Consider the following 144,179-nt stretch of genomic DNA (forward strand, 5'->3'; position numbering starts at 1 on the left):
GAGCTGTTGACATCTTGGCACCCGCTAAGCCTTACTACTCTGCTAGGAAGAGTCCTTCTGCTCCTTGGTACTCAGACAGACTCAGAGCACTGAGACAGGGCTGCTGAAAGTAGGAGAGGCTCTGTTGCGGTAATGTGGACTCTATTGAGAATAAACTTCGATACAAACTCCTCCTGAAAGAATATAAAATGGCCATCATCGAGGAAAAAAGGTCGTATTTCCTTAATCTGACTACTTCTTTGAGTTCCTCCAGGGAGCTTTTCAAGATCATTGATTCTCTCTCGGTCCCTCAGAAGGTGCACTCAATTGTGGAATCCCTGGAGCTTTGCAACAAAATTTCTACTTTTTTCCATACGAAATTTGTGGATATTCACAGTTCCTTGGACCTCCTCAATCAGGGACTCAACCTGGGGTCAGATTCCACTGTCCCCCTTACACTGATCAGTGCAGCCTCGGCGCTAGCTGTTCCCAGGCCTAGTCTGCTTACCTTTCCTCTCCTCACCCCGATGAGTCAAACCGCCTTCTTGATAAAATCAAATCTGGCTCCCCTTTGGACCCCTGTCCGTCGAAAATTTTAGAAAGCTGCAGGGAGGTGATTCTGCCTCCTCTGCTAGAGGTGCTCAACCTTGCCATCACCGAAGGTGTTTTTCCCCTGCCTTGGAAGATGGCAGTGGTCAAGCCTCTCTTGAAGAAAGTCTCTCTGGACCCTGGGGTTCTGAAACATTTTCGACCCATTTCCTTGCTTCCGGCGCCTGCTAAAATTCTTGAAGCCCACCTTAATCATTATCTGACCTCCTTTCTGGATGACTCCAACCTCTTGTACATCTCACAGCACAGCTTCCGAAGAGCACACAGCACCAAATCGGCTTTGACTGTGGTTGTCAACAACATCCGCCCCAAGGTAGACAGGGGCCAGATCACTCTGTTGGTGTTACTCGATCTGACGGTGGCCTTCGACACCCTTTCACCCTCTATCCTGGTTTCCAGGCTCAGGGAGATCGGTGTTGGGGGCCCTGCCCTCAAACTCTTAGCCTCCTTCCTCCAACAAAGGGAGCAGAGAGTTAAACTGGGGGACTTCCTATCTCCTCCCACCCCTGTGCAGTGTGGGGTCCCCAAGGGTCGGCTTTAAGCCCTACCCTCTTTAATAACTACGTGGCCCCACTTGCCAGGGTGGTGAGATCCTATGGGTTAGAGGTTCTATCTTACGCCGATGACACCCAGATTATGGTCTTCCTCACCCAGTCGGTAAATGACTCTGCCCTCAATTTTAAAACCTGTATGGAAGCAGTATCCCGCTGGATGGTGCAAAACTTCTTAAAACTTAATGGTGAAAAGACCAAAGTTTTTGGTATTTGGTCCAAGGATTGGTGGCCGGACTCCCTCGGGGATTGTCCGCTCCCTTCCCACTCGGCTAGAAACTTGGGGGTCCTGTTAGACACCTCTCTCTCATTCGAACTCCAAGTCAGCAGGACGGTGTCCACCTGCTGTGGGATCATTAGGATTCTTAGAAAGATAGGTTCTTATCTTTCCTTTGAGGCGAGGAAACAGGCGACGGTTGCATTAGTCTCTTCCAGACTAGACTACTGCAACGCGCTGTATGTGGGCATGAACAAGAGTGCTGTCCATCGATTACAGATGGTCCATAATGTGGCAGCCAGACTGGTGCTCAATCTTCCCAGACTATCCTCAGCTTTTCTGGCCAGGAAAGATCTCCACTGGCTGCCCATTCAGGCTAGGATCTCGTTCAAGCTTCTTTGCCTAGCCCATGGGGCCATTTATGGCTCTGGATCAGAGGGCTTCAGGTCTCTTCTTGTTCCTTACCTCCCCAGCAGAACTCTGACGTCCTCTACTAAAAATCTCCTTCAAGTGCCGAGATTTGCCAAGGCCAGATCGGGGTGAAGGCCTTTTCCACTCTGGCCCGAAGCTCTGGAATGCCCTTCCGCCTGACTTGGTCGGACAACCCTCTCTGACACTTTTTCGTAAGGAGCTAAAAACATGGCTTTTCCGTAAGGCTTATTCCTAAAGCCATGGTCCCGGTACTCTGAGACGTGTGACTCTAATTTCGGCTTTGTCGGGCGCCTTGATGCCCTTGGGCTAAGTTGCGCATTAAAAATTGTTTTTCATTCATTCATTCATTCATTCACAACAGCTATCTTCTTGATATAACCCCCTCATAAACCCCCTTGCTTCCTCCCTAATCTCTTCTTTCTCCATTAACAGTACCCCCGAGTCCCGCTGGATTAGTGAGTCAATATTATTCCTGCTCCTCTCTGATCTCGACTTCCAGGTCAGGAGAGCACCACACTTCTACCCGTACTCAAAATTCTTCAATCTGCTGACCTCCCATCTGTCCTTAATTGCTTTATCGCTTCTTGCTTTGAATTCTGATTGAAGTTCTAAGAGTTCCTTTTCTTACCTCGGGATGTTATCCCTATCTGCGAGGGCTGCTAACTGTAGTTGTAAATCTTTCTTTTTTATGACTTCTAGGTCATCAGTGTCTCTTTTCTTAATAGATCTCCTCTTATAAGTCATCTGTGAACTCAGTATACCTCTCAAGTAGGATTTGAAAGATTCCCAAACTAATTGCTCCGTGCCTGTACCTATATTGAAATGGAAAAATTCAGTGATACTTTCTCTGACCTTAGCCTTGATTTCAACATCCAGCACGAGTGTTCTAGCCAAGGCCCATCTAACCTCTATGGGCCTGATCCTAAGGTTAATTACTAGTTCTACCACTGAATGATTGGAAAAACCTGCTGGAATATGGGATACCGACACTATGTCTGGCATTAATGCGCGATCTACCAAAAAATAATCAATTCTTGTGTATTGCTTATATTTTTTGCTGTATAAAGAATATTCTCTTACAGCTCCATATTTAGCTCTCCATACATCCTGTAAATTAAAGTCCTTCATGATGTTCCTAAGAGCTAAGAAAGAGTTCTTTGGGACACGATATTTCACTCTGGAAGTGCGGTCTAACTGGTTATCAAAAACTAAATTGAAATCTCCCCCTAATATTACCGGCGCAGTGTCTTGTAATAAAATACCCCCTAATTTCAGAAGAAAACTAGAATTGTCCTCATTAGGACCATAATACACTGCGCACGTATAGGGAGAACTACCTATAGAGAGGACTGCCACCAGCCATCTGCCGGACTGGTCAGTGTCCCATTTCTGGACCGTATCCCCTTATTTGCTCTAACAATAATAGCTACCCCTCTAGAGATTCCCTTTTGCCTAGAACATAGTAAATCCTGAGCCCAACCTAGTTTACCAAAGACTTGTTTACATAGTTTAGCCTCTAAATGTGTTTCCTGTAATAAGTAGACATGAGCTTCTGAATTTTTTTAATATTCACAAACCCTAGATTGTTTTCTCCCACCCCCCTATGCCATTAAGATTCCAGCAGAGAAATGTATTACCGATTACACTACTAACAGCCATAACTAAACTTGGCCTGAGGTTCTGCGATTTCGGATTTCGGCCCGTATGTAGCCGTCATAATGTGTCTTGTTGCCATTTTGTGTTGCCCTCACTCAGGCGGCACGGCGAACGCAATGCTTTTGCTTTTTCAGCTGCTACATGTCCTTTCAGTTAAAAAGTAACTCTATTGTCCTTGTTCATAACCCCGATGTCAGGGTCTGGCCGAGTTCGCTTATCCATGTCTGGTTCGATTAATCCCTGTCTCAGCCGACTATTTGCCCTCTCCTATTCTTCCCTTATACTATCTTATCTGATTGGCCTTCGCTATTCTCTCCTTGTATGCTCCTATTACACAACTATCCTTTGAGACCCACCAGCATGTCCTGTCACCTGCGAGAGGGGATTGTGAACACCATCACTGATTAATTTGTTGGGAGGGGTGACACATGGGGTCCGAGAAAGAGGCGTATACTGAGATACTTGATAACTTGTTTTCCAACTTTTATCATTGGTTCGTTTTGTGTGTATGGTGAGTGGGATATTGTAAATGTGTTTAGTATAAGAGATTGTATGCCACAGATTGAAGTGGCAGTCTCCTTAGAACTTACACTCTGTATGTACTTCTAGGACAACTGTGATCAGCTGCAGCTAATAAATCTGGCTTCCACGCTCAACGGAGTGTCTCGTGTCTCTGTTAGTTACAAGGCAGGTGAATCTGGGGATTAAGGCGTGCCCTGCGCCACCCGGCCCATAAGGCCCGGTTCTCCAGACCCAAAAAGTGCCCACCTTCCAGAGCTCTAACCAACAACATGACAATTTTGCAACATAGCGCTTGAAACTACTCTTGACAGATCGCACCCACCCCCTGCTCATCTCCTGCCCTTAAACAGACAGAGCGCTTCCGCCGCTGGGACAGTCACTGGGCGTTCGAAGACACGTGGAGAGCGCACCATCCTCAAACACGACTTTACTCGTTTCACTCCATTCCCCACAACTTACGAGTCCGCTTAGATAGATTCTTATGCACCCCGTCACTGATCCCTAAAGTACAACACACGGATTATCTGGGCCGCGTACTCTCTGACCATGATGCACACATATTGCGCATACAATGGAAGCCTCCCCACCCTCCGGTACCTACATGGCGCCTCCCCAGGGACTGTCTGACGGACTAGGTATTCCGGCATGACCATGCACAAAGCATACAGGAATATTTTACTCACATTACGGGGTCTTCCACATCCAGACTAGTAGAATGGGATGCTTTTAAGATAGTGGCTCAGGGAGAATGCATCAAACAAATAGTAGGGGTACGTCGCACACTGGAACGCACGCTCACTGACACTGAACGCAAGCTAGCAACACTCACGCAACAAGAAGTCGGCGACGCTGCTACAGTAGCCCAGGTAGCTGAGGCCAAAACACAATACTCCACTTCTCTAGCGGACTTGCGCAAATATAACTTTAGGGCTACGCCCCTCGCATGCACAAAGAACGGGACAAAACGGGCACACTCCTTGCGTGGCTAGCGAAGCAAGATACGGACACCAAACCCATCACTGAGATTATAACTTTCTCCGGGGACCTAGTGCGCTCCCAAATATACATCCTGACTGCTTTCCAAAGCCACTACACCGCAGTCTATTGCACTCCACTGCATCTCCGGCAGGAGGCGATAAGTCACTTCCTAGACCCGCTGCCAATCCCACACATCACGGACGCGGACAAGGCCGCGCTAGATGCAAAAATAACGGTGGTTGACATGTCATGCGCTGTCCGCGCGTTAGCCCGAAATAAGGCGCCAGGACTGGACGGTCTGCCCCTCGAGTACTTCTTCCACCCTACTGATCCCTCGACTGACAGAAACGTTTGCGGATGCCTTTGAGCGAGGTGAACTCCCAAGCTCCCTGCGCGAATCGGTCATAGTGACGTTTCTTAAGCCACTCCGGGAACCACAACAATTAACACTCCTCTCCGCGGACTGTAAAATCTTGGGGAAACTTCTTGCAGACCGATACGAACAAATTCTATGCCCCTTGATCCACCCGGACCAATGCGGGTTCGTCACTGGCAGGAACACATCCCAAAATATAAGACGGATATTTCATATCCAAGATCAGGTCAAGGACTTGTACCCCCATGCGACCTGTATAATCCTCAACCTCGAAAAAGCCTTCGACACTTTAACGTGGCCCTACCTCTTTGCCGTCTTACAACGTGCAGGAATTGGTCCAACTACTTCGATATACGCGTCTTCTGTTTACCAACCTCACATCTCGGGTCAGACTCGGCCGATACATCTCTTCTCCATTCCGCATAGAGATGGGTACTAGACAGGGCTGCCCCCTTTCGCCCCTGATCTTTGCCCTGGCAGTGGAACCCCTGGCAATCCGTTTGCGTCAGGAGGGGACTACATGGGGCATACACATAGCTGACACTATCCAATGCATGTCCCTATACGCGGACGACCTACTCCTGTACATCCGAGACATTACTATGGACCTGACACCCATATGGACGGCCCTGATGGAGTTTGCAGGGGCATCCGGGCTGTGGGTGAATTGGGATAAATCTACGGTTTACCCGCTGCACCAGTCCCTTGCACCACGGGTGATCCGGGTAGGCACACAGACCCTGCCTTGGAGCGCGGGCGCTCCCGGATATCTCGGTGTTCGCCTTTATCACTCCCCTGCTGACATCTATGAGGGCAATCATCGCAAAGTGTTAGCAGGAATCAGGTCATCGGTAGGCTTCTGAAAGAACCTCCCTTTGGCCCGATCGGTCAGGTGGCACTCCCCTGATGCACAATTGCGACACATGTTCTGGAGCTGCTCCGCCCTGCGACAATACCGGACCACCATCCTAGACTCAGTCCAAACACTCACAGGTCTCACGGAGCTACACTCCTGGAAAGCGGTAGCGCTCGGAATATTCCGCAGGCCAAAAACGCACAAAGTGCAGATCCGCTTCGCAGCTCTGTCCATACTCTTGACCAAGAGGAACATCGCCATGCACTGGCGAGCAGCATCATGGCCCCCAATGGAAGCATGAGTGGGAGCGGTGCAGAAATGGGCAGAGGTAGAAACTCTGAGGGAAGAGGAGGAGAAAGGGCAGTGGAAACATCCCATATCAATGGAATGGGCCATGTTACTCCACCAGTTTCAACAAACACACGCACGTACGACCCCAGACACCCCTCACAGCGATCCTACAGCCCTGACAATGCAAACCTCACAATAAAGCGTACATACTGCAACCCCTGGTTCCCCAAGCCTTTGAGAGATATGTGAATACACAGATGTGCGCTATCGCCCCCTGCTGTGCTCGGTACCACTCCTAATCAGATAGCCCATATATATATATTTGCAATACAGGACCTCACAGACAGATGGTGGCTGACACGATCGACAAATCCTCCACGAGATCCACTCCTTAGCCCCCCACATTACATTCCCGGTTTATCATCCCTAGTTCCCCCCCAAAATCGCATTACAGCAAGGACAAGTGGACTGGTACTTCGAGTGCTTCTGCCTAATACAAGCGGCGTGTCAGCTGGTCGAATACCCATACTCCTGTTGCCTGAATATATGTGTTGCAATGTTATGTGAGCATATTTGAAAAATGTTAATAAAAATATTTAAAAAATAAAATAAGAAATTCAGTATGCAAAATCAACAAAACAATTTCCTAGACAGTTTCGAAATTAGTAACAGTGTCATAGAAGAGCTGAACATACTTTTTACAAGTAGCAAGAATGAATAGGAAGATATGAATGCTGCAGATATCAGCTGTGATTTCCTAGACTAAACCTTAGATGCTGATTTTGTGGAAGTATGAGATGACATCGAGTATGATCATATGACTTTTGAAATTCATAATCAGGAATATGAAATACATTATGAAATTATTTTAAAAGCTCTATTAAGTTATGAGATGTTACAAGAATAAATGTATTATTATATAATAATAATAATGGTTTGAGACACTCCTCTTGCAGAATTGTAATCATTCAGGTAGTACTGAAGTACTCATTATTGAAAGTGGGCCTTAGGGCATGGACTGCTTCAAACCCCTATAGACTATGCATGCACTCTTCCATGCACTGGCAAATGTGTCTTTTATACCTTCAATTCCCCAGTCTGTTTCCTTAAACTTCCAGCAAATACTATGTTATGTTATGTTAGTATGAATTTGTAGAGCGCACGTTCACCCGGGGTTTCTTGGCGCTGTGTACCGCTGGGGAACCCGTCCTGGCTTTCCCTGTGAGATGGTCCCTAATAGGCATCCCCAAGGTGAAGCCAGGCATCCCCGGCAGCGAGGGGGCCGTTCTGGAGATTAAGCAAGCGATTGCCCAGAGTTGCAGCATGGGAGCCATGGTTAGAGAGGCACAGAGGCGAGATTTATCGAGCCCGCTGACATTGGTTCCGTACCCTGCCGCGTCAGGAATTGAACCTTGGTCCCGGGCCGACCTCTGCTTCTGGGTTTGCCGTCTCTAACCGGTGAGCCACACTTCTCCACAATCACACTTCTGTTTCAATATTGTAGTGAGCCATGCAGCACAATGTATTACATTTACTTTCTGTTAACACTTCAAACTCTGATATTACAGTAAATCATTTTTTAGAATAGTTGCAATGTATTCAAAAATGTTTTATGAAAGCACTTCAAACACTGATATTACAGGCTTGTTAAAGGGCCTTGACTTTGAATCAGAATATGAAATTGAAGAATAATTAATAACCCCAGCCAAAAAAGGCAGCAAGTAGGTGTGTGTATGTGTGGATGATGTGTTGATTGAGTGGAAGATGAATAAGGTGAAAAATAAGAAAGGCTGCAGACGTGTAAACTACTCACTGTCTTGTAAGGGAAGTGGGCGTTTGGTTTTCCAGTCCATTACACTGACAGGGCGTCGGATTATGCAGTGGGAGCCTGAGAAATGGGTTCCATTTCTAAGGAGGCAAGCAAGAGCAGAAAATACTCACACTGTGTGGTAGGAAGGATACAAGAAAGGACGCAAGTGTGCAAATTACCCACTGCCATTCACGGGTAGTAGTTACCAAGAAGGCTCAATAAAGGGCCTGCACTTTGAATTAGAATTACAAGAAGCAGAATTGATAACCCCCGCCAAGAAAGGAGGCAAGTACGGAAATTTCCTACTGCCATCAGCCGGGGAAGTAGTTACAACAATAAAGGCTCAATAAAGGGCCTCGACTTTGAATCAGAATATGAAATTGAACAATAATTGCTAACCCCAGCCAAGAAAGGCAGCAAGTGTGCAAAGTTCCCACTGCCTTCGGCTGGGGTAGTTGTTACAACAAAAAAGCTTGATAAATGGCCTGCACTTTGAATAGGAATATGAAATAGAAGAATAGTTGATAACTACAGCCAAGAAAGACAGTAAGTAGGTATGTGTATGTGTGGATGATGTGTTGATTGAGTGGAAGATGAATAAGGTGAAAAATAAGAAAGGCTGGAGACACGGAAACTACCCACTGCCTTGTCAGTGAAGTGGATCTTTGGACTTCCAGCTCATTATACAGATAGGGCGTCGGATACCGCAGTGGGAGCCTGAGAAACGGATACCTTACTAAGGAGGAAAGCAAGTGCACAAAGTACACACACTGTGAGGTAGAAAGGACGCAATAAAGGACACAAGAGTGCAAATTACCCACTGCCATTCACAGGTAGTAGTTAACAAGAAGGCTCAATAAAGGGTCTGCAGTTTGAATTTGAATTACAAGAAGAATAATTGATAACCCTAGCCGAGAAAGGCAGCAAGTGTGCAAATTTCCTACTGCCTTCGGCTGGTGTAGTAGCTATAACAAAAAGCCTCAATAAAGGTCCTTGACTTTGAATCAGAATATGAAATTCAAGAATAATTGGTAACCCCAGCCAAGAAAGACAGCAAGTGTGCAATTTTCCCACTGCCTTCGGCAGGGGTAGTAGCTACAACAAAAAGGCTTGTTAAAGGGTCTTGACTTTGAATCAGAACATGAAATTGAAGAATAATTGATAACCACAGCCAAAAAAGGAAGCAAGAAGGTGTATGGATGATGTGTTGATTGAGTGGAGGATGAATATGTTGAAAAATAAGAAAGGCTGCAGACGCGTAAATTACCCACTACCTTGTAAGGGATGTGGATGTTTAGTTTTCCAGTCCATTACACCGACAGGGCATCGGTTTCCGCATTGGGAGCCTAAGAAATGGGTACCACTTCTTAGGAGGCAAGCACGTGTAGAAAGTACACACACTGTGCGGTAGGATGAATACAAGAAAGGACGCAAGTGTGCAAATTACCCACTGCCATTCACGGGTAGTAGTTACCAAGATGGCTCAATAAAGGGCCTGCACTTTGAATTTGAATTACAAGTAGAATAATTGATTACCCCAGCCAAAAAAGCCAGCAAGTGCGGAAATTTCCCACTGCCTTCGGCCGGGGTAGTAGCTACAACAAAAAGGCTCGATAATGGGCCTTGACTTTAAATCAGAATATGAAATTCAAGAATAATTGGTAACCCCAGCCAAGAAAGGCAGCAAATGTGCAAATTTCTCACTGCCTTCGGCCGGGGTAGTAGCTACAACAAAAAGGCTTGTTAAAGGGCCTTGACTTTGAATCAGAATATGAAATTGAAATTGAAGAATAATTGATAACCCCAGCCAAAAAAGGCAGCATGTAGGTGTGTGTATGTGTGGATGATGTGTTGATTGATTGGAAGATGAATAAGGTGAAAAATAAGAACGGCTGGAGACACGCACACTATCCACTACATTGTCAGTGAAGTGGATCTTTGGATTTCCAGCTCATTATACAGATAGGGTGTCGGATTCCACGGTGGGAGCCTGAGAAATGGGTACCATATCTAAGGAGGCAAGTAAGTGCACAAAGTACACACACTGTGTGGTAGGAAGGATGCAAGAAAGGACGCAAGTATGCAAATTACCCACTGCCATTCACAGGTAGTAGTTACAAAGAAGGCTCAATAAAGGGCCTGCACTTTGAATTTGAATTACAAGAAGAATAATTGATTACCTGAACCAAGAAAGGCAGCAAGTGCGGACATTTCCCATTGCCTTCGGCCGGGGAAATAGCTACAACAAAAATGCTTGATAAAGGGCCTTGACTTTGAATCAGAATATGAAATTCAAGAATAATTGGTAACCCCAGCCAAGAAAGGCAGCAAATATGCACATTTCTCACTGCCTTCGGCCGGGGTAGTAGCTACAACAAAAAGGCTTGTCAAAGGGCCTTGATTGAATCAGAATATGAAATTGAGATTAATTTATAACCCCAGCCAAAAAAGGCGGCAAGTCGGTGTTTGTATGTGTGGATGATGTGTTGATTGAGTGGAAGATGAATAAGGTGAAAAATAAGAAAGGCTGGAGACACGCAAACTATCCACTGCCTTGTCAGTGAAGTGGATCTTTGGATTTCCAGCTCATTATACAGATAGGGTGTCGGATTCCACAGTGGGAGCCTGAGAAATGGGTACCACATCTAAGGAGGCAAGTAAGTGCACATAGTGCACACACTGCGCAGTAGAAAGGATGCAAGAAAGGACACAAGTTTGCAAATTACCCACTGCCATTCAGGGTAGTAGTTACCAAGAAGGCTCAATAGAGGGCCTGTACTTTGAATTTTAATTACAAGAAGAATAATTGATATCCCTAGCCAAGAAAGGCAGCAAGTGCACAAATTTCCCACTGGCTTCGGCCGGGATAGTAGCTACAACAAATAGGCTCGATAAAGGGCCTTGACTTTGAATCAGGATATGAAATTTAAGAATAATTGATAACCCCAGCCAAGAAAGGCAGCAAGTGTGCAAATTTCCCACTACCTTCGGCTGGGGTAGTTGTTACAACAAAAAAGCTTGATAAAGGGCCTTCACTTTGAATAGGAATATGAAATAGAAGAATAGTTGATAACCACAGCCAAGAAAGGCATCAAGTAGGTGTGTGTATGTGTGGATGATGTATTGATTGAGTGGAAGATGAATAAGGCGAAAAATAAGAAAGACTGCAAGTGTGCAAATTACCCAGTGCCTTCGGCCGGGGTAGTAGCTACAACACAAAGGCTTGTTAAACGGCCTTGACTTTGAATCAGAATATGAAATTGAAGAATAATTGATAACCACTGCCAAGTAAGGCAGCAAGTAGGTGTGTGTATGTGTGGATGATGTGTTGATAAAGTGGAAGTTGAATAAGGTGAAAAATAAGAAAGGCTGCAGACGCGTAAGCTACCCACTGCCTTCTAAGGGAAGTGGGTGTTTGGTTTTCCAGTCCATTACACCGACAGGGCGTCGGATTTTGTATTGGGAGCCTGAGAAATGGGCACCACTTATAAGGAGGCAAGCAAGTGTAGAAAGTACAAACACTGTGCGGTAGAAAGGGTTCAAGAAAGGACGCAAGTGTACAAATTACCCACTGCCATTCACGGGTAGTAGTTACCAAGAAGGCTCAATAAAGGGCCTGCAGTTTGAATTTGAATTACAAGAAGAATAATTGATAATCCCAGCCAAGAAAGGCAGCAAGTTTGCAAATTTCCTACTGCCTTCGGCTGGTGTAGTAGCTATAACAAAAAGCCTCGATAAAGGTCCTTGACTTTGAATCAGAATATGAAATTCAAGAATAATTGGTAACCCCAGCCAAGAAAGACAGCAAGTGTGCAATTTTCCCACTGCCTTCGGCCGGGGTAGTAGCTACAACAAAAAGGCTTGTTAAAGGGTCTTGACTTTGAATCAGAATATGAAATTCAAGAATAATTGGTAACCCCAGCCAAGAAAGACAGCAAGTGTGCAATTTTCCCACTGCCTTCGGCAGGGGTAGTAGCTACAACAAAAAGGCTTGTTAAAGGGTCTTGACTTTGAATCAGAACATGAAATTGAAGAATAATTGATAACCACAGCCAAAAAAGGAAGGAAGAAGGTGTATGGATGATGTGTTGATTGAGTGGAGGATGAATATGTTGAAAAATAAGAAAGGCTGCAGACGCGTAAATTACCCACTACCTTGTAAGGGATGTGGATGTTTGGTTTTCCAGTCCATTACACCGACAGGGCATCGGTTTCCGCATTGGGAGCCTAAGAAATGGGTACCACTTCTTAGGAGGCAAGCACGTGTAGAAAGTACACACATTGTGCGGTAGGATGAATACAAGAAAGGACGCAAGTGTGCAAATTACCCACTGCCATTCACGGGTAGTAGTTACCAAGATGGCTCAATAAAGGGCCTGCACTTTGAATTTGAATTACAAGTAGAATAATTGATTACCCCAGCCAAAAAAGCCAGCAAGTGCGGAAATTTCCCACTGCCTTCGGCCGGGGTAGTAGCTACAACAAAAAGGCTCGATAATGGGCCTTGACTTTAAATCAGAATATGAAATTCAAGAATAATTGGTAACCCCAGCCAAGAAAGGCAGCAAATGTGCAAATTTCTCACTGCCTTCGGCCGGGGTAGTAGCTACAACAAAAAGGCTTGTTAAAGGGCCTTGACTTTGAATCAGAATATGAAATTGAAATTGAAGAATAATTGATAACCCCAGCCAAAAAAGGCAGCATGTAGGTGTGTGTATGTGTGGATGATGTGTTGATTGATTGGAAGATGAATAAGGTGAAAAATAAGAACGGCTGGAGACACGCACACTATCCACTACATTGTCAGTGAAGTGGATCTTTGGATTTCCAGCTCATTATACAGATAGGTTGTCGGATTCCACGGTGGGAGCCTGAGAAATGGGTACCATATCTAAGGAGGCAAGTAAGTGCACAAAGTACACACACTGTGTGGTAGGAAGGATGCAAGAAAGGACGCAAGTATGCAAATTACCCACTGCCATTCACAGGTAGTAGTTACAAAGAAGGCTCAATAAAGGGCCTGCACTTTGAATTTGAATTACAAGAAGAATAATTGATTACCTGAACCAAGAAAGGCAGCAAGTGCGGACATTTCCCATTGCCTTCGGCCGGGGAAATAGCTACAACAAAAATGCTTGATAAAGGGCCTTGACTTTGAATCAGAATATGAAATTCAAGAATAATTGGTAACCCCAGCCAAGAAAGGCAGCAAATATGCACATTTCTCACTGCCTTCGGCCGGGGTAGTAGCTACAACAAAAAGGCTTGTCAAAGGGCCTTGATTGAATCAGAATATGAAATTGAGATTAATTTATAACCCCAGCCAAAAAAGGCGGCAAGTCGGTGTTTGTATGTGTGGATGATGTGTTGATTGAGTGGAAGATGAATAAGGTGAAAAATAAGAAAGGCTGGAGACACGCAAACTATCCACTGCCTTGTCAGTGAAGTGGATCTTTGGATTTCCAGCTCATTATACAGATAGGGTGTCGGATTCCACAGTGGGAGCCTGAGAAATGGGTACCACATCTAAGGAGGCAAGTAAGTGCACATAGTGCACACACTGCACAGTAGAAAGGATGCAAGAAAGGACACAAGTTTGCAAATTACCCACTGCCATTCAGGGTAGTAGTTACCAAGAAGGCTCAATAGAGGGCCTGTACTTTGAATTTTAATTACAAGAAGAATAATTGATATCCCTAGCCAAGAAAGGCAGCAAGTGCACAAATTTCCCACTGGCTTCGGCCGGGATAGTAGCTACAACAAATAGGCTCGATAAAGGGCCTTGACTTTGAATCAGGATATGAAATTTAAGAATAATTGATAACCCCAGCCAAGAAAGGCAGCAAGTGTGCAAATTTCCCACTACCTTCGGCTGGGGTAGTTGTTACAACAAAAAAGCTTGATAAAGGGCCTTCACTTTGAATAGGAATATGAAATAGAAGAATAGTTGATAACCACAGCCAAGAAAGGCATCAAGTAGGTGTGTGTATGTTTGGATGATGTATTGATTGAGTGGAAGATGAATAAGGCGAAAAATAAGAAAGACTGCAAGTGTGCAAATTACCCAGTGCCTTCGGCCGGGGTAGTAGCTACAACACAAAGGCTTGTTAAACGGCCTTGACTTTGAATCAGAATATGAAATTGAAGAATAATTGATAACCACTGCCAAGTAAGGCAGCAAGTAGGTGTGTGTATGTGTGGATGATGTGTTGATAAAGTGGAAGTTGAATAAGGTGAAAAATAAGAAAGGCTGCAGACGCGTAAGCTACCCACTGCCTTCTAAGGGAAGTGGGTGTTTGGTTTTCCAGTCCATTACACCGACAGGGCGTCGGATTTTGTATTGGGAGCCTGAGAAATGGGCACCACTTATAAGGAGGCAAGCAAGTGTAGAAAGTACAAACACTGTGCGGTAGAAAGGGTTCAAGAAAGGACGCAAGTGTACAAATTACCCACTGCCATTCACGGGTAGTAGTTACCAAGAAGGCTCAATAAAGGGCCTGCAGTTTGAATTTGAATTACAAGAAGAATAATTGATAATCCCAGCCAAGAAAGGCAGCAAGTTTGCAAATTTCCTACTGCCTTCGGCTGGTGTAGTAGCTATAACAAAAAGCCTCGATAAAGGTCCTTGACTTTGAATCAGAATATGAAATCCAAGAATAATTGGTAACCCCAGCCAAGAAAGACAGCAAGTGTGCAATTTTCCCACTGCCTTCGGCCGGGGTAGTAGCTACAACAAAAAGGCTTGTTAAAGGGTCTTGACTTTGAATCAGAATATGAAATTGAAGAATAATTGATAGCCACAGCCAAAAAAGGAAGCAAGAAGGTGTATGGATGATGTGTTGATTGAGTGGAAGATGAATATGGTGAAAAATAAGAAAGGCTGCAGACACGTAAACTACCCACTGCCTTGTAAGGGATGTGGGTGTTTGGTTTTCCAGTCCATTACACCGACAGGGCATCGGTTTCCGCATTGGGAGCCTGAGAAATGGGTACCACTTCTTAGGAGGCAAGCACGTGTGGAAAGTACACACACTGTGCGGTAGGATGGATACAAGAAAGGACGCAAGTGTGCAAATTACGCACTGCCATTCACGGGTAGTAGTTACCAAGAAGGCTCAATAAAGGGCCTGCACTTTGAATTTGAATTACAAGTAGAATAATTGATTACCCCAGCCAAAAAAGCCAGCAAGTGCGGAAATTTCGCACTGCCTTCGGTCGGGGTAGTAGCTACAACAAAAAGGCTCGATAAAGGGCCTTGACTTTGAATCAGAATATGAAATTCAAGAATAATTGGTAACCCCAGCCAAGAAAGGCAGCAAATGTGCAAATTTCTCACTGCCTTCGGCCGGGGTAGTAGCTACAACAGAAAGGCTTGTTAAAGTGCCTTGACTTTGAATCAGAATATGAAATTGAAGAATAATTGATAACCCCAGCCAAGAAAGACAGCAAGTGTGCAATTTTCCAACTGCCTTCGGCCGGGGTAGTAGCTACAACAAAAAGGCTTGTTAAAGGGTCTTGACTTTGAATCAGAATATGAAATTGAAGAATAATTGATAACCAGAGCCAAAAAAGGAAGCAAGAAGGTGTATGGATGATGTGTTGATTGAGTGGAAGATGAATATGGTGAAAAATAAGAAAGGCTGCAGATGCGTAAACTACCCACTGCCTTGTAAGGGATGTGGGTGTTTGGTTTTCCAGTCCATTACAACGACAGGGCATCGGTTTCGCATTGGGAGCCTGAGAAATGGGTACCACATCTTAGGAGGCAAGCACGTGTAGAAAGTACACACACTGTGAGGTAGGATGGATACAAGAAAGGACGCAAGTGTGCAAATTACCCACTGCCATTCACGGGTAGTAGTTACCAAGAAGGCTCAATAAAGGGCCTGCACTTTGAATTTGAATTACAAGTAGAATAATTGATTACCCCAGCCAAAAAAGCCAGCAAGTGCGGAAATTTCGCACTGCCTTCGGTCGGGGTAGTAGCTACAACAAAAAGGCTCGATAAAGGGCCTTGACTTTGAATCAGAATATGAAATTCAAGAATAATTGGTAACCCCAGCCAAGAAAGACAGCAAATGTGCAAATTTCTCACTGCCTTCGGCCGGGGTAGTAGCTACAACAGAAAGGCTTGTTAAAGTGCCTTGATTTTGAATCAGAATATGAAATTGAAGAATAATTGATAACCCCAGTCAAGAAAGACAGCAAGTGTGCAAGTTTCCAACTGCCTTCGGCCGGGGTAGTAGCTACAACAAAAAGGCTTGTTAAAGGGTCTTGACTTTGAATCAGAATATGAAATTGAAGAATAATTGATAACCACAGCCAAAAAAGGAAGCAAGAGGGTGTATGGATGATGTGTTGATTGAGTGGAAGATGAATATTGTGAAAAATAAGAAAGGCTGCTGACGCGTAAACTACCCACTGCCTTGTAAGGGATGTGGGTGTTTGGTTTTCCAGTCCATTACACCGACAGGGCATCGGTTTCCGCATTGGGAGCCTGAGAAATGGGTACCACTTCTTAGGAGGCAAGCACGTGTAGAAAGTACACACACTGTGCGGTAGGATGGATACAAGAAAGGACGCAAGTGTGCAAATTACCCACTGCCATTCACGGGTAGTAGTTAACAAGAAGGCTCAATAAAGGGCCTGCACTTTGAATATGAATTACAAGTAGAATAATTGATTACCCCAGCCAGAAAAGCCAGCAAGTAGAGAAACTTCCCACTGCCTTCGGCCGGGGTAGTAGCTACAACAAAAACGCTCGATAAAGGGCCTTGACTTTGAATCAGAATATGAAATTCAAGAATAATTGATAACCCCAGCCAAAAAAGGCAGCAAGTAGGTTTGTGTATGTGTGGATGATGTGTTGATTGAGTGGAAGATGAATAAGGTGAAAAATAAAAAGGCTGCAGACACGCAAACTACCCATTGCCTTGTAAGGGAAGTGGGTGTTTGGTTTTTCAGTTCATTACACAGACAGGGTGTTGGATTCTGCAGTGGAAGCCTGAGAAATGGGTACCACTTTTAAGGAGGCAAGGAATTGCACAAAGTACACACACTGTGCGGTCGGAAGAATGTAAGAAAGGACGCAAGTGTGCAAATTACCCACTGCCATTCACGGGTAGTAGTTACCAAGAAGGCTCAATAAAGGGCCTGCACTTTGAATTAGAATTACAAGAAAAGAAGAATTGATAACCCCCGCCAAGAAAGGAGGCAAGTACGGAAATTTCCCACTGCCTTCAGCCGGGGAAGTAGTTAAAACAATAAAGGCTCAATAAAGGGCCTCGACTTTGAATCAGAATATGAAATTGAACAATAATTGCTAACCCCAGCCAAGAAAGGCAGCAAGTGTGCAAAGTTGCCACTGCCTTCGGCTGGGGTAGTTGTTACAACAAAAATGCTTGATAAAGGGCCTGCACTTTGAATAGGAGTATGAAATAGAAGAATAGTTGATAACCACAGCCAAGAAAGACTGTAAGTAGGTATGTGTATGTGTGGATGATGTTTTGATTGAGTGGAAGATGAATAAGGTGAAAAAAAAGAAAGGCTGGAGACACGCAAACTACCCACTGCCTTGTCAGTGAAGTGGATCTTTGGACTTCCAGCTCATTATACAGATAGGGCGTCGGATACCGCAGTGGGAGCCTGAGAAACGGATACCTTACTAAGGAGGAAAGCAAGTGCACAAAGTACACACACTGTGAGGTAGAAAGGACGCAATAAAGGACGCAAGAGTGCAAATTACCCACTGCCATTCACGGGTAGTAGTTAACAAGAAGGCTCGATAAAGGGCCTGCAGTTTGAATTTGAATTACAAGAAGAATAATTGATAACCCCAGCCAAGAAATGCAGCAAGTGTGCAAATTTCCTACTGCCTTCGGCTGGTGTAGTACCTATAACAAAAAGCCTCGATAAAGGTCCTTGACTTTGAATCAGAATATGAAATTCAAGAATAATTGGTACCCCCAGCCAAGAAAGACAGCAAGTGTGCAATTTTCCCACTGCCTTCGGCCGGGGTAGTAGCTACAACAAAAAGGCTTGTTAAAGGGTCTTGACTTTGAATCAGAATATGAAATTGAAGAATAATTGATAACCACAGCCAAATAAGGAAGCAAGAAGGTGTATGGATGATGTGTTGATTGAGTGGAAGATGAATATGTTGAAAAATAAGAAAGGCTGGAGACACGCACACTATCCACTGCATTGTCAGTGAAGTGGATCTTTGGATTTACAGCTCATTATCCCCTACCCTGCTCATGACGAGCTCAGCTTGTCATGCAGTACAGTGCTCCTGTGCTTATGACGAGCTGAGCTCGCCATAAAAAATGGGAAAAAACTAGACTCGGCACAGGAGGGGAATCTCCCTAGCAGTGATGGTGTTATACATATAGGGTGTCGGATTCCATGGTGGGAGCCTGAGAAATGGGTACCATATCTAAGGAGGCAAGTAAGTGCACAAAGTACACACACTGTGCGGTAGGAAGGATGCAAGAAAGGACGCAAGTATGCAAATTACCCACTGCCATTCACAGGTAGTAGTTACAAAGAAGGCTCAATAAAGGGCCTGCACTTTGAATTTGAATTACAAGAAGAATAATTGATTACCTGAGCCAAGAAAGCAGCAAGTGCGGACATTTCCCATTGCCTTCGGCCGGGGAAGTAGCTACGACAAAAAGGCTTGATAAAGGGCCTTGACTTTGAATCAGAATATGAAATTCAAGAATAATTGGTAACCCCAGCCAAGAAAGGCAGCAAATATGCAAATTTATCACTGCCTTCGGCCGGGGTAGTAACTACAACAAAAAGGCTTGTTAAAGGGCCATGACTTTGAATCAGAATATGAAATTGAAGATTAATTGATAACCCCAGCCAAAAAAGGCAGCAAGTCCGTGTTTGTATGTGTGGATGATGTGTTGATTGAGTGGAAGATGAATAAGGTGAAAATAAGAAAGGCTGGAGACACGCAAACTATCCACTGCCATGTCAGTGAAGTGGATCTTTGGATTTCCAGCTCATTATACAGATAGGGTGTCGGATTCCACGGTGGGAGCCTGAGAAATGGGTACCACATCTAAGGAGGCAAGTAAGTGCACAAAGTACACACACTGCGCAGTAGAAAGGATGATAGAAAGGACACAAGTGTGCAAATTGCCCACTGCCATTCACGGGTAGTAGTTACCAAGAAGGCTCAATAAAGGGCCTGTACTTTGAATTTGAATTACAAGAAGAATAATTGATATCCCTAGCCAAGAAAGGCAGCAAGTGCACACATTTCCCACTGGCTTCGGTCGGGATAGTAGCTACAACAAATAGGCTCGATAAAGGGCCTTGACTTTGAATCAGGATATGAAATTTAAGAATAATTGATAACCGCAGCCAAGAAAGGCAGCAAGTGTGCAAATTTCCCACTGCCTTCGGCTGGGGTAGTTGTTACTACAAAAAAGCTTGATAAAGGGCCTGCACTTTGAATAGGAATATGAAATAGAAGAATAGTTGATAACAACAGCCAAGAAAGGCATCAAGTATTTGTGTGTATGTGTGGATGATGTATTGATTGAGTGGAAGATGAATAAGGTGAAAAATAAGAAAGACTGCAAGTGTGCAAATTACCCAGTGCCTTCAGCCAGGGAAGTAGTTACAACAATAAAGGCTCGATAAAGGGCCTTGACTTTGAATCAGAATATGAAATTCAAGAATAATTGGTAACCCCAGCAACGAAAGGCAGCAAATGTGCAAATTTCTCACTGCCTTCGGCTGGGGTAGTAGCTACAACACAAAGGCTTGTTAAAGGGCCTTGACTTTGAATCAGAATATGAAATTGAAGAATAATTGATAACCACTGCCAAGTAAGGCAGCAAGTAGGTGTGTGTATGTTTGGATGATGTGTTGATAGAGTGGAAGTTGAATAAGGTGAAAAATAAGAAAGGCTGCAGTCGCGTAAACTACCCACTGCCTTCTAAGGGAAGTGGATGTTTGGTTTTCCAGTCCATTACACCGACAGGGCGTCGGATTCCGTAGTGGGAGCCTGTTGGACAGGCCCCGTAAAGGGCTCGCTCCCTCCCCGCACGACAAGAGCCTGGACCCCGGTTCTCCCGGTGTCACCAGAAGAACAACCCGATGACCCACAGAAGCAACCAGCAACCCGTCCCTTACGGGGCGCCTGCTCCCGGACATCTCTGTATCACTGGCCCGGGCCACCACCAGCACCATTGCCCGGCCCAGCCACCATTTTGGACCCTGCACCACGAGGCCGCGTGGCCTCAGCTCGACCCCAACCCTGGGCCTGGCCAGGCCCCGACATCCCGGCACCACCATCCACCCAGGAGGTGAACGGACCACTTGGCAGGTCAATGGGAGAGAGGAGTGTCGATGGCTCTCCCCTGCCAGGTGCCGATCACCCCCAGCCTCCCCGGGCGCTGGCTCCACCCCCCTGCTGGGTGTCTGGACTCCCTCATCCCGGACCTCCCGACCTCCAAGAGCGAGGGTCCGGACATCAAAGGAGGCCAGACCTATAACTGGGGCAGCGCCAGAGCAGGAAGGCAGTTGTATCCTGGAGTCGAGAGACACCTAGAAGAACTCATCCTTGACGGACTGCTGGCGCTGCCGCAGCCCTGCCTTGTGAACCATCGTCCTGCCTGCCGGTGCTGCCGCGGCCCTCTGCAACCTACATCGTCCGAGGGACCTGCTGGCGCTGCCGCGGCCCTCTGCAACCTACGTCGTCCAAAGGACCTGCTGGCGCTGCCGCGGCCCTCTGCAACCTACGTCGTCCAAGGGACCTGCTGGCGCTGCCGCGGCCCTCTGCAACCTACTTCGTCCAAGGGACCTGCTGGCGCTGCCGCGGCCCTCTACAACCGCCATCATCGTAGGGACCTGCTGGCGCTGCCGCGGCCCGACCTTCCAGAACTCCGAGCTCGAGGATTGTGAGCTACCCATCCTTCCACCTCAATACCAGATCGGTATCAAGACTGTCCCGCTACCCCTTCTCCTTCTAGAGACTAGAAATTAGAGGACCCTCGTGTCCCGATCTCATTGTACCGTGATACCTTGCTTCAAGAACTGCATATAAAGAGCGTTAACCTTATCCTTGTGTGGTGTCCATCTGTGGGGGGGAAGTTACTTGTCTGTACGATCGCTGGAGACGGCCCTCACCGGAGGCCTCTCCCCCTGTCCTCGGCCGACCCTCTGGGTCTCTGTCTAACATTGGTGGCCAGCGGCGCGATCCGAACCAACGCGTAATCGTACAGAAAGTAACTCACCCCACGACTCAACCACAATGACAACAAAAGAGAGCGGATCCGCAGAGAAATTCCAGATGGAGAAACTAGAAGATTACAACCATCGAGAGCTAAAGCAATTTTGCATGGAACTAGGCATTGCTACCACCGGGTTGAGCACAAAAGAGGACTTCAAGCACGCCCTAGAATCTTGGGCAGAAACGGGTGCGGCTGCACCCCGGAACCAAAACCGCGAGGCACCAGAAACAAACACCACTCCGACGGAAGAAAGGAGAACGGGTCTCTCCCCGGAAGAGATCCAAGAATGAGAAAAAAGCAGACTCCATGAATTGGAGTTGGCACGGCTCCGGTTGGACGGAGAGCTGAAACTGGCGGAACAAAAGATAAACTTAGAACACTTACGGCTCCGAGAGGAACGGGAAGAGAAACAAAGGCAGAGAGAACTAGAAGAGAAAAAACTGGCATACGAACACGAGCGCAAGCTAGCAGAAATAGAATTGCGGAAACAGAATAAAGATCTAGGGGTGCCCGAACGCCCGCACACCCCGGGCTCTACCGAACCAAAGGTCCACATCCCCAAGGATGTCGTCAGAGAATACTTTCGGAACGACGACATACAGCAGTGGTTCAAGGCCTACGAGATCGCCATGACCTCCCACCGGATTGATCGAAGTGACTGGGGAGCCGGGCTATGGGGGAGGTTCGTCAATGAAGGCCGCGATGCCCTGCTACAGCTCCCGGACCATCAGATGACCTCCTATGACCACATGAAGGCCGCCCTCCTCACTCGATACGGACTCACGCCCGAGATGTACCGCCAGAGGTTCCGCGACTGCAAACGGATCCCGGGTACAACTCTGGTAGAGCATGTGAACTATTTCAGCCGAGCCTTCGAGGGGTGGATCAAGGTCAGCCACGTAACGACCTACGAGCAACTCTTTAACCTCATGGTCTGGGAGCACCTCTCCAACAATTGCTTCATCGAGCTCAGGCAGCACCTGCTTGACAGCAAATTGACTGAACCTCGGCAGCTCGCCGCCGAAGCTGACCGTTGGGAAAGCACTCGATTGGCCCGGAGTGGGCCAAGTGAACAGAACAGAAACAACCAAGGTCTCCATCGCCCCCGAGGAGGAGGAGGAGGCCAGGGCCGGGGCAGAGAGGCCGTCCCGGCAGCTCCCGCCAGCAACACCCCGCCCCCGGCCGGTCGGGGAAACCCCCCGATGCGCCCAGGGTTCCGAGCCAATGTTACTTGCCACCGATGCCAGCGAATCGGACACTATGCCAGCGACCCGAGCTGCCCGAAGAACCAGACTCCAGTGGGCCGCCAGGTCGCTGCCGCCGCGCTAGGAGAAGAGCAAAACCCCGAAGAGTATGAAGAGTACGAGCAGGAACAGCCCGAGTGGGAACCAGCCGCCATGACCCTGGCATGCCTGGGGGAAAGAGACATGATTCCACGGGCTCCCCTACCCGCCAACACCAGAAAATACAGCCAGTGGGTGAACATAAATGGGCGCAAGGCCGAAGCCCTGCGCGACACCGGGGCCAGTGTGACGGCAGTCCGCTGTCACCTGGTGACCCCAGAACAAATCCTGCCGAACGTTCTTTGTCCCGTCCGATCAGCCGACAATTCCGAGAGCCTGTGTCGGATGGCCTGCGTTCCCTTCGAATGGGGAGGAGTGTCCGGTATGCTAAAAGTGACTGTCCGCGATGATGCCTCGGTGGACTGCCTCCTGGGAAACGACCTCGAGAGTTCCCCGTGGGTGGCCGTTGAGAGAAGAGAGCACCTGGGGATGTTGGGCCTCCCGGACTGGGCGTGCGTAACAACCCGATCCATGGCCGCCCGTGCCATCCCCAGGCCCGAAGAACCCGAATGGCCAGCACCTCCTCCCCCGATCAACCCAGAGGAAGCCACCCTCAACGCTGATCCCCCAGAGCAAACCCAAAAAGGGCCCACTTCACTCCAAGATCTTCCAGAACTGGCTCAGTGGCGTCAAGAGGGTGGACCCACCCAGAAACAATTCTGGCAGGAGCAGAAGACCTGTCCCTCCCTCGAGGGACTCCGACAGCAAGCACTCGCCCAGAGCGCGGGAGACACCGCAGGGGCCCACTGGATCTATTGGGACAATGACCTACTATACAGCGAGCAAAGAATTGCAGAATTGGGGGCCAGTCGGGTACTGGTAGTGCCCCTCCGCTTCAGAGACTTCCTCTTGAACTTGGCACACGATGTCCCCCTTGCTGGGCACTTGGGGCAAGACAAAACGTACAACCGCCTGGTAACCCACTTTTACTGGCCCAAAATGCGAAATGACGTCTCCAACCACTGCCGAGCATGCCCCACCTGCCAGGCCAGCGGAAAGAGCGGCTGAAAAATCAAAGCCCCCTTGCAACCATTCCCCGTCATAACCACCCCGTTGGAACGGGTGGGAATAGACATCGTGGGGCCCCTGGACCCCCGAACAGCACAAGGGCATCGATTCATCCTGGTCCTGGTGGACCACGCCACCCGCTATCCCGAGGCCATTCCTCTCCGGACTGTAACAGCACCAGTGGTAGGCCGGGCCCTAATGGGGATCTTCTCCCGAGTAGGATTCCCCCGGGAAGTCGTCGGCGACAGAGGCACAAACTTTATTTCCAAATATATGAAATCTCTCTGGCAGCAGTGCGGGGTCAGGTACCGGTTCACGACCCCCTATCACCCGCAAGGAAACGGACTGGTCGAAAGGTTTAACCGCACGCTCAAGGGGATGATCATGGGGCTGGAGGAACCCCTACGTCGCCAGTGGGATGTGCTGCTCCCGTGCCTCCTCTTCGCCTACCGAGAAGTCCCCCAGAAATCCCTCGGTTTCAGCCCCTTCGAGCTCCTGTACGGACACCCTGTCCGGGGGCCCCTCAGCCTGGTTAAAGAAGAGTGGGAAATAGCCCCCCAGAAGACCCCTCCGGATGTGTATAAGTACCTCCTGACTCTCCGCAACCAGACCCGGCGATTCAGGGAACTCGCTAAAGCCAATCTTGAGGCCAGTCAGGAGGACATGAAGAAATGGTACGATCAACATGCCTCCCCCATCGAGTTCGAGCCTGGTCAGCAAGTATGGGTAATGTCTCCCATCGAGCCTTGTGCTCTGCAGGACAAATGTACAGGACCCTTCAAGGTGGTCGAGCGCAAGGGCCCTGTCACCTATCTAATCGACATGGAGTCCCCCCGGAACCCCCTCCGGGTCCTTCACGCCAACAGACTCAAACCACACTTCGTCCGCTCGGAGCTCAGCCTACTAATGGCCACAGACAGTGGGGCCGAAGAAGATTCCGAGCCCCTCCCTGACCTACTGAGGACCCGAGAGAAAGATGGCTCGGTGGACGGGGTCCAACTCTCCGATGCCCTGACCCCGGAGCAGCGCCAAGACTGTCGGGCCCTCCTGCTGCAATTTGCAAGCCTGTTCTCCCTCACCCCCGGGGTCACCCCCTGGTGCCTTCACGATGTGGACACTAGGGACAGTCCCCCTATCCGGCACCGGGCGTGCCGAGTGCCAGATCAGGTGCGCGCCTGCATCCAAGATGAGTCTCCAAAATGCTCACACTCAGAGTCATCGAGGCATCCGACAGCCCCTGGGCCCGCCCAGTCGTACTGGTCCCCAAAGCTGCTGCCCCGGGCACCACCCCCGAGCTCCGATTTTGCGTCGACTATCGGGGCCTGAACGCTGTCACCCGAACCGACGCTCACCCCATTCCCCGAGCAGATGAACTGGTTGACCGCATGGGGGCTGCCCGCTACCTGAGCATCTTCGACCTGACAGCGGGCTACTGGCAGATCGGCCTCACCCCCAGAGCCCAAGAACGATCCGCCTTCTCTACCCCGGATGGTCACTACCATTTCAAAGTAATGCCATTCGGCATGAAAAACGCCCCCGCCACTTTCCAACGACTTGTGAACCAGGTATTGGCGGGCCTCGAAGAATTCAGCGCCGCCTACCTGGACGATATCGCTGTGTACAGCCGCCACTGGACAGACCACCTTCACCACCTCCGAGAAGTCCTGCACGCCCTCCGACAGGCCGGCCTCACCATCAAGGCCAGCAAGTGCCAAATTGGCCAGGGGTCCGTGACCTACCTCGGGCACCAAGTGGGGAGCGGTCTGGTGGCCCCTCTCCAGCTCAAGATCGCTGCCATCCAGTTCTGGCGACCACCCGTCACCCAAACCGAGGTCCGAGCCTTCTTGGGGCTCACCGGATACTACAGGCGGTTCGTGAAGGACTATGGCAGCATTGTGGGGCCCCTCAAGGAACTCACATCCAAGAACCACCCCAAAACTGTCAACTGGACCCCGGACTGTCAAGCGGCCTTCGAGAAACTGAAGGCCGCCATGTGCACCGCCCCTGTGCTCCAGGCCCCCGACTACAGCCGTGAGTTCATCGTCCAGGCGGATGCCTCAGACCATGGCATTGGGGCAGTCCCCTCCCAACTAAACCCCGAGGGAGTTGACCAGCCAGTGGCCTTCATCAGCCGACGCCTGCTGGCCCGAGAACAGCGCTGGAGCACCATCGAACGGGAGGCCTTTGCAGTAGTGTGGGCCCTCAAAAAGCTCCGGCCCTACCTCTTCGGTAGCCACTTCCGGGTACAAACAGATCATCGACCCCTGCAATGGTTGATGCAGATGCGGGGGGAGAATCCCAAACTGTTGCGATGGTCCATCTCCCTGCACGGGATGGACTTCCCTGTGGAGCATCGCCCTGGCCAAGACCACGCCAACGCGGACGGCCTGTCACGCTTTTTCCGCCTCGACGAGGAGAGTCCCCAAGAGGATGGGTGACTCTCCCCGCCTTCAGCTGGGGGGGACGCATGTTGGACAGGCCCCGTAAAGGGCTCGCTCCCTCCCCGCACGACAAGAGCCTGGACACCGGTTCTCCCGGTGTCACCAGAAGAACAACCCGACGACCCACAGAAGCAACCCGCAACCCGTCCCTTACGGGGCACCTGCTCCCGGACATCTCTGTATCACTGGCCCGGGCCACCACCAGCACCATTGCCCGGCCCAGCCGCCATTTTGGACCCTGCACCACGAGGCCGCGTGGCCTCAGCTCGACCCCAACCCTGGGCCTAGCCAGGCCCCGACATCCCGGCACCACCATCCACCCAGGAGGTGAACGGACCACTTGGCAGGTCAATGGGAGAGAGGAGTGTCGATGGCTCTCCCCCGCCAGGTGCCGATCGCCCCCAGCCTCCCCGGGCGCTGGCTCCACCCCCCTGCTGGGTGTCTGGACTCCCTCATCCCGGACCTCCCGACCTCCAAGAGCGAGGGTCCGGACATCAAAGGAGGCCAGACCTATAACTGGGGCAGCGCCAGAGCAGGAAGGCAGTTGTATCCTGGAGTCGAGAGACACCTAGAAGAACTCATCCTTGACGGACTGCTGGCGCTGCCGCAGCCCTGCCTTGTGAACCATCGTCCTGCCTGCCGGCGCTGCCGCGGCCCTCTGCAACCTACATCGTCCGAGGGACCTGCTGGCGCTGCCGCGGCCCTCTGCAACCTACGTCGTCCAAGGGACCTGCTGGCGCTGCCGCGGCCCTCTGCAACCTACTTCGTCCAAGGGACCTGCTGGCGCTGCCGCGGCCCTCTACAACCGCCATCATCGTAGGGACCTGCTGGCGCTGCCGCGGCCCGACCTTCCAGAACTCCGAGCTCGAGGATTGTGAGCTACCCATCCTTCCACCTCAATACCAGATCGGTATCAAGACTGTCCCGCTACCCCCTTCTCCTTCTAGAGACTAGAAATTAGAGGACCCTCGTGTCCCGATCTCATTGTACCGTGATACCTTGCTTCAAGAACTGCATATAAAGAGCGTTAGCCTTATCCTTGTGCGGTGTCCATCTGTGGGGGGGAAGTTACTTGTCTGTACGATCGCTGGAGACGGCCCTCGCCGGAGGCCTCTCCCCCTGTCCTCGGTCGACCCTCTGGGTCTCTGTCTAACAGAGCCTGAGAAATGGGTACCACTTCTAAGGAGGCAAGCAAGTGTAGAAAGTACAAACACTGTGCGGTAGAAAGGGTTCAAGAAAGGACGCAAGTGTGCAAATTACCCACTGCCATTCACGGGTAGTAGTTACCAAGAAGGCTCAATAAAGGGCCTGCAGTTTGAATTTGAATTACAAGAAGAATAATTGATAACCCCAGCCAAGAAAGGCAGCAAGTGTGCAAATTTCCTACTGCCTTCGGCTGGTGTAGTAGCTATAACAAAAAGCCTCGATAAAGGTCCTTGACTTTGAATCAGAATATGAAATTCAAGAATAATTGGTAACCCCAGCCAAGAAAGACAGCAAGTGTGCAATTTTCCCACTGCCTTCGGCCGGGGTAGTAGCTACAACAAAAAGGCTTGATACAACACTTCTGTTTCAATATTGTAGTGAGCCATGCAGCACAATGTATTACATTTACTTTCTGTTAACACTTCAAACTCTGATATTACAGTAAATCATTTTTTAGAATAGTTGCAATGTATTCAAAAATGTTTTATGAAAGCACTTCAAACACTGATATTACAGGCTTGTTAAAGGGCCTTGACTTTGAATCAGAATATGAAATTGAAGAATAATTAATAACCCCAGCCAAAAAAGGCAGCAAGTAGGTGTGTGTATGTGTGGATGATGTGTTGATTGAGTGGAAGATGAATAAGGTGAAAAATAAGAAAGGCTGCAGACGCGTAAACTATCCACTGCCTTGTAAGGGATGAGGGTGTTTGGTTTTCCAGTCCATTACACAGACAGGGCATCGGTTTCCGCATTGGGAGCCTGAGAAATGGGTACCACTTCTTAGGAGGCAAGCACGTGTAGAAAGTACACACACTGTGCGGTAGGATGGATACAAGAAAGGACGCAAGTGTGCAAATTACCCACTGCCATTCACGGGTAGTAGTTACCAAGAAGGCTCAATAAAGGGCCTGCACTTTGAATTTGAATTACAAGTAGAATAATTGATTACCCCAGCCAAAAAAGCCAGCAAGTGCGGAAATTTCGCACTGGCTTCGGCCGGGGTAGTAGCTCCAACAAAAAGGCTCGATAAAGGGCCTTGACTTTGAATCAGAATATGAAATTCAAGAATAATTGGTAACCCCAGCCAAGAAAGGCAGCAAATGTGCAAATTTCTCACTGCCTTCGGCCGGGGTAGTAGCATCAACAGAAAGGCTTGTTAAAGTGCCTTGACTTTGAATCAGAATATGAAATTGAAGAATAATTGATAACCCCAGCCAAAAAAGGCAGCAAGTAGGTGTGTGTATATGTGGATGATGTGTTGATTGAGTGGAAGATGAATAAGGTGAAAAATAAGAAAGGCTGCAGACACGCAAACTACCCATTGCCTTGTAAGGGATGTGAGTGTTTGGTTTTCCAGTTCATTACACAGACAGGGTGTTGGATTCTGCAGTGGAAGCCTGAGAAATGGGTACCACTTCTAAGGAGGCAAGGAATTGCACAAAGTACACACACTGTGCGGTAGGAAGGATGTAAGAAAGGACGCAAGTGTGCAAATTACCCACTGCCATTCACGGGTAGTAGTTACCAAGAACGCTCAATAAAGGGCCTGCACTTTGAATTAGAATTACAAGAAGAAGAATTGATAACCCCCGCCAAGAAAGGAGGCAAGTACGGAAATTTCCCACTGCCTTCAGCAGGGGAAGTAGTTACAACAATAAAGGCTCAATAAAGGGCCTCGACTTTGAATCAGAATATGAAATTGAACAATAATTGCTAACCCCAGCCAAGAAAGGCAGCAAGTGTGCAAAGTTCCCACTGCCTTCGGCTGGGGTAGTTGTTACGACAAAAAAGCTTGATAAAGGGGCTGCACTTTGAATAGGAATATGAAATAGAAGAATAGTTGATAACTACAGCCAGGAAAGACAGTAAGTAGGTATGTATGTGTATGTGTGGATGATGTGTTGATTGAGTGGAAGATGAATAAGGTGAAAAATAAGAAAGGCTGGGGACACGCAAACTACCCACTGCCTTGTCAGTGAAGTGGATCTTTGGACTTCCAGCTCATTATACAGATAGGGCGTCGGATACTGCAGTGGGAGCCTGAGAAACGGATACCTTACTAAGGAGGAAAGCAAGTGCACAAAGTACACACACTGTGAGGTAGAAAGGACGCAATAAAGGACGCAAGAGTGCAAATTACCCACTGCCATTCACGGGTTGTAGTTAACAAGAAGGCTCAATAAACGGCCTGCAGTTTGAATTTGAATTACAAGAAGAATAATTGATAACCCCAGCCAAGAAAGGCAGCAAGTGTGCACATTTCCTACTGCCTTCGGCTGGTGTAGTAGCTATAACAAAAAGCCTTGATAAAGGTCCTTGACTTTGAATCAGAATATGAAATTCAAGACTAATTGGTAACCCCAGCCAAGAAAGACAGCAAGTGTGCAATTTTCCCACTGCCTTCGGCCGGGGTAGTAGCTACAACAAAAAGGCTTGTTAAAGGGTCTTGGCTTTGAATCAGAATATGAAATTGAAGAATAATTGATAACCACAGCCAAAAAAGGAAGCAAGAAGGTGTATGGATGATGTGTTGATTGAGTGGAAGATGAATATGTTGAAAAATAAGAAAGGCTGCAGACGCGTAAACTACCCACTGCCTTGTAAGGGATGTGGGTGTTTGGTTTTCCAGTCCATTACACCGACAGGGCATCAGTTTCTGCATTGGGAGCCTGAGAAATGGGTACCACTTCTTAGGAGGCAAGCACGTGTAGGAAGTACACACACTGTGCGGTAGGATGGATACAAGAAAGGACGCAAGTGTGCAAATTACCCACTGCCATTCACGGGTAGTAGTTACCAAGAAGGCTCAATAAAGGGCCTGCACTTTGAATTTGAATTACAAGTAGAATAATTGATTACCCCAGCCAAAAAAGCCAGCAAGTGCGGAAATTTCCCACTGCCTTCGGCCGGGGTAGTAGCTACAACAAAAAGGCTCGATAATGGGCCTTGACTTTGAATCAGAATATGAAATTCAAGAATCATTGGTAACCCTAGCCAAGAAAGGCAGCAAATATGCAAATTTCTCACTGCCTTCGGCCGGGGTAGTAGCTACAACAGAAAGGCTTGTTAAAGGGCCTTGACTTTGAATCAGAATATGAAATTAAAGAATAATTGATAACCCCAGCCAAAAAGGCAGCAAGTAGGTGTGTGTATGTGTGTATGATGTGTTGATTGAGTGGAAGATGAATAAGGTGAAAAATAAGAAAGGCTGCAGACACGCAAACTACCCATTGCCTTGTAAGGGAAGTGGGTGTTTGGTTTTTCAGTTCATTACACAGACAGGGTGCTGGATTCTGCAGTGGAAGCCTGAGAAATGGGTACCACTTCTAAGGAGGCAAGGAATTGCACAAAGTACACACACTGTGCGGTAGGAAGGATGTAAGAAAGGACGCAAGTGTGCAAATTACCCACTGCCATTCACGGGTAGTAGTTACCAAGAACGCTCAATAAAGGGCCTGCACTTTGAATTAGAATTACAAGAAGAAGAATTGATAACCCCCGCCAAGAAAGGAGGCAAGTACGGAAATTTCCCACTGCCTTCAGCCGGGGAAGTAGTTACAACAATAAAGGCTCAATAAAGGGCCTCGACTTTGAATCAGAATATGAAATTGAACAATAATTGCTAACCCCAGCCAAGAAAGGCAGCAAGTGTGCAAAGTTGCCACTGCCTTCGGCTGGGGTAGTTGTTACAACAAAAATGCTTGATAAAAGGCCTGCACTTTGAATAGGAGTATGAAATAGAAGAATAGTTGATAACTACAGCCAAGAAAGACAGTAAGTAGGTATGTGTATGTGTGGATGATGTGTTGATTGAGTGGAAGATGAATAAGGTGAAAAATAAGAAAGGCTGGAGACACGCAAACTACCGACTGCCTTGTCAGTGAAGTGGATCTTTGGACTTCCAGCTCATTATACAGATAGGGCATCGGATACCGCAGTGGGAGCCTGAGAAACGGATACCTTACTAAGGAGGAAAGCAAGTGCACAAAGTACACACACTGTGAGGTAGAAAGGATCCAATAAAGGACGCAAGAGTGCAAATTACCCACTGCCATTCATGGGAAATAGTTACCAAGAAGGCTCAATAAAGGGCCTGCACTTTGAATTTGAAATACAAGTAGAATAATTGATAACCCCAGCCAAGAAAGGCAGCAAGTGTGCACATTTTCTACTGCCTTCAGCTGGGGTAGTAGCTACAACAAAAAGGCTTGATAAAGGTCCTTGACTTGGAATGAGAATATGAAATTCAAGAATAATTGGTAACCCCAGCAAAGAAAGGCAGCAAATGTGCAAATTTCCCACTGCCTTCGGCCGGGGTAGTAGCTACAACAAAAAGGCTTGTCAAAGGGCCTTGACTTTGAATCAGAATATGAAATTGAAGAATAATTGATATCCCCAGTCAAAAAAGGCAGCAAGTAGGTGTGTGTATTTGTGGAAGATGTGTTGATTTAGTGGATGATGAATAAGGTAAAAAATAAGAAAGGCTGCAGACGCGTAAACTACCCACTGCCTTGTAAGGTAAGTGGGTGTTTGGTTTTCCAGTCGATTACACTGACAGGGTGTCGGATTCCGCAGTGAGAGCCTGAGAAATGGGTACCACTTCTAAGGAGGCAAGCAAGTGCAGAAAGTACTCACACTGTGCGGTAGGAAGGATGCAAGAAAGGACGCAAGTGTGCAAATTACCCACTGCCATTCGCGGGTAGTAACCAAGAAGGCTCAATAAAGGGCCTGCATTTTTAATTTGAATCACAAGAAGAATATTTGATAACCCCAGCCAAGAAAGGCAGCAAGTTTGGAAATTTCCCACTGCCTTCGGCCGGGGTAGTAGCTTCAACAAAAAGGCTTGATAAAGGGCCTTGACTTTGAATCAGAATAAGAAATTTAAGAATAATCGATAACCTTAGCCAAGAAAGGCAGCTCGATAAATGTCTAATGACTAATGTCGAGGACAGCAATGCTCCTACATCCTGCATTTTATCAGGTCGATAGACTGTTCCCCGTAACACAAAAGTTCATCCAAATAAATGCATAGAATTTTAACTTCACCAAAATTAAGATCAATATATGGGTGTGGACTGCTTGCAGAAAATGCTGCTGCAGCAGTTTATGTGCTTGGTGCAGCAGCAGGTGGGTTGTCCTGCAACCTCCGTGTTGCAGCTCGAGCATAGTTGTTGGGGTGCAAGTCCTTGACGTGTTGCACCATATTCACTGTGCCAAAGGAGTATTTTTTGGATGGATCACCATTTGAAAGAGTTGCTTGCCAAATTGTACAGGTTACTAATGGAGCATTAACCTTTTTTTGCCCTTAGGGAAAGTGTTGTGACTATATTATAGATTCTACTGTCAGACGTCTACCTTAGTAATACTGGAATTACCAGTACTTCTTAGACTACCATTGAACAATAATGTGTGGCTAAGTGATATTGCTTGTTCACCTTCAAAGAGGAAGAAGATTTAAATTTATATTTCAACACCTTAGCAAAACAGTTGCTCGATTTCAAATTTCAAATTTAGTCGGAATATTAGAGGAAGTCTGGCCCAATTCTAAAAGGATTGTGCAAGTCGTGACAGCTGAAGGAAGTCTGTCTCAACATTACTTCTTATGACAATTCGGACACAACACTACATGGCAGGAGTATGCAAAACATCTAATTAGACATTTTGCATGCGATCACATGTTTACTTTAAAACATACATTTTCTATATTTGTAACCAGTAAAAGGTAATCAGGATGTTACATTTGTTTTGATACATTCAAGGTGGAGCCATCAGCGGCATTCAAAACATTGGGCCTGTTGGGAAGATAGTGAAAAGTAACTAGTTATTTACATTGCATTGTTTAAAGGTCAATAGCTTTTTGAAATGAAAACTTTATATATATTTAGATAGTAAACACAGTAACCTCTCAACACTCAGTGAGAAAGTGGTAATGAGTCCATAACTAGGAAGGGTGCATAGCCAGCTATCCAACATGGCAGATGCAACTCTGAAAAGACCCTTGCAAATGCCTCAGTTGTCTGAATCATACTAACATACAACCTGCATCAGAGGAATGTGAACTGGAGACTTAGGCCCTCATTAGGATGGCGGGCGGATTTCCCCCACCAGGCTGGTGGTAGCCACCGCCGGCCTGGCGGGGGCAATCGTCTGCCATCCGCTCCAGAATGACCCCCCCACCATATTAAGATGAATGGGGGGTCCGCGGCGGACCTGTCACGTTGTGCTTTGTAATGCACAACATGTATCTTTAGCATTTCGGCGGGCGGTGCTTTCAGCACCGCCCGCCGCAATGCTAAAGATACAGGATGCTCCCGCCACTGTGGCGGGCGCATCCTAATACCCCCAACCGGACCCCCGCCCTTATGGCGGGCGATCCCTACTCACGACAGGATGGCAGGCGGACAAAGTCCACCCGTTATCCTAATGAGCCCCTTAATGCGACCAAAACACCCCAAGTACTTATATCACTTAATTTTGATCTTCAGCGTCTAGAGTCATTGAGGATACTTACCATTAAGTTTTGCTTATAAATTAATGAAGTATCTTGGTTGCAGACACCACAATAGTTTTCAGACTCTAAATGTAAAAAAAGATGTACATTAGCACATCATAACAGTAATGCTAACAATTCAAAACTTATTTTGGAATATATCATGCACAATTCTAGGTGTTTTCAGATCCAGGACTAGAGACAGTCACAACTGTTGCAAACATATGCAAATGGTTGCATTACGAACATCATTGAAAATTCACAAGCATAATGACAATATCTTACTATACTATGTTAAAAATTAATGATATGCCTTTATCTGTAAAAGACCTTCTATGAAAAAACTAAATACAGAATAATCCAATGTTCAGGACAACACTAGAGTGTGACACCTTATTTATCATTGAAATGGTAAAGTCAAACCTGATGACTCCATAAGGTCCATTGCAATTTTCAGTCGATAATTCCCCAGAAATATTACATTAGTAAAAATCTCGGCAACTTGCTGCTGAGTTAGGTTTTATTCTTCAAACTGAAAAAATAATAACCAATGTATATATTGAGCAGAAGTCCAACCTGAATGTTAATGTACATAAAAACAATTAATCACAAAAGGTTTGAGATTGAAAAGCAATCATAGGTTTCAGTGCTCTAGATACATTACAAAATCATTTAGAAATATTAGCATTTAAAATATTTGAAAAATATTTCTTTGACAATTTAAACTATTGCAACCAGTCATTTTCCAACAAGAACCTTCAAAATAGATTTATAAATGCACTTACCAAAAGTATCCAATGACAATCAGTATTTGCACCAGTAACACTGAAAAGTCACATAACAGATATGAATATTTACCTGAAAATTTGAAGAGCGATATTTGCAGAGGAAGATACAGGATGACACTGTTGCTGATATTGATAAACACTAAGGTTAAAATTGAAGGATTTCAGTACACTCATTGATTTAAAATTATTACTTAAAGATAGGTAACTGTATTAGGAATGAAAATATACTTACATTTAGTCTTGACAAACATATTTTTGAGAGGAAGGCATCGATTACCTGTCAAAATATATGAAATCACATTATCTTCTACAGAGGAACCAACGTGTACATAATATGCCATTAGCCATACTATAGACAATTTACATGTAGCAGAAACTAACCTCATCAACTATCCATTGGTCCGTTTTAAGTGACCAAAAAGAACTGTTGTGTATTTTAAAGCGCGACACTATTGCTCCCATACGTTCTTTTACTGGTTTCTTCTACACATCCCAAACATTTGTTAGGGATATATATTGACTAGATGCTGGAGATGGGTAACGTGCTGTAGCTAGTAGAGGTGCTGAAGATGGTTCAGGTGATGAAGATTGAACAGGTGATGAAGATGAAAAAGGTGATGAAGATGGTAGAGGTACTGAAGATGGTACAGGTGTTGGAGAATTATCACTTGTCATGGTTCCTGCAAATTAATTTTGAAAGGTTTTGAAAAAGTAACATTTCTTGAAGAAGAAATTACTTAAACAACCTACCACAAACCTTTCTCAAACAATAAAAGCTAATCAGAAATACCTTTATTATATTAATGTAGTTTGCAAAATATGTGGTGTGCAGAAAGACATAATCACATACTCTTCTTCAACTTACTAACTTCTCACCTATATAGGAGAGAATTACAACAGGCAATAGAACATCGTTACTCTAGACATCCAAATTATGTGCCATTACATAAAAAAAGGTACCCTTTAATAGATTATCTTTGATGCTCGATTTATAAGGCCTCAACATGTCGACATAAGTTGTATGTATAGGCATGTTGCTACTATTGATAAACCCAATAAGAATAGAAGCCTGGGAAGGCCTCGTGAGGCAGCAATAAATATTAAAAGTCATGGGAGAATTAGGAGGGAGCAAATACGATGAAGCACAAAGTAGGTGGCGCACAAAAATAAAGCAAAACAGAGCTGGGAGGGCCACGTGACACAGAACAAAATACCATCAAGCACATAAAATTTATAACAGAGACGAAAGCATGTGACAAACTTCAAAAATACGACACAGAAATTCATGCATGCACCATTTATTAAAAAGAAGCCTAGGAGGGCCCTGTGGCACGGAAGGAAATAAATATTACGATCATCCAAGTACGATCAATAAGAATAGAGGCCTGGGAAGGCCATGTGAGGCAGTAATCAATATTAAAAATAATGGGAGAATTAGGAGGGAGCAAATACGATGAAACACAAAGCACATGGCACACAAAAATAAAGCTGCAAAACAGAGGTGGGAGGGACACGTGACGCAGAAAAAAATACCATCAAGCACGTAACATTTATAAGAACAGAGACGAAAGCACGTGACACACTTCAAAAATACAACACAGAAATTCATGCATGCACCATTAATTAAAAACAGGCCTAGGAGGGCCCGTGACGCAGAGGGAATTAAATATTATGATCATCCAACTACGATCAATAAGAATAGAGGTCTGGTAAGGCCACGTGAGGCAGTAATAATTATTAAAAGTCATAGGAGAATTAGGAGGGAGCAAATACGATGAGGCACAAAGCACATGGCGAACAAAAATAAAGCAAAACAGAGCTGGGAGGGACACGTGACGCAGAGAAAAAATACCATCAAGCACTTAAACTTTATAACAGAGAATATAGCACGTGACACACTTCAAAAATACAACACAGATATTCATGCATGCACCATTTATTAAAAAGAGGCATTGGTGGGCCTAGTGACGCAGAAGGAAATAAATAATACGATCATGCAAGTACGATCAATAGGAATACAGGCCTGGGAAGGCCACGTGAGGCAGTAATAAATATTAAAAGTCATGGGAGAATTAGGAGGGAGCAAATACTATGAAGCACAAAGTACGTGGCGCACAAAAATAAAGCAAAACAGAGCGGGGAGGGCCACAGGACGCAGAAAAAAATTACCTTCAAGCACATAAAATTTATAACAGAGACAAAAGCATGTGAGACACTTCAAAAATACTACACAGAAATTCATGTATCCACCATTTGTCCAAATTGAGATCTGGCTCCCAGTGTGATCCATGCCCCGCTAAGTTCTTAGCTAAAATTGCTTGTGTTATCAACCCGACGGTCAATCTGATCCTTAACAGGTCTTTGGAAACGGGATCCATACCGCAAGCATGGAAACAGGCGATGGTTCTACCTCTTTTAAAGAAGCCATCCTTGGACCCCAGCAATCATGCCAATTACAGGCCTATTTCGCTGATACCGGCTCTGGACAAGGTGACTGAAAAGCATGTGCACTCAGTCCTGGCCGACTTTGTAGAGTCTAATGAGATCCTGCACTATACCCAATCCGGTTTTAGGGCTAACATGAGCACTGAGTCAGCACTGTTGGAGGTGTCAGAAGCCATCAAGGAAGTCCTTGACAGTGGAGGGAAAGCAGTTTTGGTGCTATTAGATCTTTCGGCGGCGTTCGACACCGTTCCCCATGACCAGCTCCTGGCGAGACTTTGGGAGATCGGGGTTAGGGGAACGGTGTTTAGATGGTTTGAGTCGTTTCCTTCTAATCGACATCAGACAGTCTGGGCTCCTCCGTACTCTGCCACAGTGCCGCCTTTGGAGGTGGGAGTTCCTCAGGGGTCAATTCTGAGCCCCACCCTTTTTAATATCTATATGGCCCCCTCGCGGCACTGGCAGAGTCGTTGGGCGCCGACGATACCCAGCTTCTCTTCACCTGTGACAAGAACATGGACTTTGATGGCGAGAGCATTAAGAACTGTTTGGGCGCAATATTTACTTGGTTTCAACTTAACCAGTTGAAATGCAATTCTGACAAGTCCGAGCTCCTCTTCTTCGGCTGCCCCCCTGATCCCGGTTGGAAGACCTGGTGGCCTGCAGGAATGTTTCCCCCGGCCTCTGACTCTAAGGTAGCCAAGAACCTGGGTATCAAGATGGACAATTGCCTTTCATTGAAATCTCAGATTCTTGGCCTGGTGGGGCAGTGCTTCGGAATACTCAAAATGTTGAGGAAATTCTTCCCTCTTCTCTCGATCGCCCATAGGAAAACAACGGTGCAAGCCCTGATTGGATCGAGGCTGGATTACGTGAACGTACTCTACCTCGGCCTGCCTGAATATCTTCTGTCACGGCTGCAGGTGGTGCAGAACACGGCGGCTCGGGCCATTTTTGGCCTTGGGCGCCGGTCTCATGCCACTGGCCTTCTGGTGTCCCTTCACTGGCTTCCAATCAGGAAACACATTAAGTTTAAGGCCCTTACCATGGCGTTTAAAGCTCTGCATGGCATTGGGGCTCTGTATCTGCGGAAGAGAGTTGTCTTCCATAACCCAACCAGAGCCTTACGATCGGCTGCCATGTCACTGGCGAGGATCCCTGTAATCAGGCGTGCACGGACTGGGGGCCGCTCCTTTCAACATCTAGCGTCACGTGCCTGGAATGATCTGTCTCTTGCTCTGAGAAAGAGCGAGAATTTGGCATCTTTCAGGAAAGATCTTAAAACGTGGCTTTTCGGCCTCTAATTTGCCCCTCGTTGGAAGAGTTATGCTGTGTCTGATCTGTCAGCGCCGGGACACTCTGCTAGAGTAGCTGAGCGCTTAACAAAACCTACGATAACATAACATAACATAACACCATTTATTGAAAAGAGGCCTAGGACGGCCCCATGACGCAGGAGGAAATAAATATTATGACCATCCAAGGACAATCAATAAGAATAGAGGCCTGGGAAGGCCACGTGAAGCAGTAATAAATATTAAAAGTCATGGGAGAACTAGGAGGGAGCAAATACGATGAAGCACAAAGTACGTTGCGCAAAAAAATAAAGCAAAACAGAGCTGGGAGGGCCATGTGATGCAGAAAAAAATACAATCAAGCTCATAAAATTTATAACAGAGACGAAAGCACGTGACACACTTAAAAAATACGACACAGAAATTCATGCATGCACCATTTATTAAAAAGAGGCCAAGGAGGGCCCGTGATGCGGAAGGAAATAAATATTACGATCATCCAAGTAAGATTAATAAGAATAGAGGCCTGGGAAGGCCACGTGAGGCAGTAATCAACATTAAAAATCATGGGAAAATAAGGAGGGAACAAATACGATGAAACACAAAGATATGTCGCACAAAAATAAAGCAAAACAGAGGTGGGAGGGCCACGTGACACAGAAAAAAATACCATCAAGCACGTAAAATGTATAAGAATAGAGACAAAAGCACGTGACACACTTCAAAAATACGACACAGAAATTCATGCACGTCCAATTTATTAAAAAGAGGCCTAGGAGGGCCCCGTGACGCAGAAGAAAATAAATATTACGATCATCCAAGTACGATCAATAAGAATAGAAGCCTGGGAAGGCCACATGAGGCAGTAATAAATATTAAAAGTCATGGGAGAATTAGGAGAGAGCAAATATAGGTATGTGGCGCACAAAAATAAAGCAAAAAAGAGCTGGGAGGGCCACGTGACACAGAAAAAAATACCATCAAGCACGTAAAATTTATAACAGAGACGATAGCACATGACACACTTCAAAAATACGACACAGAAATTCATGTCTGCACCATTTATTAAATTGAGCCCTAGGAGGGCCCCGTGGCGCAGAGGTAAATAAATATTACAATCATCCAAGTACGATCAATAAGAATAGAGGCCTGGGAAGGCCACGTGAGGCAGTAATAAATATTAAAAGTCATTGGAAAATTAGGAGAGAGCGAATATGATAAAGAACAAAGTACGTGGTGCACAAAAATAAAGCAAAACAGAGCTGGGAGGGCCACGTGACACAGAAAAAAATACCATCAAGCACATAAAATTTATACCAGAGACGAAAGAACATGACACACTTCAAAAATAGGACACAGAAATTCATTCATGCGCCATTTATTAAAAAGAGGCCTAGGAGGGCCCCGTGACGCATAAGGAAATAAGTATTACGATAATCCAAGTACGATCAATAAGAATAGAGGCCTGGGAAGGCCACGTGAGGCAGTAATAAATATTAAGTCATATGAGAATTAGGATGGAGCAAATACGATGAAGCACAAAGTACGTGGCGCACAAAAATGAAGCAAAACAGAGGTGGGAGGGCCACGTGACGCAGAAAAAAATACCATCAAGCACATAAAATTTATAACAGAGACGAAAGCACGTGACACACTTCAAAAATACGACACAGAAATTCATGCATGCACCATTTATTAAAAAGAGGCCTAGGAGGCCCCTGTGGCGCGGAAGGAAATAAATATTACGATCATCCCAGTACAATCAATAAGAATAGAGGCCTGGGAAGGCCATGTGAGGCAGTAATCAATATTAAAAATAATGGGAGAATTAGGAGGGAGCAAATACGATGAAACACAAAGCACATGGCACACAAAAATAAAGCTGCAAAACAGAGGTGGGAGGGACACGTGACGCAGAAAAAAATACCATCAAGCACATAAAATTTATAACAGAGACGAAAGCACGTGACACACTTCAAAAATACGACACAGAAATTCATGCATGCACCATTTATTAAAAAGAGGCCTAGGAGGCCCCTGTGGCGCGGAAGGAAATAAATATTACGATCATCCCAGTACAATCAATAAGAATAGAGGCCTGGGAAGGCCATGTGAGGCAGTAATCAATATTAAAAATCGTGGGAGAATTAGGAGGGAGGAAATACGATGAAACACAAAGCACATGGCGCACAAAAATAAAGCAAAACAGGCGGGCGGTATTTTGCACCGCCACCTTCCCCTCCGCCATCCTAATATGGCGGGGGGAATTGGGCTTGCGATGTCGGGCGGTTTGCCTCCGCCAGGCCGGCGGTGGCCACCGCCAGCCTGGCTGAGGCAAACCGCCCGACATCATAATGGACCCCTATGTGTTTATCTATACACTGTTCTAAAATAATCCACTCACTACATTAAAACACTAATCAGCAGATGTACAATAAGTGGTACATCCCCAGAGATAAGCCAGTTATTGTGTACTGTGACATCACCACCATGTATGTACTGTATATACAATGTGGTGCACTATGGGGCAAAAACGGCACAGATATGTGGTGTATCTGTGCTGTGAAGGCAACGCATTGCTTGACTTGGGTTGCAAGGGTAATGCAGCTCCAGCAATGCTCTTGAGGCCCTATGCTCACAATGCTATGTCAATCCTTACACCTGCTTCAAGCAGGTGCAGGGTTTTGACGCAGCATAAGCTCAAAAGTGACTAAAAGAAATCTTATAGATTTCACTCAGTCACTTTTAGGAGGCGTTGCTGCACCCCCCCCCCCCCCCTGCGCAGGAAAGCCTCCTTCTGGCGCAGGGCTTTACAATGAAATGCACCTTCCAGATGCGTCACATTGTAAATACCACACACCATGGCACATCTTTTGCACCGTCAGTGCATCACAAAAGTGATGCAACAGCTGTGTAAAAGTGGCACAAGGGGGTTGTAAATCAACCCCTAACACATACAAATTCATCCAGGCAGTTTCACCAGCAGTGTAAATTGAAGCATAGACTTGTAACATATTTATGTGCATATGTTACATTCAAGTGTTTTGGAGGTACTACAGTATACTATAGGTAAACAGCTTATAGATTTATGCTGTAGCACTTCCTTATAGTTCTGCACTTTCACATTCATCATACACTAATGATGTATTCATTCATTCATTTATGAACTACACATTCATTCTGAGAAACGTTTATACACTAACATAGAAATATAGTTCTTTCTTTGACCAGTGAAGGTAGTTCTAAAAAGAACAGTTTTTTTGTTTTTTTGTTTTTTCAACAAGTTTAAAAAAAATTTTTTTTTTTAAACTGTCCAACAGGAACAAAAGAATGAAAAAAAAAAACTAATGTCGAGGACAGCGATGCTCCTGCTTTCTGCATTTTATCAGGTCGATAGACTGTTCCCCATAACACAAAAGTTCATCGCAATAAATGCATAGAATTTTAACTTCACCAAAATCAGGATCAATATGTGGGTGTGGACTGCTTGCAGAAAATGCTGCTGCAGCAGTTGATGTGCTTGGTGCAGCAACAGGTGGGTTGTCCTGCAAGCTCTGTGTTGCAGCTCGAGCAAAGTTCTTGGGGTGCAAGGTCTTGATGTGTCGCACCATATTCGCTGTGCCATGGATCACCCCTTGAAAGAGTTGTTTGGCAAATATTACAGGTTACTTTTGGAGCATTAACCTTTTTTTGCCCTTCAGGGAAAGAAAAAACTTTCAAATTAGAGCTTCTTTCTTTTTCTTTGGAGGTTCTTCGGGAATTAAATCTTCCTCTGAAGAATGGCTGAAAGATGAGCCCATTGCTGTTATTATGGTGATTTTCCATCTATTTGACAGGATTCTCAGAAGAATAGCTTCTTCTTAGAAAGTCAAAGTAGAATGATTAAAATGGGACTGGTCTTTCAACAGTTAGAATAGGAAGTGTTATGAACCAATGAAATCTCTTCTTTTAAAGTCACATGGCTTTGCGTGCGTACGCTTACTGTGTGCTTACGGTGCTCTTACGATGCAAGTACAGATGATGTTCAGCCGCGATTTCTGGAATTGCTTTTAAAAGTAATGTACGCTTATTAAAAGTTTACAAAAACAATTTTCATAATTATCCTAGATAATGTCTTCTGTTAGTATGTATATTAAATACATAAATATATGTTTTTAAACAATTAAAAACTTTTGCGCCTTTCGCGTACGGGGCATCATACATGACGTCACACGGAAGCGTTAATGCGACGCTAAATTTAGTTTTGTAATTATTTTACATTAAGAATATTAAATATAACTCTAAAAATATATATATAAATATTTATAATAAAAATATAGGATATTAGTATAAAAAGAAAGAAATATAATAATTAATACATTTAAAAATTATCATTTACAAAACCTTTGAAATTCACTGGAAGAACCATAGGTTTTACACATGTTATAGTTAGCTGGACATTTCACTCATACAAAACCTTTGAAATTCCCCCGTTATAGTTAGTTCAGCTAACTCTAACTCGCGCGCCAGCAATGCACTGCTGATGACGTCACATACTACATCACTCATGACATGGTCAGTGACATCACTCATGACAGCACTGATGACATCTCAAATTACATCACTGATGACATCATCCTTGTGAAAGAGTGGCACACCTCCTCTTACCCTAATATAACCTTTGATACACACATTCAAAAGTAGAAACTAAAATTTTCAAAACATTGGAGATACCAATACTAGTTAGAACAACCTATTCAGTAATTCCAAAATCTACATACACATCCACTCATTCACCAACAGCTCTATATAGTCACTCATACATATACTCACTCATCATATGTATTTATACACCTATACATCCTGTTATACACCTACAATCATACATAAAGTTACTCACACACATACTCACACATGCAAATAAACTTTCAAACATCCATTTGCTTGCATATATATCTATACACACACCACTACACTTATTTGTACAGAAATGTACACATACTTACTCTCTTAAACAATCACTTATGGAAACACATACTTAGGTATACAGGAACTCTTCCAATCTCTCACTCTCATATACACTCACTTATGTACACCAATACTCACATATAGGGCCATATGTATCATAGTTCCGTTTTGCGATTCCTAAATAGCGATTTTTAAGGAATCGCTATTTAGGAATCGCGAAATGGTATGTATGAAGAAAATCGCTTTTTTTTAGTGATTCCTTAAGCTTCCTTAATTGCGAATTCGCATTTCGCGAATTCGCAATTAAGGAATAATTCCAATGCATTCCTATGGGCCAGGAGGCCCATAGGAATGATTTCCAAATAATTCTCAAATTGCGATTTCTCAATTTGCTAATCGCAATTGGAGAATTATTGCAAGGGTGCAGGGGCGTCTCAAGGACACCCTGCTGCACCCCTGTAAATTACATGTGTTTGCATATGGCGCACATACATGCCCAATGGGCATGTATGTGTGTCATATGCCACCCTCACAAATGCACAATTGTGCATATTTACCAGGAATCGCAAATTACCACCAACTACAAGTTGGTGGTAATTTGCGATTTCTAAACCTGAAATTGCAATTCTTAAAAGCTTCATACATAGCATTTAAGGAATCGCAAGTATTTGCGATTCCTTAAGATGCGATTGTTTCATCGAATTTCGGCCTTTGCGATTCACAAAAGGCTTGATACATATGGCACTTAGTAGTTTAAAACATATGTACTTAGTCATAAAGACAGTATTGAGACAGTCATTCACTCACTAACACACCTATACACACACTCATCCACCCATACAGTCCTGCACACATGCTGTCTTCAAAACACATACAAGCAGTGAGTCACTCATTCATGCATCTATGCACTAAGTAATATCCCCCACCAAACCATATAGACACTCAGACACTCATACTGATACTCAAAAAACCAACCAATAACCTATATAGACACTCATGCGGCTACTCACCAACCCATGCAGCCACTTATTCAAAAAATGTGTGAGACTGATACAGATATTTACATATTTAAACATTACTCACTAACCCATGTATTCACTAAGATACAATTAATCAGTCGGTTATACAATCAATTTTACAAAAAAATCATCCATTTAGACACTTATATACTCATTTATTCTTCCATCGACCTTGAGATATACATATATAAAACATATTTAAATTTCAGAAAAACACACATTCACTGGATGATGTCATCAGTGATGTAATTTGAGATGTCATCAGTGATGTCATGAGTGATGTCACTGACCATGTCATGAGTGATGAAGTATGTGACGTCATCAACAGTGCATTGCGGGCCCACGAGTTATAGTTAGCTGAACTAACTATAACGGGGGAATTTCAATGGTTTTGTATGAGTGAAATGTCCAGCTAACTATAACATGTATGAAACCTATGGTTATTTCAGTGAATTTCTAAGGTTTTTTAAATGCTAATTCCTACCTATAACGTGTGTGAAACCTATGTTTTTTTCAGTGAATATATATATATGGGTGCTGAAACGCGTAATGGCCGACTGAGCGCAACCTAATAAAGGATTCTGTGCACTTAATGGTGGTCCGTGCTCCTGTTTCTTGTGGAATTACAAATGCCGGCTGGCAGAGGGAGTTTGCTGCGATATATATATATATATATATATATATATATATATATATATATATATATATATATATATATTTATTTATTATATCTCCACTGGTTCCGGCGTGTTTCCTAATGGCAGCCTGAATGCCAGTGGTGCTTGGAAATGCAGCACTCTGCCGCGTGCTGTGTAAAGTTGACAAAAACAGCTTTTCCTCGTGTGTAGTATGAAACCTCCAGCACTCTGATGCAGTTAAGCAACTTTTATTAATACTTTGGCAAAAGCACTAACGCAATGTGTTTTGGTGCAAGCCCGCACCTTGATCACAGCGCTGTGACAAAGGTGCGGGCTGGCACTGAAACGCGTTGGCGTGACCAAGGTGTGGGCTTGCACCGAAACGTGTTAGTGTTAGTGATTTTGCCAAACTATTAATAAAAGTTGTTTAACTGCATTGGAGCTCTGAAGGTTTCTTACTACATACGAGGCAAAGCCGTTTTTTGTCTTTCTCTCTCTATATATATATATGTATATATATTTCAGTGGATGCTATCAGCATGAAACTGAATACAATTAGGTAGTGTGTTGGATTGCTCAGGAAGAAGTCTTATTATTGGCTGTTGTTAAAAAAAAAAATGTAATACTCACATTTATATGCTTTTGAATCTGTGGAGTAGACCAACCCTGCGGTATCTCATTTGGAAGTAGCATGTTCCTTCTACAATGTGCTGTAAGCTTTTGACCTACTCGTTCCACTGGGTTGTTCTACATACACTGAGCTAAAACTGTATTGGGGAGAAAGGGTGTTAAAGAGACAGAACCTTTTTTTTTTAAGTTGAGGAGTGATGACACAATGAAAGTAATGGCAAGTGGTAATTTCCAACTCAGGACTATGTAATAAACTGTTGTGTAGTATTTAAATTTCAGAAAAATGAAACTAGATATAGGTTTGAACTCCCGTTTTTTTTACACGATTATTGCGCAATGATCACGAGAACACGCCGACAGGAAGCTCATTTTGAAAAAGAGGGAAAAGGGTTAACAGATGCTAACCATTCACAAGTGGAGATGCAGTAGTCTAAAATGAAAGACATGATTTCATTTGCTGCCTTTCTCATGATGATCGGTTGGAAAGTTGAAGAGGTTGCCATTTTAGCGTTGCTTTGTATGAGAGTGGTGTACTATTCTTGTGCTTACTTTTTACAAATCTTAACAGTGTCAAAAGTTCAGAAAGAGCTAAACAACAATATAATCTACAAACTGAATACATTGGTATGTATATAACTTTGTAATTATTTTACCTTAGAAATTAAGATGTATATGGGAGTTTGATTAAAAGTAGTATCACAGTGATGAGAAAAAATATTGGAGTTGAACTGTATCTATTAGAAGGTATGTGTTTAAGAGGTTGTATATAACTTTGTAATTATTTTAAAAATGGACATTAGAAATGAAGATGTATATGGGAGATGGATTAAAAGGAGTATCACAGTGATGAGAAAAAATATATGAGATTAACTGTATCTATTAGAGGGTATGTGTTTAAGAGGTTAGTGGTGAATGTTTTGTGAAGTAACAGAAAAATTAATTAGTGCCTCTTTATTACATTGTGTATTTTATTGAAAAATAACAGTATAGTCCTGTGGAAAGTTGCAGTGAGGAACTACGAATGTTTTAAATGTCTGAACGTTCAGAATAGATACATCTGTTATATGAATTCTGGGCTTTGTAGTACTTTTAGTAACATTATTAAACAGGAATAATGTAGTGAGAAATAAAAGATGGGAACATGTTGTCTGGCTGTATATGAATTAGAAAGAAGTAATACTTGTTAGGTATGTATTGGGAAGTGTTGGTCAATGTGTTTTTTATCTTATATGACCACTTGGCATATGCTTAGATGGTGAGATATGGTTTTTGTGCTTGCAAATTGCTCTTTCGTATCCATCGGGAGGTCATGCGGGAGGCTGGTGTTTTATTTACTCCAGAGGCTGTTTTTACCAAACATTAGAAGCGGGAGAGGCTGGATATAGCTCTCAAGCCCCGAGCCCTACTGCATAATTGAAAAATAGCTCCCTATCTGAGGAGACGTGTACCTATATCTTACACCCACGACTTTTGCTGTGGCGACCGTACCGCGTGTCCATTGCTTATTGCTCATAAATTAGAATGTTGTGAGCATATGTTGGCCCTATAGTTCCACCTGACGTGAATCGAGAGATCAGAGAAGGAGGCTTTATATACCCCCAGTTTAAAGGCATTTTTGTCTTAAAGAAGTTGTTGGGAAGACAGCTAATATATTCCTGATGAAGGCGGCTATATCTTAATTGTCCGTCGAAACGCGTTGAAGCAAGGGGAGAAGTACAATATACATTTATCAAGGATAATTCTGACTGTTGCGGAATTAACTCTTTGTTTTTTACCTCCTCTTTTTTGATTAATAGAAAGTGTTTTGTGAATTTTTATATGCAAATTATTCCTTCTTGTATATTGTCTGTGTTCCCAATTTCAATTTTAATTATGTCTCAATTTTAATTGTTCTTTTGATATGTATGAATAAACTATGTAGGCTGAGTTTACTAGATTTTTATATTTATTATTGTTATTATTAATTTTTGCATTGCTTCTATTGTTGGGTCTCTTTGTTGTATGGGTATTTGTCTATGTGTATGAGACAATTGGTGTGTTTTATATAAGGTGTCCAAAGGGAATCTTTTATGACGGAACATTGCTATATATGCACAGGGACTTTGAGTTTACCTAAAGATGCAGAAACATATATGTTTTGGAAAAGTCGGCTTGAAAGTGTACATCCATTAAGAAATCGCATATATGTTTACATGGTGATCTATGTTCAGTAAGGCTGATAAAAATGGCATGTATATGGTGAGGGTAGTGTTTTTATTTAAACACTGTTTGTTTAAAATTGAGAAGGATTAACAGTGCAGAATGTTTTGAGAGTTCTTGTGCTAGCTTCATTTTGAGTGTAAATTTATTTTTGAGATATTCTGAATATATATTATTAAAAGCAGAATATGTATTTGAGAAATGATGTAGGTATGCCATTCGCGAAAGGTTTTGTGCTTTGAAAAATTTCAAAATGTTGTTTTCCATTTTAGAAACTTACTGATGCATGTGCACACTCAAGAACAAAGAAATGTATGTTTCTAGAGAGACATGTATGAAATTGTATATCGAGTGTAATACCGAGATTTCACTCACATGTAGCTCGGAAGAAAAGCATGTATACAGTAAAACAGGTAGTTTGATGCTGATAAAAGGAGATAACCAACGAGTCAGAGATATAGAGACAACTGTTATGTATCTAACAGCAATGAAGATACTTCCTCAGGCAGTAGTCAGGCACTCATGAAATCACCCAGCAACTACTCAGGGAGTCAACAAATCAGTGATTCAATAGCCATTTCTTTAAAGTTATTCAAGTACCCAGACACTACACATGTACTCTTGCAATCAGGCAGGCAGAAATTATGTAGTCATTGAACTATGCAGGCACTACCTTTACATTCATCCATTCACCTAGGTACTAACGTTTAACTTATGCATATAACTTTGTAATTATTTTACCTTAGAAATTAAGATGTATATGGGAGTTTGATTAAAAGTAGTATCACAGTGATGAGAAAAAATATTGGAGTTGAACTGTATCTATTAGAAGGTATGTGTTTAAGAGGTTGTATATAACTTTGTAATTATTTTAAAAATGGACATTAGAAATGAAGATGTATATGGGAGATGGATTAAAAGGAGTATCACAGTGATGAGAAAAAATATATGAGATTAACTGTATCTATTAGAGGGTATGTGTTTAAGAGGTTAGTGGTGAATGTTTTGTGAAGTAACAGAAAAATTAATTAGTGCCTCTTTATTACATTGTGTATTTTATTGAAAAATAACAGTATAGTCCTGTGGAAAGTTGCAGTGAGGAACTACGAATGTTTTAAATGTCTGAACGTTCAGAATAGATACATCTGTTATATGAATTTTGGGCTTTGTAGTGCTTTTAGTAATATTATTAAACAGGAATAATGTAGTGAGAAATAAAAGATGGGAACATGTTGTCTGGCTGTATATGAATTAGAAAGAAGTAATACTTGTTAGGTATGTATTGGGAAGTGTTTGTCAATGTGTTTTTTATCTTATATGACCACTTTGCATATGCTTAGATGGTGAGATATGGTTTTTGTGCTTGCACATTGCTCTTTCGTATCCATCGGGAGGTCACGCGGGAGGCTGGGGTTTTATTTACTCCAGAGGCTGTTTTTACCAAACATTAGAAGCACGAGAGGCTGGATATAGCTCTCAAGCCCCGAGCCCTACTGCATAATTGAAAAATAGCTCCCTATCTGAGGAGACGTGTATCTATATCTTACACCCACGACTTTTGCTGTGGCGACCGTACCGCGTGTCCATTCCTCATTGCTCATAAATTAGAATGTTGTGAGCATATGTTGGCCCTATAGTTCCACCTGACGCAAATCGAGAGATCAGAGAAGGAGGCTTTATATACCCCCAGTTTAAAGGCATTTTTGTCTTAAAGAAGTTGTTGGGAAGACAGCTAATATATTCCTGATGAAATATTACATCACTCATGAGATGGTCAGTGACATCTCATGTGAGTTACAGTTAGCTCAGCTAACTTTAAATGCTGAATTTCATAGGTTTTGTATGAGTGAAACCTGAGCCTACCTATAACATCTCTGTATACTTTGTTTTTTTCAGTGAATTTTGAAGGTTTCTTCTATTCCATTTCCTAACTATAATGTCCCTGTAACCTTTGTTTTTTTTCAGGGAATTTCTACGGTTTTTTAAATGCTAATTCTTAACTATGACGTCCCTGTAACCTTTGGTTTTTTCAGTGAATTTGTATGAGTGGTGGAGAAAGGGGACTGGACCTCTGACTAGCTCTAAGGAATCCCTCTATCTGGGACTTACAGGAGGGCTTCTGGGCCCCTATGTCCCTCAGAAGTAAAGTGGACTTCATCCTCCAACCAGGAGTGCACCACGAGCCACGTTTTCAGAGTGGTGGAGTAAGGGGGCATGGTCCAAATGCCTTTTACGAATCTCGCTTCACCTCCAGTAAGTCCCACACAGCAGGATTGCTGATACTTGGTAGGAGACCACACACCCTTTCTCCACCACTCTGCCAACATGCCTCCTGTCAAACTACTAGTGGAGGGATAAAGTCCCCTTGGCTATTGAGCGTCCTTGGAAGCCAACTAACTCTCCTGTTACCTCCAGCAAGTCCCACAAAGTGAGTGTGCTGAGAGGCCTCCTTTCTCGACCACTCTTTATATGCGCCCAGGGAAACAGGCCTCAACAGTGTGGTCCAAAGGGAGTGATTATTGGCAAATTGAAAGAGGTACGATCTGAGCGTTTGGAGAGCACCAACCCATGCTTATAGTGAAAAGGTTGTAGTGCTGGATGTGTGAGGGGGTGACCAGCGAGAGACTGGAGCAGAGAGGAGGCTAGTAGTCTGAATCCCCCCTGTCCCTGTCTCGAGAAACTGAGTTGGCGGAAGGTCCTACTGGGCCGCAACATCTATGTGCTGAGGACCGCACCTGGGGGAGGGGTACTTAACCCCCCAAAATGGCCACAATGGAATGCGAGGGGGCACCCACACCCCAGACCAATAAACTGGGCAAATATGCTGTGCCCAGACGGGCGATGGTTGAAGGAGTGGCAACATTAGGGAGTAAGGAAACAGTGGATACTTCACTGGGGGCCATAATGGGGGCTATTCATGGCCTGGGAGCGACTCAAGTTTAAAATAGACAAGCTCATCATAGAGGCAAACCTCCTCCGGGCAGACATGAATAAAACCTCAGAGACATTTTCTGTGGCAGAAACTAACATTAGCGAACTCCAGTCTGCCACTCGAAAACTGGAAGAAAGACTGCAACATCTGTTACACCAACACAAAATAATGTCCGCAAAGCTTGAGTATCAAGAGGGGAGGGCCCGCAGGTACAATAGAAGGTTTGTATGGGTCCCTGAGGGGATGGGAGGACCCCCAGTAGACTTGTTCCCCGAGGAACTAATTATCAATTAATTGAAACCCAAGCGCCTCTCCAATTTCTTTTCCATTGAACGGGCGCACAGAGCACCAGTACACCAGACAAAGCCAGGGGCCCAGCCCAGAACCATCATAGCAAGGATACTTAAATATTGCGACTGCAATGCTATTCTACAAGCTGCTCGCACACTGGGGACCTGCTCCATGAGAATGCAACAATAAGGTTCTTTCCCGATTTTACCCTATTAGTGCAGTGCCAAAGACATATCTTCGATGATGTTAAGAGAGAATTGCAGGCGGAGAATCTTAAATACATGATGTCATTCCCGGCTAAGCTCTGAGTAATGGACTGTGGCAAATTGTGTTACTTCACAACACCGGAAGAGTGTGGGACTGACTCGAGGAAGGACAAGTGGCCGGGCAACAGCGGTGCCAGGATCAAGATAGGCAACAGCGCGAGGACTTGAGCAATGGCTCCCCCAGTGAACTGCAGGAATCTGCTTCGGATGGTAGATCCTCCCTCGGAGGGTACCCTCCTGGTCCACATCCAGTTGCCAAGTAGGGGGTGGGAAGTCTTGAACCCTATGAATAGAATGAAAATGGTGACTCAAAATCACATTGAACCCTGGACCCGATGGACCCTGGGTGAAATAAGCTGCAAACTGAACTCAGGTCTCCTTTTCACTTATGAGCCATGTAAGTGATGACCTCAAAGGGACATAAGACTGGACATTCATTAAATGCTGAAGTAGTGGGGGGAGTGGGAGGGCTGCCATTTGAACAGAGGAGGCGGTGCCAACCAACCCAAGTACATAGTGATGGTCACGTTTGAGCGACAGGCCATCTGCAAATTGGGGCAGTGGGTAGTTTTTTACTTACAGTGTAGCATGGCAGGGTTGGGGTACTAGTAACTGGGATTTGTTCTTGCATTTTTGTTCATGTAAGATTCATGATATGTTTGACTTGGCTTTGGAGACACCAATATGCATGGTACACAATATTCAGACACAGAGAAAAGGGGGTGGGGAGGGAGGGCCAGGGGACCAGAAAGGGGGGGTTACATTTTCCCACAGATTAGGAATGGCATCCTGATCTACAACTGCTTTGACAGTCTTGACATGGAACGTCAATGGCTTAGGCATTGAAATCAAGCGTACCATGGTCCTACAATAATTACAGCAACAATCCCCCGACCTAGTACTACTCCAAGAGGCGTATCTGTGAGGTAACCATTGTCTAGCACTCAATAGATCTGGACACACTCTAGTGGCCCATGCAGGATCCCATCGTTCTCCAGAGCAATGGCAATTCTAGTTAAAAATGTGACGTCCTTCTTGCCAGGCTGTGCCTGGCGTGATCCCACAGGCATATACATAGCAATAACTGGGACATGGGAGTGCCGAACTCTTAATATATGCTCTATCTATGTACCACCGAAACTGCATGCAGAGGCTCTTCCGGAGCTCAACGGAGCTCAACAAAATATTGCTTGATGTGCCCTAAGGAATCTTCATTCTGGGCAGAGACATGAATGCTACAATGTCCTCAGATATGGACAGAGCTACGATCTCTGGTAGAATCACTGAGCCAGAACCACTGCATAGATTTGTGGAGGCGATGTGGCTAACAGACCTATGGAGGCTACACAATCCGAACACTAGGCAATGTACGCACATTTCTGTGGCAAACGTAGTGGGTCCCGCATTGACTATATATTTACGCAATGTATATATACGGGGCTGTTCCAAGAAGCACAACATAGAGCCAGGGGAATTTCGGACCATTTACCAGTAGAGTGTCGGGATTGTCAGTAGCCCAAGAATATAAATGCCACTAACCTTGTCCTTGTGTCCAGCGGAGAGGATGTCTGGTGATAGGCCCCCCAATTCCTCCTAGACACGAACCCCAACAAAGGAGTCTGTACACCCTCTGTGTGGGCTCGTGCCCCGGGGAAAAGGGATGTGGATAAAATAAAAAACTAGCTGTAGGTTCTGTGATTCCCTCAAGGTCTGGTCAAGAGAACGGTTGGTTACCAGGAAGGCTGTCCTCACCGCATAAGAGGATGACAAAACACAATCCTTAACACCTGTTCTTTTCTGATTACCTATAGCTGAATAAACAACGTTTTCTCACTCCTTACCAGAAGGTCATACAGCCAGGCAGGGTATTTCTAATCCCTTGTGTCCCAAAACAAAAATATATAAAAATAACAAGGGAATAATAGTCCAATTCCAAAAGTTTGTATCTGGTACAGAGTATACCACAAGATTAAGTACACCCTGGATTACCCTTTCCCAAGAGTGTGAGCGTTGTTATAAAAGACACAAAGCTACTGTTCACAACTGTGCTGTTGGTGCTAGTGACCCTTGAATCGATAATGAAGCAACTAAAGTCAAAATGTCCAAACGAAGAATGATCGAGATAACCAGGAACTGCGGTTAAAGGTCACCAACAGAACGTAGCAGACCAAGCAGCTCCCCCTGACTACCACTAGAAGGAAAGTACCTCGAGCGCGTCTTGGCTTCAGACGCGTGCAAAGCAATTACCTTTCTCTCTCTGTCTAATGCGATGTAAACGCATAACAGCGCGTTTACATTACACCGCGGCTTCACTATCTAACTCTTTAAATCCAGGTACGAGGCGACCGCGGAGGAGGCGAGCCCACACTCCTTCCGCGAAATACCTGGCTTGATTTCAAACTCGAAAGTAAATGTCCAGCACTGCAATGACTTCAATCTTCATGCTGAAATCCGGCGGGGAACACCATCCGCCATTCCCACAGAAACAGGTTGATTGGCAAGCACCTTCCCAGGATGAAGGAAGTACTTTTGTAAGTTCAGCCCTGAGCCTCGGGGTGATGTCTCTAGGCATGCTGGTTGTTGTAGTTTTCCAGTAGTTTACCCTCATCTCATGTCGAACAGGAGAACAGCGGTAACCACAACAATGGTATGGTCTTAACCCCCTTGACATCAGAATCGCTACAGAACCCCCTCTCGAGGACCGTCGACCCGGCGGTCGTCCCGGCCTCCCCGGATGCAAGGTATGGAATAGGTCCATCAGTTCAGGACAATGTAGGTTGTTCACAGGTTCCCAAGTCTTTTCCTCGGCGCCATAGCCCTTCCAATCCACCAGATATTGTACCCTCCCTCTAACCAACTGGTAGTCAAGGATAGCCTGCACCTCATATTCTTCCTGCCCGTCCACTTCAACAGGAAGAGGTTTCTCGGGCAGCCTCACACTAGAAGGACAAGGCTGGAGCAGGGACACATGGAAAACGGGGTGTACTTGCCAAGAACCAGGAAGGGAGAGTTTCATTGCTACAGGGTTGATGACCTCAACTATACTGTATGGACCCACATATTTAGGTTTCAATTTTGTAACCCCTTTGATATGGAGATTTTTAGTAGAGAGCCAGACCTTATCCCCCACCCTGTAGTCTGGTTCTGGGGTTCTCTTCTTGTCAGCAAACCGTTTCTGTGTGGATTGAGCATTGGCCAGATTGTGTTTTGCAGAGAGAAGCACCGCTCGAAGATGTGCATGATGTTCATGAATACTTGGCACAGGGGAGCGAACAGGCCAATCAAAAGGGAGAACATTGGGGTGGTAGCCCTGGAGACAAAAAAAGGAGAACAACCCAAAGTTGTGTGCACAGCGCTATTATAGGCGAATTCCGCCATCCATAACCAGGTAGTCCAGTCCTTATTGTTTTGCAGCGTGAAGCATCGGAGATACTTTTCCATTGTCTGATTCAGACGTTCGGTTTTGCCATCAGTTTGGGGATGATAACTGGAGGAGAGACGGGCATCAATATCCAGCGTCTTACAGAGAGCCCTCCAGAATCGAGACGTGAACTGAGTGCCATGTCAGTGATCAAAACACTCGGGATACCATGAGCTGTACGATGTGTTGGAGAAACACCTCTGCTAGTTCCGCAGCCGAAGGCAATCCTGTCAGTGGTACAAAATGCCCCATTTTTGTCAGATGATCAACAACAACCAGGACCACGGTCTTCTCATCACAGGGTGGCATCTCAACGATGAAGTCCATAGAAAGCGTATGCCAGGGTTGTGGAGGAATAGGCAAAGGTCTGAGGAGTCCCACAGGCTTTACATGGATAGCCTTTCCTTGTGCACATATCGCACAGTTCTTGATGTATTGTCGCACATCATCACGTACTCGAGGCCACCAAAAGGAACGTTCCACACTGGAAATTGTTTTATACGTTCCCATATGTCCTCCCAACATGGACTCATGGGTCCATGCTAACACTTGCTGTCACAATGTATCTGTTGGAATAAATAAGGCCGTGCCATGATAGGCAAGATCATCCTTTTCCACACGATGTTCCCGATCTTCCTGGACCCATTCCTGTACGTCCATATTTGCTAAAGCAATCCTCACCTCTTCCAAGAAGTCCTGTGAGGACAGGAGGGCTACCGATGAAGTCGGATCGCCAACTTCCGTCAAGATGAACGGTGGCTCGAGGACTTCGGTTTCTCGCTGCTCGTCTGCTTCTCCTATGCGGGAAAGGGCATCCGCCTTCCCGTTTTGCGACCCAGGTTTATACTTGATGATAAAATCAAATCCGGAAAAGAACAATGTCCAACGTAATTGCCGTGGTGTTAATGCCTTGGCGGTTTTCAGAAACAATACATTTCTGTGATCCGTGTATATTTCTACAGTATGCACCGCTCACAGGAAATAATGGCACAATTCTTCACATGCTCTTTTTATCGCAAGAAGTTCTTTGTCTGAGATGGTATAGTTTATCTCACATGGCGTAAGCTTTTTTGAGAAAAAGGCAACCGGATGTACTTGGCCTGTCTCAGGATGTCTTTGGGATAACACGCCTCCCACAGCACTTTGAGATGTGTCTGCTTCAAGTATGAATGGCATTTGCGGATCAGGATGACGCAAGATTGGAGCCTGGGTGAACTGCTTCTTTAGGAACTGAAACGCCATATCTGCCTCCTTGCTCCACACAAAAGGAGTGTTTTTCCTCAAAAGGCTGGAAATTGGATGTATTATTTTTGAGAAATCCTTAATGAATCGTCTGTAATAATTTGCAAAGCCGAGGAAACTCTGCACCGATTTGACATTCCGAGGGGTGTTCCAATTAGTGATGGTGTCAACCTTATTCATGTCCATTTGAAAGCTTTGTGCATTTATCACGTACCCAAGGAAAGAAACATCCTGAGCATGAAATAGGCATTTCTCAAGTTTGGCATACAGCAAATTCTGCTGTAATTTGTCGAGTACAATCTTCACGTGGGTTACGTGTTCCGAAAGGGTAGAAGAATAAACCAGGATGTTGCCAACATACATGACACAAAAGGTTTCCAAACATCCTCGCAGCACCTCGTTCATGAAAAACTGAAACGCAGCAGGGGCGTGACACAGCCCAAAAGGCATCACCCTATATTCAAACAATCCAAATTTTGTTCGAAACGCCGTTTTCCACTCATCCCCTTTTTGGACCCGGACCAGATGATATGCTCCACGCAAGTCGAGTTTGGTGAACTAACGGGCTCCTTTCAATTGGTCCATCAACACAGGTATTAAGGGGAGAGGATATTGATTCTTGATCGTTACACGATTTATTGCTCTGTAATCGATACATGGTCTTAATTCGGCACAATCCATTTTTGGTATGAAAAACATAGAGGATGAGGCTGGTGATGTTGAGTGTTGAATAAAGCCGGATGCAAGATTTTCCTCAATGTAATTCTTTAGGTATTGAGTTTCCTTTTTGGTCAAGGCATAGACTTGACTGCATGGGATGTCTGCTCCGGGTACCAGTGCAATACGGCAATCATATACACGATGCGGAGGCAGGGTGGTCGCCTTTTGCTGATCAAACACAGGAAGATATTCCTTATACTCCTTAGGAAGAACGGTGGCACAACAATAGTGTTCTTGAGAGGTTTCCATCGCCAGACACACTGAGGGTATTATACCAGGGACGTTGTTAAAAGGAGGGTTCCGATTACAATGTTCCTTACAGTAGTCCGATGACAAAGTAATGGTACGAGCCGCACAACTGACTTTGGGATCATAAAGAGTCAACCATGGCAAACCCAGGATAAGCCGGAACTGAGGTGCATCGATCAAATCAAACTGAATGTACTCTTGATGATGATGGCTGGTCTGCATCAACAGAGGACACGTATGATAAGACACAGGGCCTGAAGACAGAACAGTTCCATCAACTGCTTTCACCAGCTCCGGTTTTTCCTTCTTCTCACAAACAACTCCGGTTTTCATGGCATATTCTTGGTCAATATAATTCCCTGTAGCACCGGAATCAGGCAATGCATCAATATCCAACGCGACATGGGAATTTACCCATAGCGTGACTTTAAGGTTCATGTGTGCGACAGCCGGATGTAAGGTATTAGCTAGTATTGGTGAGATCGTTGAAGGCGAATAACCCAAGGCAGAGACCTCTTCCTGATTTGGGTTTTTCAGTTTTCCGCCGGCTCTCCTGTCTGAACAAGTGCCTGAACACGAGGCACAAAAGGACGTCCAGGTAGCGCATTTCTGGCTCGACACTCCTTTATGAAGTGACCTCCTTTCCTGCAGTACATACATTGTTTTAACCTTCGTCGTTTCTCCCTCTCTTCCTGTGAAAGGGGACCTCGGATACCCCCTATTTGCATAGATTCAGTGCCTTCCACTGCCTTGGGATGGTCTTCAAGAGAGCTTCTAAAACGGGGATAAGCATACCGACCATCTCCCCTATTTCTATCCCCTTTTCGATCGAGGAGTCTGTGGTCCAACTGGACAGTCAGATCTATAAGTTCTTCACAGGTATTAGGAAGCTGTACCACTTGTGCGAGGACATCTTTGAGCTCCCCTCTCAATCCTTGGTAGAACAGAGTAATTCTTTTCGCCGGAGGCCAGTCAGTTTCCACAACTAGCCTATTGAAAGACGTGATGTAGGTCAACAAGTCTTGGGAGCCTTGACGTAGTGTTAACAGTTCCTTGTCAAGGGTCATCATGTGGGATTTCCTATCAAAAAGTTTCCGTAATTCTAAACAAAAATCAGGAAAGCTGTGCAACACAGGGTCACTTCTCTCCAGTAAAGGAATGGTCCAACTGGCCGCATTACCACCCATATACGACATCATGAATGCCGTTTTTGCTGGATCATGGTGAAATACCCCAGGTTTGCATAGAAAATGTAGTCTGCACTGATTGAGAAAGGTCTCAAACTTCCTAGGATTCCCAAAGAACCGTTCAGGGGGTGCCAATGGTATTCCCATGTTCTGTAAGACATGTACTGTGTGGACAGGGTCAGTGGGTGGGACTGTAACAGGAGGAGATGTAAAGAACCCACCCCCTTCTGCACCTAAGTAGGGAGTATGACTGGTCGAAACAGGGGCTGACAAAGTGGTTGGTTTGATATAGGGAATCTCTCCAGTACTCTTACGTGTCAATCCTGCTACCTCTCTCCGCAAGGAGCCCACTTCCTTATGCAATATCTGGTTCTCGTTTCTTGAAGTGTGTACCTCTTGTTGCAAAGCTGCCAAGCTTTCCACCACAGAGGCCAACACGACTTTGATTTCCATCGTCTATGCTGGGCTTGTGTACGTGGGCTTGCCAATCTGTCGGGATTGTCAGTAGCCCAAGAATATAAATGTCACTAACCTTGTCCTTGTGACCAGCGGAGATGATGTCTGGTGATAGGCCCCCCAATTCCTCCTAGACACGAACCCCAACAAAGGAGCCTGTACACCCTCTGTGTGGACTCGTGCCCCGGGGAAAAGGGAAGTGGATAAAATAAAAAACTAGCTGTAGGTTCTGTGATTCCCTCAAGATCTGGTCAAGAGAACGGTTGGTTACCAGGAAGGATGTCCTCACTGCATAAGAGGATGACAAAACACAATCCTTAACACCTGTTCTTTTCTGATTACCTATAGCTGATTAAACAACGTTTTCTCACTCCTTACCAGAAAGTCATACAGCCAGGCAGGGTATTTCTAATCCCTTGTGTCCCAAAACAAAAATATATAAAAATAGCAAGGGAATAATAGTCCAATTCCAAAAGTTTGTATCTGGTACAGAGTATACCACAAGATTAAGCACACCCGGGATTACCCTTTTCCAAGAGTGTGAGCGTTGTTATAAAAGACACAAAGCTGCTGTTCACAACTGTGCTTTTGGTGCTAGTGACCCTTAAATCGATAATGAAGCAACTAAAGTCAAAATGTCCAAATGAAGAATGATCGAGATAACCAGGAACTGCGGTTAAAGATCACCAACAGAACGTAGCAGACCAAGCAGCTCCCCCTGACTACCGCTAGAAGGAAAGTACCTCGAGCGCGTCTTGGCTTCAGACACGTGCAAAGCAATTACCTTTCTCTCTCCGTCTAATGCGATGTAAACGCGTAACAGCGCGTTTACATTACACCGCAGCTTCACTATCTAACTTTTTAAATCCAGGTATGAGGCGAACGTGGAGGAGGCGAGCCCGCACTCCTTCCGCTGAAATACCTGGCTTGATTTCAAACTCGGAAGTAAATGTCCAGAACTGCAATGACTTCAATCTTCATGCTGAAATCTGGCGGGGAACACCATCTGCCATTCCCACAGAAACAAGTTGATTGGCAAGCACCTTCCCAGCATGAAGGAAGTGCTTTTGTAAGTTCCGCCCTGAGCCTCCGGGTGACGTGTCTCTAGGCATGCTGGTTGTTGTAGTTTTCCAGTAGTTTACCCTCATCTCATGTCGAACAGGAGAACAGCGGTAACCACAACAATGGTATGGTCTTAACCCCCTTGACATAAGAATCGCTACATAGAGGTGATCTTCCGAGGACCCGTCCGGGATAATGCTCTCCCATCACGTGTGCCACCCTTGCAATTTAAAGATGGTGAGTTTGCAGACAAATTCAGGGAAAGGACGAACAATACTTTGACGATAATGTGGGCTTGGTCAGCTCCCATTGTACCCTGTGGAAAGCGTATAAAGTGGTGGCTAGTGGCTATGTCCAGGCATTGGCTGGGAGCAAGAGGAAATAATGACATGCTAGATATGAAAATCTAGAACAGGAAATTGCAGTACTTGAGGAACAAATAAGGCGAGAGGGAACACCAGACCCCACCCTAGGACACAAGCTGTGGCTCCAGCAAAATAAACTTAAAGAACTAGAGGAATACACTTCCAGGTCCCAGGCAATGGGCACGCAGAGACAGCTCTATGACAGGGGTGACAAGGTAACAAATTGATAGCATGGTTGGAGAGGACGGAGGGAGACCAGAATTGGGTTTTAGAAATACAGAAGCCAGATGGCTCTATGTGCAGGTCCGGTAAGGTATACCACAATTGATACATGCGGACCAATGTGGGATTGTGCCAGGCAGAAGCACGGCACTAAATATTTGTAGACTACACCAACTAATGTCGAGAGCGTCTTTACATGTGAACACGCAAGGCTGCATATCTTTGGATCTGAGACAAGCATTTGACTCATTACACTGGGAATAACTGTTCCGCACTCTATCGAAATACGGCATTCCTGAACAATACTCAAAATGGGTGGCTTTATTATATACTAATCCAACTGCACACGCCCGCACCGGGACATACATATCACCAAAATATATAGTGGCACGAGGAACACAGAAAGGGTACCCATTATCTCCTTTAATATTTATTTTGCCTTGGAACCCCTACTTGCCAAAATACATTTACTTGCATCGCAACATGGTCGACGCATAGGGAGCGAAACCCACATTATTTCGACCTATGCAGATGACATTATCCGATATCTAGAGGACCTCAACAAAGACCATGCTCCTCTCCCAGGGATTTTTGAGAAGTTCCAAATGCTGTCCGGGCTCTCTATCAATGATAGCAAATCTTACGCCTACTCATTTCAAAATCACAGACTAGCTGACTCATTGCATTTTGGTCCATGGAGCTTCCAAACAGCACAAACAACTTTGAAATATCTAGGAATACATATCTACAGGGAGCTGGAAAACCTGATAGATGGTAACATAACTAGAGCAATCAACACACTAAGATCACAAATTAGGTTCTGGACATCTCTACCTTTATCAGTGGCGGGAAGGATAGCCATCACTAAAATGGTGATGCTCCCAGATTACTATATTACTTTACGAACCTGCCTATAGTAGTCCCTATGCACATATTTAAAGCACTAGATACTTTGTTAGCGGAGTTAATCTGGGGCACCGGAAGACATAGAATAGGGCTATCAAGGCTTCAGTTAGATAATAGAAGTGGAGGAATGGGAGTTCTGGACTTTAAAACATACTGTTATGCAAGTCAACTACAATGGTTGGCGTACTGGTTGACAGGCCAGAATCTGCAAGAAATAGGGATGACACAGAGGGATGGACTAGGGGTGAGCTACATACACTTCTGATGCCAAATGCAAGGCTATCACTAACTACCCCTCCACTGCTCAAAGTAGCTATACAATACTGGAGGAAGACACTGCGCCATACAAAACAACAAATGCCATATGCCCAGAATATACCACTGATGGGTATCCCCTTACCACTGGAGGTAGTATCACAAACACATATCTCAGCCTGGCTGGAGGTAAGAGTAGATCCAATAGGCAGGCTATTTGTGGATGGTACACTGTTAAATCATGATACATTTGTAAGAGAGCAGGTAGTACCAAACACACTCTTTCTGACACACGCACATATACATGCGATTTATCCGTTCTGGATGGGCACTGGATGGGAAGGAACCCCGACGCACAAACTAGTGAACATGTTATACCTAATGGGAAATGGTAGCCATTTAACAAAATGGTTAGCTTATGAGATAAAATCACATACAGCAACATCACTACAGTCTCTTAGAGAAAGATGGGGTGCGGAGATAGGCAGGATACTTACGGACAAGGAATGGAAAACCACTCTTGAATATCCCCGAAAGTTATCGCGAAACCTGAAATTTAAATTCATACAATCAATGATATTACACCGTGCATATTTATCTCCTCACAGATTAAGTTTGATGTTTGCGGATGTTACTGATGTGTGCCCTCGGTGTCAGGGGTCAAACGCCGACCTCCTCCACATGTTATGGTCATGCCCAAGAATTTTAAATTACTGGTCTACAATACACAAAATATTAATTACACTAGCACCTGGAAGAAGTATACATAACTTAGACTCCTGCCTGTTAGGTATGGGTCTCAACAATAAAGCTGGGAACCCTACAACTCTTGGCAAAAAGAACAATAACAATGCGATGGAAAGCGAGGAAAGCGCCAACGGTCCTGGATTGGTATAATGTAATGTAATGTAATGTAATGTATAGGCATTTATATAGCGCACTACTTACCCGGAGGGTCCCAAGGCGCTTCGACCGCTGCGAAACCCTTCCTGGCTTCCCTGAGAGATGGTCCCTTAATGGGTATCGCTGATCAGAGTGGGCACCGAGGCGAGAGAATTATCGAGTCCGCTGACCCTGGTCCAGAAACCTGCCGCGCCGGGAATCGAACCCTGGTCCCGGGCCGTCCTCTGCTCTCGGGTCTGCCTCCTCTAACCAGTCGCACTTAGATGGGGTAATGCTGAAGGTGTAGAAATTCAACAAGAGGAAAGACGTGGTTTGAGGATAAAACAATTTCTCTTGAATGGAATGTTTTAATGGAGGAATTTAAGGCAACTGACGTTAATGCACTTTCATAGACATGATAGTATACTGTAATTATGTGGATGATAAATGTAAAAATTGTCAATATATTCAGGATGCAAAGATATATTGTATTACATATGAACAAAACCTCAATAAAATATGTTTTTTTAAAAAGTGCAGGTCCGGTAAGGCAATAGCTGAGACTTTCACAACTTATTATGACGTACTATACCAGTCGGTCACAGATAGAACTGAAGACAATAGTGCCGAGCTGTTGAAATACCTCCATCTTCCAGAACTATCGAGAGAAGATAGGGAGGAAATAGATAAGGATCTGACAGCGGTAGAGATAGTGGGGGCCATTCGTGATCTACAGTCTGGAAAGGCCAACGTAACAAATGGGCTGCCTGCTGAACTCTACAAGTGTGTGGCAGATAAAGTGGCTCAACTGATGCTAAATATGTTCCAAGCAGCGCTAAAAGATGGGCGACTGCCAAAAGACCTAAGATCGCCAACCATAGTAGTTATCCTTAAAGGGGATTAACCCCCGGAGCTGTGTAGCTCTTACAGACCCATCTCCCTACTTAATTTTGAAGCTAAGGTTTTGGTGAAGGTATTGGCAAATCGGATATATCTGATACTCTCTACAGAAATTTGCCCCACTCAGTCGGGATTCATGCCGCAAAAGAGCACCAGGCTGAACATCCGACGTCTACACAGAGTTATGCATGTGACAGCAGCCTGCCCATCAGAGGCTGCGGGGGAACTCTCATTGGATGCCCGTATGTCATTCGATAGTATGGAATTGCCATACCTGTTCACGGTTCTATCCAGACTGGGATTTGGTCCAAGGTTTTGCACTTGGGTCGGTCTATTGTACTGCAATGCACTGGGAAGAATCTGGGTAAACGAGACAGTATCCAGGTCATTCACACTACACAGCAGGACAAAACAGGGGTGTACACTCTCCCTTGTGATTTTTGCAATGGCACTTGAGCCACTCTCAGCTTGGGTGCTTGGTGACTCCTTGGTTCATGTCATAGATATTGGGGTGAATGGGAGGAACGTATCTCTCTGTACACGGACAACATTAGCCCAGCCAGATATTACACAGACTCATTCACATATTTCAGCTCTTTAGCAGGTATTTCGGCCACCAAATAAATTGGGACAAGTCACTGGTGTTCCCATTAGCCAGAGTGATCTCACCCCTTACGTCCGCTTGTGCGGCACTGGTAGAGCGGAAGAAATTCAAATATCTGGGTATTCGAATCACCAAGTCAAAAGAAGATTTTATGGCCCTCAATCTGAACTCACAATTAGTGAGATTGCAGGACGATGTGGCTCATTGGTGTTGGCTCCAAGTTCCTTTAATGGGTCGGGCTGTCCTATTTAAGATGATGGCTCTCCCCCGCTTGTTATAAATGCAACAAAAACCCCATATCAGGTCCCAAGTAAAACAATTTGGGCGAAAAAAGGAGAAATACATAGCCTACTGTGGGAAGGAGGGAACCTGCACATAGCACTGCGTAAATTGCAACAAGGGTTTTATGAGGGGTGACTGGCAGTTCCTGACATCAGAAGTTATTATCTGGCATCCCAGCTCATCACTGTTAATGACTGGGTTTTCACATCCCTCTTCGCGCCTGAATATTGGGTCACCATGCTATGGGGAACGGTGGCTACCTAGTCACACTATATCACAGAAAATGCTAGAAGTCTCTTCCAGCGCAGATGCATACAGTAATACGAACATAGCGAGAAGCCACAAAGCTCTTGCTAAATTGACTGAGCAGGCCCCACTCTGGGAAAGTTACATGTTGAAGGAAGTGAGAAGCTTGCAGGGCTGCCGTAAGTGAAGCCTCGTTAGAATAGATCACCTCAGAGATATTTGGCAAAAGGGAGCCATGCTCAATTTTGAAGATCTACAAGCAGAATACCAGATGGTAGACTTGGACTGATTCCACTATCTTCAGTTAAGACATGCCCTGTGATGTCACATACCAGAGGGGGAACTATTACCCAAATACTCCCTACTGGAGGACCGACTATTGCTTGATCCAATGATAGATAAAGCTGTCTCTCTCACTTACTGTCAAATCAGGAATAATTCCCCAGACCCACTGATCCCCTTGAGGGTGGCATGGGAAACAAACTTAGGGCTCTTGGAGGATGAGGACTCGAGGGAGGTCATTCAGACCCCAAGAGAGTTTGCAATATGAGCTAGGTTTAGATTGGTTCAACTCCGGATCTTACACAGGTTGTATGCCCCCAGAACGCTTCAACATCAATTGGGTCGATGTGACACAGACCAACGCATCAGGGGCTGCGGAGAAGTGAGAACATTCTTCCATATGATCTTGGCATGTCCCAAGAAACAACGCTATTGGACTGAAGTAACCCGGATCATGACCAATGTGGTGGGTCTGCAGGTTCCGGTGCAAGCAAGGTGGCACCTTCTGGGGTTGACAGGGAAGTAAACTGGCCTACAAACACTAAAACGTGGCTCTTGCTGGCCTCCGGGTGGCAAATAGAAACATTGTGAGAATGTGGGGAAACATAGCTCCTCCTAAGATTAGAGACTGTGAATGTGATCTAGATTGGTGTCTACAGGCAGAGAAAATGGTTTATCAAAGTAGAGGGTACCCTGCAAAATGGGAAAAGATCTGTACCTCGTGGGAGAAATACAGAAACCAATAATGTAGAATGGGAGGGGGGTCTGGTATAAGAGGGACTAGAAATTGAGATGCTGTATTACGAAATTGTACTTGCTGTATGGCTTCCTTCCGTTCACTGCCACCGGATGGCACCCTGTCTCTGTATTATTGCAAGGGTGTACCAAGCGATTGTTTAATTAAAAAGAAACCTAAAAAAAGTGTGCTTATCATTGTTTGTTTACTTGCATCTATATTAATATGTTATCATTTCTGCTCCACATGTGATTTTTAGGCCTAGCCTAAGCCATCGCTTTGGCGAGATATTTAGTGGGGCTTTAGTGGGGCTTAAAAAATGCTCCCAAAGTGCGGATCGGGCATAGTGCATGTGTGCCGGGCGCGCACCTGCTGATCACTTTCACAGCCGCTTTGATGTTCTCAGTGAGCCGGCGGCCACTGAGAACATAAAAGCGGCCGTGAAAGTGATCAATCACCATTTGCCATCCGAAGCCCTTTACTGCTTCACTTGTTGGTATTGTATTCCACCAGAGGTTTTTTTCTGCTCGGAGGCTACATTACTCGCACCATTTCTACTCTACACTAAGTAGCCCTCCACCTCTCAATACCCAGTGCTCCCTCTTCAGTTGTATTCTTGATGTGTTGCCCTTTATTTGCTACGATGTACTGTCTGCGGTTGACGGTTACATTGTAAAATTTAAATATCCCAGGATGTTCACATGTCTTTCTAGACTAGAGAAACTGCCCCTATTTCCACTGTTTCTTGGTTTGCTTGTTTTACTGGGAATATAGTATTTTAAAGAATTGCTGCATACGTTCATGGTAGTTTGGGTTTCACTTTTAATGTTACTAGCATATCCACTTAATTGTTACACGCCTTGTTACATGCTTATACCACAGTACATGGAACAAATTTGTTGCTGAAGTTGATGCCCTTCTCCCGGCGTCATATATTTTATCCATGTTGCCAAAGGAATCACCACTGTGTCACAAGAGTCTAATTTGCCTAAACACTCACACACTGTGCCCTCACACTACTTTAGGCCACACACACTGCGCACTCACACACTGTGCCCTCACACTACTTTAGGCCACACACACTGCGCACTCACACACTGTGCCCTCACACTACTTTAGGCCACACACACTGCGCACTCACACACTGAGCACTCACACACTGTGCCCTCACACACTGTGCCCTCACACTACTTTAGGCCACACACACTGCGCACTCACACACTGTGCCCTCACACCACTTTAGGCCACACACACTGCGCACTCACACACTGCACACTCACACTACTTTAGGCCAGACACACTGAGCCAACACACTACTTTAGGCCACACACACTGAGCCCTCACACTACTTTAGGCCACACACACTGCGCCCTCACACTACTTTAGGCCACATACACTGCGCCCTCAAACACTCTGCACCCTCACACACTCTGCACCCTCACACTCTGCACCCTCACACACACTGCACTCTCACACACTCAGTGCCACATAAGTATATGCTACATAATTACACGCCACGCAATTACACTCTACTGAATACAACATACACTCCACACAATACCACTCAGTGCCACATAATTATATGCTACATAATTACACTGCGCTAAACGCAACATACACTCCAAATACCACTCAGTGCCACATAATTACACGCCACATAATTGCACTGCACTCAATGCAACATACACCCCAAATACAACTCAGTACCACATAATTACACTGCACTCAATGCAACATACACGCCAAATGCCATTCAGTGCCATACACACACAACCACACACACAACCACACACACAACCACATAACCAGACACAACCAGACACACACAACCACACACACACAACCACACACACACAATCAAACACACATACCACCACACACATACAACCACACACACACAACCACACACACACAACCAGACACAACCACACACACAACCACACACACACACAACCACACAGACACAACCACACACACAGCCACATACACACACACAACACACACAACCACACACAACACCACACATACAACCACAACCACATACACACACAACCACACACACATACACCCACACATACAACCACACACACATCCACACACACAACCACACACAAACAACCACACACACAACCACACTATCAGTGCACACTTTCAACAGACACCATCAGTCCTCAGTGCACCCTTTCACTGGGCACAAACACCACCAGCCGTCACTGCACGATTTCACTGGGCACAAACACCACCAGCCGTCAGTGCACGCTTCCACCAGGCACACACCACCAGCCATCAGTGCACGCTTTCACCAGGCACACACACACCACCAGCCATCAGTGCACGCTTTCACCAGGCACACACACCACCAGCCGTCAGTGCACGCTTCCACCAGGCACACACAACACCAGCCGGCAGTGCACACTTCCACCAGGCACACACACCACCAGCCATCAGTGCACAATTTCTCCAGGCACACACACCACCAGCCATCAGTGCACACATCAATTGTTAACGCATCCACAGTTAACTATTGTAGCAATCACAGAATGGCGCACTTTACTTTTAAACATATTCATCCAAAGTGCAGCATGCTACCATTGCTCCAAAAATAAACACACATTTTTTGGCCGACAATTTATAGACTTTTGTTGCAATTGGTGTTGCAATATTTAGCAATGCCATTAGCTCAAACTTAATTAATGCGAGACCTATTGCATTGCAAATGCTTGTTATCATTAACTGTGTTTTATAAGCTGTATGGTTGTATTTTATATAATTAATGTACATATATGTACAGGATTTATAATTGCTAATAGTCTGTATTGCGTATAAGGTCCTTAACCAAAATAAAGTATTTTGAAAGGAAAGGAAAGGAATCCTCTTGTGTACAGGTAACCAGTGTAAAGTGGCAAGTGCGAGGAGGTAGTCTGAAATTTGGAAATGCCCAAAACGAATAGCACCCCTGCATTCTGTATTGTCTGAAGCTTTTTTTTGTAACTGAGAATGGACTTCCCAGATAAATTTCCCGAAATCGAGACAGGAAAGTACCAGACCCTGAACCACCTTTCTCCGAACAATTACTGGTTGCCAACTGACTATCTTCCTGAGGACTCTTTAAGAGGGCAAAACAGCTGGATGACAGCTTTTTGGCCTGAGCCCCCAATGGTGAGTTAGCTGTCCAGTGTAACAGATAAGCTTTTAACTTCTGATTTGAGGGATGGGCGATCTCCCAAGGAGGTGGGCCAGCTGAACTGATTCCAGAGTGATGGATCGTTGTCAACTACCAGAACCTCGGTTTTGTCACCATTTAACTTAAGGTAGCTGGCAGCCATCCAGTCGGCAACTAGCTTTAGGCAAGAATTTGGTTGTTGTGAGATTAATGCTGTGTTGGGAGTGAGGGAGAGAAAGATTTGTGTATCATTCGCATAAGACACCCTAGCAAGACCTAAAGAGCAAATTATGTCTGACAGTGGACAAACATTAAGGTTAAAAATTGTCGGGCTAAAAGAGGAGCCCGAGAGAACACCACACTTCAGGTGATAGGTGGCAGTAAGAAATGACCCTCCTCTCACTTGAAAGCTTCTGTTACTCAAAAAGGAGGAGAGACATTTTAGCGCATTCACCGTAATCCCAGCCTCATCCAATCCATACAGTAGGATTGGATAGGAGACAGAGTCAAACGCTGCACTCAGGTAATGCAAAATAACAGCAGCTGAATCACCTTGATAGAAGACACTTTTCAGTTCCTCAGTGGCTGTAAGGAGTTCTGTTTCAGTACCGGAAACCACTTTGAGTGGGGTGCAGGATATCATGAGACTCCAGAAATACTGAAGGTTGGTTATTAATCACTTTTTCCAGGATTTTGCTAACTCCGTGGGAGGAAGGAGATAGGCTTAACGGTTTTGGCTGATGCTGGGTCCAGAGATGGTTTTTAGGTCTCGCTTACGTAGCGCGCATGCACTGCTTAGGAGAAAGACCTTAAGCCATTGATGCACCTTTTCAGGCCAAACCGTGCACGTGTTCCATTGCCTTCAACTGCAACGCTTGCACGTGTGGCTATTTCATGGCGGGAACGAGCTTTGGCACCATATGATTGTAATTGCCTTGCAAACATATGGTGCCCCTGCTCGTTCACACAAGGGAAACATGCGCAGGCCCCCTCTGGTTTCCCCTCCCCCTGCTGCCTCCTTCTTTAACGTGACTCACGCACAGCATGCATGTTTGAAGTGTTCTTTTTACTTTGATATATCCACTGAAAGCAGTTGAAATCAACGAATTAGTTCTTGCTGGCATATGGACTAACTTGGCAAGCTTTTGAATTCGTCAGGATTCCTAATGCGATCGTGCAATAGTTTACATTCCAAAGTATGATTTCCTCATGGCCCGTCAAAAACGGAACACTCGTATTTGTTCCTCAAAGGACACACACACACAGCGTGCCGATTGTACCTTAAAGATGTGCCTCATAATATAACGCATCAAAAAAGAACACATTTGGCCGCTGGCAGTGGTCTTCTCTGGTATCCCCTTTGGCTAACATGGTAGCGCGTGACCCGAGTTTCACTTGGCAGGCACACACATTTCTTTTGCTAAATTCATTGTCAAAAGTTTCCAGTTAGTGTTTCGAGTGAGATTGGTGTGGTTATTTTATTGAAAATATATACATAATAATGTCATAGAAGAACTGCAGAGTGGGACCTTAGCTCCGTATGTGTGTTCGAGGTCTGCGTTTACAAGGCACAAACAATGATTTTTAATAGCGCCTGGTCGAGGCTGCCCTGCTTATGTTACTGAATATTTAAACTGTAATAATATTACAGCCCTGGAGCGCTGAACCTGTCGCTCTGTGTCTATGTCAGAAGATTGTGTTTACAAGAACACAAAATATTTTTATAGCGCCTTACAAACGTCGCTGTGTTTATATTATTTAATATTTAAATTATCGTTGGACCCCAGAATCCTAGCATGTATGTCTGTCCAAAGCTTGTGTTTAAAAGAGCCCTGAATATTTTGTATAGCGCCTTACAGACGCTGGTGTGCTTATATTATTAAATATTTAAGTTATAGTTGAACCCCAGAACCGGAGCGCCGGGCCCCAGCCGTAGTTTACCTATATAAGTGTGTGGGAAACATTTTCTCACAGCGGCCAAAGGAGGTTGGTTTTCAGATGTTATTCAATATATACCATGTCATGTCAAACCAGAACTGCACCTTCGGACCTCTGCCCCGTGTGTATGGCCCCGTGTGCTTCTGTTGGATGCAGTCGCTTCTCTGACCCGTGGCAGTGAGGCCACCCGAGCTCAGCACACAAGGTCAAAAATTCGGTGAAACTAAAAGTGGGAAGACATTAAAGGGTTAAACAGCAGTGTTGCCAACGTTTGTTTCTGATGTTAAGAATAAATCTAAGCCTTTTTACTTCTGTGTCGCCTGAGACGTCTCTCTGTAATTGGATTCTCTTTCCTGGTCTCTCCTCTGATGGGGTCCATGTATATCTGCTGAATGAAAGTATGAATGTGAAACCGATGTTGGTCGTAGCGCTTTGTGACATGATGGCCAGAGCCGTATTTGCGACCCGGGTCTTTCCTCTGTGCCAGTCCGACTGGGTGGAGGAGTTGGAGGATTACATGTCAAGTGTATAAAATTCAATAAGGGCATTACTGGTGAATAATGCCTGCAGGCCCAGGGAGGCCTCGCCTCACTCTGTGCTTCGAGTGTGCCTCCCGCGGTGGGTGAGGGGACTCCCATAGCTGCCAAGGTTTCATATTGCTTATGTGTGATATTTTTATAATTTCAGTGTAATTTCGAGTGACATTCAAGGACTATGAGTGACACTTTCTCACAAGCAAAATCAAGCACCAAAGAGGAGGGAAAACTATAGATATCAGAAATGACACCCATTGGAGCAACAAAAATCTCTAAGAAGATCTAAAAACAGCTGCAAAGCACCAGATACCCCTGTACCCTGGTCGCACTGTAGACAGTGACTCACTGTGCAATGCAGCTGTCTCAGCTGTAACTTTAGGCTGAATGACGCGTCCTAAAAGTGAATTAAAGTCGGAAGCCAAAGGTGCAGAAGATTACATAGAGGGCAAGTTTTCACTTTATGTGACGTTTCCACAGTTTCACTGTGTACTCCGGCGTGACATTCTACAGCCAAATGTATGACACTTCAAGTTTATCGTGACACAGAGTGGCACATGGTATGTGTACTCAGGCTGGCATGTGGGTAATTAATATGAATCCTTTGCCGTGTGGCACCAGAGTTCGTTTGATCACGTTATGTGAATGTGACGACCCCTGTGCAGTGCTACTACACAAAGTGCTACTGAAACTAAAGAGGAAATAAAATACCTAGTAATCGCAAACAACCAAATCGCATCACACATTATTCAACAATGGTCTCTTTAGTTCTGCACGAATGATGCAGTGAAGTAAAGTGCTGTGGTGTCAATGGCTGAACGTGCTGTACAAATACCACTAATTTAAAGTGACGTCAAACAATTGAAAAACAATCTTTATAGCTTCCACGTTTCCCAGTTCCATCTGTGATGTGCTATTCCAATCTAGGGCTTTTCTTTGAATTCTGGGACTTGTAGTCCTGTTTTATAATGGAGGGAGTACAAAAATACCATAACACTTGCACTCATATAATAACCACAGACTCAGGGTAGGTTCAAACTCTATATCTAAACATCATCAAAAGACATGAGCCATAGATTGAAAGCGATTAAACTATCAATAACCAAGATCAGAAACAGTGTATAGCTATGCAAAAGATAGATTATGCCAACCATTTAGCAAAGTTGAAATAAAGGGAAGGTAAAACAAGGAACATACTATTTCGAGAAACAGACTTTCACAACGTGACTAAAGGAAGGTAAAGAAAGGGAACATACTAAACCCAAGAACTTTCGCAATTATTAACAGTTTGGAAAAGAGAACACAATATGCAATATCGAAAAACTCAATTTTAGCACATAACTATAGGGAAGGTAAGAATTGGAAACACACTATAAATTCAGATAACCAAGCTTAACTTCTTAAAGGGGGGGTAAAGAAAAGAACAATTTATGCAAAACATTAAAACATTTAGCATTTAACTAAAAGGTGGGTAAAAAATGGAACACGCTAATAAACTACAAAACATGAACTTATTATTTACTAAGGGAAAGGTAAGAAAAAGTAACATTTACAATCTAATCTTTGCAAACTTCAGGGAAGGTACAGTAAAGGACGCAAATTATTTTGACAACTACCCACACAGATATATATTTACCTAGAATGGTGTGAAGACCAACCCTGGCCATGGGTCAGTTTGAAAAGGACAGAAGAAAACCCCAAAGACTTCAGTGCCAGTAGGCAAGCAGGTGCAGATCAGTAAAATCAGGACAGGATAACCCCAGAATTTGGATCAGGACCAGACCACCAAAGGTTAAGACCAGCACCCGCAGTTTCAGTTGCAACGCCTGCGCTACTACCTCTTTGCAAGGAATCAGCCCAAAACCCTGATTGGGTTACAGCTTTTACCAGAAAAGTGCTTCGCCAGCACTTCAACTTCCCAGAACCCCGATTGGGTCAGCGAACCTCCTGACAGAGTGCTCTGTAGCCCTCTGCTCTTAGTCACCTATTGAGTGCGTTGGGTCAGTGACAGGTCAGCTATTCGGACAAGTCGGACATTTTCTCTAGCTAAACTTACGCTAGGTATACTGTTTTTCAGGTCAGTGTACCACCCCCCCCCCAATGTTGCAAGTGTAAGGATCCCCAATTTCGATTGGACAAAGGAGGAGGACAGGTCATCACACCACCTAACTTTTAGACTTTTGCCGTCTCCTTATTCAAATTTTATGTCCACGCCTATCAAATTCAAATTTTCATGCCGATTTCTTCTTCCGAATAATGGATGTTCTATTGACAATTACAATGCATACAATTTAGAGTTCGTTAGGCCAGTTTCCCAGGAGCATCTTCTAGTCAGTCAGATCCTTGGCAATAGTCCAAAGGTCACTTGTTCTTGAGACTGGAGAATCTCGTGCAGCCTCAGTTTCAACAAAGATGGAGTACAGCATTACGAGACAGGCCAGTTTTCAAAGGGTAACATGTAATGGAAAAGAAACCGTTTTAGAACATAGAATAAATAATTACACTGTATAGCATGAATTTCTACACTATACCCATTACTTTATAATAAACTATAGCATTAGGATTTAAGCAGAACGAACAGCTTGGCAAAAGCAGCAGTGCAAGCCTCTCGCATGTGAGAACACAGAGCAGCCATATTAACACTAGTGCGCAGATGCGACAGAATTCCCTCCAAAGCTGCGAGTACGTTATGTCCCGTGGGTACGACAGACGCATGCGCAGTAGAAATTCCCGCGTAGCAGCAGCCATTTTATTTGCAAGCGTATTAGGATTAGAAAACACATAAGCAAGCTTCACTCGGATACCCAATATCGAGGGGAAAAGGGTAAATTAGTAAGACAAACATGTTGCTTACATAGTTAGGGTTATTCGAGGATCATGATTACAAGCAAGTCGCTTCTCGTGCGAATCCTTGTTCCATCAATCCCCTCTTTGATATTTTATATAATCACAAATTAATGAAATAGATGCCAACTTCTCACATTTCAATCTCTTCAAACTTTCTATTCTGCTTTTTCTCATTATTAGTATTATGAGAATTTTTCATCTTTTTATAGATCTGAGTATTCAATTAATCTAATTCTAGTTCTTCAATATTTCTTTTTACTCCTCGCTTATTCATGGAATATTTCTTTTTATGTTTTCGACATTTGCAACAAATTATTATTCCTAGAACTAATAAACCCATTCCCACCATTGGCATCAGTATTTTACTCACAAGACTTTTACCTAGATTAGAAAACCAACTACCTACAGAGGAGAGACCATCAGTAAGCCTCTTCCATGCACTATCAACCTCCAGTGGTTTAAGCTCCCTTTCCAAATTAGTAATGTTTCTCACATACCTCTTAATTTCGACACTTTTATCTGGTATGTAAGTGCAACAATGTTGTGCTTTCAACATTATGTCAGTTGATAACCGATCCACTACTGTTTACAATCTGCAGATTCTGTGTGTATTCAGAGCCACTCCCACTGTAGGTATCAATGCACTAAATATATCACCTACTATTTCTCCAACACTTTCTCTTTTGCTACGTACTAATTCATTAGTTTCTTCCTTGCTTCCAGTGATTTTACCCACATGGTATATCTTTGGGAAGACAATACCAAAATAACAGCTCCCATACCAATGGTCTGGTAATTTGAAATAAGCCTTATTCCCATATATGTAATAAATTCTGGGAAACACAGGTTCGGACCCATCTTTAAACCCCCAACCCCCAATTACCTTGTAATTCTGTTCACATTCACTGGAACCAATGAATACATTGTTATATTAACTAGTCTTTTCTCTGTGAAGACAGAGTTTCCCCTTCTTTTCGAAATCCAGCAACATAGCAGCATTAGCTCCACCATTTGAGGTGCTCCCTATACTTTCAGCCCATTTAGGGATTTTCTGATTCTTGTCATTTGCTTTTCTCTGGAAACTCTCTCTTCTTTTCTCTACCATATTCAAAAACATCTTTTCTTTTTCGTGTAATAAACATGTTAAGTTATTCTTGTGTGTGTCATCTATATCTATTTATCCTACAGTTAGAAAATAATTACTCATATAGCGTGCTACATCTCTAGTAGTATGGACAGGGTTTAGGTTTCTATGTACAGGAATTTCAGAAAATATCACATCTAAGTTAGAATAATAATACTGTAAAGGTCCTTTCTTGTAAAATAAGCTAGCTAAAACACTACAGGAAATTCCATATGTTAGCGGCAAGTGGTGGTACGTCACACCCTCAGCTACCGAAGTAGGCAGCTTCATACAGACATAGCAATCTTCTATTTCCATTGCTTCTACATTATGTTTTAACAGTTTTGCAAATACATTTAAATGAGTTCTGTTTTTGATTCTATTATAAGGCAGTCCTTCCTCATCTGGTGCTTCTAAATCCATTCTAGTTTGTCTAAGGCTAAGTGCTCTCTCTTGTGTATCTACTCTTTGTGGTGTATCTCTTGTTTGTAGCTCTTCAGTCTCTTTGGAAATTGCTTAGCAGGGTACAGATTTGTATCTTTACTCATCATGTAAGGAATAGCTATTGTTAGTCCTATCCAAAGTACAAGTACTATTGCTACACTACATAAACATACTTTGCAGCATGTTTTTAAACAATTTCTTTTCGGTCTTCCATTAACAGTATGATCAGCCATTTCTGACTAAAGGAGACTCAAGCCCTCTTTGTAACTTTTACACAGTTTTTACCCTGTGTGACTCTCAGGTGGGTCTCACTTCTTCGTCAGTTTGATCAGTAATCCATTCTTCATCATTTTCGTCACTTATTTCTAGATTTTCAAAATCTTCCAAAATGATGTAGGTCCACTCAGGGCCTTTGTATTTGTTATTCAGTCTTTTTAGTTGTGGACTTCTTCTTCTGGGTTGTATCACAGGTGGATCAGTTTGACTTGTTACTTCATCCACTTGTTTAGGTTCTTCATTAATTTTCTTTAAGCGTAGTCTCAGTCTTTTGACATATCTAGGCCATTTGTCTCCTTTTCTGAGTCTTTTAACTGGCACTGTGCTTTGGCCCTCTTCGAATGCTCTTTTATTTTTGCTCAGTTGTGGCACATCGATTTCAGTGCTTTCTTCTTCTTCCCTCTCTATCTGGTTAGATCCAGGTCTTATTTCTGTTTCTTCTGCCGGGTCACTAAGCTGGCCTTGTTCAGTAATCTGTTGGATTTGACTTTTATTTGTTTCACTTTCTTCGTCCTGAACACAAGTGTCTATTCCTACCTGGTCCTGCTCAAGCTCTTCGATCCCTTGATTTTCTTCTGCTTGAGTTTTCGCCCTAATTTCTATCTGTCCCTTTTCAGGTTCAGGAGTTCTAGGTGGAGTGTCGATTACTTGATCTTTCCCTATCTGGTCCTCCTCAGAATCACTTTTGACTTGGATTTCTATGATCTGAGTATCTTTCTCTACTCCTGTCTCATCCTCGCTATCACTCTGTCTGTCTAGATAGGTTTGACTTCTTGTCCGCACATATTCTGCAGGTATGTCGATTACTGGAATCCAATCATCTTGACTGGTGCTTGGTTGTTCTTCTTCAGCTACTTCAGGATCGATATTTTGTGACCCTTCAGATGCGCAACCTTCAGCCTCAGTTTCCTCAGGTTCCGTCAGCTTTTTCGTGTGACTGGCATGGATCCAGTGTGGAACTCCTGCACACTTTACAGCTGTGGTGGTGACCAGAATCACTTGACGTGGTTTTCCCCACCTCGGTGTAAGGCAAGTTTCCCGAGTATGTTTCTTAAGCACTCAACCGTTGCATGGCTAAACACTTATAAAGTCCCCAAGGCGAGACCTATTGGCTATGCCAATGCTTGCTTCAATAGCAGTCGAATGATAGCTTGCTTTCATGCTTTTGGAACACTGAGCGATAGATTATATATATCAGTAAATGCTGAAAAAATAGCATCCCCTCCTTTCAGTAAAACTTAGACGGGTGCGGGGCCAACGGAGACCCTGATATAATATTCTTTGCTTTATTTATGATTTCCTCCTTGCTGACCTGTGACAACGAGAAAAGTTCTCCCTTTAATTGACCAGCTGAAGCCTTAACGTTGGTCATATCCTTATATTCTGATGACCTTGCGAGTTTGTCATCCATGCTCCTTGCTTTTCCTGAGAATTCAACTAACTAGTAGATCACGTAGTGAATCAGAGCGAGGAGGGCCTGAGAGCATACTGTCTGATTTCAAAAAGAATTTAACAATTTTATAGAGTTCCTTCGAGGAATTAGGTGAGCTTTCCATCTGAAACCGATTTCATCCATCCTGGGCTTTCAATATGGCATACTGATACTTTTTAATTTAATGCTTTGAATGTGCCCAAGGGGAGGAGGGGGGCGACCTGAAAGGCTTCATAAGACGTTTACTCAAAGAAGCTCTTAATGGGAAACTGAGAAATAAATCTAGAGAGAGAGATTCAGTGAATCCATAGAGACCGTTTCAAGAAAAAAGTGAATTGAAAGATTTAAATACATCTACTGACTTACACCTACAAAGAGCAGATATTTCTGGCATTGAAAGCCAGAACTTTAACAATGAAGGACTTTACATATGTAATTAGATCAGAAGCAGAACCACTGAGCAAAAGCAGTGGTAGCTTGCAAGGAGATTGAAATAATTACCGAACCTCAGGACAAATCACAACTAAAATACAACTATGCTCAGAATTACGTGGAGAAATCGAATGAATACATTTAGGGAAATGGAGGTGGTAGATGAGGTAATCAGGAATATAGAGAGCTCCACGTAAAAGTGCAAAGGGTTCATTTTAGTCTGGATATAAACAGTGCTTAATTTGTGAAATATTAAGTGCCAGGGCTCTGACCAGGAGGCCACTGCAGCTTGCACCACCCATCGCCCTTGTCATTGCTGCCAAAACAACTACTAACCATCTTTCTCGCATGTAAATTCGACAGTTCAGATTATTCCAGGTCCCCAAAGCAAAATGAACGTCTGGGGAGGCAGGTATTAGTAATTTTTTTAATGTTTATTGTTTTCCTAAACAACTGTTATACTGCTCATCTCTAGATTACATGAGCAGCGCCACCTTATGGCAGACTGCCCTAAGTGTGGTGTTGACAATTAGGTGCCAGTACCGAGCACCAGAAACCAATTAAGTGCTGGTGCTCAGCACTCGAAAACTCCGGCTCAAATTAAGCACTGGATATAAAAACACTTTGATAACATGACAAACAAATCTAAAGTTGAGAGGAGAGAACGAATGGTACACATAACCATTTAATTCTTAGTATTATATTATGACACAGGCCATTCCATATGGCAAAGACCCATTTAAATGCCACACAACAATGAGAAGGTTACTGTATAAAGAAAACACTTCGGGGGGAGCATAGAGGGATAAAAAACAATAATAAAATCCTCACTCCTAACATAAGTTCAATAGATGCACACACTCCAGCTAAGCAGAGAGGATAAAATCCTAAAAGATTGGGAAGGACAAGGTAAAAGAAATACAATTATTACCAATAAATGAAATTGGTCTTCAAATTAAAAAAAAACAAAGACCCATCTGTCAATACCTGTAAGGCTGTGAAGTGAAAGTTCTCATACTACAGGAAACTCACCTGGCTTTATCACAGAATAATGTGTTATTTAGCAAACAAAGTTGCATACCTCAGGTTGCAAGCACTCACCAAACGCTTAACTCAAAAAAGAAAATTACAAAAAACAATTTGATGGACAGAATGTAGATCAATGTCTTACATTCACCCCAGTACAAGGATCTGGGCCTAAATCCATCGTTTTTTGCACTCCACACCACCCTGGGTCAGATAATGGCTTTATGCAAATCAGCTCTGACCCTGTGCCCCATGGGAACAGTCCAGTCCGAACTACAACAGCCATATCTTTCCCAGACCGGAATCAAGCATCAGAGGACCGGACCGGTTTCGAGGTAACACCTCTCATCAGCCCGGCTAGCTTGACTCCAGTGGTGTGGAGGCTCTGGGACCCACGTCTGAGCTACCCCAGTACACTCAGGGAGAAAATTACAAAAAACAATTTGATGGACAGAATGTAGATCAATGTCTTACATTCACCCCAGTACAAGGATCTGGGCCTAAATCCATCGTTTTTTGCACTCCACACCACCCTGGGTCAGATAATGGCTTTATGCAAATCAGCTCTGACCCTGTGCCCCATGGGAACAGTCCAGTCCGAACTACAACAGCCATATCTTTCCCAGACCGGAATCAAGCATCCGAGGACCGGACCGGTTTCGAGGTAAACCCTCTCATCAGCCCGGCTAGCTTGACTCCAGTGGTGTGGAGGCTCTGGGACCCACGTCTGAGCTACCCCAGTACACTCAGGGAGAAAATTACAAAAAAACAATTTGATGGACAGAATGTAGATCAATGTCTTACATTCACCCCAGTACAAGGATCTTGGCCTAAATCCATCGTTTTTTGCACTCCACACCACCCTGGGTCAGATAATGGCTTTATGCAAATCAGCTCTGACCCTGTGCCCCATGGGAACAGTCCAGTCCGAACTACAACAGCCATATCTTTCCCAGACCGGAATCAAGCATCCGAGGACCGGACCGGTTTCGAGGTAACACCTCTCATCAGCCCGGCTAGCTTGACTCCAGGGTCAGAGCTGATTTCCATATCGCCATTGTCTAACCCAGGGTGGTGTGGAGTGCAAAAAAACGATGGATTTGGGCCCAGATCTTTTGACTGGGGTGAATGTGTGACATTGATCCACATTGGATTTTATATGACAAATCTACAAAGCAACAGTTCATAATCACCCTTGAGGTTAGGAATACTTTAAAGAACCTTATGCAGGATTTTAGCCTGTGCGATGTTTGGCTTAGGAACGTTGAGGCAAAGGAAATAAGACATATACCAGCACACTGTTCTGATCACTCAGAAGTCCTATTTACTTTGGAATTCCCTGAAGTCAAAATAGATCCTGGGTGGACACTGAACAACACACTTCTCTTGGACCCAAAAGTGATAGGAAAGTTAGTGCACAAGAGTAGATATTATTTCAGGTCTAACCTTGAGACGGCCACCTCAATTATGGTCTGGAATGCCTAGAAATATATTTGCAGAATTTTCTGAAAACTGGAGGTTATAAAAGCAAATGTAAGAAAGGGGGTGAGGGATAGAAATCGGACAAGTTGAGAATTAGTTACAAAAGTTAAACTGAGAAGGGTGCTGTTAGACCTGCCATCCTTGGTGTGGCTTTCCCTGCCTTTTTGCTTCCACCTCCTGTATTTTTGGACTGGATTTCGCTTTTGCTGGTTTAGGTACTCTGAGCATTTTGCAACTGCTGATCAGTGCCAAAGTGCATGTGCTCCCTGTATAAATTGTGATTCTGATTCAGTATTCATGATTGGCATATTTGATTTACTGATACGCCCCTATTAAAGTGCACTGTGTGTGCCCAGGGCCTGTAAATCAAATGCTACTAGCGGGACTGCAGTGTTGATTGTGCTACCCACACCAGTAGCCTTTCAAATGGGTCTCAGACCTGCCACTGCAATGTCTGGGTGCATTTTTCCAGACCCTAATCTTCCATGGGCCAATATGCGGTGTTCCATCGCATGCGGTACCATGCATGTGATTACAACGCGGTTGTTACAATGACTGCGTTGTTACAATGCATACCATTACATCGCAAGGCATTTCTAATACTTGCTGTAGGGGGCGAGCTGGATTTAGGAATAGTATAATTTACTATTCCAACTCCAGCGTGCGCAACAGTAGGAAAGGTGTTGGAATAGTAAATTATACCATTCCTTAGTTTAGAGCACCCCCTACAGCAAGTCATATCAATTGCTTGCGGTGTAATGGTTAGCGTTGTAACAACGCGGTCATGGTATTGGCCATGTTGTAATTGCATGCTTTGTCCCGCATGCAATGTAAATGCTGCTTCCCCCCATGGGCAGGATGCAGTGTATGTGAAAGGTAGGACATGTGCTGGTGTGTTTTACATGTCCTGTTAGTGAAATATTGTGCATTTATTTTACACTATTGGAAAGCTGTCTGTTCGATAGATTAACATGGAAGCTACCTTGTAATACCTTACAAGTGCAAATTTCCATTGGGACAAGATATTGATTTGGAGTTTAGGCTCTCTGAATTCAGAATTTATTGACACACCTTTCAGTGAAGGTGGTTATTTAAAGGTGTGCTTTAGACTGCCACTTTTAGAAAGTGGTCATTTACTTGTTTAAAGAAAAAGTGCTCCTAATGGGACATTAGTTGCATCCTTGCATCTTCTGACATCATGTTTGCTAAATCCGTCGATACCTCTGAAATCTCTTTGGTAAGTTCTACTAAGATTCCTGACGGGTTCCTCTATGATTAAAAGAATAAGGTCCAAGGAACATTTGTTTAGAATTGCGAACCATTTATCCTGGAAGTTTTTAGAATTTTTGCATAGGGTCGGTTTTAGAGCAGTTCTTAGGCCCCGCGGTTTACGCAGAGATCGATGGTACTTTATTAATGTGCTCACATGCAGTTTCTGGTTGATTTGTCTTTTCAAAAGATATATCAATTGTCTTATGCTTTGCTCCTTGGTAAGATTCGTAGACTATTGTGTGATCTCTTCCCTCATTAAAGCGTATGTGCAATTGGCTTCATCTTCCTAAAAGCAAAAGTATTCGCCCTGGCTTCAGTGCTTTTTGCTATTTCCTCGTAATTACTCATTCTGTAATTTTGTCTTGTTGCGTGCCACCTGTCTTCAAGGACTAGACAATGGGACTAAAGTAGGTATATTGAGGCAGGTGCACCGCTTTTTTTATTTGAATCACTTGTTGTCTATTTTTGAATTTATTGTGGGTGCTCCACAAGTGGCATCTGACGTCCTGTAACGCCTTACATGTAGAAAGTAAAAGTGCTCCTAATGGGACATTAGTTGCATCCTAGCAGGCACTCCATCACCCCTCAGCGCATAATGAGGGTTCTGAACACAGTTTATGATTTAAAGATTTGCCATGTTTTACTTCGCATACTTTAATTGCAAATATTTCTCATTTCTATTTCTCCATTCATATCATTCATATTCTTATTTTATTGTTACACATGCGGCATAATTTGCGTCAAATCCAATTCATTTCGGGCATAATTGACTGCCCTTCATCAGGGTACAATACTGAGAAAAAATAAAATAAAACATGATAAACATATGAACTATATATTGTATGATCTTAAATAAACTATTAAGGCTTGTGTGGCCCTATATTCAATGTGTGTTTGTTGGTGAAATAATGTCACCTCTTAATCGTAAGGTGGCGCCTTAGTCATCATGAACACCACAATGTACGAGGAGAAGGTCAGAGAACATATAATGGATACCAACACATATATGAGACTGGAGGGTAATCCTACCATAGAATATATGAAATCCTTGAGAAACATCATTGATAAAGCCCATGAAATGGGGACAATCAACGATAAGACAAAGTATTTTCTGACTAAAACTAATTCTAAAAGTCCGGTATTTTATATGATATCTAAGATCCATAAAAATCTCTGGGATCCTCCTCTTCGACTAATTGCCTCAACTTGTGGGAGTTTACATGAACCGATAGGACAGCTACTAGACAAGTATCTCCAGCCGACAGATGTCAAAGACACTACCGATTTTTTACTAAAACCTGAAGCAATTACAATTGAACCTGGAGAAAACTTGATCTTGTGCACAGCAGATGTTCGTTCATTATATACATTGATACCTCATTCGCTAGGTACAGAGGCTGCAGAGAAAGCCCAGCTCAACACTGATTTAGACCGTTCATTTCAGAAATTCCTTATGGAATTGATGCTATTTACTCTGTATCAAAGCTACTTCAGCTTCAAAGATGAATGGTACCAGCAACTGGTCGGAATGGCCATGGGCAATTCGGCGGCGCCGGTATACGCTAACATATTCATGCAGGATTATGAAGAGACCCACATCTTCACAAAAACAGAATGGCAGGACTATCTCAAATTACTTGTGAGATATATTGATGACATATTCATCATTTGGAAAAATTCGAAAGAGAAATTACATGAGGTACTCACTGAGTTCAATACAAGGGACGACCATATAAAACTCACTTGGGACATTTCAGAAACACAGGTCACTTTCCTGGATGTAAAGGTCACAATAAAAGACAATGGATTCGCGACCGATATATTTAGGAAAAGCACTGACAGGAATAATATGCTTCATTTTTTTAATTTTCACCAGCCAAGCCTCAAAAAACACCTCTCTTTCTCACAAATGGCGAGAGTCAAAAGAATTATCTCTAATGATACCATATTAAAATCTAGAATGGATGAAATGGCAGTAACATTTTCTAACAGAGGATACCCAGAACAAGTCATTGATGAATCTAGGAAACGAGTTGATTCAATTGATAGAAGAGAGTTACTGAAAACCAAGGTAAAACGGAAGAGTCAAGAATTGTGGCAGTTTCAAAATTCTCTACACTTAGCAACCGTTTCAGGAAAACTATCATCAAAAATTGGCCAATATTGAACTTAGAATCAGATTTCAATGGAATTTTTGAAAGACTACCTCTGTTCCTCTACACAAGAGCACGTAACTTGCATGAAATATCGAAAAACAAACCACTAAGGGTTGAGACATATAAAGGCACAAAAGCCTGTTTGAACTGTGGAAATTGCAATAGCATCATCAAGGGCAATAAGATCAATCACCCTATGAAAGGTCACGAGATAAAACTCAAGGTCAATGCCACATGTGAAACATCAAATGTTATTTATGCTCTAAAATGTCCATGTGGGAAACTGTACATTGGGAAAACTGAAAGACGGATAAAAACAAGACTTACAGAACACAAATCTAATATACGCACAAAAAACATGAAGTCTGCAATTGCCGCACACTTCATAGAAGAACAACACAAAATATTTCAGCTAAAATATCTGATATTGGAGATTGAGGATAAAAAAGAAGGGAGGGACAATACCAAATATCTCCTACAGCGAGAAAATGACTGGATACAGAAATTATCTTCCCACAAACCGAATGGTCTTAACGACCGAATAGAACTATCATGTTACCTATAAACATTGTGATATTCCTTGGTGTAAGAGGCGACTCGTGCGAAATGATAATTTGTATGAACCATATATCTGTAAATTCTATATTGAATGTGTTGTTTCTATGTCTGTATACAGCCCCATATTTTATGTACGGTCAACAGAACACACACGATAGCTCAACACACATGACAGCAGAGCTTTGTAGTCTTTTAGATCTCACACTTAACTTAACTCAGGGTTCACGTCCCCAGACCTTCTGGTGAGGTACCCGTTATTTTGGTCGTTATTTTGTTTAATATATTTATTGCGTGCCATTTTACCACTGCACCATTTGGTAATATTCTTTGAAAACTCACACTCATTGTATTCGGGAGTAAGCGAGCGGGAACGTTTGGGTTAAGGAATCTGTTGTTTGGTTTGACTAGTCACGTGATCGGAACCCCATCCAATGACCATGCGCCCGGGAATATTTTTGAAAGCGAACTTGATGCTCTCTTTGGTTGGAACGTTCGGAGTTACGAGGAAGTCAGATGCACAAGTAAAAACACAGGTCAGTGTGGTTGGAGTAGGATAAACGGAGATAGCGAGTGTATAATATAACGTGATACCAGGTACTTCAACTCGGTCTTTTATTCTTTGTTTTACAACAGTCCCCGTATACATGGACAACTTATACGCGGTGGAACCGGCATGTGAGTGTGTTGATAGTTTTGATGTGTACCCCACGGGTTCTAAGGTTAATAATGGTGCCGACTTAAAACTCACAAACGGATCGCAGTACACTTTTGATTTGATACCTTGTCACATATAGTGTGTCGTTATGGACACCACGGGAGTATTACGATTAAGAGGTGACATTACTACACCCACAAACACACATTGAATAAAGGGCCACACAAGCCTTAATAGTTTATTTAAGATCATACTATATATAGTTCATATGTTTATCATGTTTTATTTTATTTTTTCTCAGTATTGTACCCTGATGAAGGGCAGTCAATTATGCCCGAAATGCATTGGATTTGACGCAAATAATGCCGCGTGTATAACAATGAAATAAGAATATGATTGATATGAATGGAGAAAGAAGAGACAATCTATCTTTTACGGGAATCCACCTCTTTTCTAGAATGCAATCTAAACTCAGCCTCCTTGGCTATCGTCTGGTATGCGCTTAAGGCATACCTAAGAGGCTGTATCACCAATCGAGCCTCATACAGAAGGAAGCAATACAGAGAAGAGATATTAGGCATAGAGTGAGAGCTGACAATCCTAGATCTGAAATCAGGCTCTGATATATCACCCTTAATAGATAAAGAGAGAAGGAAAGAGCTAAAAACAAAGCTGGACACTACACTACAAAGCAGGGTGGCAAAAAGGTGTGAGGCCAGCAAGGTCTCGCACTTTGAATATGGAGAGGATGCCGGAAAAATTTTGGCCTGGAAAACCAAATCAGACCAGGCCAAAAAGTACATCAGGGAAGTGAGAGGGGAAGGGGAACTTACGCCTAGGACCTCAAATACAGATATAGGAAAAGCTTTCAAGGACTTCTTTCAGAAAATCTATAAAGAAGAGACTATGGTCGACGCAACGGTCAGGGATGCGTGGTTAGAGAAGGTCAGTCTTCCTACGCTTTCCTTGGAACAGGCTGAGCGACTGGACAAGGAAATAACAGAGGCAGAAGTCTAAGAAGCCATTAAACAACAGAAGCGCGGGAAGGCCGCTGGGCCAGATGGCATTCCAGGTGAGCTGTATTGTGCTCTGAGCCCGGCCATCACCCCAACTCTGATGACTCTTTTCAAAGCCATCCTATTAAATGGGCTAGCACCACCCAAGTCGTGGGGCGAAGCGGACATTGCTCTGATCTTAAAACCTGATAAGGACCCGGCTGATTGTGGGTCGTATCGGCCGATTTCGCTCCTAAATAATGACTATAAAATCTTTGCCGCAATTTTGTCTGCATGGCTCGGGAGCGAGATCGGCACGATTATCCACCTGGATCAAAAGGGATTTATACTGGGGCGCCAACTAGCAGATTTAACTCATGACCTAGTGGGCGCGATTGATATCGCCTCAACCTTCGCCCTTCCCCTGGCCATTATGACCCTATATGCTACTAAAGCATTCGATAGGGTTAACTGGCCCTACCTAGCTGCAGTAATGAGGAAGTTCCATCTCTGGGCCAATTTCTGTCGTGCAATTAATCTTCTATACAGAAACCCCAGGGCTAGTCTTTTGGTCAACGGGACCCGCACTGAGCCCTTTCAAATTATGAGGGGTACTAGACAGGGCTGTCCGCTATCTCCCCTCCTATTTAATATTTATGTTGAGCCCTTTGTCCAGACTCTGAGAAATGAATGCAATATCCCGTCCTTTAAATTCTGTGATTGGGAGAAGAAAGTCGGACTTTATGACGATGATATTCTTATATACACCACAGACCCTGCCCAGGCTTTCCCGTTGGTGGTAAGCAAGGCGGAGGATTTCGGGCGGGTCTCCGGGTACAAAATTAATGCGGGGAAAACTGAGCTCATGACCTGGAATATTGATAATTTACATCTTCCAGTGACCCCCTCAATTCGGTACCTGGGTGTTAGAATCACCCACGACATCGGTATGCTTGCTCAGATCAATTTAGACCGGGTCCTCCGGGAGTCGAAGGCACTATTGAGAGCATGGTCCTTTCTCCCTCTGACTGTGTATGGGAAAACAAATCTAGTAAAAATGTCCATTCTCCCTAAATTTACGTTCATCTTTAATTCTATTCCACTGGTATTTGACTATAAACAGCTTTATAAATGTCAGCAGGAAATCAACTCCTTTATTTGTGGCTATAAAACAGTAAGGTTGGCCTGGAAAAAAATTAAGGAGGAAGAGGGAGAAGAGAGGGCTTGCATTGCCAGACCTAGAATATTATGCTATCCCACTCCAGGATGTTGCTGAAGACACCTGAAGACAACTCAAATGGGAAAATGTTTAGGGCCATGCTGACTGGGGCTAATCTTCCACTGGACGGATTTTTGTTTAAGTTTGGACCCCAGAGATTTTTTTAAAAGGTGAGACTAAAGATTCTACAATCACTGGCAAGAGAATTGGTTCAAATTAGAGCCAGAATTGGGTTGGCATACTTTTCCAACCGCGCCCCAATCTGGGATTCCCCGGGGCTCCCCCCTTGTCTAAAAGATAGTCTTGCAGTCCCCTTACTAGAGGCAGGGATTCTGAGATGGGGGGAGTTGATGGCAGAAGGCTCTTTGGTAGAATGGAAGGCGCTCTTTCAAAGAGTCGGCCCAGTTCTATCTAGATTCAAATACCTACAACTGGACAGTTGGTCCCGGGAGCAGTTAAGGAAAAACGCTCAGGTTGGGAGATACAGCTTTCTAGAAAAACATCTGGTAGAAAGGTGACTTTTTGGTACTGGTCCATTATGGAGGAGGCAGACAGTGAATTTAACCTCCCGTTAGAGTTGTGGGGAAGTGACTTAGGTACACTGGGTGAAGACCTATGGGTTAGATCTTTTAGTCTTCTTTATAAAACTGTCAAGCCTGCATGGTTAAAACACAACCACCTGTTTACTGTGCACCGAGCATATCTCTCCCCCCAAAGGTTTTCCAAATTCCAGCCAGGAAAGTGCTGCAACAAGTGCCTCCTCCCTGCTGCCTCGGATACCCATATGTTTTGGGACTGTCCCTGCATTAAGACGTATTGGGACGAAGTTAATGCTACCTTGAAATCAATTCTCAAAACACCGATTACCCTCAGTTTGGTCTTAATCATATTTGGTCTGGAAGACAGCATTACCGGGTTGGCAAGGTCTTTCTTTTTCTATACAATCCTTCTGGCAAGACGGCAAATATGTAAACACAGGGCCGACTCCAACCCACCAATCCACGCAGACTGGCTGTCATCACTCTACGAAACATCAAGGGTAGACACAGCTAGATCCTGCAGCTCTCGGAGCCTTGCCTTTTGGAATTTGTTAGTCAAGTGGAAATGAAAAGCTATTTGGACCTCCGGGGGGGGTTTTTGTTTTTGTTTTTTTCTTTCCCCGGGTCCGATGATTATGCCCCTATACTCCATGGTCCAGTTCGGGGTCGGTTAGATCAGGACACATATCCAGGGCCAACAGGCTGAAATATGCCTCGACGGAGTAAGATCTCCTGAAAGCACCTCCCGCCAATTCAGTACGTCTGTCCGGGTGTAGGATGGGATCACACTCTGGTCTCTCTCTAAGAGGACAATAAGGTGGTTGGCTCTTTCTTGGAACGAGGATGTGGCAAATGAGGACAAAAAAAAAACAAAAAAAAACAATGAAATAAGAATATGAATGATATGAATGGAGAAAGAAAAATGAGAAATATTTGCAATTAAACTATGTGAAGTAAAACATGGAAAATCTTTAAATCATAAACTGTGTTCAGAACCCTCATTTTGCGCTGAGGGGTGATGGAGTGCCTGCAAGGATGCAACTAATGTCCAATTAGGAGCACTTTTTCTTTCTACAATTTTAGGCGTTACAGGACGTCAGACGCCACTTGGGGAGCACCCACAATAAATTAAAAAATAGACAACAAGTGATTCAAATAAAAAAAGCGGTGCACCTGCCTCAATATACCTACATTTACTTGTTTAACCATCCTGTGTACCTCCACCTGTTTGTGTATTCACTGTTTGGAGCTGAAAATGTGCATTAATCGTAGACAGTAACAAGGGGGGGTTAATGTGTGTCCTGCCTTTCCTGAGTGACTCATAGATGGGCTGAATAGATCTTTTTGTATTTAGAGTGGTGGGAGGAGTTTTTACTGGCACTTGAATAGGCTGTGTCTGCTCTGCACAATGGTATCTCCACCTCCTGTACTGAAGCTGGACCAGAGAGGACAGAACTGGTTTTTACTGAGCTCATAGGCTCTTTAAACAAAGACTAAAAAGAGAAAAATGGGTATAAATATTAGATCTAAAACCCCAGAACTTTAGATTACTTCTGGAATCAAGAGGAACATCAGCCAAGGAGGAAGAGCTGAAGACCTGTGAGGAGGAGACTGCACCTTTTCTGTGTGTTGCGTTGTTGGGTTGGCTTGCAGTTGCTGCTTCTGCCAAGGAGAGGACAAGGACTGGAACTTTGCTGTGAACCTGCCTGTGAAGAATCTCCATGGGCTTGTGTGTGCTTGCCTCCTGTTCTGAAGTCTCAGTGACACAACGATTTCACCACCAGCTTCCTTGAACTCCATCCATTGCTGGGAGTTCTGACCTGCCAGGAGGTGCCTCTCGCAGTTCTGGGCCTCTGAAGGTTGATCCAGTTGCTGGGTGCTGAAAAACATTGAACCAACCAAAAAAATTGATGCAGTGCCCTTCCAGCACCTGTTTTGTCGATGCAGCACCACGGTGTGGGAATAATTTCTATGCACTGCCGCTGTGCAGCCAAAGAATCCACACAGCGCCTGCCAGTGCTGAAAATCCACTTCTCACCCAGTCCAGTGCACTGACCTTCGAAGTCTGAGATCACAGCACCAACTGCGACATAGGCCCTTCTGTGGGGCTGAAAGAATCAGCATATTGTGGGGACTGTGGCTGAAAGAAATGAACTCACAGCCTGTGTGCTGCTACCACATTGACCTCCAGTTCATCCTGATTTACAAACATCACACCAGTCATTTTGGTTGTGGTTGGTTTAGATAAAGATACTTTACTTTCCTACGCTGGTGTGGTGTCCATTTGTAGTGTTTTCACTGTGTGTCTGGGTGCAAATAATTTACACATTGCTTTTGGGATAAGCCTGTCTGCTCATGCCAAGCTACCAAGGGGGTGAGCAGGGGTTATCTAAAGTGTGTAACTCCCTTATCCTGACTAGAAGCAAGGGTCCCTACTTGGAAAAGGTACATACCTCTGCCAACTAGAGACCACGATTTCTACCAGGAGCATGTAAGAATGAAAACTAAAACTAACAGAGACACAAGTGGCCTTCAGACAACTTGTTGAAAGTAGAAGCAGAGCTACATAGCTGGTAAACAAACTTGAACATTTCGATACAGTGAGAGAAGTTGAAGAGGGATAATATTAACAAGCTAGAAAGAGACAAGGGCAATTTATCAACAACACAGACCAATTGGATGCATGCTTCCTTAAGATATTTGAAGAATTAGACAGAGAAACTATTTTTTGTTTCAAATCTGTTTAATGAATATAAGTTGAACAGGGAAATAAAAGAGGAGAAACAAAGCAAAGTGATTCACAAATAGCATGGTACATTAACAGGGGCTTGCAAAAGTTATCCTGTTACAATTAAAAAAACAAATGAGGATAAGGGCGTCATAAAGATAAAACAATGTGCTTATCCATTAACATGATACACTGGCATAGATTTATTTTAAATTTTAGTTTGCATCAAAATAATCAGAGAAGAATAAGGATACAAGTAAATGCGAAAATCAACAAGACCCTTTTATTAAGAAAGGCTCATCCGATGTGAGGGAGCAAATGTATGGGGGTCCTGGGAACGCTGACCCAGTGCTCGGGCTATATGAATAGGGTTTGTGCATACCAGTGTAATAGATTGAAAGTATGTAAGAACTTGCGTGATGACGCTAATGAGAATTGGGGTTAGTGATACTCCCCTCATCTATAGAACAGGGGATGGGTGGGATGGTAGAGAAACTATTTTTCTAGACCTCTCTGGGTTAGGAGAGTGGTTAAAGAGGAGGCAACTCCCTGTCTAGTCAAATAAGGAGTAACACATTTTATTGGAAGAAACAACACAGATATTAAGTACTTGAACAGAAACAATTATAACCGTAAGGCAGCAGGGCCCAATGACATTCCAGGAATTGTATAAAACCTTACAGGAAATTATAATCTCCATCTGGACGAATTTGTTTAACTTAATTTATTTAAATAACACAAAGATCCCTCCGACATGAAATGGGGCTACAATACACTACTACTAAAGCCTAATAAAGGTCCAATAAGAGACACTGCATATATTCAATGTATCTTTTCAATTGTGACTTTAAGATCTTTTCTGGCATTTTATCTAAAAGACTTGCCATGGTCACCCCCAGCCTTATTCAAATAGACCAGAAAGCCTTTATCCTTTTGCTACATAAACATCGTTAAGATCTTGTAAAGAATGGTGGAGTCCTATTAGAGCTCAATCCAATAGGACTGTACCACCCACAGATTAGAGCATGGGTGTTTTTAGATGCCCTTCCAGGCTTATTTATAGCTGTTAACATATCAGTTGTACATAGGCTGAAAAGCAGAAGGGCCAAAACGCATCCGTGCTTAAGTCCTCGGTTTGTTGTGATTTTATTGCTGAGTCTTGTGCCGTTTCAGATCTGAATTCGTACCCAAGATGGATTTCTTTTAAAAGAACCGTTGGAATGCTCCGGGCACCCAATTTACAGCATAACATAACCTTCTTACCACGGTCAAAGGCTGCAGGATAATCCGGCTAGATGGCATGGAGTGAAGCGTTCTTGGCAAGTGCATTCTGATCCGAGGTAAGATTATTGAAATCTTCTGAGTCGTGTTTGGAGAACTGGAAGAAGTTCACCTCCTGAATATACTTTCCTGGTTGCCGCAGTTGTCAGAGGCCTGCTGCACCGACTTCAGAATCCTCCTCCATGACTGCGGAATTCTCCACCTACACAGCAGGGGCAGAGATATCAGGGGCCTCATTTATGAAAAGTGACGCATCGCTGCGTGAAAACAGCGATGCGTCGCTTTTCATTGCGACACCAATGATGCGTCATATTTACAGTATGACGCATCATTGCGCAAGGAGTTACAGATACGTCAGTATTTCGTACATATCTGTATCGAGCAAAAGGGATGCATTGCTGTAGTGTGTCACATAAGTGACGCAACTCCAGCAATGTGTCCTTTCACATGGGGCAAGCCCCATGTGAAAGGGCCTGCGTCAATCTTATGCCTGCTGTGAGGCAGGCTTAAGAAATTGACGCATTTGTGTCCTAGAAGTGGCGCAGTGAAATCTTATAGATTTCACTGCGTCACTTCCATGACGATTTCTTGCGTCAAAACGCCCCCCCTTGCATACATTATACCTGGCACAGGTATAATGTGGCGCAGGGGTTTACAAAGTGACGCATCTACCTAGATGTGTCACTTTGTAAATATGGTGCAACAAGGCACATTTTTTACGCTGCTGGTGCATCAGTGACGCACCGGCAGCCTAAAAGTGACGCACGGCCTCATAAATGAGGCCCCCAGTATTTAGGCGGAATACTATAATTTAACACTCAATGGATGCCTGGGCAAATAAAAAGAAAGCTATTATCAGATGAAAAATTGCATGATAACATGTTAAGACTTTTAGAAGAAAATGGGCATGTAAATATATTACATTTGACTTAACAGATACATTCTATACATGAGAGGAGTTAGAGTGCAAAAAGCAAACAGCAATGTATGTGAATGATGTGTGTATCCATACAGTAATCTATGAATGAATGAGTGTGTAAGTGGTGTGTTAGTGTATGCAGATTGCAAGGAGACTGGCCAGTTTGGTTGTGACATCATTGTGTGTGATCAGTGTGACTCAGGATAGTATATGTTGATGGTCTGTGGGTGCACCATTCATCCAACTATTATGCAGCATCCAAAGAAGCAGCTCTGGGGAAAATAAGCCTACTTGTTGGTCACACACTTACAGTCATGACTTCTCTGGAACCTAGTGGTGGCCATGGTTAAGGCGTTAGTAATACACGCAAGGCCAACCACAGAGCAATGTTGTGCAAAATGCAATATGCTAAAAATATCTTGCACACAACTTCTTCTAGGGGAGCACTGAGTACTTCCCATGTATGATCATGGTTTCTGAAGTGTGATTTGAGGATGCCAATAGTGCGCTCTATGGTGGCTTACATGTGTGAGAAATCTTGTAAAGCCACTCTTGTTACTCGTGCAGTGGCAGTGTGAACTAGTTACATTTAACTAACACCCACGTCACCAAAAGGTCCAGCAACCAATTGATGTGCAAGAATTGACTCTAGGAGGATGTGTAGCTGTCCTTTATGCACACGGAAAAGGCAGAGTATACATCTGTAAAGCAGCCGTGGCATCACAGACAGCTTGCACTTTGAGGGAGCTCTAGGGGTGTCTATTGCAGAAACGTGTGTTACTATGTTGGGGTACCTGAAGTGTGAAATGTGTGCAAACTTTGTCACTAAATGCCTGAGGAAAAAGTGCACTGATATAGAATTTCCATCTATTCTGTTCTGTTTCCACCTGTGATTGCAGCATGGCGAAAGACTGGTTCACTTGCCTGGTGGCGTATATTGGTATATGTCATACGCCTCGTGATTGGCTTGCCTGTGAGATGCCCAATATGTCGTCCCTGACCATCTGTAAAGGTTCAGGCCTGTATTTATCAATATTTCATGCAACGCAGCAAGCCCTCTTTCTGCGTTGGGTGAGAGGGAGAGGGCAGGAATGAACAGTATTTAACATTATATGGCACATTCCTGCTCGCTTCCTGTGTTGGTGCCTAAACTGCTGCCTAGCGCCAATACAGGCAACCTTGCACCATGATCCACTTCCTTAATTACATAGACCACGTCCCTTTTAGAGACCCCCAGTGTTTTTAATCCCATTTAAAGCCCTGCTTTTCTCCGTGCCACCGTCTATGTGCCCCTGGGGTGGGATGTTGTTCTTGAGATTTTGTCTTGTCCTTTGCACTGTCAGTAGTTTCATGATGCGTGGGCGGCACTGAGGAATTGCCAGCACAGAGTGTGTGCATTTGGGATATGCACGTAACAAATGTCACTGCCCTGCAGGGCTTTTACTACCACAACGTCAGGGACACCGTTCTGTTTTTCATGGAGAAGGTGTTACTGAAAATGGTGACTGAATATCAAGCCTAAACTGAGTGATAGGTTCGTCGCCATTTTTTCTGGTACCAGAATAAGACGAGACCATGAGCTCAATAAGATTGAATAACAGCAGAGCAACCCCACTACATTTGTTGACGTGCAGGTGAAATATAGCTTGGCTCTCTAGCACACTTCTTTCAAGCTGGACCAGTTAAAGGGAGTACAAATGATGACAAGTATACGAAATATCCGCAAGATGGCAGTATAACGCTAGGAATGGTACGGGTGCACTAAACTTGTGATTAACGATAAGAATAAATTGTAGAAACACTACATAATTTTTTTTTATCAGCAAAGCCATGTTGTAAGACATAAACAAGGGATTTGTATACATGGTAATCATTAAATCCACTGACACAAACGCCCCTAAAATGGTCTATTTACCAGATTGCACCGGATTGCCGGACTCGTAGGACAGAGCCGTTGTCTGTTTTTTTTTCATAGATTTAAAGCGCTTTCAAAGTCGGCATTTAATTGTCACAGGCTCATAGCTATGCACATTAGTTGTTTTTGAAAGTTGCAAGCAAATGCACATATTAGGAAATATAATTCCTATAAGTTAATCATTGCCTGTAATGTAATATTTTCAATAGATTGCTTACACTTTATGAATGTGGTTTGTGGACACTGGGGGAACAGAGAGAAGTCAAGGGTACAATATATGCTCTGTCATTAACCACCACCCTCTACCAGGAGACACATCGGAAAAGATTTTCTTAGTCACATTACCCTGTAAATGTGTGTCTGGCCTCTTAAAGCAGTAGACACGTCTGTTGGTGCTTTATAATAAAAGGTTATTTATTAAGTATAATCAGCACGCAAACCTTGGGTATCAGAATGATGGCAATTATCATAGAAATCCCAGCAGCCATAATATAAAATAAGGTGAACATTATAAAAACCCTAAGAATTTTCTATCACACATCCCTACTATTGGTGAAGAATTGGCCAAACACTAATGTCTATATGTACGTTATTATCAGCCTCATAGTTATACATTCGGCTGAATGCGGAGTATTTTCCTTTTCAACTTTATGCCAAGCATGTACTATCCCTGCATATCTTTACGAACTTCCAGGCCTGCAGCCCGATAACAGCTCTCCACCATATCCCCCAAACAAAAAGCGATGGCAGGCACAGGTAAGCACAGTGAGGCGGTGGGCGGGGAGGGGTGGGCGAGGGGGAAGTAGGCAAACGAAAGAATAGGTGTCATCAGGGCTTTAAGTGGGCCGAGTCTCACCGGTGCTGAGCACCGGCAGTTTTTTAGAGGGGGCCTCGAAACGGGTCTCTATCGGGCTCTGTTTTGTGCCCTGGCACAGAAAGTCTGTTTTATTCCCAGACTGCAGTGACAGCAGGCACATCGATGTGCACTGCTCACTTCTCACTAGTGAGAAGTTACGGCATGACGTCATGCCAGGTGAGCGTTGTAGGGGAAGGAAAATCCTTTAAAGAGAGTCATTTTTCTCTCTGGATTTCCCTTCTCTTTTTGAAACTTAGGAGCAGCAGCGTTGTCGTGGTGTCACCAGGGCTTTAAGTGGAAGCTTTTTCAATATACCATACAAGCCATAGTTGCTGCTTATTTATCTTATGGAACTAACAAGCATTGACAAAGCCAATAGTCCTGACGTGTTGTAGGTATGATGTTACTTGTTGTGTCATATATCTGGATGCAATGACAGAAACAGGGAAATACAAGTCGGGCGGCACACTATGCCAAAGACAGATTTTTAGCTTATGCCTTTTAAGCGACGCCCTTAATTACATTGGCCACGCACCTTTGAGAGACCCCCTAGTTTTTTCATCCCACTGAAAGCCCTGGGTGTAGATAATTAAATTATACCTAGTCTGTCATCTGTCAACTCCTGCCTTGCCCTGTCTCAGCATGCTTACCTGTGCCGGCCGCCACTGCAAACAACTGGTCTTCGTGTCTGCTCTCACAAATTCTTAGATCTCTTCATGCCCTCCTCCTCATTGATTCTCTATAGAGAGGGAAGGGGGAGTGCTTTTTGAAGTTCCCTGTATCTGCATCACCGAATACACAATGCTTCAATCAGAGGCATCTTAAGATCGAAAACCGCCTCTTTCCACATTTACTTTGTGCTTGGCCGGATGGCCTTGTAATATTGCTCACTATGCGTAGCTCTCTGGATAGCAGAATGGAAGTTTCCTCTACGATGCATTTCTGTTATTTTTGTTACCACAGTCAATGTCGAACTGCTTGTAAAATAAATATGGCGATCTTGCCCTCTGCTAGCTGTTATCACGATTGCACATACACACTCCAATCACTCTCCATCAGAAAAGCCCTGCCACAAACGTCAGCTCCCTCAGTACCAATCACAGATTGCCTATCTTTTTGTTATTGCAGCTACCGCCACTTTAAGGAACGGGGGCTAGAATTAAAAAAAGTAGACAATCTGCAAATGATTTGATTGAGGTCTGCTGTCGCCCTCAAGGCTCTATTCAGCGGTGGCTACTCCGCTATGGCAGAGGAGCATCGCCCCCCCCAAAAAAAAACATCTGGAAAGGAAAGATAAAACGGCACTTGTTTTAGTTTTCCTTTCCTACCAAGTCTTGGGGGCAGGGCCTGGTAGTGACAGGCACTGATGAGAGTGGTAGTGCACTCCCATCCCTGCGCATGATGGTTTGGCTGCCCATCTCAGTCCGGCCAAACCATCATGCTCAGTGAAAGCTCTCTCTATCCCAGCAACACAGCTGTGTTGGACAGAGCAGGCACAGACACACAGCCAGTACTGGAGCTCCAAACAAGGGTGCTTAGGCCAATTCTGACGCTGCTCTTTGCGCAAGAGCAGCTTCAGGATTGGCTGCAGGGCATTCTGGGAGCCTGTGCCTTCCTGAAGACGTGAGAAGAGCGTGATGGGGACGGCTGCAGGTACGTTTTTTAGGTCTCGGCTAGCGTAGGCTGCGCATGCGCAGTTTCTCTGGCGAGATCTCATGTCTCAGAGTAGCGAGGCTTAAACCCACCCCCCTCTTCTCCATTGGCTGGCTCCCTAAACAGCGGCCAGCCGTTGAAGAAGAGGTTTCTGTGACGTCATTTTTTAAAGCTAAGCCCCGTCCGTTTCGGATTGAGGGGCGTGTTATATGCTGTCCTTTGTCTCAGTGACGTCTTCATTCACTCAACAAAAAACACGCCCCCCAGATTGAAAAAGACGGGGCTTATCCGCAGCTGCTGCCACTATTTTGATTGTTTGTTTAGGCTCCAGGTTCGTTCTTCCGTATGGCAGCCTTGCTGCTGTGCTTGCACCATGGGGGGCGTCGCAACGTATTCTGTGCGGCCTGTGGCCCAAACAGGAACGGGAAATTTGATTTGACCAGTTGTAGAGCATTCTTTCAAACCGTGTGCATTTGTTGGTGCAAATGGCCATTGTATCTGATTTAGCGGCACCACAGGTCTCGAAATCGGTAAAGGGTGGTCACTGGCCACCGGCTCAGAGAGAGGTCATAGGTGGGGTGGGGTGGTGCCTGAGGCCGGGTCTATGGCCCCTCCCCTTCTAAGTTCCACCACTAGCAAAGGTTCCACCACACCCCTACCCCAGCTGGGCGAGGATGAGAGCCGCAGGTGCAGGAGTCCCTTCTGTCTGTGGGACGGGAGGGGTGAGGAGGAGGAGTCCTGCTGCTGGTGCTGCTCGCTTGAGAATCACTGGCGGCGCTGAAGCATCCCTGGCAAAGGGCTGTGCGGATCAGAGGGAGACGGAGGCAGCACACGATCGGCGTCCACCGCCCCCTGATCTGCACGTAGCCAGCCCTGTGCACGCACGAGCATCAACGGTGTCCAGCACCTGAGCAGCGCGGCATCTACTCGGCCGCAGGATGGCCTCTGCCCTGTTCGCGTGCACCAAGTGCCACCAGCGCTACCCCTTTGAGGAGCTACCCAAGGCCAACAGCTCTGTAAGGTACGTGTTTACACGACTGGAGAGTCAGGCCTGTGGGATCATGTTATGTTCAGAACCCAGATCCTTAACACCAATCTGTTTTTTCGTCCTTTCCTATGGCCAAACGCTGTGCTTGTTCTTGTTTTCTTTGGAGTGAAAGGTAGAGTTATCAGTGCACGCTAGTTACGGCCCCAGATTTGTTTGATTAATTGCCCATAAACAATTCCTCTAAGTTAGGAAAAGCTCCAGTATTTCTCTAGGAGAGGCTGCTAAACCAAATTTCCCAAAAGAAAAAACTTTGCACTACCGCAAAACTTTTCTGAAGCCCCAGGGTGGCAGAGCTGGGGAAGCGTTTAATAGAGCGGCCCTGCGTGAGGTGATTTTGTGTTCGTGTGTGTGTGCCCTTGATTGACGTAGGTAGTCTGTTGTGCATCCGTGCACGTTTGTCTGTGTTTGAGGATGCATGTGTGTGCGGTGCATTTTTTATGTACTGCCGTGGTTTGTGTATGTGTGTGGTCTGTTTGTGCCTCAGGCAGTGTACCTACTGTGCAGTTTGGCGTGCGATGGCCGAATTGTAGAGTATGCACCTGGGTGTACAACGTTGTTTCTTTGGATGGTGTGTGGGCATTTTACTGCATCTTTCATTGTGAAAGTACGATTATATTGCTGGTGTGTATGCGTGTGAGTTTGTGTGTGTGAATGTGTGTCAGTGAGTGTGTGTCGCAGGGATTCCGTTCTCATACTGAACTGTGCATAGAGACTTGGAACCTCAGTGAATTAGGGTGTGCCAAAACTCACCTTAGTACCCAAAATCCCCTACCAGACTAGCTACAGTGTCTCATTGGTTATCACAAACTTCCAATGCTTAGACAAACCAGAACATGGACTTAGTACACCTCAGGTAACGTGGAACACAAGAACACTCTTTCGTTATACAATCAATCCAATCCAGAACAAGGAGTAAAAGAGGACAAGTGCATATTTGAAATATTTATTCACTAATGCAGTGTTCTCAAATGCAGTATCTTAGCTAATACAAGCAAACATATTATAAGACACAAAGTAATCAGTATAGTCTCTAGTCCGTAGAACACAAAAGGTGAAAGCATGGTATTATGCTAAAACAAATAGGGTTCAGTAACACCTAATTCTCACCCTCCCTAGCTAGTATATTATATTATATCTAAGAAGGTCTCTTTGGGTTTTAGCAGGGCGGCCCCATACCTCAAGATCCTAGTGGTAACGGATCACATCATCTTCCACCAGCTCTCTGCATGCAAAGCACCATCAATTGTGTTTCTATGCTCTTGTGCAAAGCTATATAAAATGCACCTAAAGCCAGAACTTGGCCGCAGCTGCATGTATGTTATGTCTAGGAGCGTGCGAAGATCAGACCTCACAACAACCACTGTGTTGAGATATCCTCGAAGGCTTCTGCACTTACTGTACAGACACAGCTCACCAAGCAAGGCTGATATCAGAGTAACAACATATTATTCTTGCATGAATCAAAACATTCTACTAGGCTCAAAGCTAAAGCAACAGCTATGTGTTGTGTGCAGAAGCAGCAGAAAGGTAAAATGGCGTTTAAACTCCAAATAAGCTCATGCTAACTTAACACAGCATATAGGCAATGTATATCTATATGACACCCTCCCTTGATCCAAGCACGGATAAGATAAGATAAGATAAGATAAGATAAGATAAGATAAGATAAGATAAGATGAGATAAGGGAATCAATTTTGAAATGCAGAGTTCAAGGAAGTAGTCAATTCAAATTCGAGTAGGTGAGGAAAAATAATTTAGTCCGCCAAAAAATCCAAAATCTCATCAGTATGACAATTTAGTGTTCACTGTTATTAAAGTCAATAGGTCCGAGAACAAAAATGTCCATCATAATTAAAAAAAAAATGGAAAAAGTTTCATGATATCAAAGGCCTCGATAGGAGTCAGCCTAACACTGAGTATGCAAAATAAGCAGCAACTGCTTCCAAAAGGAAGTCACTGTTATCATCCGAAAATAACTCAGCCATCCAATTCAATAGTGAGAAAGAACATACATGCTCTACATGCACGGTGCAAAGCCTCAGTGCCTTGTACCTGCCAACTTTTAGAACTCCAAACTGATTTAAGGACAATTCTTTCCTTCCACAACTCGTAGCCTCCAACAGCTAGCTGGTCTAGAAAGGACTTCGAGTACAATAACTTAGTATTGGTAAGTCTAACTTTGGACATGGATTTTTCTGTCATTCTAAAATAAAACGAAGCGGGATTGGACTGGTTAAAGTCAGTAAAATAAGTGTACTTTTTCAAAAATGTATTAGAGCTGCCTCTTAAAGGAGCTGGGCAATGCTCCCACTGTGTATAGTTTACAGTACTCCTCCTGGAATTAGTTTTGTGTAGGTAGTGACTGCCAAAATGTTGGAAGCAAAACAAATCACCATAATTAGCAGATTCTAAATATAAATCTTCAGCATCAAAGTCAGCCTAAGCAAAGCCTCTACGGCCTGAACATCCCAATCATCAGAACGTATGTTTTGTTTAACCACATCCCCCATGTTAACTCTAAGCACATTAGGAACATTATTAACTTCAGTCGGGCCATGGATTTGAAACTTAACAGCATCCCAGACTATCCCATCCAGGACAGGCCAAGCAGTGATGTTAACAAAAGCCAAGTCTCTCTTCAATCTGTGGGCAGAATGTGACGAGGAATGGGGAGCCAATGTTCCATTCAGATGTCGAATGCATGTTCTCTCCTCGACATAGTGTCCATTGATAAATCGGAAAAAATAAAACACAAAACCAATTGACATAAAAAGGTAAAGCGAAAAAAGCCCCAACCAAATGTAAGTCCAAGGGGGAATCAAAAAATGTTTTTTAAACAATTTTACATAAGCCCTAAGCCTTGTGGGCTTTCCTGAAGTGTGAGAAACAGTGTCAAATGAAAATCTAGATTCTGTTGCTAAACGAGTTTCCAAATCAGGCATCCATAAGTCAGTTGGGTAGGTGTAGTCAGTTTCATCAAGTTGAGTACCAGGCAATGCACTCAATAAAGGACTAGAAACTGCAGGCATCTCAAGGGCCACCTCCGGCGCATGATCCGAAGCAGTGGCCAATACAGAATTCCTCACCATCGAAGGACATGAGACTGCCGGTGTCATGCTAAGAAGAATCGGCCACTCTGTGTATCTTGACATTGTCAATGGAGATATACCTGTTTTCCTTACGACCTGGAAGTGGTGGTAAAATTACTGTTCTCGTGCCCTACACACCAAGCACGGGAACTGGAGCACGGTATGAGGGACCAAATTCCTTCTTGTTATCGATCTTCTCCCGAACCAGTTCTCCAACTTGGGGTAGCCAGCCAACTACCGGGATCTGCAACGCATTCTCCGAAGTGGAGGGCAAATGTTCCTTTGCAAGACTGTCTCTTGTCTTTTGTAGAGTCTGTAAAACATTGCAATGTTCATCTACGTCAAAGGAGGCAGCAGCAGCCACCGAGTCTAGACGGTCAAAGTCCGGTACATACATCTTGATACCAAAGAGCATTTTGTATGGGGTCCGCCCACCCAGAGACCTTCTAGGGAGATTATTAAGAGCACGCTGCACACCATTAAGATGAGCCAGCCAGTTTCTGCCAGTGCCTATAACTCGAGCTGTCAGTGATTCCTTTAAGTCACGGTTCATTCGTTCCACAGCACTATTACCCTCAGGTCGGTATGGAGACGAAAATTTGACTTGGACCCCCATCAAAACCATGGCATCCCTATATGCCTTAGAGGCAAAAGCAGGACCCTGATCCGAATGGAAGGTACCACAGGCAAAAATCCCTACAAAGACAAGCAAATCCCTTATGACAGTCCGTGAATCAGTGCTGCGATGAGGCCACACCCATACAAAGTGTGTGCATGAATCAACTGCTACTAAGATGTACTTATACGCAGTATCAGAAGAAAAAGGACTGCAGTGATCTAAATAAATACAACCTAATGGTTTATTAGAAATGAACAACTGTGTTTGGGGCGGACTCGTAGCATTTGAAGGCTTAATCTGCTGGCAAATGTCACATTGAAGGACATAGTCACGCGTCTGTTTGTACAGTCCCCGCCACCAAAAACATTGTTGTAACTGAGACACAGTGGCTGAAACGCCCGCATGCGCAGACGCAACACCTTCATGGGCCGCTGTGATCAGTGTATTTCTGCGATCCGAGTTGGGAATCAATCTCTCCCCAACTTCAGGAATTTTCACATAAGGAACCTTATCGGGACTTAAGTGGTATGTGTACTTCTAAGGGAACCTCATAGGATATTTACCACCCTTCTCAGTGGCGGCAACAGCCGCCAAGATATTATCATCAATCTTACTTTTGGACCGTGTAACTGCTGCAACTAAATATGTCGATACCGCTGATTTCGCTGCTTCATCAGCAAGCAAGTTGCCAACAGTGTGAACTCCCATGCGCTGATGACTGAGAGTATGAATTACAAACACGAGTGACAACTGCTCTTCAAGTTCAGCCACTCAGACCCAGATCATTTTATGTTTTATTGTGCTACCCTTGGAATCACGAAAATCATTCTGAATCCAATAGAAGAGGTTCTCATTGTAAGACTGTACACACACAGTAGTAAGAATCACTTACGATTAATGTCATCACACTAGGATCTGCGTACTCCAATGCAAGCATCGATAAAAGGGACATAGTAAAACAAAGTGAAGAGTATCCTGCGGAGACCTAGTGTCGCAGCCGCAGGTACCCTTCAACTCAACTGAATGTGTAAAACCTGCGGGAACGGCCAATAAATGATGTAGGAGATTCAGTCAGAACCTAGTCATGTAGAATCTTTCCTGCGCGTTGTACATTACCGCTAGGTATGGATCCATTCCAGGCGTTGTAGTTAATAGTGAGCCATGGGCCACAACTGATGTTTTCCTATTTTCGACGTGGGCCCTTCTGGCTGTTGCCCATGCAATAAAAAGATTTTTGGCCAGGGTTTTATTCTGGGCGGTCATCGACTCCGGCTCAGAGAACAGATTCATGCAACCAATACACTCCATGGTGTCCTTTACATATTTGAGCCATGGAATCTGTCCCCCTCTATCCCGGCTCAGGCAATCCTTGATGATCTGTCTGCTGAAATCAGCCTCTGGGTTGGTCCATATCTTAATCCAGGCCAGGATGGGTCGAACCATGATTCTGTCCTCAATGTATGGCTCGCCCAATTCCAAGTGTGTTATATGTGAGGGGGTGCTCTGAGGAACCTTTAATAGTTTTTTGAAAAATGTATTTTCCTCCGCTTGTATCTGCTGTACTTGAATAGTTTTGCAACCCCAGACTTCTGCCCCATATGACACCTTGGCGCAGGAGACCACTCTGTGAAGGTTCAGTATCTGTTCTGGTGACGATCTGCCTAACCTCCTTCAGTAAGCCATTATGGCACCCGTTGAGGCCACCAATTTAGTTGCATGTTTTTCTACCAGGTTTTTAAAATCCAGTTTCTCATCAAAAAGTACGCCTAGGTACGAGAAAGACTTAACTCTTCCTAGCCTGTGTGCACCTATGCTATGCAAAAAGGGCTTTTTTGTGTTTGTAACTGTGGACATAACAAAAGACTTGTCCAGGTTAGCTGAGAGGTCCAATGAGGTCATGAAATTAACAAAACCATCAATTAACTTTTGTAAGCCCAATGGGGTACGGGCTAACAACACTGCGTCGTCCGCATACAAGAGGACGGGTACCGGACTCTGGCCAATCTTGGGGGAGTCCACTCCCAGTTTCATGAGTTCTTGGTCCAAATTATTGATATTCAGTGAAAATAAAAAAGGAGCTAAAATGCAGCCCTGCCGCACCCCACTTGTGCAAGGAAATGGCTCTGTATTCATTCCATCTCTATTATAGCAAACTACAGCTGAGGTCTCCCAGTGTAATGCCTTCAAGGTGTCCACTAGCCCTTGATCCACCCCCAAGGCGGTCATCAGGGCCCATAGCTTCTGTGTATTAACACGGTCAAAGGCCGCTGAGAGGTCCGTAAACCCCAATAAGTATTTAGAAGCGAGCAGATCAGCCTGCAAAGATTGCAGTATAGCCGAGTGCTCCGGCAGCCAGTTCGATTTGGTAAAAGTTGGTTGTATCAAAGCATACAAAGGCTTGATACACTGGGCATATTCTGGTATGTATGTCCTCCCAAAATTCAAAAATCCCAACAAAGACTGTAATTTCTTCAGAGTTGTCGGAGCGCGCAATTGTGCGCATTTCTCCAAGAAGTGAGGAACTAATCCTCGACCTTCATTGTTGAGCTCGTAGCCCAGGAAACAACACTGTGTTCTCCGCAATATGTGATTTTGCAAAGTTGAATTTGTAACCGAAGTCTGCAAAGCTACAAATTAAGCGGTCAACTCGACACAGATGCACCCACAGTTCGTCATCTGTGAGATAAATGTCATCCACATACGAACAAGCATCTGGGTCAACTCTCTCTAAGAGAGAGACTATGCGGGCAGCAAACACTCCAGGACTATTTGTGTAGCCCATCAGTAACCGTTTGAAATGTTTTTGGACACAGCCGCAAGTAAAGGAGGTCCATTGGGAACTCAGACCATCCAAATGGTGGGCATAAAAACCGTTGGAAATGTCAAGCGTGGTTTTAAACCGCTTACACATGAGACTATACACTAAAGCAGAGCTGTGAGTATTCTGTACTGCACAGGTACGGCAATGCCAGTTTAAATGACAGTAATCTAATACCAAACGATATGAACCGTCAGGCTTGGATACAGTAAAAAAAGGGTTATTCATTGGTGACATACAAGTTTCAATCACTCCTTGATATTCCAATTGTTCAAGGTTTTCCGCAACGGAAGCCTTAGCTTCGTGCTTTATGGGATATTGAGGTTGAGGCTGAGGCATAGACCGCAAAGGAATTTCGTGGTGTGGGGAAAATGTATCCCATCCACAGTGTGTACAGTACAGAGCCGGCGCAAGGGCTTTAGCCCACTCTTCTGCAAAATGCAGCGCATGTTCCTTCGAGACAGTGTGCGCGAAACTAGGGAGGATTACCTCCTCCCCTCTCGGAGCCGCGAGCACAAAAGGTGGGGGCCAGTCAGCCTCCGCTAACAAAATGTCATAGGTAGTCGTAAGATTCTCCCAAAATACCCCTTCTATGGTACGTTGAATGTCACCTTTAATGAAAAGGACTATTTCATAAAGTTTGTCAGGGGGAGCTACTCTAGTGTCAGCTGTCTCCACAACAACATAACGGTCAGTCGCTGTCACCTTCAGTAGCGGACGCAGGGCCTCTCGCACTATGGTTATCTCCGCCGCGCTGTCCAGCAAGGTCAGAGCCCATGTCTGATTCCGAAGCTGCGTTCTCACTATCTGTGGCATATCTGTGTGCAGTTAAAGCAGTGACTTTCTTTTTCTGAAACTGGGGTCTCTTCGGTGTAGAATCGTCCTGCTTGCCTTTACCGTCTTTCGGGCGGGGCTGGTCGCGTCCTTGATGACCACCCCAACCCCTGCCGCCTCCTCCACCACCGGTCGAAAAGGCCGATGACTCCTGAAAAGAACGAGGAGAGCATTGATCAGAAACCTGAAAACGATCAGGTGATTTTATCAACGCGCGATCGCGCAAGTCATAAACACGTTCTGTGGGCGCAGGCAATGGAGACGCAGGACGAGACTCCTGTCTCTGTTGTTGTTGTTGCTTTCCCTGTTTTTGTTTTTTCGACCAATTTTGTTATTTGGTCTTGGGCTGGTGGTCAGTTTCCGACTTCTGCCCTTGGGGTTGTTTTTTCTCTTTAATAGAAAAAGGCTTGAGACCCCAACTATTGCGACCCACGGTTTTATAAGCCGCCACAATAATCCTCGCCAACTGCCGGGGTTTATCGGCATCGGGAATCGCCTGCAAAGCATTGGCAACCTGAAAGTTCACCACATCCCCCTTGACATTCGCAAGTATGAGATCGGAAACCACATCAAAGGTGCCACAGATGCGCATACCCAATTCAACCGCAGCCTCTAGTCCGTGCTCATCCTGAACATGTTTAAGGACCGTCGGCAGGACAGTCATAGACGGAGTGCCGTAACACCTAGTGTAGACCGCCGCAAACATCTTACCCCAGGTCTCAGTCACCTATTTCAGGGGTCAAGTCTTTTGGTAAACTAATTGACAGAATCCTGTGTTTTTCACCAGGAGACGTGTTAGGAAATACTGTTTCCAGCTGGTCAAACTTCTCTGCAAGCCAGAAAGGAAAATCATCCTTTTCTTGGGGGCGCTTGCCCATCACAGCGTTGACCATAACGGGACTGAGTTTCATTCTGCCCTGTCCGGAAGGAAGCGCCGCACCACCCGTGGCCCCGCCCGGGAGATTACGGGTAATGTATTGCACTAACGACCTAATCACACTAATTGCGACTACATGTAGTCGTCTTAACTCACCACGGAACATGCTCTGTGTTGAGGATGAGGGGTAAATCCAGCCAGAACAGGCCAATTTGCGCTCGGAATGGACAAAGGACCTAACCTCGAAGCTGCTAAAGTATGGGGTAAGGGGCCGTCAAACCAAACGCGATGCTGCCAAGTATCTATAGGAATCTCCTGTGCTCTATATGGTGCATATTCCTGTGGCACAGCCGTGGGAGTGTACGTGTCGAACACACGAGTATGTGCATTCATAGCTGGGAAGGTCACCCATGAGTAGAAAATCTCATACGGGTAAGCCACCTCTGCACTCACTACCATGTTCACGTCCATTCCATCCTCGGGGACATTATAAGTCTGCAAATGATTGCGCACCGCAATGCGGCTATGTTGCGCAATGTCCACCGTGGCAATAGTGACACAGAAAGAAAGAGGTACAAAGTAAACTTTGTAACACAACTGGGTAGTAATTCAAGGAAACCGTTTAGATAGATTCAAGCTTGAAAAGACCTATGTAAATATAGGTAGGTTTGTCCGACACCACTGTTAGCCGGAAACAATAGCGTAGGGGTTAAGGAAGGAACATTGAACTACTCAAGCGTCATGTAATAAGACCACCAACGATTGGGCGCCATGTCGCAGGGATTCCGTTCTCATACAGAACTGTGCATAGAGACTTCGAATTAGGGTGTGTCAAAACTCACCTTAGTACCCAAAATCCCCTACCAGACTAGCTACAGTGTCTCATTGGTTATCACAAACTACCAATGCTTAGACAAGCCAGAACATGGACTTAGTACACCTCAGGTAACGTGGAACACATGAACACTCTTTCGTTATACAATCATTCCAATCCAGAACAAGGAGTAAAAGAGGACATGTGCATATTGGAAATATTTATTCACTAATGCAGTGTTCTCAAACGCAGTATCTTAGCTAATACAAGCAAACATATTATAAGAAACAAAGTAATCAGCATAGTCACTAGTCCGTAGAACACAAAAGGTGAAAGCATGGTATTATATTAAAATGAATAGGGTTCAGTAACACCTAGTTCTCACCCTCCCTAGCAAGTATATTATGTTATATCTAAGAAGGTCTCTTTGGGTTTTAGCAGGGCGGCCCCATACCTCAAGATCCTAGTGGTAAGGGATCACATCATCTTCCACCATCTCTCTGCATGCGAAGCACCATCAAGTGTGTTTCTATGCTCTTGTGCAAAGCAATATAAAACATGCCTAAAGCCAGAACTTGGCCGCAGCTGCATGTATGTTATGTCTAGGAACGTGCGAAGATCAAACCTCACAACCACCACTGTGTTGAGATATCTTTGAAGGTTTCTGCACTCACTGTACAGACACAGCTCACCAAGCAAGGCTGATATCAGAGTAACAACATATTATTCTCGCATGAATCAAAACATTCTACTAGGCTCAAAGCTAAAGCAACAGCTATGTGTCGTGTGCAGAAGCAGCAGAAAGGTAAAATGGCGTTTAAACTCCTAATAAGCTCATGCTAACTTAACACAGCATATAGGCAATGTATATCTATATGACATGTGTGTGCGTGTGTGTATGTGCAGATGTATGGGGTTTGTGAGGCTTGGGGGATGTGAATATAGGTGTCTGTTTGGTGAGGTTTTGGGAACACGCGCCATCTGCTGGATGGGGACAGATCACCGCTCCCTGTAGAGTTGGGCCCCTGGCCGCCCCCGGCCTCCAGGCTGCCTCCCCCCAGGCCCATCCCGCTGGCTCCACTGTAACTGCCGGACACTTCCAGGGCCTCCGGGAGCCGCAGACTGGCCACCTCGGCCTGACACATTCAGATTTTATCCGGCAAAGAGTTATCTCGGCTCACAGAATTTTTCAAATTCTTCGCAGAAACGGGAGTCAGGTGGTACAGGGTGCCTGTGCCTGCGAATGGCTAGCGCGGGGGGGGGCTTCTGGGGGGAGTGGTGATTGTATAAGTTGTTTTAGCTCAGCTTGCCAGTTGCACTCCTGTTCATTCTGCACCGGTGGCTCTCTCTGCAGCTTCAGCTGGTCCTGGGGGCACAGGATTGCTTTATGAAGCAGACAATCTTTATGCTAAAGAGGTTGAGGAGAGAAAATGTCACTTTTCTAAGACTAGCCACAAATACTTACGGCCCCAATGCATATAGGGGTGTGTTTTAAATCCTAAACAGCTGAAAGTGTGAAAAGCTTCCTGCCACAGTTGTGATTTGCTGTATCACTGCTCTATTCAGGGTACCAGATTAAAACCTCCCCTGGCTTGCAATGATATATTCTTTGAACTTCTTCCATGTTAATGGGCATTTCCTTGACCATATCTTTTGTCATATTTCTGTACACATTTGTTCCAAACTTGACGTATTTATTGCAGTTGTGATGTGTGTGTGTCTGTGTGTGTGTGTCTCTGTGTGTGTTGTTGGGCTCTGTGTGTGTTGGGCTCTGTGTGTGTTGGGCTCTGTGTGTGAGTTGGGCTCTGTGTGTGTGTTGGGCTCTGTGTGTGTTGGGCTCTGTGTGTGTTGGGCTCTGTGTGTGTTGGGCTCTGTGTGTATGTTGGGCTCTGTCTGTGTGTTGAGCTCTGAGTGTGTTGGGCTTTGTCTGTGTGTGTGTGTGTGTGTGTTGGGCTCTGTGTGTGTGGCCCTGTGTGTGTGGGTGGGTGGGTGCGTGTGGCTCTGTGTGTGTGTGGGTGCAAATGCAATAGGTCTCAAATTTACGAGAGATTAAGCTATTGGCATTGTAAATGACAATGCCATTTATTTATATGTTTTAAAAACAAAAATAATGTAATGAGCAATGCCAATAGCTCTAACTTTAACAAAGACGAGACCATTGCATTGTAAATGCTTGTTTTGTTATATTTTTATTCCTCCCCCGTGACACCTAGTGCCCCTACCCCCCTCTCCTGACCACCCGCCTCTCCGCTCCTTCAGCATACTGGACGCTCCTGTCTCTATTGCTGCATCTGCAGGCCGTTTAGAAGGAATCGAAACTTAATCCTGTCTCATTAATATCAAACAGACATTATTCTAAGATTACTACCAAAAAGCCATTTTGCACAGCAACAGATGTGTGCATTTATTTATTTACAAAGCAGTGGTTTCTTTTGAACAGTGGCTTCTTTGCACCTCATCCTTGCACCTCATCCTTTGGTACATTGGATCTACTGTCTTTTTTAATGGTACATTATATTTCATAATAATTTAAAGAAAATATGACATTTTCTAATGTTTATTATAGCTTTTAATGATAGCTTTGCTTAAATCCACATCAGTCAATCAATTAGCATTTAAATAGTGCAGTGTTTTCACCACTAGGGGTATTGGGGAGCTGTGGATGTGATATCTCAGACGAAGAGCCAGGTCTTGAGTTATCGGTGTCCCAGGGGGAGAGCAGGGCGCTGGGTGGTGGGAAGAGGGAAACGGCGGGAGGAGGGAAATGGCAGGAAGAGGGAAGAAATTAGCAGAAAGAGGCAAATAAAGGTCAGAAACTTGCAGAACGAGGCAAAATAGAGGTCAGAAGGGAGCAGAAACAGGCAAAATAAAGGTCATAAACGAGCAGGAAGAGGCAGAAATAAAGGTCAGAAATGAACAGAAATAGGCAAAACAAAGGGCAGAAACAAGGAGAAAGAGGCAAAATAACAATCAGAAACGAGCAGAAAGAGGCAAAGTAGAGGTCAGAAACGAGCAGAAAGAGGTAAATGAGAGGTCAGAAACGAACAGGAAGGGGCAAAACAACGGGCCGGGCAGAGCATGCAGAATGGGGCAAAAATAGAGGGTAGAAGTGAACTGAAAAACATGCCAAAAAAAGAGGAGAAAAGAAGGCTGAAAATCAAGCAGAAAACTAGCGGAGGAGGCACAAACCGAAAGCAACAGAGGGTAGTGGACTGCAGGCAAGCTGGGCAGGAGAACAGTCGCACGAGGAGCTGGCACAAGAACTACATCATGTAGTTATAAAGTATTTTACCTGAATATCAATTTTTGAGGTCTGACTTGACAGTGAAAGTGCTCTGAGAAACACTACGAGAGAGGGGTTCTGGCTACTCTCACATGTTGGTAGCCAAGATTACATGTTTTGATTGGGCAAAATTGTGTTCTTCCACCAAAAAGTGCTTTCCCTTCATTTTGTTTATTTATCCACCAGCAGCGGTATGACTGCCTGAGTTTACACTTGCAGGTGCAAACAAATGCCATTGTAATGCTCTTAATGTGTCTTAGATAACTAGATGATTTACGGTGCTTGTTTTTCTCTGGCAACAGCACATATGGCAGGAGGGCAGTCATATCCTTTAAAGAAAATGAGTTGCATTTGAAAAAAGATAATGCTTTATTTAAGGGCAGTAACAGAGATGGTGGTCTCCTGACCTCAGCAGGTCACCATCCCTGTGATGACTGCAATTCCTAGTGGGTCACAATTTGCAACCTACCTCATTAATATTCATGAGGTAGGTTGAGTTGCGACCCACTACAAATTGGTAATTTTCAAAAACGCCTACTACTACATACGTCGCTTCACAAATTACCACACTGATCACAAAAATATTGGTTGCAAATTGCGACCAGTGTACTTACTTCTGACCCAAAGTATTTTGCTTTTCCAACGATAATTTAGTGTACCTTTCTAATTTTATGACTGTGTGTCTGATGGTTGCCTGGTGGAAAAGGTACACTTAAAAGTGTATGCCTGAATTGGTTATGGTGACAAGCTATGGTGCACTGGAAACGTTAAGTCTCATGCTATAGGTCTGGTTTGCATATTACAAAAGAACATGACAAAGACAGTTGGGCTAGCTTATTAATTTTGAAAAACCTAATTACAGTCGGTAAGCATTTAACAGTTGGTGGTTTTCACACTGTGTTACATGCTACAGGCAGGTATTTAGTTACGTGTAATCGCATACATTTCAGTGGCAGGCTCGGGTTTTTGCATTGAGCACCCACTCTGACAAATCCTGTTGGTTTTCACTGTGATGATTCTTATTAGGCCCTATTGTGAGGGATTGTATGTTGTTTTGCAGGCTGTATATGTGTACATATGTGTACTTAACTATATGCATGATGGTTGCCAGTTTAGGTGCACTTAAATAGACTAGTGTTGGGAAGGTGTAAGGCCAATGGTAAAGGCCAAAAGGCTTCATCGATTTATTTGGAAAAGTCATGCCAGATTTCATAGGTTTGATCTGTTTATTATGAAACTGATGTAATCTTTTTTTGAAAAGCATGTATTAAAGGTAATAGGCTTTTAAGGATGGATCAATATTACATTGTGCTAAAGCCTGTAGGCAGGTATTTCATTACAAGGAATTTCACAGATTACCATAGTAGCCAACCGTTTTAGTACTCGTGAGACACCAAACAAACAATGGGGGTGAAAGATATGCACTACAATAATCCTTGATGGGCTCTCTGTCTTTCTTTGCACTGTTTTAGGTTTGGGCACTGAGCGATATTAATAAATATAAGTTTTCTCTCAGCTACCCAATTTTAATTCACACTTTTTTGAGCTTCGCACTGCAATATAGATACAAATATTTTTCCCCATCATAAATGGTAATCTTCTCACATCTGTAGGTCTTCCAGTGTTTCGTAAGTTGATATGGGATATGATTAACAGCTCCCAGCCTTACCATCAACGTTTCACTATGGACATATCAAGAGGAGACCCAGATGATGACTAAGGGTGGCACCGGTTGGTGACTGATGGGTCTCCACACTCTAAAAGAGATCTTTTATAAGAGCTTGATCTTCAGTGTAGCTGAGCCTTGTTCAGATTGTTTAGGTTTTTGAGTTGATTTATCAGTGAGGTAGATTTTGATTGTTCTAGACCCGTGGACATTCTTGTGAAGTACTTTCAATATGGGCCATATGTTTTGGTACAGGCACTACTTTTCTTTTGCCTCAGCTTGTTTTGTAACTTTCCTGTTCATGTTTCACTTTGCTCTTGCCCCCCCACGCACCATTGTCTGTGTTCACTTTGCTTCCACCCGCTCCCGTTGTCCTGGATAAGCTACTCTCTGTTGTCATGGCACCTCGTGGGCTTTTAGTATGGTGAGTCATGGGTGACTTTTGCGCCCTTGTTAGTGACATTTTGCACCTTGATACATGGGTGACTTTTGCACCCTTGTTGGTGACTGTTTGCACCTTGAACTAAGGATGACTTTTGCACCCTGATTTGGAACTTTGTCCTCTTTTTGATAAATAGAGTCATGGTGGTGCTCACATCATGCACAACTTTCAGCAGTTTATTTATTTGTTTGTTGTTTTTACAGAGCAAGTTCAACCAACAATACAGCTTTCACATCTTTTCACGTGACTTCATGTTGTTGTTTTGTATCAAGGGTACACAGGCAGCCATCATCCAGCCGACCAAAGAGGAGTATGTGCTGCATGGCTAAACACCTTTAAGGTCCCTAAAGCGAGACCTATTGGCTATGCCAATGCTTGCTTTATTAGACCATATCTCACTGATTACCTTATTATTCAAGGGTTTTGGTGTTGTTTCCACCATCTAACAAATCATGTTTATACAATATTTGCACTGCGAGAGTCCTTGTTACGCAGTGTTAGGAGAGATAGTATTTTGCGTTGCCATGGAATAATAAATCTGACACTGGAATCAGTCCAGGTTTATTATTCTGCGATGCTTGATACCAGAATTAAGGTGCTAGGAAACTCGTAGTAACCAGCTTTGTAGAACATATACTCAGGATGGCTTTACTGGGCACTTATAATATCTAAGAATGGCCTTAGATATTATAGGGACCTGCATGCTCATGCAATAGGCCCTCACATGAGGTATAGGGCACCCTGACTTACCTAGGACTCATTCAGTGCTGGGCAGGCATGGCACACAGGGATGTGTGCCATGTCTACTCTTCACTTTTAGCTGCACCACAACACACAGGCTACAATGGCAGTGGTGCCTAATTGTAGTGAGAGGTCTCTGAGGGTGGCATAATATTTTCTGCAGCCCTCAGAGGCCTTTCCCTAGCTACAATGCCCTTGGCACCATAGGTACCCCTTAAAGGGACATGCAGGTAGCGCCTTGATGCCTTCGGGTGAATGCTGCACTCTATAAACATCAAAATCAAATCAGGTATAACAGAGTTGTGACAATTGTGGAAAATATGGTACAGGTTAGGGAAAGGACACAGTCCCTGGGAACCTGATTGACAGGAAACCAGGGCACACTCGGTCAAATTGCATCAGGTAGCCGGCAAAAAGGTAGGGGGCAATGATGCATAAAGGGCACTTTCCTACAAAATAACATTCTAAACATGCCTGATTTTAAAACTGTACTTGTCCTTGGTACTCAAATTTGGTAGTGAGCCTGTCATAAACTTCTCATCAAAAGATAAAGGAGCGAAGGCATTGGGATAAGTAAGGGTCAGGTGTACTATTACATCGCATAAAGTAGTCTCAATTTGCGACCAGTATATTTCCTACCTGTTTGGACCCAAACTATGTACAAATTCCAAATCTGAATGAGTCACAATTAATATTCATGAGGTAGGTAGCAAATAGCGATTAGATTGGACACAATCACAGGGATAATGATCTGCAAGGGTCAGCAAACCACAATGTCTCTGATAGCTTTTCAAGTGAAATAATTATTTATTTATTTTTTAATCGGCCCATTATCCTTAAAGTAAACATGGCTGAACTCATATCAATTGGGCTTTTGAAAGGAACACTTACAATATACCCTTCCAAGTACTGAATGAATATGGAGTCCAAACCCATTTTAGAAGCGGTTAAAACATTACTGATTCCTAAAATGGGTTTAGTAAATAGCATAAAACGTTTCTGCGGCGTACAAAGCTATTTGGACTGTTTGCTAAAATAAAATCATTCAGAACCAGCTTCATAAGCCATGTTTTTAAATGTAGTAGTTGAGGGGTCTTCCTAACTAATTGGCCTTCAGATGGTACCCTGATGCAGTCCCTTTAGGGACCCAGAACCTCATTGGTCCACACCCTAATCCAGTACTGGATGGGTCTCTCAAAGCTATTTGGACTGTTTGCAACCATAAAAACGTGTATACAACTTGATTCATATCTGCACAAGATCAGACAGTTTGGGTGAGCTGAAGAACTAAAACTACAATCACACACTTCTACAAACTCTAAGACGAATTCTAAATTATTATTATTATTTTTTCCTCATATACCAATGATGGGTATTCTAGATAGGGAACCTCCTCCTCTTCTTCCAACATCACGATGTTCCATCGTCGAAAATCTGGTACCAAAGGAGAGAGGAGAAGGGAAACCGCTCTAGTCTTATCTGTTCGCTTTATCCACTCCAAACCTTTTAAACTGGAGAGCCCTTGGTTAAGTTGGAGACTAAACGCCAACAGTACCCAGGTGAAATCATCGGAATACTCTCATCTGTTACCCTAAGCCACAAGGGCCGCTCAGATCTTATCTTGGCTAGAGCTATCACAAGCTATATCAGACTCACTAATGTATATAATATATTTCAGGCAATCAGAGAAAGTAGGGGCATTTTCAGACTTCCAGGCCTTGCAAATTTCCCGCCTAGCTAAGATCATTACGTAGAAAATGAATTTGGTCCTCATATCATCGAGATGATACTCTACATCTAAGCCAAAGAGGATCATCCTCGGTGTAATCACAAAAGGTATGCCCAAAACTTCTACTACAAATTCTTCAATTTTAGACCAAAAAAGTATAAGTCTTTGGCACTCTACAAACATGTGCTGATCATCAGCGGCAGGAAATTTACACCGTGGACAGTAATATTCCAGGCTCATGATCTTTACTAGATCTTTACTAGTTTTTTAGGAGATATATATGCTCTATACAGAGTGAATAGATGGTTTCGTTTTAGGGGAGCAGACTTCACTACTGTATTTAGCATACTGAAGGAATCCCCCCACAGGACCATTAAGTTATTGCAATCTAGGCCTTCTGCTCCCCCCCACAGCTTATTGAGTTCTAATTCTGTGACTTCATCTTTCTCAATCAAGGCCTCATAACAAAAGGAATTCTCTTTTTTCCATCTCCCCTTTCTATTTACCAAGTCAAACTTAGGGCTAGATGTAAAATCCCATGATGTAGTAGCCCACCAGCCGGATAGCTGGTAGTATTTAAACCTGGTAAGAGTTCCTCCTGTTAGCCTAGAGAGGGAGTCCCCCCCCAAGAACTGTGAGTTATCTTGTAAGTCCTTCCACTGCATAATGCCAACTACTTTGAGGGGAATTGTTAGTTGGTCCTTGAGGCATTCTGGGGTCCCTGGGGAGTCCCATATCGGGGCATGAGGTGCGTAATACGAGATTCCTAGCTTTTTTCTTACGAATACCCAATTTTTCAGGGCTACGCCTAACACTTTTAATCTTACCTTCTTGTAAAATCTGGGGTCTCCGAATTTAAATAAGAAGAATTCATGTCCTTGGGGGAATGCCATGCAATAATGCCTGAAATAGACGGCCCAGAGAAGATGTATCAGCCTTATCCGCCATTAGTCTGAAATTTTAAAATGAAAAGAGTGGCAATAATGAAGTATGTCCGGGAATGCAAGTCCTCCTGTTTTCAATTTTCTCCAGGAGATTCTAGGCGATTTTGAATTCCAAATGAAAGATCCAATTTTCCCCTGTATTTTAGCTATGTCTTTTGGATTAAAAGTTAGGGGTATTGAATGAAACAAAAAAGTAACCTTAGGCTAAATAACCATCTTTATTAAGTTCACTCATCCGTTGACGCCGGCTGCGAGAGCTCCGTCCCCGATCGGAAGATGCCAAGTCAAACCGGAGTGCTTGCAATCAGGCGGTGAGAACATGAGGAAAATGTTTCTTTCCCCGTAAGAATCTTTAGCACTAAGCCCGTATACGTTCTCCTCTCTTCTTTTCTCCACCGAGGCTAAACCGGCATTTGTGGAGCATTAGGACCCGGTGGGTCTCATGGGCGTGGTCGCAAGGTCCGACGGCGAACGGAACGGTGCTGGCGATCGAGGCGAAGTAAGAGGAGCCAGCGTTACGAGCTGCGCCAGGATATGGTGTAAGATCCAGGCAGCAGCGGCTAGAGCCTACCCTCGACGCGGGACTACGGCGGTGAGTGGGTATCGTTCCTTGGGCAGAGAGGAGGGGGACTTGCCTTGTGTTTTTTACATTTATGGTGCCAATAGGGAGTCCTGGAAGTCCTGGGATGTCGCGCAAAAAGACTGTGTAAGGGCACGGACCAGCCCGACTGCGCGTTTGGGACCCAAAGGAATGGACTCTGAGTTTATACAGACCCCCCCCCACAACGCTGAAAGAGTCTTGTCCACAGCAGGAAAATCAGAGGGGGGGAAGTGTTAGTAGAGAGGCAGAGGAGGTATCAGGAGCAGCTGCCTCAGCCCCCCCAGTAACAAGGAGCAGGTATCTCCTCCGCTCCTTACCTGAAAGGGAATCACTGCATCCATCTTTATATCGCGTGGACTGTCTGGCCCCCTTGACCCCACGACAGAAAAAGAGAGAAAGGAGGAAGAGGAATAAAACCGGCGAGGTGAAAAAACAAATAAAAAGTTCCAGCACACTAAAACCTACTCCCTCTTTAAAATCTTACTTTAATATAATGGAGAAAGCAGTATCTAGCTTAGATGGGGTAAGCAAGCAGGCAGAATCACTGACCGCAACACAGAAGCTCCCTACTGCCCCGGATGCCCACTCCAAGTCCCTAGTCATACTCCAAAACAAGTACACTCCTTTGACATCCGAGCCTGAGACAGACCTGGGAGACCCCACATCCGGTATTGAGTTACAGAAGAGTATGGGGGAGAGTCCCATCACTCAGGCAGTAATAGTGCCTTTTTGTCGGAATCTATTTTTTAACCACCAGTCAGCCAAACTTGTGACTTTTTAGCTGATGTAGGTGATCCTTCAGTGGTAGGTGCACTGGAGGCAGAACACCAACAGCAAAAGGAAAATCAAAGCATGGAGAGTCTCCTTCGATCCCTACATGAAGATCTCTTGGCGAAGCTATTACCCAAGTTTGAAATCTCTGAAGGAAATCAAAAAGAGATTACTGAAAAATGCACCAGCCTTGAGAGTAAATCAGATGACATCTGTACAAGAACGGAGGTGCTAGAAGGCGAAGTTGCTAATCTCTCTAGGGTTTCGCAAGCCCATTCAAAAACGATATCTGAGTTGAAAGCACAGAATAGGACTCTGCAACTCGATATGGAACGCCTAGAGATCCGTGCCAGAAGGAATAATCTTAAATTCTTAAAAATTCCTGAAGGGGCGGAAAATGGAGATGTGACGTCCCTAGTCTGTAAGTTATTGAGAGAGGGGGTGCTAAAAGATAGACCCGACATCGATCTTGAGAGTGAGATCCAGCGAGTGCATAGGGACCCCTTCCGACGCCACCCAGACAGGAGCGCCCCGAGGAAGATTTTGGTTCATTTTCACACGTATTCAGTAAAAGAGTTGATCTTAGGTAGGGCTCTTGTCGATCCATCACTCCAGATTGACTCCTCTAAGTATTTAATTCGCTCCGACGTAGGCAGAGTTACAGCACAAAGGCAGTGGGAGTTGGGGTCCCGGATGCAGGATCTAAGAAGCCTAGGAGCACAGGTTATGGTGAAATTCCCAGCATCATTACGGGTGGTATGGAGAAATAAAACATATAATTTTGCATCCACTCAGGAGGTTGATAGCTTTCTTATAAGCCTGAAAGAAGCCCAACGCTATATACCCCTCACACTAAAATTGAATGGGAGGAGTATGCATTGTATAACTAAAACATAAAAATTGGATTCTAAAAGTACACAGGGTCAGTATGATTGGAACATTTAACATTATATAAGGGAATATATATATATATTTTTTTTTTTAAAAAAGACGATGAAATTGGGGTGCGGGTACATCACATAGTTTACATTTATTTGGCAGAATGCAGATTAGGGATAGGGCTTTCAAATGGCGATACGATTGCCAAGGTTCAAAAGGGGGGGTCCCTCAAGGGGGGGAGGAGGGAGGTGGAGCGGGGTGGGATTGATAAAGAGAAAGTTTTTCCTCCGGTATCCATAAAGTCCGAATTAGCTATGAAGCAAGTTTTAAACAGAGAAAACACAAGGGTTGGAGTTGAATTGCTCATTAGATATTCTTTCTCACCATTATGACCAACAATTCTAATAAAATAAAAATAATAAGTTGGAACGTAAACGGGTTGAGGGAGGGTAGGAAGCTTAATAGAATCTGTAAATTTTTGAATAAATCAGGGGCCCATATTTTACTCCTAGAAGAAACTCACCTTGAGAAGCAAGAATGTAAGGTTGCTTTTAAGAATCAAAAGTGGATTCAGGACCTCCTCTGCTCTAATCAATGTGGAAACACCAGAGGGGTGGCAATGATTATTAGAGTTAATAGTGGGATTAGAGTCGAGAAGTATGAGACTGTCCGCTCAGGCAGATGGTTGACTGCATCTTTAGCCATAAATAGTATACGGCTGACTTGTGCAACGTATTACGAGCCAAATCAAGATTCTCCAGAGGCCTTGATAAGCTTAAAAACTAGTTTTCTCGACCTGAATGCACCTATTATTCTAGGGGGCGACTTTAACGTAGTTTTTTATGCAAGTTTAGATCGCACCTCCAGGGTCGCTTCCTCTCCATTACATAAATCGAAGAGAGAGCTTAAAAATATAATGAAAGAGCGATGGCCGCCTGAGCCTTCGCCTCCGCCGACCCGTCCGCTTCCCACCCGTACCGCTTCTTCTCCTGCTTCCTAAATCGTGTCTGCTGTGCGGTATCGGGTAGGGGAGGCGACACTGAGTCCGATGATGTGCTCCCCGTCGTCCATCCTGCACCGGGAGTGACGGAAGGCCTTGAACTCCTGCCGTCGAATGCTGCATGGGTCCGGTCCTTTGTTCTCGGCTGCGTCTGGCTGGGGAACAACAACGCCGGCCATTACGGGAGATACCGAAACTGCCGAAGAGACGCGGCAGACTGCCGAGATTTCAGTGACGGCGCAACAGTTTCTTTTTGCGGTCTCTCTGTTCCGTGGCTTTACACCCGTCGGTGTAACAGTTGTATCTCTCTCTTTGGAAGCTGCTGGGCATTTTCTCGCTTCTCAATGTAATGGAGGGGGCCATTTGGTCTGAGTGATTGTCGATCACACATGGCGCCTGGCTGGACCGTCACTGTGGTGTCCCCGTGCGAGGCGCTGCAACGGAGTTTGCTGCCCTGATCCCTGTGCCCCTGCCCTGCCTGTCTGAAAGCTGCTCTTTACACGGCGCCTAACAATGGCTACCGAAGGCTGGCATCGAGGGTTGCCACACGCCTGTTACTATCGTGGGCAGGGGACTGGCATTCCATCCTGCCTGGAAATGCCCTTGAGTATCGGCGACGTCCTGGAAGCTTTGTCTGATCTACGAGCTGCTTGGTGCTACAGCGTCCGTGCCCTGGAGCGCCGCCTGGACGCTGTTGTCCCCCTACTCTCCTCTGCTGACCGGGCGGGCGGCTGTGAGCGTAGCATATCGCCGAGTCTGATGGTAGGCGGCCATTTGCAGCCCCTCCGGGGTCTCAATGAGGGGTCACAGGTGATGGAGCTTAGCATCGCCGCTGAACTGCCAGCAGAAGCTATGGAGGACGCCGTGCATTCTGTACTTTTGCGGACACTCGAGGTTCACCGTCCAGCGCCAGATCTATCAACGCCAGCGGGAACTCCTGACGAGGTGGCTTCGTTTCCCTTGGGCATTTTACCTGCTAGTGCTTTGTCTACTCTTGGCGGACTGTTGCTGTATGCCTGCCCGGACTGTACCCTGGTGGATCACACTGTCCTGCTTTGGATGGCATTTCATGGACGTTGCCTTCTCTCGAGGCGGTCATGCCGGTTGCTTTTCCTGCACTATGGGACTGCGCCGCTACTACAATTTGCTGATTCAATGGACCGTAAGTGCCAGGGCTGAGTCCGCCCTTCTCTTGCCTTATCTATCGGTATTTACATTTTTGGGACTGTGTTGGACTGGCGGGGTAGTCGGACGTTGGATATGGTCGATTTAGGGGTCGGGGAGGTGGTGGCCGCTTACACTCCTGTTGGTTATTATGGTTGTTTGGGGATGGCCCTCCTCCGGGGTGGGGTTTCATGGGAGTTTTAATTTAGATTGCTCTTTTCTTGCTCCCTATATCTTATGTGATATGGTATTTCTCTTTTTCTTTCTCTTACTTATTCTATATTTCGGGTTTATTGGGCGACAGACACACTGCTAGGGGGGGGTAGGCCGTAGCCTTGCATGCGTGTAGGGTGGGGGTTGAGGGATGGGATTTTATTTTCTTTTCTGTTTCTATGGTGCCTTGTTTTTTCTTCTTTATTTTATTTCCTCTTTTCTGTCTATTTTGGGTCTGTGTAGGTGTTGCTGGTGGGCGGGTGGCGGTAGACTTTGTTAGGATCATGGATCTGATATCCCTGTTGCACACTTAATGGGCCGTCATGCCGCCTGGGGGGACCTGAAGATTGGGATGCTGGGCTGTGTGTGCCTCGGTCGCTATTGATATGTCATGCCTACGTGAACCCTGCTCTTTAGTTTATAGTTTTTATTTTCAATTCAAACGAAACAGTCTGGACTTTAATGGCTGCTAGAACAAGGGAAAAAGATTTTTAAAAAAAATTAAAATTAACCTTCATTGCTCCTTAGGCGCGATAGCATGTGATCTCCAGGGTAACTGCTGAATATTTGCTTATTGATATTGCTGTGCTTTTGCGTCACCGTATTGCATGCACCTGTGCCTAATCAGTTTTCGTGGCCGGCCTCAGGGTTGTGGGCCCGTATTTGTACTTCTTTGGATGCACAAATAAAGGTTTTCAAAAATTTTAAAAAAAAAATATATATATATAATGAAAGACTTCAATTTATTAGATGTCTGGAGGATTAAAAATCGTAAAGATAGAGATTATTCATTTTATAGTCATAGACACAGACATCATTCACGTATTGATTTCTTCCTTATTGATCAAGGGCTACTCCCCGCGACTGTGTCCACTTCCTATATTCCAGCCATATTAGCTGATCATTCAATGGTAGAACTAACAGTTAAGCTCTCGCAGGGTGTGAGAGCCAGACGGCGGACCCTAGATAGATCTATACTCCTACAAGAGGAGGTAAAGGATGATCTGTCGAAGCAGATGGTTGAGTATTTTAGGTTTAATGTTGCCACTGCATCTGACCAAATTGTATGGGGGGCCTCCAAGTCCTATCTAAGGGGGTTGTTCACCACCATAATGATAAAGAGAAGTAAGAATAGGAAGAAAATAGAGGAAGATTCCTTATTTAGGATAAAACAAAAAGAGCAGCAGCTACAGAAGGCCTCATTAGAACAGCAGGATAACTTAGCCGCCATACAGAAAGAATTAGAGAGTTTAAAGGCCAAATATCAGGCCAACTGAGATAAAATCATTAAAGGCAGGTGGGATGCAAGCAAACTACAGAATTTCTCCTATGGAGAAAATGTGGACGCCTCCTTGCATGGAAAGCTAGGTCCGATAGAGTAAGAAATCAAATCAGTGGATTAAAGGTGCAGAGTACTGGCGTTATATCTTATGACAATGACCAGATATCTGAAGAAGTTAAATTACACATGCAGAATCTTTATACCTGGAATAATGATGAATTAACCTGAGGTGCAGTTAATTGGTTAGAGGGGCTCTGTCTTCCACAGATAACAGAGGCTGATAGTGCCTTTATGAGTTCTGCCATTAAAGAGGGGGAGGTCCACAATCAGTTGAAAAGAATGGCCAAAGGAAAGGCAGCCGGTCCAGATGGGCTCCCCGTAGAAGTATACCAAATAGGCTTTGATATAGTTGTCCCTGTTCTTACGTCTCTATTTAATAAAATACACCTGGCAGGTGAGCCCATCCCACAAACTTGGCTGGAGGCCACAGTTACGCTGGTTTTGAAGCCCAATAAGGATCTCCTGATAGTCGAGTCCTATAGGCCAATCTCGCTGCTGAATACTGACTATAAAATCTTTGCAGGGGTTCTAGCGGCGAGATTGGCTAAAGTAATTAAATCTGTAGTGGACGAGGATCAGAGAGGTTTCATGCCGGGTAGGCAGTTGAACGAGCTGACTTTCCAGGCTATTGCTGCTATTGATTTTGCTACAGATGAGAAACTTCCTTTAACCATCGTAGCAATTGATGCCGCCAAGGCCTTTGACCAAGTCAATTGGTTGTACTTGCGGGAAGCTCTATCTGGATTTGGTATTCCAACAAATTTCATAGCATCTATAAAAGCACTTTATCTTAATCCTAAGGCCAAGATTCTCGTTAATGGCTTGCTCACAGATTGGGTCCAAATTTTCCCCGGAACTAGGCAGGGGTGCCCATTCTCCCCATTATTGTTCAATTTATATATTGAACCTTTAGCTATTCAGTTAAGATCTGATGATTTGATCAAACCCTTTTCTATAAATGAATTGGCGGACAATCTTTTAATGTTCACCTCCAATCCAGAAGTACCAATCCCCCGACTTTTTGACCAAGCAGAAGCCTTTGGGGAGATTTCGTGGTATAAAATTAATAAAGGAAAAACGGAGAACATGCAGTGGAATCAGGAGGTGGCATTCCCTGAAGCAAAGCATCGGATGAGATACCTCGGAATACATCTGGTCCAGGATATCACAGAGACATCTAAAGTAAATCTAGATAGAGCTTATAAGGATATCTGCGAGCTTCTGCAGCGTTGGTCCGGGCTGTCATTAAAACGAATTCTAAATTCTTCCAATCTTGTCAAATTAACCAAATACAGAAAATGAATATCTAAGATTACACAACTTAGTCCAATTCGGACACAGGATTAAAAACTATTCCCCCTGGTTCCACAGTTTCCAAAATGCCCACATGATCACTGATGTGGGGGTAGTTCTGATAGCGAGATGCAAAGAAGGCTGTCCCCAAGGGAATGACACTGTTGGGGGCCAAGCCCAGATTTTAATCCCGCGTTCATTATCATCATATTATGTTAAAGTGGTAAAGGTGTGGTTCGAAGTAAAAACAAAAAAAACGTTCTAGATCCTTCTCTCTTCTATCTCTCCATTATACTTTTCAATCCAGATAACAGACTAACATGTCCACCGCTCAAATTAATTTCATATTTCCCAGACTATTTCAGCACTAATTAATATTTTGGTGCCGAAGTAGCGTGCTACTCACCTAAAAGCGCTTGAACACATCATCAGGGGTAGCAAGTGCTATATAAATGCAAACCTTTCCCCTCTTCTATCCCTCCACTATCCTTCTTAATCCAAATAACACACTAACATATCCACCACTCAAATTAATTAAATATTTCACTATACTAATTCACCACTAATCCTTTATGGGTTCTGGAGTAGAGTGCTACTCGCCAAAAAAGCTCTTTGACGCCTCGTCAGGGGTAGTAAGCGCTATATAAATACAATTACAATACATTACAATAGAATTGTAATTTTGTATACAATTGCAATTTTTTGACTGTATGCCTGATGGTTGCCTTATGGGAAAGCTTATGCGAACTACATTAGGCCTAAATTGGTAATGGTAACAATCCAATGATGGTACTCCCACTATTTCCATTATTTTGGCTTAATTGAACCATAAAAGGTACAAGATAAGACAATCATAAAAACAGAATAATCAATAGAACAACTTCACTACAGAGCGTATAACATAAAAATGCAATTTAGTCTAGTACTGAAATTTTTGGTATACAGTTGTCAAAAAACAGTAAAGAATAAATACTTAAACTCCAATTGAATAATTCTTGAATAAAACTAATTGGAACATCTGTTGTCTGGAAGTAAAATAATAAATAATAATAATAAAATAATAATAAAAGCTAATCACTAAAAACAGGGTTCGTGTCTAAAATACTACTCATGATATCCAATATTACAATATGCTCCCAGACAGTGAGACAAAGGTAAAATTGTACCAGGATGCTTATTTCCGGTCCAGGGAAGACATGGCTTGGCAGTTCGGGCTGGACTGTTCCCATGAGGCACAGGGTCAGACTGATTTGCATATGGCCATGTATGAACTGGGGTGGCTGAGTGAGCTAAAGAATGGTGATGGATTAAACCCAGATCAGTTGACAATTGATTGATTCAGATGCTCCGTCCATCACCACCCCCTTTTGTACCGCTTTTGGCCACCATAAGTGTGGCAGGGTATGCTCAGATGTGAGTCCCTTGCTCACTTTGCCACTGGATTCAAGCAAGCCAGGCTGAAGACGGCTGTAATGCCAGAAACCGGTCCTCGGAAGCTTGTTTCCGGTCCAGGGAAGACATGGCTTGGCAGTTTGGGCGGGACTGTTCCCATGAGGCACAGGGTCAGAGTGATTTGCATATAGCCATGTCTGAACTGGGGTGGCAGAGTGGGCTAAAGAACGGTGATGGATTAAACCCAGATCTTTTGACTGGGTGTGAGTGTTTGATTGATTCAGATGCTCCGTCCATCACCACCCCCTTTTGTACCACATCTTTCTACAAAAGCATGTTCTTTAGTCTGCTCAGAGAATCAAACTGTATAAAGGAAACATTCAATGAAGGCCATAGCATTGACTCCCTAACTGTGTGTGTCAGTGGAAACAATACTTGCATACAACAAGTAACCCTGGAACTTATTGTAACTAGATATGCAATGCCTGGTACCATCCCACAACAGCCTTGATCATTCAGCACCAAATAGCTCCCATTCGAGAGCAACTTGAACATCGGATGAATCAAGGCAGCTGGGGAACCCTTCAAGTGACATGACAAGTTAGCAATGGAAGCATTACAGGCTCTGTGACGCAAAAAATGCCTTTGCAAACTAAGGAACCACTTAAAGCACTTTCACAATTTGAACCGCTGCGAAAAAATTCAGCGTCTCCATTCCTGCATCTTATGTAGTACAGTAATTCCCAGTACTCATGTATGTATCTGTCTCCCAGCGCTTCATACCTGCCTACCTGTTGATACTGTAGACAGTATTGAAACAGGAATGTTGTGACTGGCAGTGTGATATAGCCATGGATTAACCATTCTGTGGAAGGTGACTCAGCCACAGTGAAAGATAATTGGTCCAAGTTTTTCAATGTTCAGCATTGTATATTTTTCACCTCTTTGTGCCATTACCATCTGTCTTTCGGTTAGACTATATGCAGAAATCAGAGATGTCCTGTTGACGTAACGCCAAGGCACATGCCAGATTGCAATGACTGTAGCTTCCAGCTTAATATTAGATTGGATCGCAATTGTGATTGTCCATGTTGAAGAATAGACAATTCCCGTTCCATTGTATCTATAGCAGAAGACACAATGTTGCCCAGTGAATAAATCCTAGATGATAGTGTGGTCATACCACTGTCGACCACTGCCAAAACCTTTTCTAGGTTAACCCTATCAATCTCACATAGTCTATCAGCAGAGATTTTCCATAGCTCGTTGTAAATAGCATACAAAAAGTATTTGAGACGTGGCTTCTGGGGACCTAACAAAACATCCCTCAGATCCATGTCTTCTGAGAGAAGAGATAAGTGTTTTTTCACCTGGGGCAGTGTTGAGGGATTTAGCCACTCTAGGCATAACTTCCTGACAATGTAAGATGTCACCACCCCCTAATGTTCTGAGTGTATATAGCGTTGGTTAGGCTTATGGATACTAAACCCTTCGGTGGTACTCCTGAATCATGAATGACACCTATTTGTGTTGATAGGCCAAACTAACGATCCTTTCCAATTGGGGTCAGATGACTTGTACAAACCATTGTGCAGAATGGCATCTAATGTATACTCACTGTGATGTGTGTAATTTTGTCATCCCCTCAAAGTGTGTAAATTAGGTAATCCGAGGTAAGTTCAAATTCTTAATCTTGGCTAGCCCAAGACAGGAAGTCTGTTGCACTGTATTGCTTAGGAAGATCATCTGATTTGGTATGAGGCATGCTTTAAATAAGGCCTCAGTTCCCTTAACTTGCCATTATTTAGTTTCTCCAAAAAGATTTTTGTGTCTATAGCGTCTTTCCAAAAGTCAAAACCATGTACAGACAGCTGGGCAATAAAAGAAGCAGAGTATATCTGTTTTGTGTTAGTGACCATGTTTTTCTTTGCAGGTATAGGTGCATGCTTATAATAATAGATGTCGGGTCTGAAGTATTAAACACAGAAAAATAAGCAAACCTCTGTGCAAATGTAGCTGAACTACCTTTTGGCGGTATCGAGCAATGTTTAGATTGATGGTCAGTGAAAACATTACGTGGGATATTTGTTTTGTGCAATAAATGGTGACCATAGTGTTGGCAACAAAACATGGTGTCAAAAATAGATGTGCCATCATACAATTAATCATTTGAAAATGTAGCAAACTGTTCTAAATCAGACAGCATAGTATTTACAGTTTCAAAATCCCAATCATCAGAGAAAGTAGTAGAGGTGATGTTATCACTGAGAGAAATTTTAAACAAGTGTAGTATTTTTAAAAGCTCAGTGGGACCATATACATCATAAGAAACTCTGTCCCAAACTATTTCTTGGGAACTGGGACTGCTGGAATGTTCACTAAGGACAGGTCTTTCTGTTCACGGTGGGATGATGCATGCAGTTTCAGGACAAAGTTCACATGTTGTACTGGAGAGCATACTGGGAGGTAATGTCCATTTAGAGGCAAGAAAAAGACAGTCACTATACCAATTCAAAGGATTAGGAACAGTAGACCAATTGCAATACTGAGCTTCAGGGAAACACAAAATACGTCTTTATCAACCAAAGGTAGAAATCATGAATACTTTGTTTGTGGGAAACAGACGTTGGCTGTAACTTGGGTTCACTTGAATCCAATGAGAAAGTATAAAAATCAATGAAGTAGCCAGACGTGGGTCGATCTATCTTTGGTAGCTCCGCAGGTTTTGTAGAACTAACAGATTCCTCTGTTTGAAACAAAATCACAAAGATGTTGGTTTTAGGCCGAATTGAGATCTGTGTTTCATTTACAGTTTGTTGTTGTTCAAATTCAACAGGTACAAGTTGCATTCCATTATTAGTAACTCCTTTACTTCGTGGAGTAAAATCTTCAAACATAATCAATTTTTCCATCTGAACTTCCTGTATGGTATTGAGATTAGATCTGGTACTACCCAGGAGCCCACACATCCTACAATTGAGTATCAGCCATGAATGTTTGTAGAATACTTTTTATGCCATTATTGTATTGGCGAAATAAAGTTAATTTGACTGACAGACTGAGTATCGGCCACATAGTGTAGTTTAATCAGATCAATTGAGACAAATCTCTTTTCTCTCGTGCCGGCAAGAGGAGAAGAAGTACTGTTCTTCTTCCTTCAACAGTCAGGTAAAGGTGCTCTGTAAAATGGCCCAAATTCTTTTTTGTTCACTGTCTTTTCTCTGCCTAGATCCCCAATCTTCGGCACCCATGCAGATCTTGCCAGAACAGTTTTCACTTCGCCAGTGGTGGTGGGTTTTACTTGGACGTTACTCGGTAATACCCGGAATTTATTGAGTTCCTGTAAAACAGCCAAACGATCATTGATGTCGAATGGTTTTTCATCAGCCACTGTGCTGCAACAGTTGAGGCCAGGTACCCACATTCTAATCCCGAACTGGAACATTTAGGAATTTTGTTGTGCCCTCTGGACCCCATATAGGTCCAGAGGGCAGAAGCGTGGAGAAGCGTGGCTCACTGGTTAGAAGCGGCAGACCCTGAAGCAGAAGTCAGCCCGGGACCAGGGTTCAATTCCCGACGCGGCAGTGTCTTGGGTCAATGTCCGCGGACTCGATAATTCTCGCCTAGGTGCCTACGCTAACCATGGGTCCCACTCTGCAACTCTGGGCAATAGCTTGCTTAATCTCCACAACGGCCCCAGCAGTGCCGGGGATGCCTGGCTTCACCTTGGGGGTGCCCTCTCACAGGGAAAGCCAGGACGGGTTCCCCAGCGGTATACAGCGCTAGGACGCCACGTAACGAGGTAACAGTGCGCTTTACAAGTATACTTACATATAGGTGATTGACCCAACTACCACCCGAGATTAATACCTTAGCTGTTAAGGATTGCTTTAAGTCCTGTTTCTTCCTCTCCACAATCGAATTTCCCTTGGGAGGATACGGAGAGGAGTACCGTAATGCAAAACCCAAACTTCCCATAGCTTCTTTGTAAGCCTGTGAGCTATACGCAGGGCCATGGTCAGAATATAATGTGCCTATTGCGTATGTCCCTATGAGGACTTCCAAATTCTTTACAACAGTTCAGGCATCATTCAAGTGCTAGGGCCAAACTCACAGGAATCTGGAGCATAAATCCACTGCCACCAGGATGTACCTGTAAGCCCCATCAGGTTGTAAGGGGCTGCAGTGATCCAAATAGACACATGCGAGAGGTCTGTCTGATATCACTAATGGTGTTTGTGGTGGACGTGCTACGGCGGATCCTTTCATTTAATGACAGATTTTGCAGTTAAGGGCATAACCCTTGGTCTGTTTAGTAAGACCTGGCCACCAATAACGCTGATTCAGTAGTTGAATAGTTGCAGCAATACCTGTGTGTGCTGAACCCAGACCCTTGCGTGCAGCTAGAATTAATCCTAATCTGCAAACCATGTTTGGTATTACTCTATCCCCACTCCTGGAATTTGACCATACAGAATGTTTTGCGCATCTAACTTGCTGGAGTACTTGAGTGGAAAACCTTTTGGCAAGGCTGAGCTGTAATTGTGCTTAGCATTCACAGCTATCATTATCTGTCCGTCTATCCTCATGATAGAACGAGTGATTGCAGCAACTGCAGCAGTTTGCATTGTCACCTTGGCGGCTTCATTAGCCAGTGAATTCCCTTCAACACGCATGCCAACACACTGATGACTCAATGTATGAATTACATGAGTCCGTGGCAAATATTTTTTCAGCTCTGTCACCTGTTCCCACAGCAATTTGCGATTTATCGCGCAACCTTTAGCATCTCTAAACCCTTTCTGCTCCCAATAGTGTAGATATTCATTGTATGACTGGACACAATAAAATTAATCGCACACAATGAGTGTGGGGAATTCCCGATCCGTATTTTTTAGTGCCAATATCAGGGCTTTTAGTTCTTCCAGCTGTGCCGTGCAATCTCCTAGAGACTGCATCTGTGCTTTGCTAGGACAGAATTTGCTGCCCAGCATACGTCCCGTCACAATCCCACATGCTGCACTGTATTGTTGTTTACGTCCTATGGCAGGCTGGGCAGATCTGTCAGTGTAAATGATGTATTCATACTGATCTAGAGGCATTATTTAATTCGGGAGAGGATAATCTTGTTCGTACCTCAGAAATGCTTGTGTTTTTAAAGTAGAACGTTTGTAGTCTACATCTGTTGCGGTGAGAGAATAAGCCCATTGTATCCATCACAGATGCAGTGCTTTTGCGTTTTGAACGCTTGCTTTGGTAACAGCCTCTATGGGTGGTACCGGAGTCACAATATTTATGTGTTTTCCCTGTGCTAGTGCTCTTTCTCTCACTGCAGCAGTTTGTACTACTGTCAGTATCTTTTTAGTGTATGCATAACACATCTCACAGTTTGTGTACAAATGGTTATGATATGGGTACTGTTTCGACTTCATTGAAGGTGTGGTAAGTGTACCCTGATTGACCCACGACTACACGGATCACCAAATCAGTGTTATTTATGTGTTTGTAAGTGTTCAGAAGCTATTATGTCAGCTTGTACGGAACAGAGAATTTCTGTGTGTTCCTGTGTCCAATGTTGGACTGAAAAATCAAGCCTGATTAGATCATAGAAAGGTTTAACCCAACATTTAGAAATCCTAATATGGATTGTACATTTTTCAGAGTCTTTGGAGGTTGGAGCAGCACACATTTTTCTGAAAAAATTAGCTGTCAGGCTTTTCCCTTCACTTGATAGCTCATATCCCAAAAATAGGACATTGAGGTGGGCACTTTTTGATTTTTTAAAGTTACATTTGTAGCCCACAGTTGCAAACCACAAAATGATGTTGTTCACCCTGTTCAAAGGTTTCCAATAACTCATTGTCCGTCATATAAATATCATCTACATAGGACAATGCCTCCTCATCACAATTTTGAAATAACTGTGTTACTCTTACTGGGAACAGCCTGGGGCTATTCTTATACCCTTGGGACGCACCCCATAATGATGTTGTTCACCCTGTTCAAAGGGTTCCAATAACTCATCGTCCATCAAATAAATATCATCTACGTAGGACAATGCCTCCTCATCACAATTGTGAAATAACTGTGTTACTCTTAATGACAACAACCCAGGGCTATTCTTATACCCTTGGGGCGAACCCCAAAATGATGTTGTTCACCCTGTTCAAAGGGTTCCAATAACTCATCGTCCGTCAGATAAATATCATCTACGTAGGACAATGCCTCCTCATCACAATTTTGAAATAACTGTGTTACTCTTCCTGAGAACAACCCAGGTCTATTCTTATACCCTTGGGGCAGTCTGCAGAATTGGCCCAGAGAGCTGAGGGCCAAGAATGCTGTCAAATATCTGCTTGAAGACGCTACATTTTGGCAGAAGAATCCATTTGAGATAACTAGTGTGGTTTTGTATTTTTTCTGCACAATGTTATTCTTTAATTCAGCGCTGTGTGTATTTTGTACTGCAAATGTTCATGTGCTTGCGTTCAAATGTCTGTAGTCTAAAACTAAACAGTGTGAATTATTGGGTTTCATTACGGGAAACAAAGGATTATCCATGAAAGAGGTGTAATTTTCAATCATACCTCGGTATTCAAGTTGATCGAAGATCTCCCTGACTTGTTTCTTTGCGTCATCTTTTATTGGGTACTGCCTCTATGGAGTAGGAGTATGTAGTAAGTAACTCCAGTAGCCGAGATTTACTTTACATAGATCTCTTAGGATGTGGATACAAATTGTAGTCTTTATGTGAAGCAGCCCCACCAGGAGCAGTCTGCCTAATGCTTAGCCCATTCTCCAACTGTCACACTTCAGTTCCCAGGCACCTAAACATTCCAACTATCATCACCACGCCTACATTCCATGCAGCACTTTCACACTGGCTGAGCAGCTAGGGACAAAAGTACCAAGATAATTACAATACAGACTACTAAATATTTTATCTCCTCCCAAAACACAAAAAAGAAACAGCAAACTTGAATAAGGTCAAAATCTAAGAAAGAGAAATAAGCAACAGTATAGAAAATGCAAGAAGGAATAGAACACAAAAATGAAAGAATCACAGCATAGATACAATGAAAAACCACCTTGAGCATGAAAGAAAATATACAGAAGATGCACAAGAAAATTTACAAGAGAAAATGAAGTGGATGGTATAGAAGGAAGTACAAGAAGAAGAAAATGCAAAGACAAATATACATGAAGAATTGAAATGCATAGAGGAGATGCGTAGATAAATATATAAGATAATAAATTATATCACACATCCTACTGCTCTATACATTTTAAAACGCTTAGTAAGAATGGGCGAAGGACACTTGAAAGAACGTCCACAAAAACACGGGTGAGTGGATGAACCTGAAACAACAAGGGACACCCACACCCAACAAAAAGGGAAAATGAAAAGCAGATTGAGGCCTACACATACAGCGCTATGACCTAGGGGCAGAAAACAACGTGCGTGTCACATGGTGACATATACTTTGTACAACAAACCTGCAGCATAGGGTGACTTACACTCCGGACAACAAACGTGCAGCACAAGGTGACTTACACACCAAAACAAATGTGAAGGACAGGATGATTTACACATTGAAATTGTTAGAAATGGGGATTTCAGGTTGGCTAAGGCTTGCGCCAAAGCCAGGCAGAAACCACCATTCTAAGTCAGGGCAAGGAAGACACCCGCCAAGATAACCCCTGCTCACCCTCTTGGTAGCTTGGCACGAGCAGTCAGGCTTATCTCAGAGGCGATGTGTAAAGCATCTGCGCATGCACCCACCAGCGACAACATCCCAGGCCCCCCACAAAAGGAACTCCACACAAGGTTATGTGTAAAAATAGCCTTCGTATTATCAGAACACATCAGAATCAGAATCACAGGATGTGCATTGTGCCAACTGGCACAGGCAAAATTTACAAGGGATTATGTACATGGGACAGGGCCACATGGACCACTGTCCGGAATAAGCACTTGGTAGAACTAGCACTCTGTAGCACCAAATAATCATGTAGCACACAACCAGTAACCACTGGTAAAAGGTAAGTACCACCTACGCAACCCTAACCACCTTAAGAAAACATCACGCAGGTAACAATGAACTCACTAGCATAACTATACTAGGAAAAAGAACCACCTAAGCATAAAAATACATTTAGGGGTATAGGACAGAAGCTTCATACATGATGCGAGCGACCTCTGACCCTGCCTTCAGGTTAGGTCGCCCCCACGCCGCTGCCGCCTGCTCACCCCGGTCTCCTGCTGCCTCCTTCGCTGCATTTTTCCTGCTGCTGCTTCCCTGCGGCCCCACCCCTCTGACACACCTCTCACCCCATTTGCCACCCGCTCCTGCCACCCAGCTGCTCCTCCCTTCCGTCAGCACTCTTAAGGAGCTCACGCAGCAGTGCAGGGAGCGACCTCTGACCCTGCCTTTAGGTTAGGTCACCCCCACGCCACTGCCGCCTGCTCACCCCGGTCTCCTGCTGCCTCTTTCGCCGCATTTTTCCTGCCGCTGCCTCCCTGTGGCCCCGCTCCCCTGACACACCTCTCACCTCATTCGCCGCCCCACTCCCGCCACCCAGCTGCTCCTCCCTCCCGTCAACACTCTTATGCAAACCACGAAGCGACCGCGCAGCTGACGTGCACAGCGGGCGCGCCACCGGCACGCCAAAGGCAAGCCCGTCTGCGCCCGTCCACGCCTGGATTGCGCCCAGCGCCAGGACCCCTGGCCCTCAACTATGCCAGCCCACCCGACGGACTTACGACGCCACCACCCTCCACGCACTCAACGACGGCTGGAACCCCGCCTGCTACCGAGCCACCCCGAATCGCACCCACGGACCCTTCACCTGCCAAGCCTGCAAAGTCACCTGCCTCTGAACCTGCACCGCACCCGCCAAGCCAAGCACCAGCAATAATCACCTCAAGTGCATCCTGTTCAACACCCGCTCCGTCCACAGGCACGCCGTCGAACTCTAGAACCTCCTCGACACAACATCACCAGACGTCGCCTTCCTCACAGAAACTTGGATGAACGCCTCCTCAGCCCCCAACATCACCATAGCCATCCCAGATGGCTACAAGATCACCCGGAGGGACCGCGTCAACCAAACCGGAGTAGGCATCGCCATCGTCAACAGAAACACCAGCCGCATCACGACCAACTCTGACGACACCCTCACCGCCGCCGAGCACCTTCACTTCCAGATACACACCGACCCCAAAACCACCCTCAGAGGCACTCTCATCTACAGACCCCCGGGACCACACACACAATTCAGCGAAGCCATCGCAGACTTCGTCAGTCCGCACGCCCTCACCTCCTTAGACTACATCCTCTTAGGGAGACCTCAACTTCCACGTGGAGAACAACAATGACTGCAACACCACCGCCCTGCTGGACAACCTCGCCAACCTCGGACTCAAGCAACTGGTGAACACCCTCACCCACAACGCCGGCCACAGCTCGACCCCATCTTCTCCTCCAGCAAGCACATCTCCTTCAGCCACTCCACCGGACTACACTGGACAGATCACAGCTGAGTCCACTTCAACTTCAGGAGAACCACGACCCACCACCACCCGCAATAGGTTCCCCGCAGAAGCTGGAGCAATATCACCACCGACCAGCTCACCACCTCCCTCAGCCAGAACCCTCCCACCAACACGACGGACCCCAACGAAGCAGCCCGCAACCTCACACAATGGCTCACCAACTGCACCAATGACCTTGCACCACTGAAGAACCCTCCCAGCAGACCCGGCAGCAAGAAAACCTTGTGGTTCACCAACAACCTCAAAAACTCCAAGAAAACCTGCCGCGACCTCGAAAAAGCCTGGCGCCACGACCAGACAACAGAAAACAAGACAGCCCTCAAGAACGCCACCCGCAAACACCACCAGCTGATCCGCACCACCAAGAGGACAACATTCAAAGAACGACTGGACAAAAACACACACAACAGCAAGGAACTCTTCAGCATCGTTAAAGAGCTCTCCAACCCCAGCACCTGCAACAACGACATCACACCCTCGCAAGACCTCTGCGACTCACTCGCCTCGTTCTTTCACCGCAAGATCGCCGACATACACAACAGCTTCAGCGCGCAGACCACGCACCCAACCACTGAACCAGTGCCCCCCACCACCACCCTCTGCACCTGGACCTCAGTCAGCACCAAAGACACCACCCGCATGATGAACACCATCCACTCCGCCTCCCCAACCGACCCCTGTCCACACCACATCTTCAACAAAGCCGATTCCATCATCGCACCCCAACTCCGGGACATCATTAACAGCTCCTTCGCATCTGCCACCTTCACGGAGAGCTGGAAATATGCCGAGCTCAGTGCCCTCCTGAAGAAACCCACCGCGGACCCCACGGACCTCAAGAACTTCCGCCCCATCTCGCTCCTCCCTTTTCCTGCCAAAGTCATCGAGAAGACCGTCAACAAACAACTGTCCGCCTTCCTCGAGACAAACGGATCCCTCGACCCCTCGCAGTCCGGCTTCCGAGCAAACCACAGCACCGAGACCGCCCTCATCGCAGCTACCGACGACATCAGGTACCTGCTCGACAACGGGGAAACAGCTGCCCTCATCCTCCTGGACCTCTCAGCAGCCTTCGACACCGTATGCCACCGCACCCTGATACAGCGCCTCAGAAACACCGGAATCCAAGGAACGGCCCTGGAGTGGATCATCTCGTTCCTCGACGGAAGAACCCAGAGAGTCCGCCTCCCCCCTTCCAATCCGCGGCCACCAAAGTCATCTGCGGCGTTCCTCAAGGATCCTCACTCAGCCCCACTCTCTTCAACGTCTACATGAGCCCTCTCGCAGCCATCACACGCCAACACAACCTAAACATCATCTCCTATGCTGACGACACCCAGCTGATCCTATCCCTCACCAACGACCCCACCACCGCCAGAGCCACCCTCCAGGAAGGAATGAAAGACGTCACGGAATGGATAAAGCTCAGCCATCTGAAACTGAACTCAGACAAGATGGAAGTCCTCATCCTGGGACCAGCCCCCTCTGCCTGGAACGACTCCTGGTGGCCCTCTGTGCTGGGCACCGCACCCAAACCCACGGACCATGCATGCAACCCTGGCATCATCCTAGACTCATTCCTTACGATGACCAAGCAAGTCAACGCCGTCTCGTCATCCTGTTTCAACACCCTGCGCATGCTTCGAAAGATCTTCCGGAGGATACCCACCGAAACCAGGAAGACGGTCACCCAGGCCCTCGTCACCAGCCGACTGGACTACGGGAACACCCTCTACGCTGGAACCACAGCCAAACTCCAGAAAAGACTCCAGCGCATACAGAGCGCTTCTGCACGACTCATCCTGGACATCCCTCATCACAGCCACATCTCTGCCCATCTGACAGACCTGCAGTGGCTTCCCGTCAGGAAGAGGATCATGTTCAGACTCCTCACCCACGCACACAAGGCTCTCCACGACATGGTCCCCAAATACCTCAACAGCTGCCTCACATTCTACACACCCACCCGCCAGCTCCGATCCGCCAGCCTCGCCCTCGCCACCGTCCCACGAATTCGCAAATCCACCGCCGGAGGAAGATCCTTCTCCTACCTGGCGGCCAAGACATGGAACTCCCTCCCCACCCACCTACGGCTGACCCAGGACCATCTCTCCTTCAGGAAACAACTCAAGACCTGGCTGTTCGAGCAGTAGCGACTCCCCCCCCCCCCCCCTCCCAGCGCCTTGAGACCCTAGCGGGTGAGTAGCGCGCTTTACCAATTTGTTTGATTGATTGATGCATAAAAAGACATTCAGAGGTGTCAGAACACAGGGTGCGCAAAACATACTACACACAGTACATTTCCTAACACCCAAGCATTAGCGCATGAATCTTAATAGCATATAAATCACGTTTAGCGCAGAAATCACATTTAGCACATAACTCACTTCAAAGTCCAGGTTGCGCCACTGCGCCAAAATCTAAACGTAGCAGCTGCCCACTACTTGCTGGGCTGCTGAGGGACAAGAGCAGGGCCTAAAAACGCTGCAGCTGGCACTAAGTGCTGCGCAGCTGGGAAAGGCCAAGGTTAGGGATGAAGGAGTGCGACTCACTCCTAAGTCCAGAGAGCACATGTCCCTAGGAAGCAAAACCTAAAATGGTGCAGCTGCCCACTACTTGCTGGGCAGCTGGAGAATCAAAAACTGTGGCATGGGCCCTCCATGGCCCTCTGAAAGAAAACTGTGCCACAGGATTAGAGCCCTCTGGCTCTAGGATACATATTGTGCAAAAACATTGGAGCCCTCTTGGCTCTGCACACACTGTGTGCCTGGGAGCACTCTGGTTCCTTAAAGAAAGAAAGGTCCCCCATCATTGGAGCCAGGGGGCTTAGTTCGGGCTCCTCTGGCCCTTCAAATTGATATTGTGCCCCGGGAGTCATCCAGGCTCTAAGTCGAATTCACTGCGCATTGGAGCACTCGGGCTCCGTCGAAACGTTGGGACGGCCCACTGCCATCTGGGGCCGCCCTACCACCACCCTCGTCATTGTGCCTTTTTTCAGCACCAACAGCAGCCCCCACGGAGCCCCCAGCCCTTTTTACTCACTGGGCTGTTCTTCTCCAGGCGGGGGCTCCTCCGGGCGGCGGCGTGCGCAGGGCTCTCCCTCTCCGGGGCTCCCTCCTCTGCCTGGGAGCCCCGTAACACTGGTGCTGTGCTGTTGGCGGCCCCTGGGCTGTCCTTAAATCCTGGGAGCCCCGAGCCGCTGGAGGCCATCAGTAGGCCGGCTTCTTCTCCTGTTTCTCTTGGGCCGGCGCAGCTCCCTCCAATCAGTGCGCGGTGGCGGGTGGGACTTCCTTGCAAAACCGGAAGTCCCGCCCAGAGTCAGGCACTACGATGCCTGACGTCCTGTTTTGCCGCGGCGGCGGCAACTTTCTGGGGATAACGAGGCGTAGGCACCCTCGGGAATTCCACAACCAAGATGTGGCCATAATCGGGGTAGGCACCCGAATTTAAAATAAAGCAAATACTGGCATAAGGCAGGGTGGGCACCTGCGAGGTATGAGAGGAGGGGTGAAACCCTTACAAGGAGGATTCCCTCAGCCCAGGGCTGCAGCGCCGCGCTGCTCAGCCCCCCCCTTTCCCTGGGAAGGCAAATAAAAGCAGAATAAAAGCGCTCAGTCTGTAAATAGAGCGCAGGCAGGCTGTAACAAAGCCTTGGCAACCTCAAAAAGTAACAAAAGAAGGGTCCCAAAGAAATCCTCCAGCAACAAGGTCCTCCTATGAGTCTTTCAGCATCCAGGGGCTAGGTAGGGCCCAGGGAGGCAAGCTTTCCCCTGGGCCCCAGCAGCAGCACGCCCCTAGTAGATTCTAGTCAGGAAAAACAAGAACATTTTCATGGGGTCACAGCCCCTCTTTTAAACAGAAAATCCCTTTGTCTCTAGGGTGCAGGCAAGGGGCGAACCAGATACAACTGGTTCCTGAGCACTTTGTTTTTCTCAGCCCCTCTGCCTATTCACAGGATGGGTCAGCGACATCAGACATACCACAGGGGGTGGAGCCAGCATTGTGAGGGGAAAGCCCAGCCCTATTCAGGTCCCAGGTGCACTCCTCCCAGGCCATCAACATGCATATCTCCCATTCATCACTGGGGCAGACCCATCCTGACTTCTGGAGCCAGGCACATCAGCCAATCACAAGCCAGCACCTTCACTGCACAGACAGGCCAACTTCTAGAAGTGGCACTTCCACACTAGACACATGAACGCCGCACACATCATCGCGCAGCATTCAATCTCACACGTTCGCACATACCAAACTCAACCTTGCACTCCCCAGCCATCAGGAATTACCATGGACACGCATTTCCACCATGTATTCCTATGGGAGGGCAGGCCAATCTTACACACGCACTCAGAGAGCGCACACCCTTTACACTGCGCCACAGTGCAAAAGTGCGCAAAGACCAGAAATCATTATAATTATGTAACCCTAAAAGGCAAAAAGTTCAGGGGTGAACCTGCCAGAAGGGCCAAGTCCAACAGAAATTATCACTCAAGGAAGGGTATGCAAAACGATATGAATAAATGGGACTAGTACCGATGGGACACCCCTATGGAGGGACTGGTAGTGTAAACTTGTAGAAATGAGACCATAAGCCATTTCATTTCAACCCAAAAGTAAGAGTCAAAAGATTTATCAAAACCTCCCTCATGTAGGGGTAATAAATGTTTTTTAATGTAAAACTGTGTAAGGAGAAAAACCCCACGCAGCCACCCCTCCTGTAAGGGTCATGTGACTAACTGCATTAAAAATGGGAGTAAAACCCATAACATGTGAAAAAGGAAGCGACACCCCTAAAGCCATCCCGTCTGTAGGGGTAAAGTGACTTACTGCATGGAAATGGGACTAAAACCCATTCCCATCCCTCAAGAAAGGGATACAAAAAAACAACTTAAAACCAGTTATGACGAGGCCTTCAAGGAGCGTTGTATACCAAACCAAGGGATGAGTGACACAACCATAAAACTAACCTCCTGTAAGGGTCAATATGAACAGAAGAAGAAACACCATAGGCACGGTAATAACGTAGAAGACAAAAAGTAATGTGCAACATATGCATATTACATTCACAAAGCATGTCCTAATAGATTTTTTCTTTCTAAAAAAACTTGAAACACATGCCAACTTCAATGGAGAGAGATTACACTAGAGAGATGGCCCTACAATCAAAGGGAACAGGGCACTACTCAACAGTAGAGGAAAAATCTTTTCCCTTTGAGGACTAAATTATTTATACACAATCATTCACCATTCACCACAGCTTTGCATTCCACTCCACTGAGGTCAATATATTTACTCGAGCCCCCATTAAAAAACAAAATGATATTTACTGGAGCCCCCAAATACCAATCAATATACTACCAATTTAGAGATATAGCATCACAAGTTTTAATAAAATAGAGTTTCCTTATCGTATCATAAAAATTCAATTTATACACATCATTTAAGAACAAGATATATGATAAAAACAATTCATCTATTACATACACCTTGAAACAACCTAAATAGTCAATAAACAAATATGAAGGAAACAATAAAGATAAAAACAAGGACCACAAGTCCTAAAAAGGAGACCCAATTGCACAGTTGTTAAAGTGCTGTTGCATAGTCTGATCCGATTTTAAGCATAAATTTGATATCCTGGTGAATATGAAACTTCATTCACCCCAGTGATTCCTTGGATCTGGTAAACCTTAGTGTTGACACGTTTTGGTGGGAGTTATAAAATAAATCCCATCTTCTTCAGGATAATTAGATAAGGGTTTTTCTTCCACTCCCACACTGAAATAATACATGTATAAATAATCACTATAGGTATGGATATGATAATGTAACTTCGTAAACTGAAACATCAGCCTCATTCCCTTGCGGAAGGATCTCTCTTTTGTCTCCTCCTAAGATTTGAAAATTAAAATCTCTTCAAATGTTGGACCATGTATTCACCGTGATTCAAAGAGTGTATTTCATACACTTAGAGGTTAGGATATCACTACTAGGTTTTTTTTTTAATTCCTCCTGCTTATGTGCGGTTCCAGAGCCCCCCTGCCGGGCCCATTGGGCAGCGCAGCCCTGGGCCCAACGAGGAGTTGCCCGATGATGAAGCATGATACCCTTCAGGGTGTGTGAGGACTCTTGCTCCTAATTGGAGCTATTCCATCTTTAGCCTTTCCTCTCAGTTAGGAACACCTGGTACCTACAACTTCACCCCCCTCCCTCCCTTTTGCCTCCCTCCCCCTCCTTAAGAACTGCATACCCTTGCGTTTGTCATAGCTGTCTGGAGCTTGTATGCTGGGCCTACCAAGCTCCTGCCCCTCATTTTGAGATAAGGACGTTTTCAATAAACATTTATTGAACCAGCGTGATTCTAGTATAAATCCTATTTGCTGCGACAATCATTAGACAGAAGCAAATGTAAAAGAATACATGCACCAATAGAGTAAAAAGAAGGTAGAATTCTACCATGGTGTTAAGTAGTGAATATATGCAAGCATATAAACATGAGAGTAATCAGGTGTATTCTGACTCTGCGGACCCTACCTAAGTGTACCTAAGTGTACCTAGCAAGTATGTGGGTGTAAAGCCCAGAATCCCCTAGGAAAGAGCCAACCCTTTTACCTGATGGGAGAAAATGAAGTACCCCGTCTTAGTCCCAAGTTGGACACCCCGCAAGGGATGTCAGACCACTGCGTGCTCGAGCTTCTGCGTGCAGGGACCTCAGTGTCAGTGTGGAAGCGTCCCCTTTACTTATCTAGTGAAGGGATGGTTCTTTTATACCATAAAGATAGCCTTGGGGTTCCTACCACAATCGATATGTTGTTAGCACAATTATGTAAATTAGTCTAAATCAATACCTACAATTATGCAAAGTAGTTCTATCACCCTAGGATGAAGATGACCATGACTTTTACACAGAGTATGTTAATCCTGCTATGTACATCATGTGCAGGGGACTTTTCTAAGAATCCTCAAGCATAATAAATGAGGCTAGTTTCAAGGAAACCAATCGACATTTATTCAGAACATAACGGAGTAAAGGTCAGTTCTAGAACCGTTATACAGATCAAGGTAGGACAAACGTAGGTGATAGGTCGTTTAGCTACTTAGGCCTAGATTGGGGTACAAAACAGAAGTGCCATGCATCATGGGTTAGGGTCACGCCTTTTAGTATCAGTCCTGCATTACCGCACTAATATGTAAACTCACACATTATGAAGACTCCTCGCTGAGCGAATTGCTTGAGGCGCTTTAGCTTGCACTGCATTATACAGACAGAGAGGCTTCTCTGCTGTGTGCTACGTCCCTAAGCACAACGTCCCTTTCCCAGCCCAGCCCCTTTTCCGATGTGAGGCAAAGGAGGGGCTGTTCATCGCTCTTTCTCAAATGTTAGACCTAAAGCTGCAAGCACTGGAAAAGATCAACTACAAAAAATCAAGTACGTTTGTGTATTTTTAAACCATTTCTGCTGCAACCCCACACAAGCAGCAGCAGGATAGCGGTGGATCATTTTACTATGTGCTGAGCATTGATCACTTTACAGTTTTGAAAATGTCAACGTATATGTTTATGGTTGGGAAAAATGTTACTGTACTAATACTCTTTAATAGGTAAAGCACTTGCAGCAGTCATTTATTTCATAGTAAGAATGCATATGTTATGCTTGTGAGCTGTGTCCAATTTATTATTATGATTTGGAACTCCAAGGAGTTCCACATAAAAATATACATAGACAATTCCAATTTGCCAGGTCAACCTGCACTTAAAAATAAACTAGAAAAAGACATAAGACATCACAAATTACAGTTTTCATAAAACAATACAAAATTCATGAATGCATTCGAGAGTCTAAACAGTGTGTTGCGAACGCAGAATCAATTACATAGGTAACCTTTTGTAGTATCCTCATGTTATTTCTGTGTACCTGCATCTAGCTGATCAGCCCTGTGTGAGAGTTCTCTCTGGAATCTTGGTGTGGTGGAATGTTGGACGCATGAGAGACACAGTTGAGGATGGGCTGAGCGGCGAATAGGTCTGCTCCTGGTGGGGCTGTTAACCTGTTAACTTGTACCATCTTATCTGCTAATAAACTACCATCTATAAGCACCTGTTCTGGTCTGCCGTGTCTACCTATTTACACCAGGACCTGTGGGACAACCCCACTACATTTTGGCGACGAGGATGGGATACGATGACTCTTGTGTAAAGCCAGGACAGTTAGTTGAAAGCACGGACACTCGAGGGAGAAATCGACCTTCCGACGTTGGAGGAATAACCTATCTCGGTGAGTAGGAGACAAAATGGCAGGACGTACGGAGGACGCATACCGAGTGGCTCTCGGCGCGCACATGCATCAAGACGTCCTTAAGCAGCATAACAGTTCCAGAAGACTCGAAGACGTCATGTGAGGCTGATGGCTGACGCAACTGAGAAGGTGAGATGCGTGCGCCAATTTCAAACATGAATTCAATGAGTAACTGATATTCCAATGCTTGCAGCATGAGGCTTGTATATTACAAAAGGTGTAAAAAACATGAAATGGCAATTCTCTTTTACAAAGACACTACTTTCATGCTTGACAGCTTGAGTTCACTTTCCGGTTTGCCTCTGATTTCTTTCACGCTTGTTAAGTATAAAATGACAGTTTCTTTTCCACTGAGCTTGCTCATACCTTTCACACTTGGTTGCTCGAGCGTTATTATTGTATTTAACTGAGATAATTCTTAACAGTATCATCCATGAAAAATCACTCGACTTCAGTAAAGCTCAGATTTGTAGTTAGATATTTTTCTTTACTTCACACGCTTCAAGTCCCGCTAGTTTTTTTGGGAGTGGGTTGTTAGTCCCATTACCCTTGGCTTACGCTAGTTTTAAAAAAAAATTAAATGATCATTTTGGTGAGAGGGTTTTAGTCCCACCTTGGTTTTTAGGGGGTGTCAGTCCCACCTGAACAGTGTTATACTAGGGTTTGAGTCCCATAGTGTCTCTTAAAAGAGGGGTGGCGTTTTTGGCTACGTCACAGTTTTCTCATGCGAGAAGCACTTTCTTGGGTTTGGTTCGCCCATTGCTTAGTTTTTGGTTATTATATGTGAGCTCAAAAATTTACGCCTTGTTTTTTTTTTTTTAATTGTTCGTTATTAAAGGAGGAGGATGTGTAAGTGTTATCTTTTTGCTTTGCTTTCTTCCTTCTTTAATAATTTGGATCTCTGTTTTCCCTCATGTGGTGCATTTTATTATCCATCTCTGGGTTACAGTTTTCTTGAAAGGTTGTATATTTTATGTCCATAGTTTTCCCCTTAGTTATGTGCTCTTTTTGTTTTCCATTATTATAGGGAGAGGATAATGTAGTATCCTCATGTTATTTCTGTGTACCTGCATCTAGCTGATCAGCCCTGTGTGAGAGTTCTCTCTGGAATCTTGGTGTGGTGGAATGTTGGACGCATGAGAGACACAGTTGAGGATGGGCTGAGCGGCGAATAGGTCTGCTCCTGGTGGGGCTGTTAACCTGTTAACTTGTACCATCTTATCTGCTAATAAACTACCATCTATAAGCACCTGTTTTGGTCTGCCGTGTCTACCTATTTACACCAGGACCTGTGGGACAACCCCACTACACCTTTTAAATACAAGACTAACTAGGATGATGCAAAATAAGTTATGTCATTAGATTCTTTGAAGACTTCATCTATGTGATAAGAAGATCCTAAAAAAATATTTATAAAAATGAGTTTTGCTCAGCGATGGTTATGTTTCAAAGAGATTTAACGGTTCAAAATGTCATCATAAAGTACAAAGTGAATAGCAGCATAAAAGATGACAAAAGTGCAAGTGCTCAAGTATAATAATAAATTCAAAAATCCATATTCCATTGTACATGACAATTGTATAAATGGTTATTATTATTATTACATTATTTTTAATTTCATTATTTTGTTTAAATTATTTTGGCGATGGACACAGTTCAATACGGATTGAGCTGTGTCCATCGCCAAAGTAATTTTACAAATAATTTTGAAATCTTCTAAAAACTGGCTAGTACCTCTTATCATTTATAGCTCATTCATATATGTATTTGTGTGTGTGTGTATATTAATCTAAATGTACTGATAGTACTTAGCAATAAGTATTTATTACTACCCAAAAGA

The sequence above is a fragment of the Lissotriton vulgaris genome, chromosome 12 (genome assembly GCF_964263255.1).
Source record: "Lissotriton vulgaris chromosome 12, aLisVul1.2, whole genome shotgun sequence".
Classification (NCBI taxonomy): Eukaryota; Metazoa; Chordata; class Amphibia; order Caudata; family Salamandridae; genus Lissotriton; species Lissotriton vulgaris.